This window comes from Neoarius graeffei, chromosome 22, assembly GCF_027579695.1.
Source record: "Neoarius graeffei isolate fNeoGra1 chromosome 22, fNeoGra1.pri, whole genome shotgun sequence".
Taxonomy (NCBI): Eukaryota; Metazoa; Chordata; class Actinopteri; order Siluriformes; family Ariidae; genus Neoarius; species Neoarius graeffei.
In genome coordinates this window covers 3,180,696-3,322,604 of record NC_083590.1, presented here as the reverse complement: position 1 = coordinate 3,322,604, position 141,909 = coordinate 3,180,696, and the positions used below count along the sequence as shown (strand labels likewise).

At 42.7% G+C, this 141,909-nt stretch overlaps 1 protein-coding gene across 1 annotated transcript; it reads right to left on the bottom strand.

Moving 5' to 3' along the window:
• Positions 1–51,397: 51,397 nt before the first annotated feature.
• On the bottom strand, positions 51,398–129,743 carry LOC132870262 (glutamate receptor ionotropic, NMDA 2B-like). The gene is made up of 20 exons (XM_060903902.1): positions 129,641–129,743; positions 118,448–118,534; positions 114,309–114,429; positions 112,802–114,134; positions 107,283–107,783; positions 106,665–107,171; positions 102,386–103,027; positions 76,869–77,012; positions 73,378–73,648; positions 72,945–73,131; positions 71,147–71,261; positions 70,523–70,731; positions 69,658–69,829; positions 62,007–62,160; positions 61,736–61,861; positions 57,587–57,816; positions 57,246–57,406; positions 54,739–54,926; positions 54,382–54,620; positions 51,398–53,236 (listed from the first exon to the last, which is right to left on the bottom strand). Exons 1-20 carry the CDS (start codon positions 129,741–129,743, stop codon positions 51,398–51,400), a joined length of 7,329 nt encoding a protein of 2,442 aa, XP_060759885.1.
• Between the last annotated feature and the right edge of the window lie 12,166 nt (positions 129,744–141,909).

Sequence of the window (141,909 nt, the reverse complement as noted above, 5' to 3'; positions counted from 1 at the left end):
TTAATGGTCCGGAATAAATTGAATGCTACACGTTGATGGATTAATTTGCTCTTCTACGCCCTTTTTGAGGAATGTATTGTAGGACTAAAACCAACATCTGAAGAGGTGAGATCGCTCCTTTTTTTCCCTATTTTTGCTGGCGGGATTGACTCTGCCCTAAGGGCAGAGTCTCTCTCTCTCTCTCTCTCTCTCTCTCTCTCTCACTTTGCACCATTACACAATAAATATTCACAGTGAACATATTTTGTAAGCGCGTTTCATGAACCAAGTTATAGGATTTGTGTAACGAACTCGATGCGAGTTGTCAACTTCTACCCGGCGTGAAGCACTCACAGTCATGTGGTTGTGACGTCATCGTAAACAAATCTGTTCTACTCATCCAGACGACTTCACAACGGCAACGTTGCCAGATCTTTCCACTCTGGAACCCGTTCTCAAAAAGATTGCGTTTTGGGCACCCAAAATGCCGGTGCCGTGTGGACGCCAGGCCTAAACGATAAGCAATTGTATCGGAGTCACCTGAATCCGTTGCCGTGTGGACAGGGCCTTAGATGAGCTGGTCATCAGAATTCTGATTCTGATCCAGGAGAGGATAAATAACTCTCGTACGTTTCCGATTCCTTTCCTCTTCTGTGTTTGAGATCTCCGATCATGGCAGAAGAGCAGAGCTCCTTTACTGAAGCTCACAGTGCTTCAAAAGTAAGTGCTGCTTTAAAAAGAGGTACATTTACCGTTAAAAAGTCAAGAGTCCTGAAATCAGACATTTTAGTTAGAAATGCTTTACAAATGTAAACTGGGTTAGCCTAATGTTTTGTATGGCTGAACAATAAATATACCAAATTTCCACTTGGAATTACATGCTCGCCTGTCTTTTTTTATTGTTTATTATTATTATTATTATTATTATTATAGACACTGACGAAGGCAACAGCCGAAACGTTTGTCTCCTTCTGCTGCTAAAAACAACTGAAAAGAAATGTAACTAAAAGAATAAGTTCAAGAGTGCGATCCATCTCTCCTTTCACACTAATTATTCATAGGAGACACACCACGGGAGAGCGCATACTTAAATGATTAGCCTACTTAAATAATTATTATTATTAGGTCTACATGCTGCCATTTCAACATTCTGAATTCAGAAACAAGGTAAATAATAACAAACGTGAACGTGAGCTGTAGATATTTATGCTCAAATCCACTCAAAGTAGGGGGCGGGGCACCATCACGCTGTGTCAAGACAAGAACTTTCCTGAGAAATAATGCGAACGTCTGCATCATGCGGGATTTGCGGGTGGGAGCGGGACAAAATATGGCAGGCACGGACGGGAGCGGGACTGAAAATCATAATTCTTTGCGGGCGCAGGCGGGAGCGGGACTGAAAATCATAATTCTTTGCAGGTGCAGGCAGGAGCGGGACTGCACAATGCGGGCGCGGGCGGGAGCGGGACTGAAAAATCCGACCCGCGCAGACCTCTACCCCACAGTCCAAAGACATGCAGGTTAGGATAATTGGTGGCTCTAAATTAACCGTAGGTGTGAATGTGAGCAGAAATGGTTGTCTGTGTCTATGTGTTAGCCCTGCGATGACCTGGCAACTTGTCCAGGGTGTACCCCGCCTCTCACCCATAGTCAGCTTGGGATAGGCTCCAGCTTGCCTGCGACCCTGTAGGTCAGGTCACAGCAAGAAAGTTCTGGGTTCGAGCCCAGCAGCCAACGGGGGCCTTTCTGTGTGGGGTTTGCATGTTCTCACCGTGTCTGTGTGGGTTTCCTCCAGGTGCTCCAGTTTCCCCCACAGTCCAAAGACATGCAGGTTAGGATAATTGGTGGCTCTAAATTGACCATACACGTGAATGGTTATTTGTCTCTGTGTGTCAGCCCTGCGATGACCTGGCAACTTGTCCAGGGTGAACCCTGCCTCTCACCCATAGTCAGCTTGGTATAGGCTCCAGCTTTGCCTGCGACCCTGTAGGTCAGGATAAGCAGCTACAGATAATGGATGGATGGATGGATGTTAACTTCTTGAGGTGGCACAGTGGTGTAGTGGTTAGGGACATTAAAGTGAATTTAATGTCCCTAAACCCCACTTTTTTCCTTGTACAAAGCAACAATCATTATGTTGATTGACCATATGTTTTCAAACCATAGCTGATCCAAAAGGCCATAAATTAATGGAAAATCAATAAAATCAGCCGATTTTCACGGAATCTGCTGAGATTGATCCGGAAGATCCCAAAGGGCTGTGTGACATCACACGTGTATCAATCCAGGTATCAATTTCTTTCCCATGCACAGCAGTGGTTAGAGCAGTCTCGATATGGAATCGCATTTTGGAGAGAATTCTGATAGTGATTGGGATTCTTATATGTCGGACGAAGGGGCAGAAGATTATTAAGGATATTCCAGAGAAAATGGTGATCTTTTCGAGTCCCCAAGACAAGAAACTGCCAGTTCACTCAGTTCATGACAATCCTGCTCAGTGCCGATAGCACACCACCAGCCAGAGAGAATTAGAAACACAGATTGGTTTGTGGATTTTTATTCTAAGCTGGCCACTGCAAAATATAGGGAAAATATTTACATGTACCTCAATAAATGCAGAAATATAATCTTTAAAGCATACACTTATTCAGTGTAACTATTGAAAGGAATATGAAGTGGGCAATAATAGGGGAATCAATGAACTGTCCAAATGTCAGATCAGATGTCATTTATTAAATCAATGGGTTTCTTTTTGCTCCAGTAATTCCCATATGGTCGTTCTGGTGGTGATGAACAGTGATGAATCAGATTTATTATTAGTAGGCGACACAAAATCTGCCCGCTTCGTTTGCACAAACCTCACCCACTGTTGCTTTAGATTAGTGTCATTTCTCAGAAATTCGTGAACCGAATGTTCTGTTGTATATGGATTTGAACATCCAAACACAACACAGTGCTTTCACATCGTTATTTTTGTAAGATTCCAACAACAGTATCCAATTTCAGTGAGTAAACAAGCACAGACTCAGATGAACTTAAATGACCCAGATAACTGGGGTTCCACACGTGACGTTGTGCAAGATTAGCCCTGAGGCAAGGCTGCCTTTTTCCAGGATCCGGACGCTGTGATTTATCGATAGTTTTGTGCTTGATAATAAAATAACAAATAATTAATATAAATTTTTCTCCTGCTTTATTAATTCATTTTGGTCATTACTAATGATATATATTAATTTTAAAGCATGACAATAAGGCATTACATACACTTTAACTGGCTACTCTAAATTGTCCACAGGTGTAAATGTGTGTGTGAATGGTTGTGGGATGCAACCTGGGGACGGTCCCATCATCTCCACTCTGTGTGTTGCCATGGAAAAAAATCCTCCCAGACCAAGCAGTGTGGATCAGCGTCGCAAACTGATCACCACTCTAAACAAATTCTCAGCAAAAGGCCTTGATCTTGGAAAGGATACTCAACCTCAAGCTATGCCATGGATGAACAGACTAAAGCTGTACAGCAAACTTCATCAAAATCCGTTCACTACTTTTTGATTTACGTTGGAAAGAGACAAAAAAAAAATCCTGGACTTGTATACATATCTGGAATTGCATCAAAATCTAATTGTTCCTTGGCCCATGAGCCACAATTCCAAAATTGGTAGTGTTCAAATTAGCATGGAAGGAGAGCTTCCTGAAGTATAGAAAAGCTCTTAGTGCTGCTAGATCAACATATCTCTCCTCCCTAATAGAAGATAACAAAAATAATCCTAGATTCCTATTTAATACTGTAGTGAAATTAACCAGGAATAAGTCCACTATAAACACATGCACACCTGCAGTATGTAGTAGCAACGATTTCATTATTTTTTTTAATGACAAAATTGAGAATATCCAACAAAAAATTCAAACTACTAATTTAAGGTCAGACAATGTAAGTGACCCTGTAGTTAACAATATAACTGTATCAGATCAGCAATTAGAATGTTTTAGTCCCCTTAGAGAAACTGAATTACTTTCATTAATCTCGGCATCAAAAGCCTCAACTTGTGTACTAGATCCCTTACCTACACGTCTATTCAAACAGATAATACCTGGAGTAATTGAACCGCTTCTAAAAATAATAAATTCTTCTCTTAGGATTGGCCATGTACCCAAATCCTTTAAACTAGCAGTTATCAAACCCCTGATTAAAAAACCTGACCTTGATCCCTGTCAGCTGTCCAATTATCGGCCAATATCAAACCTCCCCTTTATCTCCAAGATCCTTGAAAAAGCTGCGGCACAGCAGTTATGCTCATATTTACATAGGAATAACATCCATGAAATGTATCAGTCAGGATTTAGACCTCATCATAGCACAGAGACAGCTCTGGTTAAAGTAGTAAATGACCCACTGTTGGCGTCTGATCAGGGCTGTGTCTCGCTGCTTGTGTTGCTTGGCCTTAGTGCAGCATTTGATACCATTGATCATTCCATTCTTCTGGATAGACTAGAAAATGTTGTGGGAGTTAAAGGAACGGCCCTCTCCTGGCTCAGCTCTTATTTAACTGATCGCTATCAGTATGTTGATGTAAATGGTGATATTTCTAGACATACTGAGGTAAAGTTTGATGTTCCACAAGGTTCTGTCTTGGGTCCACTGCTTTTTTCTTTATATATGTTCCCTCTGGGCGATATTATTCGCAGAGGTGGAAAGTAACGAATTGCATTTACTCACATTACTGTAATTAAGTATATTTTTTTGTGTAATTTGTAATTTTTTAAGTAGTTTTTGAAATGGGTAATTTTACTTTTACTCAAGTACATTTTGAACCAAGTATTTTACTTCACTACATTCAAAAACCGCCCGTTACTGAGTAAAAAAATTAAATGCGGGGGAAAAAAACAATTGGCCTGAACTGAAAGGAAACTGGCACAGGCGCGTGTGCGGAATATCCATATTAGCCTACATGTATAGTTGGATGATGGCTGGTGCCAAGGTAGCCGAGCAAGAGATAGAGGAGGTCATGGAGGAGGTTGAGGATTGCCAAGAAGAGAATTCCCATGGAACAGATGCACCGGACAGCGAGGGAAATCCTTGGCCGTATCTCAGCCAGTACTTTGCATTCAAACGCAAACGAGGCAATAACATAATAATGCAATGCAAAATGTGCCTGCCCAGCCATACAGAGCTATCAGTCTACAAAACTTCCACATCAAATCTGCAGAAGCATGTGGTGGTATGTGCATTTACCTGTGTATCCCAAACATTATATTTATTGTTTGGTTAAAACCTTCCACTGTTGAGTAAAATGTGCCTTCATTATCAATTTTTTTGGCCGCCTAGCATCCATACTGATCACTAACATTTCAAGTGAAGTAGCCTAAATGAAATGAATCACCTCACGTTTACAAATTTGTTTTATCAAAACGACAGTCAGAAATAATACGAGTGCATGGTTTTAGTTACAATTGGTCTCTTATGAAAAAATCATAATTCATGTATAGACTAGCTCCTGGGTTGTTAGCTGTAGCCTAGACTAGAGCTTTGGGAGGTCACTGATAGGCCATCAAAATAACAGCTAGATTGGGAATGCAGGCTTTGCAGGCCTTTGAGAATGTTCACTAAATGTGATGTCAGCAGTCAGTGTGTTCATTTTTCAATTAAGACAATTTATATAATTTATGTTTGCTATAGAAAGAAAAAGAGAGCACAGTTTGTTAATAAGGAATTGCTCAACATTTTCACTGTCTTGGATACTTTGATTTTGGTTTTCTTTTCTTTTTTTATTGTGGTGTTTGAGTTGGACCATACAATTCAGAATTTGGCACTTTGCTTAAAAATGTTTTATGGGGTGGTTGCAAAATAGTTTGCACATTACCTCTCGACAGGTTGTAAACATTATGCAGTTAATTTGTCAATTATATTTTCTATATAAGGAAGAGTACAGTGTTAATAAGGAATCGCTTAGCTGTCTTTAAATCGTGAGAGCCCTGGACACTTTGAGTTTGGTTGGCTTACATTTCATATGTGTCATTTAGTAAGTCTGCTTTAGTGGCTTTAATAGCTGGCATTTGTCAGTAAAGAACTAGATAGAACTTGACGCCAATGGCGTCGATGGGGATGCCTCCGCCTGGTAGACTACACGCCTTATTAAGTTGTGATTTGGGGATGGACATTTGACCTCACAGTAATCTTGACCTGGTGAAATTACTTGTATTAGCCTTGGAGATATTGTGTTCACAAGGTTTTCGGACAGACATTTGACCTTGACCTTAGACCTTTTGATCTCAAAATCTAATCAGTTTATCCTTGTCCCCAAATGCACAAATGGTGAAAGTTTGGTGAAATTCCTTTCATCTGCCTTGGAGATATTGTGTTCACAAGGTTTTCAGACAGACATTTGACCTCACAGTGACCTTGACCTTAGACCTTTTGATCTCAAAACCTAATCAGTTCATGTTTGTCCCAAAGCGCACGAATGGTGAAAGTTTAGTGGAATTCCTTTCATTAGCCTTTTGCGATATCGCGTTCACAAGGTTTTGGGATGGATGCACGCACGAACGCATGCACGGATGGATGGATGCACGGACAGACGCACGGACAGACAGACAACCCACAAACATAATGCCTCCTGCACCTTACGGTGGCGGAGGCATAAAAAATAGTGAACAGATTTTTATGGAGTTTGGAGGAAAGTCAAGTCAAGTCAAGTTTATTTGTATAGCGCTTTTAACAATAAACATTGTCGCAAAGCGGTTTTACACAATTTGAACGACTTAAAACCTGAGCTAATTTTATCCCTAATCTATTCCCAATGATGAAGCCTGTGGTGATGGTGGCAAGGAAAAACTCCCTCAGACGACATGAGGAAGAAACCTCGAGAGGAACCAAACTCAAAAGCGAACTCATCCTCATTTGGGCAACAACAGACAACATGACTATAATATAAACAGTTTAATATTAACGCCAATGGCGTCGAGTTCTATCTAGTTTGAGTTACTTTGAGAATAGACAAACAAACTAACAAACAGAGGTAAAAACATAACCGTAATCATTTGCATAATTGGAGGTTTGTTTCATGAAGAGAAATAACAGCATTGTTTTGACTTACATGAATGAAATGAATGTCAGCTGAGTGAAAACATAACATGACAAAAAGTTACAGATCCACAGCGTTCTCTCAGACTGAATGAATCTCAATAAATAAATTAACCAATTAACAAACCTTTCAAAAAAGTGGTCCTTAGCGTTTCAATATTCCAGAAATTGCCAATCTCTACCGTTCTGGAAGGGGAGGGGGATGGGTTGGGTAAAATAAAGGAGCTTAAAATGTTTGTAGAAACCTTATCTATTATAACCTTATTATAACTACATTTAGAAGAAAAATATGAAATGTATTTAGTTTTTTAATACATTTTCTTACCAAAATATACATATCTACACTCACTGGCCACTTTAATAGGAACTTGTTGTTGATTCTAAGATCCCTGTTCTTGGCTGCAGGAGTGGAACCCAATGTGTTCTTCTGCTGTTGCATGCTGAGATGCTTTTCTGCTCACCACAGTTGTAAAGAGTGATTATATGAGTTACTATATCCTTCCTGGCAAAAAAGCTCGAACCAATCTGTCCATTTCCCTCTGACCTCTCTTATCAACAAGGCGTTTGTTTCCACCCACAGAACTGTCGCTCACTCACTCAGTGTTTTTTGTTTTCTGCACCATTCTGTGTAAACTCTAGAGACTGTTGTGTGTGAAAACCCCAGGAGATCAGCAGCTTCTGAAATACTCAAACCAGTCCATCTGGCTCAAACCAACACCCATACCACAGTGAAAGAAAGTCACACTGTGAGATCACAATTTTTCCCATTCTGATGTTTGAACATTGTGAACATTAACTGAAGCTCTTGGTTTGTATCTGTGGGATGTGATACATCAAGCAATCGGCTGATTAGAGAACTGCAGAAAACAGCAGGTGGATCGGTGTTCCTAATAAAGTGGCCTCTGTGTGTGTGCAAGGTACAAATCAGAACCTTACATACCAGCAGATTACACATCATTGTGTATTATATATTAATATATTTATTATTCCTCTATCCACTATTATTTTATTATATTGTAATTATAGAAGAAGCCTTTATTTGTCACATGCACACTTCAAGCACAGTGAAATTCATCCTCTGCATTTAACCCATCTGAAGCAGTGAACACACGCTCACACACTCAGAGCAGTGGGCAGCCCAGAGCGCCCGGGGAGCAGTCAGGGGTTCGGTACCTCGCTCAAGGGCACCTCAGCCCAAGGCTGCCCCACGTTAATCTAACTGCATGTCTTTGGACTGTGGGGGAAACCGGAGCACCCGGAGGAAACCCACGCAGACACGGGGAGAACATGCAAACTCCGCACAGAAAAGCCCTCGCCGGCCGCTGGGTTCGAACCCAAAACCTTCTTGCTGTGAGGCGACTATGCTAACCACTACACCACCGTGCCGCCCATTACACATCTAATCACAAAAAAGTAGCCAGTGCAGAGGTTCCTGTATAAATACCTTATAATTGCATGTGAAACTATCTATTTAATACTAACCCTATTACCAGAAAAGTTGGGATATTTTCCAAAATGCAATAAAAGCAAAAATCCGTGATTTGTTAATTCGTGTGAACTTTTATTTAACTGACAAAAGTCCAAAGAAAAGATTTTCAGTGGTATTACTGACCAACTTAATTGTATTTTGTAAATATAAATGAAGTTAGAATTTGATGCCTGCAACACACTCAAAAAAAAAGTTGGGACAGAGGCATTATTACTGTTGTGTTCCATCCCCTTTCCTTCAATAACACTTTTTAATCGTATGGGATCTGAGGATAATAATTGTTGCAATTTTGCAATTGGAATTTTTGTCCATTTTTGCTCGATACAAGACTTCAGCTGCACAACAGTCCATGGTCTCCATTGCCTGCTTCTCTTCTTCATGATGCGCTGTACATTCTGAACAGGAGACAGATCTGGACTGGCAGCAGGCCAGTCAAGCACACGCACTCTGTGTCTATGAAGCCACGCTGTTGTAGCCTGTGCAGAAGGAGGCGTGGCATCATCCTGCTCAAATAAGCATGGACTTCCTGGGAAGAGACGTTGCCTTGATAAATATATCGCACTAAAATCCCAATATATCAATGGTACCTTCACACACATGTAACTCCCCCATGTCATGGGCACTGATCCCCCCTCCCCCATTCCATCACAGAAGAAGAAACCTTTATTTGTCACATGCACACTTCAAGCACAGTCAAATTCATCCTCTGCATTTAACCCATCTGAAGCAGTGAACACACGGGCACACACACCCAGAGCAGTGGGCAGCCACACTACAGCGCCCAGTCAGGGGTTAGGTACCTTGCTCAAGGGCACCTCAGCCCAAGGCCGCCCCACGTTAACCTAACTGCATGTCTTTGAACTGCGGGGGAAACCGGAGCACCCAGAGGAAACCCACACAGACACGGGGAGAACATGCAAACTCCGCACAGAAAGGCCCCTGCCGGCCGCTGGGCTCGAACCCAGAACCTTCTTGCTGTGAGGCGACCGTGCTAACCACTTACACCACCGTGCCGCCAGTGACAAATCTGGCTTTTGCACCTTTCTCTGATAACAAACTGGATGGTCGTCTTCACCTTGGAACTGAGAACTCAATGTCCGGTTTTCTCCAAAAACGAGCTGAAATGTGACTCATCTGATCACAGCACACGTTTCCACTGTCTTTTGGTCCATCTGAGATGAGTTCAGGCCCAGAGAAATCAGCGGTGTTTCTGTATAGAACTGATGAATAGCTTCCTCCTTGTGTAATAAAGTTTCAGGTTGTATTTTTGGATGCGGTGGCAGACTGTGTTAAGTGACAGCAGTTTTCCAAAGTCCTCCTGAGCCCATGGGGTTAGATTTGTCACATTAGCATGACGGTTTCTCAGGCAGTGCTGCCTGAGGGCTCGAAGGTCACGCAACCACATATTTTTCAATATGTCACTTGTAAGAAAACTGATGAATTGTTTTGATAAATTTGGGTACTTCTTGTTTGTGAATGTGTTGATATAATAAAAAGAAAATCACAAGTTGGTGTGAAGATATGAAGTTTCTCTTGTCATGTTGAAAAACTCACATTTTTCATACGAAATACATCACGGATCTGAGTGACATATTTAAATAATATTGGCTGGTTTTGAGTGGTATATCAGATATATTCCATTCAGCTAGCATGATACTGAACGAGTCGAAGACGAGTAGCTGAATGGAATATATCTGATAGACCACAAAAAAGGCAGATAATATTATTATTAACAAAGAAATGCTTGTGTGCATGCATAGCAGAAAACTCTCTCACTGGATAGTCGCATCAGCTCTGATGTGTCATGTCATGTTGTATTGACAACTATGCAATATCTCATTCTCATTATCTCCAGCCGCTTTATCCTTCTACAGGGTCGCAGGCAAGCTGGAGCCTATCCCAGCTGACTACGGGCGAAAGGCGGGGTACACCCTGGACAAGTCGCCAGGTCATCACAGGGCTGACACATAGACACAGACAACCATTCACACTCACATTCACACCTACGCTCAATTTAGAGTCACCAGTTAACCTAACCTGCATGTCTTTGGACTGTGGGGGAAACCGGAGCACCCGGAGGAAACCCACACGGACACGGGGAGAACATGCAAACTCCGCACAGAAAGGCCCTCGCCGGCCCCGGGGCTCGAACCCGGACCTTCTTGCTGTGAGGCGACAGCGCTAACCACTACACCACCGTGCCGCCCAACTATGCAATATCGTAAACCATATTCAATGCTCATTCTCCACTGGGCAGAGTGATGTAATACACATAGGATAAGCGATATGCTAATAATATTGCATGCTATCAAATCAAATGAATGAAACCTGTTAGAAAGGAATAGAACACATTTTTATTCTATGGAAAAATTGTCCTGTATGTATAATAATTCCTGATATTTCAGTCCGGTGATGTCACTCCCAGTGTTTTCCCACTGACTAGACACACGTTGTCACAATGGTAAACCGGTTCAAAACTAAAATTCTTTTGCTTAACTTGTTTGTTTTTTGTTTTTTGTTTTTTTGTGGATGTGTCCATATAATATAAAGAACATTACATGGTGGTGCGAAGATATGAAATTTATCTTCTTGTGTTGAAAAATATATGACTTGTTCACTTCGTTCACTCGGGAATATGTTTACCACTCGAAGATAAACTTCATATCTTCATGCAACCATGTAATTAGATATGTGTGCGTGTGCATGTATATTAGTTGTGGTCAGAAGTTTACATGAATGTCATGGCAATATTTGGGTTTTCAGTAATTTCTTTGAACTGTTCTTTTTCTGTAGCAGAATGTACAGCATACATCTTTAATAAAAATTAAAAAACCGCTAGAATTTGGTGCAGAAGTTTTAATTTTCTTTGGGTTTTCTGAAATCAACACAGGGTCAAAAATATACATACAGAAAACCTAATAATATTATTTGAGTAAAAACATTCACTTTGACCAAACACTTTTGTTTACCATGAACAAGCTTCTGGCAGAATTCTAGTTGGATATTTCACGACTCTTCATGGTAGAATTGGTAGAGTTCAATTAAATTTGTTTTTTTTTTCTTGGCATGGACTCGACTTATAAGCACAGTCCATATATTATCAATAGGGTTGAAGTCAGGACTCATTTTAAGCTTAATGTTCATCTGCTTTATCCTCCACAACCAGCTCTGATGCATGTTTGGATTCATTGTCCTGTTGTAACTCCCAAGTCCCAAGTCGTGTTGAAGTTTCTGATGGTTTATGCTGAAGAATCCTGAGGTTGTCCTCCTTCTTCATTATTCTATCCACTTTGTGCAATGAACCAGTTCCACTGGCAGCAAAACAACCCCAGAGCATGATAATCCTACCACCACCACCAGCTGGTACAGTGTCCCTCTGTACATGGTGCTCATTGTGGCTAAACAACTCAATCATTGTCTCATCTGATCATACAGCTTTCCTCCAGAAGGCTTTTTTCTTCATCAAATTACTGAAAGCCCAAATATTGCCATGACATTCATATCATTGTATGTAAACTTCTGACCATATACAGCGCCCTCCACAATTATTGGCACCCCTGGTTAAGATGTGTTAAAAGCCTTAAAATAAATTCAATTTTTATTGCAGAAGCATAATCTCATACTTAAAATTGTAGAAAAATGTAACCCTTAACTCAAGTGAATTAAAAAAAAAATCCCTGACTAAGAAATAATTATGTTTCATAAAATCACCTGTTGGTGTAGTGGTTAGCGCTGTCGCCTCACAGCAAGAAGGTCCAGGTTCGAGTCCCGTGGCCGGCGAGGGCCTTTCTGTGCGGAGTTTGCATGTTCTCCCCGTGTCCGCGTGGGTTTCCTCCGGGTGCTCCGGTTTCCCCCACAGTCCAAAGACATGTAGGTTAGGTTAACTGGTGACTCTAAATTGACCGTAGGTGTGAATGTGAGTGTGAATGGTTGTTTGTGTCTATGTGTCAGCCCTGTGATGACCTGGCGACTTGTCCAGGGTGTACCCCGCCTTTCGCCCGTAGTCAGCTGGGATAGGCTCCAGCTTGCCTGCGACCCTGTAGAACAGGATAAAGCGGCTAGAGATAATGAGATGAGATGAGATGAGATGAAAATCACCTGTTCCACAATTATTGGCACCTATAACAACTCCTAGAAAATAAATGTAATTGAAGCATTTCTGTCATTTCTACTGTAGTTTATAAACTTTATCAGAGTATCTAGGAACCTTTAATTAGTAATTCATCACATCCTGTTTCCCTGGGGTATAAATATGATGTGACACAGAGGCCTATTTCTCTCATCCACTCTTCAACATGGGAAAGACAAGAGAACACACCATTCAAGTAAGGCAGATGTGTGTCGACCTTCATAAGTCAGGCAATGGCTACAAGAAAATAGCCGCTCGCCTACACTGGCCCATATCTACAGTCAGAGGAATTGTCAAGAAGTTTAAAACAACTGGAACAGTGTCAAACAAGCCTGGATGAGGATGCAAGTTTATCTTGCCACCACACACAGTGAGGAGGATGGGAAGAGAAGTAAAAAGTTCTCCAAAGCTCACTGTTAGAGAATTGCATCAAAGCGTAGCATCTTGGGGTCACAAAGTCTCCATAACAACCATCAGGCGCCATCTACATGCCAACAAGCTGTTTGGGAGGCATGCACGGAAAAAGCCTTTTCTCACTTACAAGCATAAACATAAATGTCTGGAGTTCACTAAGCAGTACTGGGACTTCAACTGGGACCATGTGCTTTGTTCAGATGAGACCAAGATAGAGCTTTTTGGCAACAAACACTCTAATACATCACAAAAGATGAGTATGTGGAAAAGCACCTCATGCCCACTGTGAAGTATGGGGGAGGATCGTTGATGCTGTGGGCCTGTTTCTCTTCCAAAGGCCCCAGGAACCATGTTAGGGTGCATGGCATCATGAACTCTTTGAAATACCAGGACATTTTAAATCAAAATCTGGTGGCCTCTGCCCGAAAACTGAAGATGGGTCATCACTGGGTCTTTCAGCAAGATAATGACCCTAAACATGTGGCCAAATCTACATAAAAATGGTTCACCAGACACAAAATCAAGCTCCTCCCATGGCCATCTCAGTCCCCAGACCTCAACCCAATTGAAAACCTGTGGGGTGAGCTGAAGAGGAGAGTGCACAGGAGAGGACCCAGGACTCTGGATGATTTAGAGAGATTGTGCAAAGAGGAATGGTTGAATATCCCTCTCTCTGTATTCTCCCATCTTGTGAAATGTCATAGGAGAATATTAAGTGCTGTCTTGGTGGCAAAAGGGAGTTGTACAAAGTATTAACATCAGGGGTGCCAATAATTGTGGCACACATGATTTCATGTAAAAGAATTATTTCTTAATGTGGGATTTTTTCCCCACTGAATAAATGCATTTGAATTAAAGGTTGGATTTTTCTCTTTTTTTGCATTCTTGTCCTATATTATTTAAAAAATGAATGTATTAGAAGTCTAAGAACATATCTTAACGAGGGGTGCCAATAATTGTGGAGGGCACTGTATATATATATATATATATATATATATATATATATATATATATATATATATTTAAAAAGGTGTTTAAATATGTTTGATATTTTAGATTCTTCAGTGTATCCAGCGTTTCCCTTGATGACGCTTTGCACACTATTGGCATTCTCTTAACCAGCTTCATGAGGGAGTCACCTGAAATACTTCTCAATTAACAGCTGTGCCTCATCAAAAGTGGATGAGTTTCTTGCCTTCTTAATGTGTTTGAGATAAAACAGTAAATAATAAATAATAAAAATACAGTAAAAAAAAACCTATTCCACCTCACAACTGTAGTAATCCATATTATGTCAAGAACCAAACAACTCAGCAAAGAAAAAGGACATCCATCATTACTTAAAGACAGGAAGTGACTTTTAATTAAGAGCAAAGCTCCTCGCAGGTACAGAGCCCCATACTTTAGAGAATATGATAATGCATCGACCTGATTTTTGATGGTCTGACCATACGACATCCATACATATGAATGATGTCCGTGTCCCAGCACAGGGAACCTGACTGTAAGTGCAAGGCAACGTATCTCATAAACACTTGACCACTGGACAATTAAATTTGTATCTTTATTTCCATAAGATAGATCAGTTTTTATCCAGCAGTAGAGTTCAAATTTGCTTTTTAAAAAATAACGTGGGATTATTCACTAACACATCTTACAGAAAATATTCATGACAGTTTCATTGTGCACTGTGTGAATGGCAGCAAGTCTAGGTAGCTCTGTGTCAGGTGCGTCTTCTTCGTTTTTTGTTTTACTTTTTCTATTGTGTTGCTCTTTGGATTATACACTTTTTGGAGTGTTTTTATATTTTATCCTATGGATATGGAGGCATCGCATCACTCCAGTGCTAAACTTGGATATACAAGGAGTAAACTACTGGCGCTTTATAAAGCTGATGGCGGGGAGGTCTATGCTGATGTCCCTGAGGAATTGTGGTGTTTTCGTGGATGTAGAGCTGGAGTTAAAGTTAGGGCGAGGTGACGTGAGAAGAAGTGGAGATACAAGCCCGCAATCCCTTCTATAGTTATGGGGAATGTTAACTCACTCGCTAATAAGACGGACGAACTGGCTGCCCTGGTAAGGAATCATAAACTTTACAGAGAGTGTAGCCCAATTTGCCTTACTGAGACGTGGCTCACAAGCTGTAATCCCACTGCTAATACTGAGCTACTGGGGTTCAATGTTGTCCGGTTGGACAGAGATAACAAACTTTCTGGCAAGAAGAAGGGTGGGGTGGTGTATGTTAACAACAGATGGTGCAATCCCGGTCACGTTACAGTGAAAGTGACTGTATGTAGTAAGGATGTGGAGATACTTGCGGTTAGCCTCCGTCCTTATTATTTACCTAGAGAACTGTCCCACGTTATTGTTGTCTGCGTGTACGTACCGCCACAAGCCCTTCCTGATTCAGCGTGTGATGCTATTCACTCTACGATAGCTGGGCTTCAAACTCAACATGCAGATGCTTTTTTTGTGATCTCTGGTGATTTCAACCATGTCACCTTAGACTCCACCCTCACTAATTTTTACCAGTTTGTTGACTGCCCTACTAGAAAAAAATAGAACAATTGATCTCTTGTATTCAAACGCGAGGGATGCATACAGTGCTACCTCCCTTCCCCCGTTGGGTAGGTCAGCCCACAACCTCATTTATCTTCAGCCATTGTATAAGCCTCTAGTTCAGAGGCTTCCCGTTGCCACACACACCTTCAGGAAGTGGACACCAGAGGCAGAAGAGGTCTTGAGGGACTACTTTGAGTCCACAGACTGGAGTGTGCTATTGGATGTTGTGGATATAGAAGAAGCCTCACATTGTATAACAGGCTACCTGAACTTCTGCATGGACATAGTTGTTCCCATTAAATCTGTGCGCTGTTTTCCTAATAACAAGCCCTGGGTGACCAGCGGCGTCAAAAACCTCCTCAATAATAATAAGAAAGCATTTAAGAACGGTGATGTGACAGAACTGAAGGGCGTGCAGAAGGAGCTGAAAGAATATCTGAAAGCAGCTAAGGAGTCCTATAAGAATAAGGTTGAGAGCAAACTACAGGAGAACAACATGAAAGAGGTTTGGCGGGGAGTGCGCAACATTACGGGCTGTGGGGGTAAGAGCAGTAAGGCTGAAGGTGATATGGTTAAAGCCAACCAGCTGAACCATTTTTTAAACTCTGCTGCTGCTGCTGCTGTCTCTGCCACCTCCAACTCATCCCCTCCTCTTGTATCTAAAGACTCTGCCCCCCCCCCCCCCCCCCCCCGTACCTCTGCTTTTAAACTCGGCACCCCCCCCACCCCCACCCCCCCGCACGCTCTACTTTTAGCACTGAGCAAGTCAGTAGAGAACTCAGAAGGCTCAAGTCTAGGGTTGCGGGCCCGGACGGAGTCTGCTCTAGACTGCTCAGAAGCTGTGCGGTCGAATTGAGGGAACCACTTCAGTACCTCTTCAATTTTAGCCTGCAACAGCGTAAGGTACCCTTACTATGGAAAACGTCATGCCTGGTTCCAGTTCCCAAAAAGGCTGTACAGGCCTGTTGCCCTTACACCACACTTGATGAAGACATTTGAACGGCTGCTGCCCCACCTTTTAAGACCCCAGGTTTGCCATGCGCTGGACTCGTTACAGTTCGCTTACCAGGTGAATGTTGGAGTGGAGGATGCTGTTCTGTATCTGCTACATACAGTCTACTCTCACTTGGACAAAGGAGGCTGTGCTGTGAGAATCATGTTTTTTTATTTCTCCAGCGCCTTCAATACCATCCAGCCCCTCTTGCTGAGGGATAAATTGCTGCAGATGGGAGTGGACACTTGCCTGGTGTCTTGGATCACAGATTACCTCACCGAATGGCCCCAGTTTGTTAGGCTGGGGGACCTTACATCTGAGACTGTGGTCAGTAGCACAGGGGCGCCACAGGGAACTGTCCTTTCTCCTGTACTGTTCACCCTATACACCACTGACTTCAAATACAACTCTGAGTCATGCCACTTGCAGAAATTCTCTGATGACACTGCTATTGTGGGGTGTAAGGATGGTCAGGAAGGTGAGTACAGGAGCCTTGTGGATGACTTTGTGGGATGGTGTAGGACCAACCAGCTGCTGCTGAACACCACCAAAACCAAGGAAATGGTGATGGACTTCAGGAGGCCTGTTTCTCCCCTGTTGCCTGTCACTATTGATGGGGTGACTATGGAGATTGTAAGTACTTACAAGTACCTGGGGGTACACCTTGACAATAAACTGGACTGGTCTGCCAACACTGATGCACTTTATAAGAAAGGGCAGAGTAGGCTTTTTTTTCCTTGGGAAGCTGGGGTCTTTTAATGTCTGCAGCAAGCTCCTGCTTATGTTCTACCAGTCTGTCATGGCCAGTGTCCTTTTCTATGCTGTGGTATGTTGGGGAGGTAGTATTAGGAGAAGGGATGCTGGACGACTGGACAGGCTGGTGAGAAAAGCTGGCTCTGTGGTGGATATGGAGCTAGAGACTCTGTCAGCAGTTGCTGACAAAAGGACACTGAGCAGACTGCTTGCTATTATGGACACTGAAAGCCACCCCCTGCACACCATCTTCTCCAAACAGAGGAGTATGGTGAGCAGCAGGCTCCTTTCCCTATCTTACAAAACAGACAGGTTGCTGAGATCTTTTGTACCTAGGGCCATTCAGCTTTTTAATGGTACATTGAGAGGAAAGACTGGTTTTGATTTTAGTGCTTAAATTTGTTTTGCTGCTATACTGTATCTCTACAATGGTTGAGTACGTTGCACAATTTTATTTTTTTAACTTGTGGCTTTTAAACATGCTTTTTTTACATGCTAAATTTATTTATTTTTTTATTGTTTTCTTTTTATATTCTGTGGTGCAGGAATTGTTTGCTTGTTTTTATATCCTTGGGATATGGATCTCACCTCATTATTATCTCTAGCCACTTTATCCTTCTACAGGGTCGCAGGCAAGCTGGAGCCTATCCCAGCTGACTACGGGCGAAAGGCGGGGTACATCCTGGACAAGTCGCCAGGTCATCACACGGCTGACACATAGACACAGACAACCATTCACACTCACATTCACACCTACGCTCAATTTAGAGTCACCAGTTAACCTAACCTGCATGTCTTTGGACTGTGGGGGAAACCGGAGCACCCGGAGGAAACCCACGCGGACGCGGGGAGAACATGCAAACTCCACACAGAAAGGCCCTCGCCGGCCACGGGGCTCAAACCCGGACCTTCTTGCTGTGAGGTGACAGCGCTAACCACTACACCACCGTGCCGCTGGGATATGGATGTGTGTGTTAATTTTATTTTGTTTGTGTGCCTTTGTGTGTATTATGTGTATGTGTATATGCTACTTGGACACCTCAATTTCCCTTGGGATTATTAAAGTCTATCTATCTATCTATCTATCTATCTATCTATCTATCTATCTATCTATCTATCTATCTATCTATCTATCTATCTATCTATCTATCTATCTATCTATCTATCTATCTATGTTTCATATAAAATGAATAAAAGCAGTTTTATTAGTCCACTCGCGTGTTGGACAGGTGACAGTTTGTGTTGTGTAAGGGCAATAGACAGATGTAAGTGCAGGAAGCATTTTATTGAAAACACACGAGCAAACAGATCCAAAACAGAGACAAAGGCAGAGTGGAAAACCAGGCAGTGGTGGAGTGAGACACAGACAGGATATCAGAGGGATACAATACTCACAGTCCAAAAACACAAACAGGGTCAAAACCAGAAAAGTGACACAAAATACAAGGCTTTCACAAAGTCTGTGTGTTACTGAGAGTCCTTATATAAATGTCTGCGCTGTGATTGAGCTCTAATTAGGAACAGGTGCACGGGGATTAGTCCTGATGGCACTGTGTGTGGATGTGAGAGATGAAACCAGACAGTTGTGTGATGTATGGAGTGTGATATTGGATGGTAACTCTACAGTAGTGGTGTAAAGTGAAAGCGCTGGTTCACTGCTGTTCCCCAGGCACCCAGCAAAGTCACACCGTAATAAATGTGCTGGTGTTGTTTCTGGCGCAGGGCATGCGGCATCAAAGAAAGGAATAAATCTGTATTGTAACTGCGATGTGAATCTCATTATTGGTCTCACTGTCACAAGACAATGCAGCGATTTATTGAGGTGAAAAATGACAATTCGATGGTTCATTCATGGTGCTGTAATATTATTATTCTATTCAGGGGGATTTTGTGCCCTTGGAAATATTTTGCTCATAAACTCATCAGGAGCTCCACTTATAGACACTAAATATCTATTTATATTAGAAATAAAGAAAAAAACACTGACTTAGAAGGTGTGTCCAAACTTTTGCCTGGTATACATATATATTTGGGATTGGGGCAAAATTGGGGTATGGACAGGCAGCGCTTATAAACCCAACCAAATATTTGAGAGCTGAACATTCCACATGTGCTCATTACCCCTTTGCCCTCCAAGCACTTCCTATACTTTGAGATCTCATTCTCATCTCATTATCTCTAGCCGCTTTATCCTTCTACAGGGTCGCAGGCAAGCTGGAGCCTATCCCAGCTGACTATGGGCGAAAGGCGGGGTTCACCCTGGACAAGTTGCCAGGTCACCACAGGGCCGACACACAGACACAGACAACCATTCACACTCACATTCACACCTACGGTCAATTTAGAGTCACCAGTTAACCTAACCTGCATGTCTTTGGACTGTGGGGGAAACCGGAGCACCCGGAGGAAACCCACGCAGACACGGGGAGAACATGCAAACTCCACACAGAAGGGCCCTCGCCGGCCCCGGGGCTCGAACCCAGGACCTTCTTGCTGTGAGGCGACAGCGCTAACCACTACACCACCGTGCCGCCCACTTTGAGATCTAATAACGCAAATAATAAAGAAAATAAAACCCAGAGCTAATGGAATACCAGTAGCATATATAAGCTTCACATTTACAAACATCAATAATTTTTAAACACGTATTTCACCATGTTACTCGTGTTACTCTGAAGTCAAAATGGTGCTGAACATCATCTCTGTCTCATGTAAAATATTTTATTTTGTATTAAGGATAAATAATGAAGTCTATAATAGACATGGAACTTCTGCAGTAGAATTATATTATCCGTCACATTTCTCATATTTATTTACTCATTAACAGACGTGGGTTTTTGTTTTTTGTGGTTCTGCAGTGCCCAGAGAAGTTTTAGGGCTTTGGATGAACTCATCACCTGTCACAGCTCCAGCCAAGTCTTGACAGCCCCATTCTCCATCTCCATCTCCCCAGCTTTCCTTTTCCTCCCTCTTTCTCTTTTTATCCTCTTTTTTCCCTCAACAACTGTTCTATTGCCCTGTTCCTATGCAGATCCACGTCTATTTCCACCATGGTTACTATGGCAACTGTGTCAAGGAAGCCTAACTGTGGATAATTTATATGCCACATATTTACACCCCTCACACACACACACACACACACACACACACACACACACACACACACAAAGTCCGTTAATGAGTATTTAAATATGATGAATGTGAGGGATAACAAAAACACTACACAAACTCTCATCATTATCATCATCACTTTCCTCTTCATCATCACCGCACCCTGCTACCACACCACCTACAGACCTGATCACTAGCACAGCTAACAACATCTGGAAGTTGTGACCAAACTGGTACTCACACTTTAGATGACTGCATGATTAGCATACTACTGACACCTAGTAGGTGTCAATCAAAGTGCTCATTTGCAAAGCTTTATAAAGTTTTTGAACAGTTCTACCTCAGGAAATGCTCTATGTAAATTAAGATTAATATTAAAGAGCCCGGGTGGCACGGTGGTGTAGTGGTTAGCGCTGTCGCTTCACAGCAAGAAGGTCCTGGGTTCGAGCCCCGTGGCCGGCGAGGGCCTTTCTGTGCAGAGTTTGCATGTTCTCCCCGTGTCCGTGTGGGTTTCCTCCGGGTGCTCCGGTTTCCCCCACAGTCCAAAGACATGCAGGTTAGGTTAACTGGTGACTCTAAATTGACCGTAGGTGTGAATGTGAGTGTGAATGGTTGTCTGTGTCTATGTGTCAGCCCTGTGATGACCTGGCGACTTGTCCAGGGTGAACCCCGCCTTTCACCCGTAGTCAGCTGGGATAGGATCCAGCTCGTCTGCGACCCTGTAGAAGGGTAAAGCGGCTACAGATAATGAGATGAGATTAAAAAGCCCCTGTGAAGGACTGGTGAGCTATCCAGGATGTATCTGTAAGTTGCACCTGGTGTTCATGGACAAGATTCTACAGACCTGACCAGGATAAAGGTGACCAGGAACTTAACATGAATGAATGAATATTATTATTATTATTATTATTATTACCAGATGAAGCTCCTCATGTGCATGGATAAACATCAAGATTATAACACGTATGTTCAGGTTGGGGCGGCACGGTGGTGTAGTGGTTAGCGCTGTCGCCTCACAGCAAGAAGGTCCGGGTTCGAGCCCCGTGGCCGGCAAGGGCCTTTCTGTGCGGAGTTTGCATGTTCTCCCCGTGTCCGCGTGGGTTTCCTCCGGGTGTTCCGGTTTCCCCCACAGTCCAAAGACATGCAGGTTAGGTTAACTGGTGACTCTAAATTGAGCGTAGGTGTGAATGTGAGTGTGAATGGTTGTCTGTGTCTATGTGTCAGCCCTGTGATGACCTGGCGACTTGTCCAGGGTGAACCCCACCTTTCACCCGTAGTCAGCTGGGATAGGATCCAGCTCGTCTGCGACCCTGTAGAAGGGTAAAGCGGCTACAGATAATGAGATGAGATTAAAGAGCCCCTGTGAAGGACTGGTGAGCTATCCAGGATGTATCTGTAAGTTGCACCTGGTGTTCATGGACAAGATTCTACAGACCTGACCAGGATAAAGGTGATCAGGAACTTAACATGAATGAATGAATATTATTATTATTATTATTATTACCAGATGAAGCTCCTCATGTGCATGGATAAACATCAAGATTATAACACGTATGTTCAGGTTGGGGCGGCACGGTGGTGTAGTGGTTAGCGCTGTCGCCTCACAGCAAGAAGGTCCGGGTTCGAGCCCTGTGGCCGGCAAGGGCCTTTCTGTGCGGAGTTTGCATGTTCTCCCCGTGTCCGCGTGGGTTTCCTCCGGGTGTTCCGGTTTCCCCCACAGTCCAAAGACATGCAGGTTAGGTTAACTGGTGACTCTAAATTGAGCGTAGGTGTGAATGTGAGTGTGAATGGTTGTCTGTGTCTATGTGTCAGCCCTGTGATGACCTGGCGACTTGTCCAGGGTGTACCCCGCCTTTCGCCCGTAGTCAGCTGGGGTAGGCTCCAGCTCGCCTGCGACCCTGTAGAACAGGATAAAGCGGCTACAGATAATGAGATGAGATGAGATGTTCAGGTTGACTTTATCACATAGCAGCCACACCACATACCTGATCATTAGTAAACCTGATGCACGTACAGTGCCCACCACAATTACTGGCACCCCTTGTAAAGATTAGTAAAAAGGGTTAGAAATAATCCACCTTTTGGTGAAGTTGCTTCATCTCACACTGAAAAAATGAGAAAAATCCAACCATGAATTCAAATGAATTTATTCAGAGAAAAACAAATCCCTCATCACGAAATAATTATTTTCAACAAAAACACGTGCCGCTATTATTGGCAATAAAACAGCACTTAGTCTCTCCTCTAACATTTTATAAGGTTGGGAATCCAGAGCAGGGCATTGAGCCCATTCTTCTTTACACAATCTCTCCACATCATCCAGGGTCCTCGGGAAAACAGCCCCAAACATCACAGAACTTCCACCACTGTACTTAATCACCTGGTGAAGTTGGTTAATACGTACTGGATCACCATAGAGCTGATCACTCCATAACCGATCATTAGTACAGCTGATCAGTGTATAAACGATCACACCGCACTCGATCATTATCAGTGCTGATCAGATGACAAGTAGAGCTGATCACCACACACTCGGTTGCCAGGTCAGCTGATCACTGCACACCTCGTCAGCAGTTATTTCTTACGGACATCCATCACTAATTTTATTTTATTTTTTAAAATAATGTCCTAGGGGCGGCACGGTGGTGTAGTGGTTAGCACTGTCGCCTCACAGCAAGAAGGTCCTGGGTTCGAGCCCCGGGGCCGGCAAGGGCCTTTCCGTGTGGAGTTTGCATGTTCTCCCCGTGTCCGCGTGGGTTTCCTCCGGGTGCTCCGGTTTCCCCCACAGTCCAAAGACATGCAGGTTAGGTTAACTGGTGACTCTAAATTGAGCGTAGGTGTGAATGTGAGTGTGAATGGTTGTCTGTGTCTATGTGTCAGCCCTGTGATGACCTGGTGACTTGTCCAGGGTGTACCCCGCCTTTCGCCCGTAGTCAGCTGGGATAGGCTCCAGCTTGCCTGCGACCCTGTAGAAGGATAAAGCGGCTACAGATAATGAGATGAGATGAGATGAGAAAATAATGTCCTCTTATATAAAACCTCAAATCTTCATTTCTGAAACAAATGTAATTTAAAAATTTGGAAAATACTCATACTTCACACTAGTAATTATGTGGAAAGGAATGGTTTACAGACGATGGCACATGGAAATGTTTTAATTAAAATGTAATGAAAAAAGAGAATGATATCGCCAGATGAGATGTAACCATAGCAACAATAATGGTGACTGATTGAAGTGGTGAGGAACGTGTACAAGACAATTTACTATTTTCACATCATGTAGTTATGAGGGAAAAAAAATCTGCCAAAGCCTCTGTTGAGATTGCTTTCTTTGTATCGGGCTTTTAACAAGCCGAACCGAACACAGATTTCCTGCTGGATTTACAGAAGTTTGGGAAAGGCTGATCAGTAAGTTTGCAGATAGTAAAGAGCAGAAAATGGATGAAAAATAGAAGTGGAAGTGATTTTGGCTCACTTCTATGCCAATAAGAAGTACTAGACATGATATGCCCATTGTGTGGACCCCTGATCAGCACACCCATATGTGGTTCTTCCCCAAACTGTGACCACAGAGTTGGAAGCACACAATTGTATAGAATGTCTCTGTATGCTGGAGCTTTAGAATTTCCCTTCACTGGAACTACAATCCCAACCCAGAAAAAGTTGGGATGGTGCGGTGAAATTCAAATTAAAACTGAAAACAATGATTTTAAATAATCTCTGATTTGTTTATTGCACTCAAAACAACAGAACAGCACTTTTTGTTTTTTGTTCTTTTTTTGTTTTGTTTTTTTACCTCATGAATTTTATTGTTTTTTCAAAATAAACAAATTTCAATTCTGATTCTTGCAACAGGGCGGCACAGTGGTGTAGTGGTTAGCGCTGTCGCCTCACAGCAAGAAGGTCCTGGGTTCGAGCCCCGGGGCCGGTGAGAGCCTTTCTGTGTGGAGTTTGCATGTTCTCCCTGTGTCCGCGTGGGTTTCCTCCGGGTGCTCCGGTTTCCCCCACAGTCCAAAGACATGCAGGTTAGGTTAACTGGTGACTCTAAATTGAGCGTAGGTGTGAATGTGAGTGTGAATGGTTGTCTGTGTCTATGTGTCAGCCCTGTGATGACCTGGCGACTTGTCCAGGGTGTACCCCGCCTTTCGCCCGTAGTCAGCTGGGATAGGCTCCAGCTTGCCTGCGACCCTGTAGAAGGATAAAGCGGCTAGAGATAATGAGATGAGATGAGATGAGATTCTTGCAACACATTTCAAAAAAGTTGTTACAGTAAAGCATTCACCACTTTATAATGTTCCCGTTCCTTCTCCCAACACTTCAAAGATGTTTATGGACTGAAGACTCCAAGTGATGAAGTGTTTCAGGTCTTATTTTTGTCCCGTTCTTCCTGTAAACAGGTCTTAAGGTGTGTAACAGTTCGGGGTCGTCACTGTCATATTTATCACATGCCCTCTTCTTCCACAGCCACGCCTTTGTAATGTGAGCAGAATGTGGTTTTGCATCGTCTTGTTGAAATCTCCCTGGAAAAGACGTCGTCCTGAAGGCAGCAGATGTTGCTCCAAAATCTCAGTGCACTTTTCTGCATTAATGCTCCATCACAGAAGTGTAAGTTACCTTTGCCAAGGGCACTGACCCAACGCCATACCATGACACACCCTGGCTTTTGGGCTTGTTCCTGCTAACAGTCTGGATGGTCCTTTTCCTCTTCAGAGCATACTGTGTCCATTTCTTCTAAAAAAGACCTGGAATATTGATTCGTCTGACCACAGTACACGTTCCCACTGTGTGATGGTCCATCCCAGACACCTCTGAGCCCAGAGAAGTCGATGGCACTTCTGGACACAGTTAACATAAGGCTTCCTTTTTGAACAGTAAAGTTTTAACCGGTGTTTGTGGATGTAACTCCGTATTGTAGCTTGATAAAGGATTCCTAAAGTAATCCTGAGCCCATGTGGTTCTATCAGCTGTAGACGAATGATGGTCCTTGATGCTGTCTGAGGGATCGGAGATCACAGGGGTTCAGATTAGGCTTGAGCCCTTTACACACCAAAGTTCCTCCAGATTCCTTGAATGGTTTAATGATATTCTGTACCATAGAGGGTGAAATATCCAAATCCCTTTCAATCTTTCTTTGAGTGACATTGTTTTTAAATATTTCAACAATTTTCTCATGCATTTGTCAACAAACTGAAGCTCCTTGGTCCATCTTCACTCTTCAAACACTCGACCTTTCCTGGATACTGATTTTGTATCAAATCATGATTACAGTCACCTGTTTCACATCACATCATTATCTAATAGTTTTACCTCATTACTCGCCCTAAATTTCCCCGTCCCAATTTTATTTGCAATGTGTTGCAGGTCTGAAATGCAGGAAGGGATGGATATTAACAAATGAAATTAAGGCGATCAACGAAACATGAAATATCTTGGGTTCATTCTGTCTGCAATGAAATACAAGTCAAAGTCAATTTACAAATCATTGCTTTGTTTTTGTTTTGTTTTTTAAATTATTTGCATTTTCCACACCATCCCACTGTTTTCTGATTTGGTGTTGTATTCAGCAGGTGGTTTTAATGTTATGGCTGAACAAAGTCAAGTCAAAAGTCAAAGTCTACTTTATTGTCAATGCTACAATATGTACAGGACATACAGAAGATTGAAATTGTGTTACTCTCAATCCCATGATGCAGCAATGACATCAAACATTAAATAAACACGAAGCATAAAATATAGGACAAATACACACTAATCGTAAAGAATATATATATATATATATATATATATATATATATATATATATATATATTGTTTAGCGCTGTTGCCTCACAGCAAGAAGGTCCTGGGTTCGAGCCCCGTGGCCGGCGAGGGCCTTTCTGTGTGGAGTTTGCATGTTCTCCCCGTGTCCACGTGGGTTTCCTCCAGGTGCTCCGGTTTCCCCCACAGTCCAAAGACATGCAGGTTAGGTTAACTGGTGACTCTAAATTGAGCGTAGGTGTGAATGTGAGTGTGAATGGTTGTCTGTGTCTATGTGTCAGCCCTGTGATGACCTGGCGACTTGTCCAGGGTGTACCCCGCCTTTCGCCCATAGTCAGCTGGGATAGGATCCAGCTTGCCTGCGACCCTGTATAACAGGATAAAGCGGCTAGAGATAATGAGATGAGATGGGAATAGCTCCATTCATCTTCAGCTTGATAAATGAGGCCAAAGGATTGTGATTAGTAGCAGTAATGAACCGGTGCTTCCTTGTAGTTCCTTTCCCCACCTTTAGAGGGCAGTGTTACACCACAAAAGGTCCAGCAGACGGTTCAGTCCAGCTCGAACCCCGAACCCCATTGAGCACATTAACACACACTTGACATGGTAAGGATGATTGTGTTATTGTGTGATGGAATGGTTCAGTGTGCGAATGAAGAACTCCTCCTAAAATTTCCAAACACGAATCAAACCAAAACTACAGTGTTATTTCAGGAAAACAGGAATCTCACAGGGGGCGGCACGGTGGTGTAGTGGTTAGCACTGTCGCCTCACAGCAAGAAGGTTCTGGGTTCAAGCCCAGCAGACGACGGGGGCCTTTCTGTGCGGAGTTTGCATGTTCTCCCCGTGTCCGCGTGGGTTTCCTCCGGGTGCTCCGGTTTCCCCCACAGTCCAAAGACATGCAGGTTAGGTTAACTGGTGACTCTAAATTGACCGTAGGTGTGAATGTGAGTGTGAATGGTTATGTGTCTCTGCGTTAGCTCTGTGATGACCTGGTAACTTGTCCAGGGTGAACCCTGCCTCTCGCCCATAGTCAGCTGGGATAGGATCCAGTACTCCCGCGACCCTGTAGAACAGGATATGCGGCTACAGATAATGGATCGATGGAAAGAATCTCACAGGCGGCACCTCGGTTATTAAATCCAGGTAAATTAATTAATAACTCAAGTAAATCGCAAATTTATTTTTGTGCAGATATGAATCTGTTGAAATTTCTGTTTTTTTGGCTCACATTTAATGAAACATAACAAAAATCACCATGTGTTCATGTGTGCATAATAATGAAGATTAATCTGACTGAATAATGCATTAATCACTCTGAATATCAGTTGGTTCATGTTAGCTTTGTTAGCAGATTATATTAGCAAAGTAGGCTAACTGTACTTCCTACATCCACTCACCAGCGATCTCTTCTACTTCCTTCCAAGCTTTATTTTTCTTCCTCATCTCTATATACATTAAATGAGAGGTGGTTTATGATTTATTATAAAGTTTATTTATAATGATTTATTATAAAATGTATTATAAAGAAAGTTATAATCCAAAATATATTCTGTACATATTCCTCACATAACATATTTCATGACCCAATAGTTACTGATCATAATTCATTCAAGATTTTTTTTTTGACCAAATACTGTAGCTTGTGCTAATTCTGCATTGCTATTGTGTCATGGCTCTAGAACATGCCAAATTCAATTCTTGTACTTTAGAAACTTGCATAAGGAAGTGCTTACCAGAGGCACTCATCACTGCTTCCCAACTTCGCTGGATTGGTCACCTCTGCAGGATGGTGGACTCGAGACTGCCTAAAGAAGTACTGTACTGTGAACTTAGCCGAGATTGGCGTACGCAGGGCGGGCAAAAGCTCTGATATAAGGATGCGATCAAACGTCACATGAAGAGCTCAGGAATGAGCATCCGCACGTGGGAAGGAGATGCGGCTGACTGCATAAAGTGGTGATGCCTCATGAGAGAATCAATCAGTGTCATCGAGCTGAAAAGACTGAAAGAGTATGAGAGAGAGAGCGCACGAAAGAAGACACTCGACTATGAATTAAACAAGTTTTGTTTGTCCACACTGCGCCCGCCGCTGCTGCTCTCAAGCGGGCCTTGTGGCTCACATGCGGGCCTGCCAAAGCTAACCTGACAGCACAGTCAACACCGTATCGATGGACAGCCAACAATGACATGATATGATATGATATGATATGATATGATATGATATGATATGATATGATATGATATGATATGATATGATATGATCAGTGTTGGGCACGTTACTTTCAAAAAGTAATTAGTTATAGTTACTAGTTACTTTTCCCAAAAAGTAACTGAGTTAGTAATGGAGTTACTTTGTCATAAAAGTAACTAATTTCCAGGGAAAGTAATTATTCCGTTACATTTTTTTCCCCCTCAAAAAAAATCTAATTCAATTAGCGTAATCATAATAAAAGTGAATGTTAAATGTGTTTAATGACTGAAATGGACACTTAACAGAACCAATTAGTAATGTTATCTACACTATATTAATATTTTTGTGGGACAACGTGAGATAAGACATCTATCAAATGTAATAATTTTAATAACTACAAAAATTGTTACTAATTACTTGCCACTGACAAGGACAAACGCTTTGTTCCTCGACATAATGTGCATTGCACGTAAACACTCTTGCCTTTTATTTCAAGTAATGAAAAGTCCTGGCTGTATTTGCAGTGTGAAAGCGCAGTGCTGGGCTGACCGCTCGCCATCGCTGGGTCTTCCGATTGAAAGAGCGTGCAGTAGGCGTGGCCTACCTACGTATGTTGTCCAAATCTACTCTGATTGGCTTACTGTGCCGTTGTCTCGCGTCTCCCTGCCCCACACGAAAGTAGAGTAAAGAAAGGCTGAACGAGCAGCGTGCCAGATGAGAACAGCTTTAATAAAGTAACGCATAGTATTTTATTGTAAGTAACAGGAACGGCGTTATAACGATGTAAAAAGTAATTAGTTAGATTACTTGTTACTAAAAAAAGTAATGCCGTTAGTAACGCCGTTTATTTCTAACGCCGTTATTCCCATCACTGGATATGATATATGATATGATATGATATGACGAAAACACAATTATGGGTTTTTCTTCCATTTTTGAACCAGACAGTAAATGGGAATGAAAGTTGTGAGTGGGGAAGTAAGTAACCGTCAGACCACACACACACACACACACACACACACACACCATAGCACTAGTTTGAGTAATCATCTGAGACAATTGTCTGGATTCATTGCTTTTCCATTTGCGACCTAATTTGCTTAGATTTGAGAAAATCTCAGTTTAAATGTCACTTGTTGCAGAAAGCGTGGCTCTGTGTCATGTGCATATAAAACGAACACTCACCTTTAGCTTTGTCACTTGCTAATGTGAAGACAGTGTTATTGAGTCGTTCTGATTGGATCGTTCACCTCTTCAGTCCAATCTGCAATGAACAGTTTCGAATACAAGGGCTCAAGTATAATCAGTCTCAGACTGCATCAGTTGATTGTGCCATTATTAATCCTTTTTTATTCAATTCTAATGTGTACGAGTTCCTTCACTCTTTATTAGCATGCTAACTTGTTAGCAAGGCAAGGTAACATTGGCATGTTCAGGTGGGGGAGGCAGAGGGAAATAAACAGCAGGCTGTGTCTTTCTGCATGTCCACCAGGGGTCAGGATTGAGCTAGAGAGCTGTGCAGCACTCCACATGGTTCCTCTTCTACTAAATGTCTCACACACACACACACACACACACATTGCCTAGCAACAGCATTGCCCCCCCTCCGCACTCCGGATGTCAGGAAGGGGTGAGCATCAGCATCTCAATAGAGCTTGAGCGAGAGGCAGTTTGTGTGTGGAATACAGTAAGCCCAGTGTGTGTGTGTGTGTGTGTCTCCTCTCAAAGCTCACCTACTGAAAGAACTTCATCCAGAGAGATGGGTGGGAGGGAACTGTTAGGCCTTGTTGCCGTGGTAACAGTCTGCACTTCCTCTCCTCCCTTTCACCCTCCTGTAGTGTGCACTATTTAGCAGCGTTCTGTTCCACTTCCCTGCTCGACCTCTTTACATTTTAAATCATACTATAGCATTGCGTATATAGCAGGAGCACACAGCGTGCTCAGTAAGGACCTGTATCCATATCGCCTGTGTCAGTAGGGTCTCTGCACCCTACCGAGTGGCCTGGAGGATCAGTCAGGAGTCATTTGGGTTCAACACTCAGACCTCTATATGGGTAAAATATGTATGTAGTGCTTTATATGTTGAGTAGGGATCCTTTTAGGGACCAGTGTACTGCGTACTGTGTAGGATATGTGTTAGTGAATTCTGCACTCTACATAGTGACCAAATATCTCCCTATTCCTGTTGTAAGTACACCTCAAGCAACTGGCTCTGCTCCGATTCTGGTTTTTGTTTTTGTTTTTTTCCCCATGTCTGCTTATGATCTTCCTTTAAGCACCATTCAGGTGTCCTATCAGCTCGTCCGGAGGTCATTCAATACACTGTTACTGCTGTAATTACCCAGCAGGCACTGCTGCAGTCAGATGAAGTTTCCTTTTATAAAATTTTGGAGAAAGCCAAATATACTTCTTAGTGCTGGGGTTTTTTTTTTGGGGGGGGGGGGGGGGGGGGGGGGTTGGCATATTTATAATAAAATCTATTCAAGGATATGTTAGGGCAGCACGGTGGTGTAGTGGTTAGCACTGTCGTCTCACAGCAAAAAGGTCCGGGTTCGAGCCCCGTGGCCGGCGAGGGCCTTTCTGTGCGGAGTTTGCATGTTCTCCGCGTGTCCGCGTGGGTTTCCTCCGGGTGCTCCGGTTTCCCCCACAGTCCAAAGACATGCAGGTTAGGTTAACTGGTGACTCTAAATTGACCGTGAATGTGAGTGTGAATGGTTGTCTGTGTCTATGTGTCAGCCCTGTGATGACCTGGCGACTTGTCCAGGGTGAACCCCGCCTTTCGCCCGTAGTCAGCTGGGATAGGATCCAGCTCGCCTGTGACCCTGTAGAACAGGATAAAGTGGCTAGAGATAATGAGATGAGATGAGAATATGTTAATAATTACCTTTTCTACATATATACTTTTGTAGCGTTTAATTCGTAAGGGATGTTGTACAGCGAGCTGGTCATTACTGCGAAATAAATCAGTGCTGATGTAGGACCCTGACATGATCCGAAGCGCTGCTTATTACACGGCTACATACTGAAGAAATCAATAATTTGATACAAAATATTGATTTAAAAATGATTATATTGCTTCTGTTAATGACATGGTCCATAGCAACAGTCGGTTGTAGAAATAACAGACTGTAGAGCGCCATAACTGACCAATCAGAATCAAGGATTCAACAAAGTCGTGTAATAGCGCCTGATGCTAAGTGTGATTTTAGTCGCGCTCGGCCTTTTCTCAGTAATTGTGGGAAACGTTGATGTTACAGATTGTTCTGTTTCATGTCCCTCATCACTGTGTCTCTACTAAAGCTACGCATCAGTTTCATGCATACATCCTGGCGAGCAAAATCATTCAGATATGTCCTGTGTATTCTAGTTGCCTAGCAACAGAATTGAAGCAGTTGTATGAATCACTGACCTGTCTGAATAAGGCGTGAGGAATACATTTGATAAATGTTTTCTAAATGTTTATAAGTGTTAACTGTGGCTAGCATTTTTTTCATGGCTCAGAGTAGCGTTGTTTTACATTCAAATACGTAATAACGTTTAAACAAAGATTCGACGTAATTGTAACTGACTGACTTTTATGCCTTGTGTGCACGTCAGAAATTCTTATTATGATGATCAATATTAACATTTTCCAAGAGGGAAAAAATGCTAGCAGTTGATCAGTGTAATGTTAGTCATACTGAGCCTTTTTCTTCGTAACTTACCAAAACGTTTGAGATAAATGTTGATGTTTCTGGAATCTGACTTCTGTCTCTTTTGCAGTATCAGTGTCTCTTTACATAACCCGTATATAGCACTTAACAGCCACGTGTTAGCTAGTTAGGCGCATATATTTATTTCGCAGTTGCCTAGCAACAGAGCTTTCACAGCAAAACTGCTTGAACAGTGAGCATGTTGTGTGTTCGTCTGCACATGTTCTATAGGAATGCATTTTCACATGTTCTAGAATGTTCCAGCGTCGCTTCTGGAGTTCTGAATTCCAATGAACCATTTCTGCCAGGTTGTTCCACGTATTAATGCACACATAAATAAGGGACAGCGAGGATGAATTGAGCTCTCTGTAATGTAAATGCGCTGCTGATTGTTGCAGACGGAACAGACGGGCTTAACCCTTTTGTCGTTCCATCACTTCCTGTCTTTCTGTTATGAGTGTTCCTGCACTCACTCACACACACACACACACCTCCTCCATCTGTGCTCCATCACACACTCTCCCTCCCTCTGTCTCTTCATCCTCATTCCTCTCTCTCTCTCATTATTACACCACTCTTTCCATCCTATACCTCACACTGACACGCAATACACAAGGCCTTGGAGAGGGATGGACAGAGTGAGGGGGCTAAAAGTAAGAGAGGGAGAAAGTCTGAGACCATAAAATCCTTGTGTTTGATCACATGTCTGTAATACAGGCATTTTAGAAAGAAACTCAAACACAGTCATACCGTCTTGAAGCCTAAAGCTGTACTGCCTTTCAGATTTGTCAAGTGTAGGTCATAAAAAGAATTTTCCCGACACCCAATTCTTTTTGTTTAGTGACCGAAAGCTACTGAATTCGAATCACAGACTTCCAATTTTATTAGGTTTTTTTAAACAGAACAATTAATGAGTTTATCTCCACGTGGCCCTAAATTCTCCGCTATTTTTTCCTGCTTCACCATGACCCAATACAAGATACTACGTTATGCATCACGTGCTGGGCTTTCCCCGTTCACGCAAGGCATTGTGGGATACAAATTTGAAACAGGAGAGAAAAATGGAGGACGTGAGTGTGCGAATGAAATGTGAAAGAGCGACTACAGTAACGGAAAGAAAGCGAGAAGAAAAGATGTTATGTTCTATACGAAGGAAAGGAAACGCAGGACCAAACTAATAAATATGGGCGCTCAGCGAGCACCTCGGTGTGATCAGCTGTTCGTTTAGCGACAGAATGATGGAACTGTCAGTGCACGCTCAAAGGGAAACCTCTAGATGGCAGTAATGCAACACTGTGGATGCCAGCTGCTGTAAAACCCAAAAAAAGAAGAAGAAGGTAAACCTGCGCATGCGCAAACGGACTTCCTCTGTCTGCTTGACTGCACCAAGCGAGCGATTTCATGCACATTATTTGCTTTAATCCCCTCAAATTAAATAACTTCCCAGCCACAGAATGGCCTGATATTTTGTGAGATATTACAGAAATAAACAGATATCACAATGACCACATTTCAGACGGAACTAAATTTCACCGATTTGCTGAAATCAAAAGGCCGTCTCGCTTTAACCTTGCGTTCAGCATTGAGTTCACTGTATTTCTGACCAGTAAATGAATGGTTACATTTAGAGGGGCGTTTTCAGACCAACATGCTACTCAGACACTAATTATTTTGTTTTTTGGTTTGTGTAATTAAATACAGGGTGGCACGGGGGTGCAGTGATTATCACTGTCGCCTCACAGCAAGAAAGTTCCAGGTTCGAGCCTCATGGCTAACGGGGGCCTTCCTTGTACATTCTCGCTGTGTCTGCATGGGTTTCTTCCCAATGTTCAAAAACATGCAGATTCAGTAAAATACCCAGACACTGGGGTTGCACAAGTCAGTGTGTACTTAGTGCCAGTCCTAAACCCAGATAGATTGGGAAGGGTTGCATCAGGAGGAGCATCCGGTGTAAAATCTACGCCAAATCAAATATGCAGATCTGGATGATCTGCTGTGGCGACCCCAAATGTACAGGAGTAGCTGAAAGAAGAAGAAGAAGGAATTACATGCAGTGAGAAAACAAACAAATTGAAAATAAAATAAATTTAGCTCTGGATCAAACACTGGACTAACGTGTGAAAGCACCCTAATTTTAAGCTGTTTTTTACATCCAAATTTACTGGTAGAATCAAAAGTCAAGTGAGCAGTAAAGGAAAAAAGGGTCGTAACTGGAAATGTAAAACAGGAAATAACACTTGATCACCATGAAGATGGAAATCATTGCTAAGAACATCCCTGTGAGAGCTGTTGAAATAGACAGACTGATTGAGAGTGTGTTCGAGTTCAGGTGAGTGTGTCTGCATTCAGATCAGGATGGGGCGTGCTAGCTCATGGATTGGAAAAGGATCCAGAGGTGACATTTAACAGGTTTAAAGAAATGCATAAGGAGCAATGTATCAGGACTCCAGAACCAGCATGACTTAAAATATTTTGATCTTGATCTGGTATTATAAGGGGCTGCAGGAGGTCCTTATACACAACCCTCCAGGGTGATAGTCAGAGACAGAGCCAAAGCCAAAGCACAAAGGTTGAGAGTTTGAGCAAAAGGCACATACCTGTTTTCCCATTTCGACACAGACTCCAGACTCACATCAAGCAAGTAGACAATCTTAGTTTCCACAGAGTGGAGGACCTGCCGAAGAAGAATAAGGGCTGGAACACCATGGTTTTATCTAGCCCAGCATTTTTATCTCACTCATTATGTCCATCCTTCACCTGTGACACCTTAAACAGCCACTGAACAGCGAGCACTGAACCATAAACACTCTGTATCTGTTCTGTGACATTAAGATTAGCACTTTGTCATAGCCCTGTCCACTAAATCTTTGAAGAATTGCTGATCCAAGGTTTATCCTGGGGCTGTGGTCCAGCCTGGAACAGCAGTCTTTGAGGTTTTGCTTTCTGCAACACTTGTGGATGTTGGCTACTGGTCTTCTGTGGTCCAGAAGAAGAATCTTCAGTATAATAAATCCACAAATGGGGACGCAGCACATTTCACTGCATCCCCAATATGGAGGCCTCAAGGTTGTTCACCACCAACACGTCAGCATACCAGCCAGTACCTTCACAGTTCTAACATTTAGTCTTCCTGAACTTATGGGGACAAAAATGGTGACTTTTGTCACGTTCACACACAGGGATGAGGGTGGATGCAAGTGTGGAGTTTATTTTAAAAAATTTGAATACAAAGGCAAAACACGAGAACTACAATACGAGTGACAATGGGCATGGCCAGGATCGAGTACAATCACAGAAAGGATGACAAATGCAAGACAAACTGTGAACAGAAACAGGGGTTTAAATAAACAAACTAATCAGGGGAAAGCTGAAGACAGGTGAGAGAAATCTTGACTCACCATGAAGACAACCAATTACAGGACATGAGAGAAAACAACATAAGAATAAAAATAAAAGCACATGACAGTGAAAACAAACAGCATGCACCCTGGAAGTTCAGTGGCGTGTGCTGCAATGTGTGCAGCAAGCTGCGGCACGGGGAGGATTTACGCAACAACTTCATTAGCATAACTTATTAGTTCACTGCCACCTCCTCTCCAGTCTTGGGTCCTGGGACTGATACTACACCAACAGCAGGTTGATTACTACAGTACAGTGGTCCTGATTGGCCACACTGCCAGAATATTCCTCTGCTTATCAAAACATGTCTTGTTAGGGTTATCAAAGTCAAAAGTCAAAGTCCTTCTTGTGCCAGGACCTGGTCTTCCCAGGCAGTCTCCCGACCCAGTACTAACTAGGCCCTTAAGGCGTATTGGGCAGCACCGATCTCCGTTTCTATAGCCCTGGGCCTCTCACCTATACAGCTAGGGTTACAGTGGGGGACCAGTCCTCTGGTAACCATGAGAGTTTGACTCCCCACTCACATCTGTATTGCAGCATGCCTTGCCAGATGGCAGTAGGTACCATTTTTATGATGGTCTTTGGTATGACCCTACCGTGAGTAGAATTTGTGATTTCACTAGGCCAGTTCATGGTTCTTAGCTTAAGTCAGTTTATTTGTATCGCACTTTTAACAGTAGACATTGTCGAAAAGCAGCTTTACAGAAAAATAAAGACAAGTTTATCCCTAATGATCAAGCCTGGGGTGATGGTGGTGAGGAAAAACTCCCTCAGATGACATGAGGAAGAAACCTTGAGAGGACCAGACTCTAAAGGGAACCCATCCTCATCTGGATGATAATAGCGTGATTATAAATAATTCACTTCTATAACTGTGTCCTATAGAGTCAAAGTACAACTGTGTAACCAGGAAATTCATTATAGTTTAACCTGAAGTCTGTTTTGTTGAAGGTATCAACTGTTCATTGATGGAGACTTGAGTGCAAAACTGTTCATGACAACTGCAGTCCTACAGTTATCATGGTGATCATGGTAGTACTAAACCATCAGAGCAAAACCACAGTGTCAGCTTTTAAAACATTCTAGATCTCCCTTTTACAGAAAGCACAGTCACTGATGCCCTGAACATACAACCCCGATTCCAAAAAAGTTGGGACAAAGTACAAATTGTAAATAAAAACAAAATACAATAATTTACAAATCTCAAAAACTGATATTGTATTCACAATAGAACATAGACAACATATCAAATGTTGAAAGTGAGACATTTTGAAATTTCATGCCAAATATTGGCTCATTTGAAATTTCATGACAGCAACACATCTCAAAAAAGTTGGGACAGGGGCAATAAGAGGCTGGAAAAGTTAAAGGTCCAAAAAAGGAACAGCTGGAGGACCAAATTGCAACTCATTAGGTCAATTGGCAATAGGTCATTAACATGACTGGGTATAAAAAGAGCATCTTGGAGTGGCAGCGGCTCTCAGAAGTAAAGATGGGAAGAGGGTCACCAATCCCCCTAATTCTGCGCCGACAAATAGTGGAGCAATATCAGAAAGGAGTTCGACAGTGTAAAATTGCAAAGAGTTTGAACATATCATCATCTACAGTGCATAATATCATCAAAAGATTCAGAGAATCTGGAAGAATCTCTGTGCGTAAGGGTCAAGGCCGGAAAACCATACTGGGTGCCCGTGATCTTCGGGCCCTTAGACAGCACTGCATCACATACAGGCATGCTTCTGTATTGGAAATCACAAAATGGGCTCAGGAATATTTCCAGAGAACATTATCTGTGAACACAATTCACCGTGCCATCCGCCGTTGCCAGCTAAAACTCTATAGTTCAAAGAAGAAGCCGTATCTAAACATGATCCAGAAGCGCAGATGTCTTCTCTGGGCCAAGGCTCATTTAAAATGGACTGTGGCAAAGTGGAAAACTGTTCTGTGGTCAGACGAATCAAAATTTGAAGTTCTTTATGGAAATCAGGGATGCCGTGTCATTCTGACTAAAGAGGAGAAGGACGACCCAAGTGGTTATCAGCGCTCAGTTCAGAAGCCTGCATCTCTGATGGTATGGGGTTGCATTAGTGTGTGTGGCATGGGCAGCTTACACATCTGGAAAGACACCATCAATGCTGAAAGGTATATCCAGGTTCTAGAGCAACATATGCTCCCATCCAGACGATGTCTCTTTCAGGGAAGACCTTGCATTTTCCACTATGACAATGCCAAACTGGGCGGCACGGTGGTGTAGTGGTTAGCGCTGTCGCCTCACAGCAAGAAGGTTCAGGTTCGAGCCCCGTGGCCGGCGAGGGCCTTTCTGTGTGGAGTTTGCATGTTCTCCCCATGTCCGCGTGGGTTTCCTCCGGGTGCTCCGGTTTCCCCCACAGTCCAAAGACATGCAGGTTAGGTTAACTGGTGGCTCTAAATTGACCGTAGGTGTGAATGTGAGTGTGAATGGTTGTCTGTGTCTATGTGTCAGCCCTGTGATGACCTGGCGACTTGTCCAGGGTGTACCCCGCCTTTCGCCCATAGTCAGCTGGGATAGGCTCCAGCTTGCCTGCGACCCTGTAGAACAGGATAAAGTGGCTAGAGATAATGAGATGAGATGAGACAATGCCAAACCACATACTGCATCAATTACAGCATCATGGTTGTGTAGAAGAAGGGTCCGGGTACTGAACTGGCCAGCCTGCAGTCCAGATCTTTCACCCATAGAAAACATTTGGCGCATCATAAAACGGAAGATATGACAAAAAAGACCTAAGACAGTTGAGCAACTTGAATCCTACATTAGACAAGAATGGGTTAACATTCCTATCCCTAAACTTGAGCAACTTGTCTCCTCAGTCCCCAGACATTTACAGACTGTTGTAAAGAGAAAAGGGGATGTCTCACAGTGGGAAACATGGCCTTGTCCCAACTTTTTTGAGATGTGTTGTTGTCATGAAATTTAAAATCACCTAATTTTTCTCTTTAAATGATACATTTTCTCAGTTTAAACATTTGATATGTCATCTATGTTCTATTCTGAATAAAATATGGAATTTTGAAACTTCCACATCATTGCATTCCGTTTTTATTTACAATTTGTACTTTGTCCCAACTTTTTTGGAATCGGGGTTGTATATAAAGGACAGTAACTTACAGGACAAGCAAGGCCATCAAGGACAAACCGGTTGGGGCCCTGAGGTTTGGGGGGGGGGGGGGTCTCCTGAAGGCTGACATGAAGTTCATGAAAATGTTCAGGACTCCTCAAAAACCTTGAATGGGTCATGTATAATGTTGTGTGATGTTGATGCAATCATGGTTTATCTGATTGGGACGCTTCCTCAACCACTACATCCAAATGCAGAAACATTAACATTCCAGACACTTATCAGGGTGGCATGGTGGTGTAGCGGTTAGCACTGTCGACTCACAGCAAGAAGGTTCTGGGTTTGAGCCCAGTGGCTGATGGGGGCCTTTCTGTGTGAAGTTTGCATGTTCTCCCCATGTCTGTGCAGGTTTCCTCTGGGTGCTCAGGTTTCCCCCACAGTCCAAAGACATGTGGTTAGGTTAACTGGCTACTATAAATTGCCCATGTGTGTGAATGGTTATTTCCCAAGCCAGGAAGGGCTTCTGGCGTAAAACTATAGTCCAATTAATATGACATGTGGATCAATAGGGTCCACATGGACCCTGACCTGGTAACAGTGCTGGACAAGGGAGAAGAAGATGATGATGATTCCAGACAGTTATACTATCATTAGTTCATTGTATTGAAGCATCATATAGACCAAGAAGGTCCCTGTCCACGGTCCCTAGAATCGCCTTGGCCTCCAATGATGTGAACGTCCATGCCACTGAGTACAGCTTCAGGCTGAAATTGGGCAGTGATTTCAGTTTATTGTGGTACTACTGCAATGCACAGGTGAAAGTGAAATGCAATGCAAATCCCTGGTCCTTTTGGTTTTGCTTTTCCTCAAGTCATGTACGAAAAAAAAAACACTGCTTGTGTATCGAATTTCACTTTTCTCTCCTAATGTGATGACATTTTGATCAAGCATGGAACATTTTTCCATACATTATGGATCTAAAAGTCACTATGTACAACTGAATTGAAATTAATTTACATTGCATACAGACCTTCACTGGTAAGCAGAATAATTTTTATCAGATGCACTAGCTTCATGTATTGTTACAAAATGTTTCCCAACACCTTTTATTTGTATGTCATGGTTCTCACCAGATGTCACCTCTGTACTCGGAGCAGGTCTTGATAAAGGATGTTGATCAATTCAAACTCTTTTAAATAAACCACTAAGGGGGCCTCGCTAGAGGTTTATCAAATTACTGTCCCCTATCATTGGGAAAAAATAAGTTCAAAATTCTGACAGTGGATGCTGAGTGCAGTCTGAGGACTCGAGGTTCTTTTCAGTACTAGTGATCCTGCTTCCTCTGTCAGAAGTGGCTTCACATGTCATGGAGGAAACACTTATTAGCCATCGCCCGTCCTGGTTCACAGCAGTCATGCATTAGGGTGTAGTAATAGTGGCAGTGGGAATCATCACGCACACACATCTGGGACCAGACACATTTATGGATGTACTCCATGCTGTGTGCGCACGTGCACAAAATCAACCATGACAGACATCAGTGTTAAATGAATTCACCATTCAACTAGATTAACAGTCAGTTTTAAACCATGCACATGATGTTTCAATAAATACAGTATATTAACTATTTAATGAAAAAGGAAAAATTTACAAGGAAAAATGGTAAAAAGGTAACTTGTGCACAAACCCCGACTCTCCAACTACCTGCTCTCACCACAGGCATCCCTCCCATTTCCCACAATACTGACAGACAGACAGAATTCCTCTTTTTATTCCTCGATGGACACTCACTGGCCACTTTATTAGGAACACCCCTACATCCACCTGCTTTTTGATGCAGTTCTCTAATCAGCCAATACCTTGATACATAAAATTATACAGATACAACTCAAGAGCTTCAGTTAATGGTCACAATGTTCAAACATCAGAATGGGAAAAATTGTGATCTCACAGTGTGACTTTCACTGTGGTATGGGTGTTAGTTTGAGTATTTCAGAAACTGCTGATCTCCTGCGGTTTTCACTCACAACAGTCTCTCGAGTTTACGCAGAATGGTGCAGAAAACAAAAAACATCGAGTGAGTGACAGTTCTGTGGGTGGAAAGTAAGCAAACACCTTGTTGATAAGAGAGGGTCAGAGGAAAATGGACAGATTGGTTCGAGCTTTTTTGGGAGGAAGGATATAGTAACTCATATAATCACTCTTTATAACCGTGGTGAGCAGAAAAGCATCTCAGCATGCAACAGACAGAGAAGACCACATTGGGTTCCACTCCTGCAGCCAAGAACAGGGATCTTAGAATCAAGAACAAGTTCCTATTAAAGTGGCCGGGGAGTGTATGTTTCTCATGTAATCTCTCTCTCTCCCTTACTCTGTAGCTCTCTTTTAATCTGCCTCACTCTTCCTCTGTCTCTGATTTTGTATCTCCTTCTTTTGTCTCAGTTTTTCAGTGTCAGTGTTTTGCTCTCTGCCCCCACCCCCCACCCGTCTGTAATAAGTTTTAATAAGAATGAAAAATGCATGAGGAGGAGACGCAGCACAGCAGTGATGGATTAAACAGCACATGAGAAGAGAAAGAGTTGAGGGGGACAGAGGGTGTGGTAAATAAAAGACAAAGACGAGTGAGTGTTTGTGCTGGGGTGACAGCACACACACACACACACACACACACACACACACTCACACACACACACACACACACACACACACACACACACACACACACAGAGGAAAAAATAGATGAAGACTCTATCGTTCTACAGTACATACAGATCAGCTGTTTCTCTTTCAGCTTCACATTCATTCATTATCGATAGCACTGATCCAATGAAGGCAGTGTGGTACAGTGGGCAGTGTGGTACAGTAGGTAATGTAATAAAGTAGGTAGTGTAGTACATTAGGTAGTGTGGTAGAGTAGCAAAGTTGGCACTTGACCAGATTGTCCAGCAGCCAATCCTTGAAGAATTGGATGAAACTCCAAATATCAAGGAGATCAAGAAAGCAATCAAGCAGATGAACTGCTGCAAGGCTGCAGGAAGAGATGGAATCCCTGCTGAACTGTACAAGGCACTTGATGAGGAGTCATTGCAGGCTTTCCATGAAGTTCCGACCTGCATTTAATAATAATAATAATAATGATAATAATGTTAAATTTATATAGCACCTTTCTCAATACCCAAGGTCACTTTACAATTATAAGGAAAGGGAGGAGAAAGAAAAAAAAAGTCCACCAAATAAAGGTCAGGATGTCATTCCAATGGTGTAGTAGCCACAGTCCCACCAAAAGGCGCATGAAAACAAGTCCCAAACCAACTGCACAACCGCTGTGACGCCGCCGAGCAACACTGCCCAGAACACCACACCATGGATCCACAAAGCGAGCACAGAAGCACCGCCACGCTAGAGCACTGGTATATCCCAAACTGCCTGTACAGCCACCATGACGCCACCAAGCAACATCGCTCGGAACACCATGCCAAGCACAAAAGCACTGCCTCACAGAGCGCTCGACTACCCCGATGTTAAAATGAGCAACGAGCTCACTGCAGTCCATAGCAAGGAGTACAGGCATCACCCACGGCAAACCAAGGCCTGGAGGGAACCAACGCCCAAAACTGGGTTCGGAGCTACACCACAACTGGCAGACAAAACAGTCAAACAAAAACAAACATCAAACTACACGAACGCAAAAAAGAAAAATCTCATCTCATTATCTCTAGCCGCTTTATCCTTCTACAGGGTCGCAGGCAAGCTGGAGCCTATCCCAGCTGACTACGGGCGAAAGGCGGGGTACACCCTGGACAAGTCGCCAGGTCATCACAGGGCTGACACATAGACACAGACAACCATTCACACTCACATTCACACCTACGGTCAATTTAGAGTCACCAGTTAACCTAACCTGCATGTCTTTGGACTGTGGGGGAAACCAGAGCACCCGGAGGAAACCCACGCGGACACGGGGAGAACATGCAAACTCCACACAGAAAGGCCCTCGCCGGCCCTGGGGCTCGAACCCAGGACCTTCTTGCTGTGAGGCGACAGCGCTAACCACTACACCACCGTGCCGCCCCAAAAAGAAAAATAAAAGATAAAATAAAATAAAATAAGCTCCAGTGAGAAGCGGCAGCTAGAATGGGCACAGTGTACTCTCAACCGGAAATGGGGGGGTTATTCAAAGTGAAGAATTGACAAGGTTTGATTCTTCTAATTTGGGAAGAAGAAGAAGAAATGCCACCTGACTTCAGAGACACTACAATTGTCGCCCTGTACAAAAACAAGGGCTCACTTGCTGAATGCAAGAATCACGGGGGCATTTCACTGCTCTCAACAGCTGGCAAGATCCTCGCACGCATCATTCTGAACAGGCTGATTTCATTGATCTCCGAGCTGAACCTTCCTGAGCCATAGTGTGGCTTCTGCCCTAACTGATCCACCATTGACATGATCTTCTCTGTCAGACAAATTCAAGAGAAGTGCCTCGAACAGAATATGAACCTCTACTCTGTCTTCATAGATCTAACAAAGGCATTTGACACAGTCAACAGAGAGGCACTGTGGGTCATACTCAAGAAACTGGGCTGCCCGCTAAAGTTCACCAAACTTATCCAGCTGTTTCACGATGACATGACGGGAGAAGTACTGTCGGGTGGAGAGCCATCTGCGAAATTCAGCATCTCGAATGGTGTAAAACAAGGCTGTGTCCTCACTCTGGTGCTCTTCAGCCTCTTTTTCACCCAAGTGCTGTTGTACACTGTCAGCGACCTTGACCTTGGCATCTACATCAGGCACCAATTGGATGGCTCACTGTTTGATCTTCATCGTCTCACAGCAAAAACAAAGACCCTGAAGAAACTCATCACAGAAGCATTATTTGCTGATGACTGTGCCCTGATGGCCCACCAGGAGAATCACCTTCAGACTATTGTCAACAGATTCTCAGAGGCTTCCAGGCTGTTTGGGCTGACAATCAGCCTCGCGAAGACCGAAGTCATTTTCTAGCCTGCCCCCAATAGCATCCCACAGTCGCCATGCTTTTCAATCGACAGCACTCATCTGAAGAATGTGGATGCTTTCAAGTATTTGGGAAGCACAATCTCCAGCGACATCTCCCTGGACAAGGAAATTACAGCTCGAATCCAGAAAGCCAGCCAGACAATGGGGAGACTCTGTTCCAGAGTCCTGCAGCACAAGGATATTCACATGTCCACTAAACTGAAAGTGTGCAATGCAGTAGTACTCTCTTTGCTTATGTATGGCTGTGAAACCTGGACACTATTGCAAATACATCAGGCAGCTGGAGCAATTCCACTTGCGGTCCCTCCACCAGATCATGCAGATCCATTGGCAGGACAAGATCTGCAACCAGGAAATCCTCGACAGAGAAAGTACTACATATATTGAGGCAAAGCTGCTCCAGGCACAGCTACGCTAAGCTGGCCATGTGATCCAAATGGACGGGTCCAGAATCCCCAGACAGCTATTCTATGGAGAGCTGGCATCTAGCAGTTGCAACTGGGAGTGACCAAAGAAAAGGTTCAAGGACAACCTCAAGACCTACTACAAGTGGGCCAACCTTCCACCTCAGCAACTTGAGGATGCTGCCTCAGACAGAACCAGGTGGTGTACCTTGACAAGAATAGCAGTCACCAACTTTGTGGACAACTGCTGACATGAATGTTGTCATCAAGCCATCATGATTACTGTCCCAAGGACAGGTGTTCCATGTCCTACCTGCAACCGCATCTGTGCTTCTACCTTTGGGCTTCAAAGACACATGCGATCCCACAGATGACAGCACAATGGATCGTCATCCTCAGGCAATGAGAGACTACCAAGAAGAAGAAGACAGTAGGTAACTGTAGTACAGAAGGTAGTGTGGTACAGTAGGTAGTGTGGTACAGTAGGTAATGTACAAAAATAGGTAGTGTGGTACAGTAGGTAATGTACAAAAGTAGGTAGTGTGGTACAGTAGGTAATGTACAAAAGTAGGTAGTGTGGTAGAGTAGGTAATGTAATACAGTAGGTAGTGTGGTAGAGTAGGTAGTGTGGTACAGTAGGTAGTGTGGTAGAGTAGGTAATGTAATACAGTAGGTAGTGTGGTAGAGTAGGTAATGTAATACAGTAGGTAGTGTGGTAGAGTAGGTAATGTAATAAAGTAGGTAGTGTGGTAGAGTAGGTAATGTACAAAAGTAGGTAGTGTGGTACAGTAGGTAGTGTGGTAGAGTAGGTAATGTAATACAGTAGGTAGTGTGGTAGAGTAGGTAATGTAATACAGTAGGTAGTGTGGTAGAGTAGGTAATGCAATAAAGTAGGTAGTGTGGTGCTGTAGGTAGTGTACTAAAGTAGGTAGTATAGCACAGGAGGTAGTGTGGAACTGTAGGCAGTATAGTACAGTGGGTAGTGTGGTACAGTAGGCAGTATAGTACAGTGGGTAGTGTGGTACAGTAGGCAGTATAGTACAGTAGGTAGTGTGGTACAGTAGGCAGTATAGTACAGTAGGTACTGTAGTACAGAAGGTAGTATAGTACAGTAGGTAGTGTGGTACTGTAGGCAGTATAGTACAGTGGGTGCTGTGGTACAGTAGGCAGTATAGTACAGTGGGTAGTGTGGTACAGTAGGCAGTATAGTACAATAGTGTGGTACAGTAGGCAGTAAAGTACAGTGGGTAGTGTGGTACAGTAGGCAGTATGGTACAGTAAGTCATGTTGTATAGTGGGTAGTGTGGTACAATAAGCAGTATAGTACAGTGGGTAGTGTGGTATAGTAAGCACTACAGTAGGCAGTGTGGTACAGTAGACAGTATAGTACAGTGGGTAGCATGGTATAGTAAGCAGTACAGTACAGTAGGTAGTGTGGTACAGTAGGCAGTATAGTACAGTGGGTGGTGTGGTACAGTAGGCAGTATAGTACAGTAGGTATTGTGGTACAGTAGGTCATGTTGTATAGTGGGTGGCGTGGTACAGTAGGCAGTATAGTACAGTGGGTAGTGTGGTACAGTAGGCAGTATAGTACAGTAGGTATTGTGGTACAGTAGGTCATGTTGTATAGTGGGTAGTGTGGTACAGTAGGCAGTATAGTACAGTGGGTAGTGCGGTACAGTGGGTAGTGTGATACAGTAGGCAGTATAGTACAGTGGGTAGTGTGAACAGTAGGCAGTGTGGTACAGTGGGTAGTGTGGTACAGTGGGTAGTGTGGTACAGTAGGCAGTATAGTACAGTGGGTAGTGTGAACAGTAGGCAGTGTGGTACAGTGGGTAGTGTGGTACAGTGGGTAGTGTGTACAGTAGGTAGTATAGTACAGTGGGTAGTGTGGTACAGTAGGCAGTATAGTACAGTGGGTAGTGTGGTACAGTAGGCAGTATAGTACAGTGGGTAGTGTGAACAGTAGGCAGTGTGGTACAGTGGGTAGTGTGGTACAGTGGGTAGTGTGGTACAGTAGGCAGTATAGTACAGTGGGTAGTGTGAACAGTAGGCAGTGTGGTACAGTGGGTAGTGTGTACAGTAGGTAGTATAGTACAGTGGGTAGTGTGGTACAGTAGGCAGTATAGTACAGTGGGTAGTGTGGTACAGTAGGCAGTATAGTACAGTAGGTAGTGTGGTACAGTAGGTAGTGTACTAAAGTAGGTAAAATAGTATTGTAGTATAGTTTTTAGCCTCCCTGACTATAGAGACAGAGCACAAAAGAAAATCCCACAGAGTGATGAAACTTAGTGTTTTTATTAATAATGTATTAATATTCACACTTTGTTCCAATTTTATTGATCCTGACCAATCAGAGTAAAGCGCTTTACCTCCTGATGCATCAACTTCATTACATTATCCATATTTACGCCGTTATTCCCATACAAAAGCACAAAGAAGGAATCATCATATATCATCATCATCATCATCATCATCATCATTATTATATACAGATTCTGTACAATGTTCAAAAGTTTTGGTAATATTCGAAAGTAAAGGCCAATGTGTAAAAGATTCTTACAGTGATGTGTAAACACACACACACACGCCTTGTAATGTTCCCGTTACTATGGCGCAGTAGCATTATAATGAAATGGACAATCAAGGTGACTACAAAAAAGATCATAGAAAAGAAATGTAAACAGTTGAACCTAAATATTTACACAAATTTTCCTTAAGTGGGAATAAAAAGAGCGTTCAACTGTAATTTAAAGACAGGATCAGGAAAGCTTATCTCATATGTCAACATATCTTTACTACTGTAAAATCTAAGCTTATATCTGTGAAATACATGAATTTAAAATAAGCTAAAATGAGAAGAGTTATCAGGAGAAAATGCAAACTTACTGCTCTGCCTAAAAGCCATTTTATAAACTATAAACATACAGATCACACGCCAAAATCAAGCGCATACATAACTCAAATTATTCATTAAACCGGTGCATTAAATTGATTATTTAAATTGATTCTTCTTCTTAATTCATTCATTTAAACAATCAGTTACCAAATTAGTTTAGTGAATCTGCTTAATGAATCAACTTAATAAATTACATTAATTTCATTATAACTGATTGAATTAAGCAGTTTATAAGGATGATTCGTTTGTTAAAGTGGTTCACTGAACTGAATCATTTGCTCTGAACATTTCTTCTTTAAAGTGAGTCATAGTTTTATGAATCAGTTTAGTGAATCAGTTCTGTTGAGACAAGGGTTTGGGTTTTTAAGTTAGCTTGGATAACTGTAGAAACGCGCACACACACACACACACACACACACAAAATCAGCAATTATTGCAAACCAGAATACAGTTCATATGTACAATGGTCAAACGTGCTAATTTAGCACGCACATTTAAAGAGTTTACTTGTAAGCGTTGATTAATATTGATACATATCAGTATTAAAGATTAAAGACGTAAAAGAAACATATGAGCAATAAAGTGTAATATTTTATAATAAAAAGCACAGATAGTTGTTAGTGTTAATTAGTTTATCCAGCGTGAACAGTGAATCGCTAAACGTGGAGGCAAAAACACAGTGAAATTAGCAACATCACTGCACCACACGTACACACACACACATCTGCTGTGTGTGTGTGTGTACGCGTGTGTGTGTGCACGTGCGCGTGTGTGTGTGTGTATATGTAACATTCCTGGTGTGCTAGGCCTTGGTTTATACAGTACATTAGCGTGAGAAATAAGTTCAAGTAAAGCCAAAGTTCCTAGGGCTCTGTCCCAAATGCTAGAATCAATCACTAGTTAGTGTGCTTACTAGATCGTCAGCCATTTTGTCTTGGATCAAGAATTCACGTGTAGTTAGTGCTGTCTGGAGAATGTTTGCCTTTTTAATGCTCTTTCCCAAACACAAGAACATACACGCTTGGTTATAAAATGATGTCTTTATGATAGTTTCATACAGTGCGAGCGAGAGAGAGAGAGAGAGAGAGAGAGATTTACCCATAATGCACTGCGTATTAGTGTCACTTTACAAATGTACCATTCAGATGAGTGTGAAATAAAGTATAACATTAAAGCTCCATTATATGGAACTCAGAGCTGGAGGTCACATGTGTTTCATGTCTCTGTCCTCAGTCACAAGTGTGTTGACGTATGTAGCGCGCTAATCTCGCTAAAGCTGCTTTTACGCCGGAACAAGTTGCCCCGGCACAACTGCCCGTCTAAACACGATCTGTTCCAGAATAAGTTGACACCGGTCGGTGGGCGCAATGTGCTCCCTTTTTCAAGGTGGTGAAACTTGTTCCCGCTTACCATCTGAACACAATCGATGGTAAGTAGGAGGGGCTTACATGTGCGCGTAGTGTTCATCCAGGTCATTTATCATCCAAACAAGACCGCTTCGCGATAAATTCAATGGTCAGTTCTTCTCGAGTGCTTTTCCTTGTCAAACTTCTCCACCTGTAAACGATGGAGTCGAGCAATTCCCAAACCAATCGCAGTGAGAACTGGACTAAAGAAGAAGTTATTACCCTCATCCAGTTGGGCTGAGATGCAGATCATTGTTTGCTTTTTCAATTTAAAATTCATCTAAAAGAGTCAATTCTTTCCCTGAATGACATCACTCAGAGTGAATCAGTTTTCTGGAACGGATAGTTGGATCACCGCCGAATCACTGAGCGTTTAAAGAGAAACGAGGAGCGAGAGGAGAATAACGAAAAGTTAACGACAAGCTTCTGATCACTGATTTGTGCATGTGCAGTTTTGTGTTTAACCTCCGGTTTGCCACCAGTAGAGATGGAGCGTGTAAACACGAAGGAAAGTGGGCGGAGCCTGTTCCCACTGCCTGTGTAAAAAGCATGTAACAGTTAATTAGCAAGAGCTTCATGTTAATGCCATGTCTTGTGTACATCATCCCAGCTACATGATCTTACACAAATATTTTATTAGATCTCGTCTTTAATTCCCTTTGTTTCACTAATCCTGTGGTTTGCATAATTATTCACCCTTCTCCTTGAACTTTTCCACATTTTGGTGTTGAAGCCTAGAAATGGACATATATTAAATCATGAATGTTCACAAAACAGCCCATGGTACAATTTTTTTAAATAAATGAAACAAAGCAAGTTGGGGACTCAGGAAACATGTTGGAAAAGTTCTCTGGTCATCCACACTGCTCATCACCCTGGGAACACCCTGTGAAGCATGGTGGTGGTAGCATCATGTTGAGCGTTACCGATGGCTTTGCTTCTCTGGCTAATCCCCACTTTACCAGGTCAGTGGGTGAATGAATATGCAAGGCACTGCTCTTAGCTTTTTGTGCTTTTGTTTCTTGGTTGTTCTCGTCCCCTGGATTGATCATCATCATCCTAGTTTTCCTACTCCACCAATGTGTTGGTTTTCCTAATTCTTTCACCCTTTTTGCCTCATCCACTTACTTTTCCTACTCTCCCTAGATTCCCTCGTCCATTCCATGAAACCGTGACAGATAATAGTTTTTTGTAGAATTTCTGTAGAGTGTAAAGTTACAGTACTTAAAAGCAATGTTTGAGATTTTACAGGTGTGAAGAACATCTGTATGTTCTGTCAGGCTTTAGGTGAATGTGCTGATGCTCATACGCTAACTGATAATTAGCTCATTAGTTAGCAAGCAATTAACAACAGTAAGCATAATGATACTTTCTCCTTTCTAGTTTCAGTATTTGTTATGAACTGAATCAAACACCAGCATTTGGGACACAGCCTAAATGGTGCTATATTGAACTGAAGAAAAGCAGCAACAGAGAGAGAGAGAGAGAGAGAGAGAGAACACGTGTGAGAAGTGTGTGTAGAGTGTGTCCTATTCAAACACGTCAAACACAATTTAAGGGAAACTTATTAAAGTGCCCTAAACACAACACATTTAAGAAAAGCCAGCTCTTAAAGCTGCAGCGTCCTAAATCAGGATGTCTCTTAACTCTACTCAGGCCATAAGCAAATCTAAAAGCAAATAATCTATGATGCTTTATTATTATTGTTATTATTATCACTTATCATGAGGAATAGTTCTGTCTTAACTACGAGTTTGCATATGTATGTTTTTGGAGATTTTTTTTTTTTTTTTAAATACCTTGTTCAGTTTTGTAAAAAGTGTACTAAAGGTCTGTCCTGTACATCAGGGCGGCATGTGCCGATATTAAAATTACCACATCATGATAAGTGTTCAGCGTTTATCATGATTTACAATATTATTATTATTATTATTATTATGAGGTTTGAAAAATTACTTACTTTCATCAAAGTCCCTTTTTTTCCTCCACTGTGTTTCTCAAACCTTCAGCATCGTTCATGTCCACGAACACAAATATTGGATTGCAAAATTCGCTGAGAACACTTTCAAGTGCTTTTTGCTGACTTCCTTGCTAAGGAGACAGACTTGATCTGACTGCCTGAGAATGCACCCTACTTAGGCAGCCTACTCCACAATGGAACACAACAGCATTCAAAATATACAAGATTTTAAAGTGGAGCAAAATGAAATGGCACAATGCGCTTCGTACTCGATTATTGGCTCATGCCTATTATCAAGTTGTGTGTGTGTGTGTGTGTGTGTGTGTGTGTGTGTGTGTGTGTGTGTGTGTGTGTGTGTGTGTAGAAAGTGGTATTTACAATAGAGACAGGTGTCTCCACTTCCCAACATCCATCACTTGTTATTTCTTCCTCGTTTCCTGCCTCTCATTGTGTGTGTGTGTGTGTGTGTGTTCATGGGGACTCTTGTCCCTCTACTATAAATATCAGAATGGTAAAATAGCTGAAATGAGCTAATGTAACCAGAATAAATAAATAAATCGATAGATAAACAAACAAACAAATAAATCAATCAATAAATAGACTTCTACACATCATTAGCATTAGCGACATCCGTACCAGCCTGGCTAATCACAATGTTATTGGTAGCATTATTGTGGTTGTTATTGTTTATTACCCTGTTAGCGTTTTGTACAACTCATTCGCCATCGACCCAAAGGAAGTAGAGAGAGAGGACAGGAAAGAGAGAAAGTGAGCAATGATTTTATCCGTCATCTCTCCACTCTCTCTCTCTCTCTCCCTCTCTCTCACTCCCTTTTGTTCTGTCGCTCATACGTCTCCAGATGGCCGCTCGTCTAATCACTCTTCGGCAGCATGATCTTCACTTCCTTCAGTGTGAGAACACAGCACTGTGCACAGGCACCAGGCTGGTGCAGTTAACCCCACCCACAGCTCCACCCCCATTCAGCCCTTTTGGTCAAAGCCCTCTCGTTCATCCTCTTCCCCTTGTTTATTGTTCTATCCATCATGTCCTGTTGTGCGTCTACACATCTGACTCGATGCTGGAGAGTTTTTCGTACACATGGCCGTTGGTGCCGTTAAAAGGGCGTGGCGGCCCGAGAACTGAGTGCTGATTGGTGAATCGAGATGAGGGAAGGAATGACGAAATCCCAGAAGGGTTTCCTGGATTTCTTGAATCTGAATGCTGCTGTTTTTTTGTATAGTACGTTTTAGCGCCGTGCAGCAAGCACTGATCGTCTCCGAATGTCGGCACAAATGGATTGTGATTGGTGTGATCAGGATAGAGTGATTTTGACAGGAAGTAAGGGTCTCTTTCCCCTCGGAATGCACTCAGGGAGTGGTGGGTGGGGCTATAAAACTGCTGGGTATCAAATAAATGGGAGAATGAGCCCTCCATACAGCGATCCTTCTCCTTCAAACTCACACTGCGAGGAGGCAGAAAAGTCCCACCTACATCGTCCATAGCCCCTCCCCCTGCCTGCAAACTTAGCCCTTGGTCATCCCTGTGCAGGTCCATGAAGGCATCATAAGAATGCTGCCTGCGTAAAGGTCTCGCGCTAAATGCTCGTCGCCGCTGTGATGGTGTTTGACCCCGCCCACTTATCTGCTCCATTACATGATTGCTATCCTCGCTGATGTTGTACAAGTTGCCTGAACGCTTACAAGCCTCGCAACGCATGCAAGTAGCTGAAGTGGGACGGCTGGCCCCACCCCCAACTCCTGATGCCAGACAGCTATTGCTTCCACCAGCTCCATAAGCCCCACCCCCTGTGTGCTGTGCCATTCGTTTACTTCCTGCACTGCTAGCATGGCAATTTCGACACTCCCATTCCCCTCCTCCCACTTTTGACTCCACCTTTGGTGGTTTACTTTTCAGGAAGTCATCTACAGGCACCAGGCTAGTACAATTAGCCCCACCTCCAGCCCCACTCCCACTTGGCCCATCAGTCAAATCCACATGCTCCCATTGGGGCACGCCCTCTTTGGGACGGAACTGGTCCAGATAAAAGTCACGAAGACTTTCTTTGTCCTGGTACAGGAAGGACAAAGATCCACCTCCTCCTCTCATTTTGTGTTCTGAGAGGGGTGGAGACACAGAGCGGTGTCCATGGTGACGGTGATGCCCATGGTGTGGTCTCCGTCGGTAACCGAGGTGGGCATGATCCAGTTCTCGGCGCGATTTGGCCGAAGCAGGCCGCTTCTTCAGACTTTCGCCATGCTGCTTTCTCTTTCTGCTGTCACTCTCCAGGTTTCCATAGGTTATGGTGTGAGTGGAAATGTCAGACATGTTGTCTCCATCGCCATAGCGATCATAGGCAGGGATGTAGCCCGAAGTCCCACCTTTAAAGGAGAACTTCCTGTATGGCTCTGGCAGTCCAAGTGGGGCATGTCCCTGCAGCAGGTCAAAGTTACTCATGTTCCTGTGTGTGAGGGCAGAGCAGTCAAAAATGGCACCATCCAGTGAACTGCCAGAACCCAGGCTGGGGGCGGGGCCAGGGACAGAGCCCGAGCGTCGGTGCAGGTATAGGTCACTCTCGTTGCGGTGCAGGTTACCAAAGGTGCGCTCGACTTGATCGATGTAGTCACTAAAAGCATTATTGTCACTGTTCTCGGATAGGTATGGCACCCGGCACTCCGAGTGACGTCGCTGATCGCTGATGTCATAGACGGACGAGTCGCGGCGTAGGTAGTCGAGTGCGCTGTGAGGGGAGCCGTTGACCCCTGACAATGATGCCATGTTTTTAGCTGTGCGCAGCAGACGCAGGATGTTGGAGTGTGTGTTGTTGATGGTGGTTGATGGGGAATTCAGCGCCGAACTCTTGTTTTCAATCTCAACACCGTGGATACAACTGTACACTTCCTGCAGGAGAGAGAGAGGGAGTGAGAGAGTGAGAGTAGGAACAGCACCAAAATGGCTGAAATTCTAGTAAATAAACTAACTCTTCATCAGGAGCATTTAGAAAAGATCCAAAAAGGCCACTGTTTTTGCACTAGCAATAGAGTTCTAGTATTTGGGACGGAGCCAAAATGGCCACCATTCCAGTAAAAGCGTAAACTAGTGATGAATTGTCATGCATTCTCGTCCTTAGGAAAAAGCCGGATCTTTGCAGAGGGACTGAGAGAATGTACAGTGATAACAGGGTCATAAATGTGTGACTGCAAGTGCGATTTTCTCAAAAATACACAGGAAACACGTTAGCGTCCATAATAAATAAACAGTAAGCTTACTAACAGGAAACATATGTGACACGCAAATGTTCATCACTGCATTTCGTGTGTGTTTGTATGATTATGTAGAGTAATGTATATGGGAACATATTCAGCACTGTAGCTGAATAAATGTTCATATGTCACCTGTCACAGCTTCGTGTTTGGGGCTACATAGTGATTTTAAACATAATTCTGGTCCGTAGCAGTTTAGCTGTTAGCATGTTAGAATGTCTTTCCAGGCTAAGCAGCTAAACATAGGTTTTTCTCCTTATATATGATGCACCAGATCATGATGTATGGATCATGAATCCATGTGTTAATGAGTGAAGCTGATTTTATTTGAGCGTCCTGTGTGTTATGTGAGCATGTGGACATGTAAATGCTAATGGATTTGGATCAGAAAACAACACACACGCACACACGCACACACAAAATAAACCCATTACTGATGTGTTTTGACCACATATCTCATTACCACACTACACAACCTCAGAGAAGATTCCCTGAGGGCTCTTTATATTAATCTCATCAAAACACAATGTAAAACCAACACACACACACACACACACACACACACACACACACACACACACACACATGACTCTTCTACTAAAACTCAAAGCAATCTAATGTAATATGATCGATCTCTCTCTCTCTCTCTGTCTCTGTCGATGATTCACAAAAGTTAAGAACTGAAGGTTTGGATGAAACTGTATTCTGATTTGCAACAATTGCTGATTGCATGTGTGTGTGTGTGTGTGTGTGTGTGTGTGTGTGTGCACGCGTGCATCTCACCCTGCTGATGGTGAAGGTGAGGCCAGGTTTTCCGGAACACACTCCCATGCAACAGAAGCGTAGGTGTGAGTAAAAGACGTGTTCGGCGATGAAGGTGAGGAGCGACAGGGCCATGGCCGCGCCCAGCATGTAGAACACACCCGCCATGTTATCCACATCCAACTGACTGCTCATCACCTCATTCTTCTCGTGGTGACAGATTCCTGTGAGCCAGAGTGCCTCGAGCTCCTCCATCTCTCCTACACACACACACACACACACACACACACAAAGAGGAACACAATCAATCAATATATGTTGATTTAAATCTCTCTATGGTTTTAGCTTGTGTGTGTGTGTGTGTGTGTGTGTGTTTACCATCTCCAAACAGCTGTAAGATGGCCAGGTCCACGTGTCTCTTCCAGCCCGAGTCCTTCTGGATCGCGATGCCGTATCCGGTTGAAGCGAACACTTTCCCGGAGCCGATCGTCACCAGCTTACAGCCTTCATCACGACCCGCCATGTAGTTCAGCACAGCGGCGTCGTAGATAAATGCATCCAGCTTCCTGCAATTCACACACACGGTTACACACACGTTACTTCTCTGAGAGCTCAGATTTATCCTGATTTATATTATATTAGCTGTGGGAGAAGTTGACGCTAAATGTATGTGTAATTTTAGTCGTACGAAATCGGTTTTCCAACCGGCAAATGTTGATGTTCCTGGTGGTTCTGTCTCATTTCCACTCTCACTGTGTCTTTATGTAACTGATGTATTCAATAAATTGGGGTTTTTTTTCACCAAAAATCCATTTCCCTCTTTTGTTCACATTTTGTTGTTGATTTTAAGGTATATATTTGTTTCTGTATATTTTTTTATGAGGAGCCTTTATTTTGTTAACTTTGTTTTTATTGTGTGACCTTTGACCTACCGGTGATGTCATTTCCTGTCGCTCCATGCCATTCTCAGTCGATCACTGGACTTGCTGAGGAGAGGTGTGTGTGTGTGTGTGTGTGTGTGTGTGAGAGAGAGACTCTGACGAAGTGGCTGTACTGATATTTATGTTGTTATATGCAGAATATGCAGACCGGCTACGTTTACATAGTTCATATAAAAGAAATATGGGCTACGTCGTAGCTAGCTGTCTCAATTTGTGCTTGTTTCGGTAGCTGCTGTTAATGAGGTACACTTAGGACCAATTTATGCTGACAACCCAGTCCTCGCAGACGGCGTCACAGATGGCGTCTGCGAAGCCCCCCCCCTTCGCAGACGCTCTGCGCGCACCTCCCAAAAATTGTGACCACCACAGACAGCCTCGCAGACAGCGTCGCAGACAAGAGGGCTCTGATTGATCCACTCTACATCCGCTGTACACGCACTTCCGCTTCCCCAGTTTGGTTTGTTTTCACGACCGGCATTTTTAAAAACACGAGCGAAGATGGAGCAGCACGAAGAGCGGTTGATCGAGGAAGTGATTTCTAGATCCTTCAGCTGCATCTCAATCAAAGTGCGAACTCTTCCAGTCGCCATTGTTGTTGGTGTTGAATGACCTGTTGCTCAGTAACCAGAGGATAAACACTCCACTAACCACACCCACCAATTACTCCTAGCAATTTCGCGACTTCATGCCCCCTTGCGTTGTGGCAGTGAATAACATCGCGCAAGCTTATACACACCTATACTCCCCGCTCAACGATAAATTACAACTGTCTGCGAAAAGCTATCTGTGAAAGCCTTGTCGCAAGAGAATGCAGAGGCCTTTATTTAGCATTAAAATAGCCTGAGAGTGGAATTAGCTTAGCTGGAGCTACGAAACTAGCTAGAAGCAAATTTAAAGTTTAGCACCTAGCCAAAATTTTTACGGGTTAGCATTAAATACTGTAGCTAGACAATGCCGTATTCATGACTGAGTTAAACACACACAGTGAGGGTTTAATACAGAAATTATACACATGTTCAGACCTCACACACAAGTCTTGAGTGATATTCAGACGTTACAGAAGAGCTACGCATGTGGAGCAGAATTTGTTTCCTGATCTTGAAAACAACGCTTTTATTTTTTTGCACAATATCAGTCAAGCAAGGTGCAACATTGCATCAGACTTGTGATTAATAATATTATTGTCCCTGCAAAGCAAAAAAGTTTATTTCACATGGAGGACATTGGAGGAGACATGTCTAAATCAGAGACATCACTTATGGATGAAGTTAAGCTTCCTCTGTAAGTGTAGCAGGTGAGCATTAGGTCAGATTATCCTTCAAACCCTATGCATGTTTTCTTTACAGCAGAGCACATCTAATTAACATAAAAACTAACATTATTTTATTAATTTAACAAGTCAAAAAATATCCAACAACCTTGGAGGCATGAACTGGTGATGTTAATGAGATGAAAATTGGTTGAAGCGGGTATGTATCCAGACTCTGAATATGAAGAGGTTTCTCTGCATAAATATTGACCTAAGTTTTGTCTCTGAGTACAGCCCTAGGTAGCTTGCTTAGCAGTTATAGCCTTAGCAGTCTTAGCTTAGTTAGTGTTAGCTACCTGTCATTTGATGCATTACATTACATTACATTACAGACATTTAGCAGATGCTCTTATCCAGAGCAACGTACAGCATACCCAGATCAGCCTGGGGAGCAGTTAGGGGTTCCGTGACTTGCTCAAGGGCACTTCAGCCATTCCTGCTGGTCAAGGGAGTTGAACCAGTGGCCTTTTGGTCCCAAAGCTGCTTTTCTAACAATTAGGCCATGGCTTCCCCATGGTGCATTTATCAGGTTGATTAAGCTAGCATTAATGTTAGCAAGCAAGTGTATCTTACTGATCTCTATATATAGATTTATGTAAGACATGGAGAGCGTGATGGTGGAGTCTAGTTCTGACCCGGCTTTCAGGCTCTGCAGAGCTTCATCCACATTGCGCTGGTGGAATTTCACCATGTACGAGTGCATCTCTTTATAGTTATTACGGATATTCCGCTCTGTGCTGCCATTGGGCACAGTCCCAAACCGGAACGGAGGAGAGAAGTCATTAGGTCTCTGAAACTGAAAGAGAACCGGGAGAAAAAGTAAAAGACAGAGATATTAAAGTAATACAAAATGGTTGGTTTTGTTTATTGCCTGAATTCTACAGGGATATAGGGATAATATTACACAACACATATGATCAGAAGCACCAGCAAGTCATTTATTAGAATTATTACAGCTCTTGTTATGATTGTGTACCTTTTTGTCACTGAGGCCTGAGACCTGGTCGACGTACTCCTCCTGGATCATGAAAGCTGCGAGGTTGGCAGTGTAGCTGGCCAGGAAGATCACAGCAAAGAAAGCCCACACGGACACCATGATCTTACTGGTAGTTCCTCTGGGGTTCTGCACAGGAACTGAGTTATTAAACACCAAACCCCACAGCAGCCAGATTGCCTTTCCAATAGTGAATGAGGGACCACCAGGCTCTGAGGGGGGAACAAACAAACAAAACAAAACCACACATTATAGTTGATGATTAATGGTTGAAATAATTAACAAATTAAGCTGAGAGAGAATGAACCATCTCTTTCTGTCTCTCCGTGTATTTAATTCAATCCAAGATAGCTTAATTGGCATGACTGTTATTTAAAATATTAGACATCAGACAAACAGACCCAGACACCTCTTCCTCTTCTTCTTTTGGCTGCTCCCGATTAGGGGTCGCCACAACGGATCTTTCATCTCCATTGCTCCCTGTCTTCTGCATTCTTCTCTACCACACGTGCCACTTTCATGTCCTCTCTCACCACATCCATGTATCTCCTCTTTGGCCTTCCTCTTTTTCGTTTGCCTGGCAGCTCCATCCTCAACATTCTCCTTCCCACATGCTCTGCATCTCTTCTCAGGATGTGCCCATACCATCTCAGTCTCGTCTCTCTTAGCTTCATTCCCAAGCTCTCCACATGTGCTGTCCCTCTGATGCACTCGTTCCTTATCCTGTCCAACCTCCCATCGCAAACCTTAACATCCTCAACTCCGCCACCTCCAACTTTGCCTCCTGTCTCTTCGTTAAGGGTACGTCTCCAATCCATACATCACAGCTGGTCTCACTACTGTCTTATACATCTTACCTTTCACTTTTGCTGGGACTTTCCTATCACAAATGACTCCCGAAATCCTTCTCCAACTGCTCCACCCTGCCTGCACTCTCTTTCTCACCTCACTATCGCAGCCCCCATTTTCCTGCACAGTTGACCCCAGGTACTTGAATTCACCAACTTTCTTTACGTCTACTCCTTGCATCTTCACTACACTCTCATCCCCATTCTCACTGATGCACATGTATTCTGTTTTGCTCCTGCTCACCTTCATTCCTCTTCATTCCAATGCATCCCTCCATCTCTCCAAACCCAGCTCAACCTCCTTTCTACTTTCACCACATATCACAACATCATCTGCAAACATCATGTTCCATGGTGATGCTTGCCTCACTTCGTCCATCAAGCTATCCATCACTATGGCAAACAAGAAAGGACTCAAGCAGATCCTTAATGGAGTCCCACCTTCACCTTCAACCATTCAGTCGTTCCAACTGCACACCTCACTGCTGTTTCACTGTTCTCATACATGTCTTGCACCGCTCTAATATACTTCTCATTCACTCCACTCTTTCTCATACAATTTTTTTCGTCTTTATTGTCAAAGGATAAAAATACATATCCTAAGGTACATTACAAGCATATAAGAAGAAAGAAAAAAACTTATACTATACTAAGTTAAGCTAAATGTTTGAAAAGTAGCCTATTTACAAAAGTATTTTTAAAACGATCAGTATTTACATTAGGCATTACATATCTTGTTCCACGGAGATTATATTTGCTTTCTTTTTTGACGGGGAGGTAGGGCTTAAGCGGATGATTATCAGTCAACAGTGTTTCTTGTATATTTTACAATCTTGTTTTGCTAAAAAAGTTTTAATACAGATAGGATACGATATGAAGCAGTGCTTATGACATCTATCTAGAAAGTTTTGAACTACATTAAGACTAGATTCATACGCACCATAAACAGGTAAAGCATATGTAAGACAAGGCAAAACAAGAGATAAAAATAAGTGATCAATTTCTAATTGAGTACACTTCTTTTCTAAGCGTTCTTAATACATGCAGACAGTTGTTCGCTTTAGTCAATTTAGTCTTTGTGTGTAATGTAAATTTAAAATCACTCTGTAACGTAACTCCTAAAAAAGGTAAGCTACTGCATTGTGGGATATCACTAACAGGCTGATATACATAATTATTACATTTCTTCCGCACTATTAGTTCCTTACATTTACTAGTGTTACATGACATCTGATTCTCATTAGACCATCTAAGAAACAAATTGACTAAATTTATAGAAGGGTCTGCTTTGTTATAAACGGGAGACACTATAGTAGAATCATCTGCGTATTTGAAAAGTATAGGATTACCATTATAATGTATGTCAAGATCATTAAGGAAAATGTTAAAAAGGTGCGGTCCTGACACTGCCCTGAGTAGTCCCTTTGTTTACAGACTTCCAGTTGCAACTGTGATTACTAGAGAAAATTCTTTGTTGCCTACCAAAAAGAAAACTGTGATACCAATTGATTATGTATGGACTAAGCACTAACTGTTTTAGTTTGTTTGACAAAAGATTATGCTTAACACAGTCAAAGGCCTTGCTGAAGTCCATTGTGAAAACTCTAACGGCTCTGCACTCAGGCTACGTTTACATTAGACCGTATCTGTCTCGTTTTCTTCGCGGATGCACTGTCCGTTTACATTAAACCGCCTGGAAACGCCGGGAAACGGGAATCTGCCAGGGTCCACGTATTCAATCTAGATAGTATCTGTTCCGGTGCTGTGTAAACATTCAGAATACGCAGATACGCTATGCTGAGCTCTAGCTGGCGTCTCATTGGACAATGTCACTGTGACATCCGCCTTCCTGATTCGTTGGCGTTGGTCATGTGACGCGACTGCTGAAAAACGGCGCGGACTTCCGCCTTGTATCACCTTTCATTAAAGAGTATAAAAGTATGAAAATACTGCAAATACTGATGCAAATACTGCCCACTGTGTAGTTATGATTGTCTTTAGGCTTGCCATCCTTCCACTTGCAAGTAGTAAGTGATATGCGCTGGGATCACACACACAGCGGCTCAGTCCCGAATCGTGGCTTGTGCACTTCACTCACGTGCTGTGTGAGCTGCGCAGGGCCGGAGTGCGCACCCTCCAGAGGGCACTCGCTGTTCAGGGTGGAGTGATTTGGAGCGCAGGATGCCTGCAGAGCCGAGCGTATCCGTGTATTGGCGTTGCTACGTGCACGCAAATCATGTATTGGTGTTGCTGTGTGCACACTAATCGTTTTAAAAACGTTAATCTGATGATCCGCTGATACGGTCTAATGTAAACATGGGCTCAGTGTCATCCAGGTATTTACACACCTGGTGCTGGATGGTGATCAGCGCATTGGTACAGTTACCTCCTTGTCTGTATGCAAACTGAGAGGGGCTAAGGCTAGCTTCGACCGTTTTCCTGGCGAAGTTCTCAAACACAACCTTTTCAAAGGCCCTCGCGATGACAGGTGTTACATTAATGCCTCTGTAATCTTTGTCCTCCTTCGGGATATCCAGCTTGGGTAGCGGGTTGATGTTAGCTCTCTTCCAGGACTCAGGCCATTCATGCGTTGACAGTGATAAGTTCCAAACTTTAGAGATGACAGGTGTAAATATTTCCAAAAAGTCTTTCCAGATCCAGAACGGGATCTTGTCCGGACCAGTAGCAGTTTTCTTTATTTTTCCAAGAGCATTCCAGACCATTCTCTCAGATAATTCGGGAACCTCCATGTCATCGGCAATTTGCATGTTGATTGGTCACGTGTAGTTGTCATCACAGCAGAGTTGCTGGAAATAATCATTAAGATGGTCCATAGTATGTTCGTCCAGAGCAATGTAGGTCGAGTTACGGCGCTGAGAAATAAAGTCTACATTTTTCCACCACTCGCAGTTCCCTAAGATGGCAGAAGGATTTCTCTGGTTCTGGCTAATTACTTCCAAAATTCTGCTATACCATAACTCATCTCTCGGCACTCTACTGTATGCCTTCTCCAGGTCTACAAACACACAATGTAGCTTTCTCTGGCCTTCTCTGTACTTCTCCATTAACATTCTTAAAGCAAAAATTGCATCTGACGTGCTCTTCCTTGGCACTTCATCCAGCCATTGGGGGTGCATAAGCGTACTCTTGGTGCCGGTCCCAAGCCAGGATAAATGGAAAGGGTTGCGTCAGGAATGACATCCGGCGTAAAACTGTGCCAAATCTAAAATGTGGATTGAAAACAAACAGACCCAGACACCAATTTTTAAAATAGGGAACGTACCTCTTCCATCAGCGAGGCAGCGGTTGTAGCCCACAGGACTGAAATACTCAAACACAAATACAGCAATGGCAGAAACCAGCAGCAGCATGACGAACATCATCACCCACACGTCTGCACTGAAGGGCTCTGAACACACACACACACACACACACACAAACTTCAGCACTTCCAAGTAAGTTAATCAGGCCTTTTTAAGGGTTCAGTAGGAACATGTGTGCATTTTATAAAAGGTAAGTAAAGAATTCTGGAGTATATTTGAGTAGCCTTTCACCCAGAAATGCAGATGGTGATACAGTGCCGTTGCTACGGGAGACCATGACACTGATTCCTGTCTCAATGAAAGGCACAGAGAAGTCGATGACCTCCGACCTTTCCTCATTTATAGTGAGAGAACCAACAGCCATGTGAGCATTTTTCACCACCACCTAGAGCAGAAGAGAAAGCTGCATTATTTATACCTCACAATAAAGTTAATGTGGAAGAAGAGCTGAGGTACACTGAACAGAACAAAGAATATTCCCTAACTCCTAATATAAAACCCACAACATAAAGCCCTAATACCTACCCTACATCAAAACCGGCCCCTATCCTACATTAAACTCGACCCCTACCCCACATCGAAGCTGACCCCTACCCTACACCGAACTCGACCCCTACCCCACATCGAAACTGATCCCTACCCCACATCAAAATCGACCCTTACCCTCCATCAAAACCGACCCCTACCCTCCATCAAAACCGACCCCTACCCTCCATCAAAACCGACCCATACCCCACATCAAAACTGACCCGTACCCCACATCAAAACCGACCTTTACTCCACATCAAAACCCACCCCTACTCTACATCAAAACCGACCCCTACCCCACATCAAGACTGACTCTTACCCCACATCAAAACTGACCCTTACCCCACACCAAACCGACCCTTACTCTCCATCAAAACTGACCCTTACCCTACATCAAAACCGACCCCTTACCCCACATCAAAACCGACCCATACCCCACATCAAAACCGACCCATACCCTAGACCATAAACTCCCTAAAACTCTATTTCCACTAACATTAAACCCTAAACCTACACTAACCCTTCAGTGTTCAGTCGTGTTGTAGGATTCGAGTCCAGTCTTAAGACCACTTTTTGAAGGTCTCGCTCTCGTCTTGGAATCGACCATATTTTTACTCGGTCTTGTCTCAGTCTCAGACATAGAGGACTCTGGATTTTATTTCAAGACCACAACTGGTGGGATTTCAATAAACTGCCTGTGCACTGTCTGATTTTTTCATAACATCATTAGTGTGATTGGTTGTAAAATTTCCTGCTTCGAATATGACCAATAATGTGACTCAGTGCTAATTTGAAAATTTTCTTCCTGTTAATGGCTGTCACCCTTCCCCCATCCCCCTTCACACCCACTTGTCTGGTCCTAGTCTTGACTCGGTTTCACCTTGCCTTGGTTTTGGTCTTGACTTGATCTCAACCCCCTCAAAGTCTTGGTCTTGTCTCGGTCTTGATACACTCTGGTCTTGGTCTCAGTTTAAGTGATCTTCACTACAACACTAGTGTTCAGTGTGTCTTTCCTTACCTTTAACCCTATCAGTATCCTACACTTAAACCCTAACTTCCTGACTCATCCCTTACCTTAAACCCTAACTCCCTGACTCATCCCTTACCTTAAACGCTAATCTGTAGCAGAAACTCAATCCATAGCACTTTAAGATTAATCCTAACTGTCAGCCAAAGCCTATCCAAAATCCTTCAACTTCAGAGTCATTCTTCCTTACCCTAAACTCTAATCCCTAAACCCTAATATTAATACGACACAACCGCAAGAGAAAAAGAACACAACGAGGAAGAGTGAAAGTGGGTTATCACACTAGGTCATGCTGGAAATAGACATTCCACTTACCATACTCCCTCCCTTGCTGTCTCCGTCCCCCCTTCCGTCTCTCTCTTTATCTGTCTCTCTGTTTGTCTGTGTCTCACTGTTTAGCCCTATATACATTATAGTGAGACAAAACAGAACCTATGTACAAGGTGTGTGTGTGTGAGAGAGATTCATCCCTTCAATCATTTGTCTTGTTTCTGTCTGTCTGTCTGTCTCTCTCTCTCTCTCTCCTTCTGTGTTATGAAACTGACCATGTGGGTGGTACTGAGATGGAGTTTTGCAGGACCTGTGTGACTGTGAATGTGTGTGTGTGTCTGTGTGTGTGTGTGTGTGTGTGTGTGTGTGTGTGTGTGTGTGTGTGTGTGTGTGTGAGATCATTGCTGCAGATGAATGTATAATGGCTGTTGTTTATCAGTGTAAGTTAAAATAAAGCAGAAATTAATCTAATCCCAAGGACAAAAAAGACTCAACTTTCACCTGAACTCCTGTCGTAACCGTTTAAATATACACTATTACTGAGCCGTTATTCTACACTCAAACAAAAAACCCAAACCCTAACGCTGAACTGTAACTAAAATCTGTAAAAACATAAATTAACCTGGAAGCTAGTCAGAATCCATAAAGCTAATTTCAGTATCTAAATCCGAAATCCTGAAATCTGTCCCTAATCCCCAAGCACTCCATAGGTATTGGGCCGTCATTTATATTTCAGAAAAACAAGAAAGCACACAGACAGTGTAACAATAACAGTGGTGCACATTAAAAATAATTTCTACTAGACTCATATTATTATTATTATTATTATTATTATTATTATTATTTTCCCCTACTCTCTCCTGTCCTCTCTACCACAGTTTTAGCTTCATGATATTCTTAGACCCTGGCCTATTTGTACTAGCGTGAGGATAATTTCTCCATGGAGACCACAAAGCACTCCTATAAGTCACTAAGGGCATCTATCAATGCTGTAGAACCACACAGAAACAGAACCATAAATACGTTTTGAACAATTCATGGTGGAAAATATCTAAATTAAAACTTCCCTGTGGTTCTACAAACAGAATAAAATAAAATCAGAAGAACAGGAACATGAAACGGAGACACGGAATTACAATTAAACAATACAACTTAACCAGGAACACACTGACCATGCACCTTTAGCCTGCTCATCTCTGTAACTGATAATCTCTGTGACTGATCACCTCATTAACTGATCACCTCTTGAACTGATCGTTTCCCTAACTGATCGTGTCTCTAACTGATCAACATATTAACTGATCATCTCCGCAAAAACTTCTCCATAACTGTCATCTACATAACTGATCAGTCCTCGCAACTGTTTACTTCTATAATTAATCATCTCCAAAATTGAAAAGCTCCATGATTTCTCTCACTAATCATTGAAGTAACTGATCATCTCCATAACTGATCATTTCTTGAACTGAACATTTCTGTAATGGATCATGTCTCTGATTGGTTGTCTCTCTAACTGATCATTTTAGTAATTGATCACCTCTGTATCAAGTGAGCAATGGATGAGTGAGCGATGGATTACTAAATATCGGTTCAGTAAGAGATGGACCAGTCAACGATGGATCAGTCAATGATGGATTAGCAAGCGATGTAAACAATACATCAGTAAACAATGGATCAGCAAAAAATGGATTAGTAAACGATGGATCAACGATGGATCAGTGAGCGATGGATCAGTAAATATTGGTTCAGTAAGAGATGGATCAGTCAATGATGGATCAGTGAGGGATGGATCAGTGAGCGATGGATCAGTAAATGATGGATCAGTGACTGATGGATCAGTAAATATCGGTTCAGAAAGAGATGGATCAGTGAACGATGGATCAGTAAATGATAGATCAGTGAGCAATGGATCAGTGAGTGATGGATCAGTAAACGATGGATCAGTGAGCAAAGGATCAGTGAGCGATGGATTAGTAAACAATGGATCAACGATGTATCATTGAGCGATGGATCAGTAAATGATGGATCAGTGAGCGATGGATCAGTAAATATCGGTTCAGAAAGAGATGGATCAGTGAAAGATGGATCAGTAAATGATAGATAAGTGAGCAATGGATCAGTGAGTGATGGATCAGTAAACGATGGATCAGTGAGCAATGGATCAGTGAGTGATGGATTAGTAAACAATGGATCAACAACGGATCATTGAGTGATCAATCAGTAAATGATGGATCAGTGAGCGATGGATCAGTAAATATCGGTTAAGAAAGAGATGGATCAGTCAACAATGGATCAGTAAATGATGGATCAGTGAGCAATGGATCAGTAAACAATGGATCAGTGAGTGATGGATCAGTCAGTGATGGATCAGTAAATGATGGATCAGTGAGCGATAGATCAGTAAATATCAGTTAAGAAAGAGATGGATCAGTAAATGATGGATCAGTGAGCAATGGATCAGTAAACAATGGATCAGTGAGTGATGGATCAGTCAGTGATGGATCAGTAAATGATGGATCAGTGAGCGATAGATCAATAAATATCAGTTAAGAAAGCGATGGATCAGTCAACGATGGATCAGTAAATGATGGATCAGTGAGCGATGGATCAGTAAATATCGGTTAAGAAAGAGATGAATCAGTCAACGATGGATCAGTAAATGATGGATTAGTGAGCAATGGATCAGTAAACAATGGATCAGTGAGCGATGGATCAGTAAACAATGGATCAGTGAGCGATGGATCAGTAAACCATGAAATCAATGATGGAACAGTGAGCGATCAATCAGTAAATGATGGAAAAGTGGGTGATGGATCAGTAAATGATGGATCAGTGAGCGATGGATCATTAAATGATGGATCAGTGAGCGAGGGATCAGTGAGTGATGGATCAGTAAATGATGGATCAGTGAGCGATGGATCAGTAAATGATGGATCAGTGAGCGATGGATAAGTAAATATCAGTTCAGTAAACGATGGATCAGTGAGTGATGGATCAGCAAGCGATGGATCAGTAAATGATGGATCAGTGAGCGATGGATCAGTGAGCGATGGATCTGTGAGTGATGGATCAGTGAGTGATGGATCAATAAGCGATGGATCAGTGAGTCATGGATCAGTAAACGATGGATCAGTAAGCGATGGATCAGTGAGCGATGGATCAGTAAACGATGGATCAGTGAGCGATGGATCAGTGAATATTGGTTCAGAAAGAGATGGATCAGTAAACGATGGATCAGTGAGCAATGGATCAGCGAGTGATGGATCAGCAAATGATGGATCAGTAAATGATGGATCAGTAAACGATGGATCAGTGAGCAATGGATCACTGAGCAATGGATCAGTAAATGATGGATCAGTGAGCGATGGATCAGTAAATATCGGTTCAGAAAGAGATGGATCAGTAAACGATGGATCAGTAAATGATGGATCAGTGAGCAATGGATCAGTAAACAATGGATCAATTATGGATCAGTGAGGGATGGATCAGTGAGCAATGGATCAGTAAATGATGGATCAGTGACTGATGGATCAGTAAATATCGGTTGAGAAAGAGATGGATCAGTGAACGATGGATCAGTAAATGATAGATCAGTGAGCAATGGATCAGTGAGTGACGGATCAGTAAACGATGGATCAGTGAGCAATGGATCAGTGAGCGATGGATTAGTAAACAATGGATCAACGATGGATCAGTGAGTGATCGATCAGTAAATGATGGATCAGTGAGTGATGGATCAGTCAGTGATGGATCAGTAAATGATGGATCAGTGAGCGATAGATCAGTAAATATCAGTTAAGAAAGAGATGGATCAGTCAACGATGGATCAGTAAATGATGGATCAGTGAGCAATGGATCAGTAAACGATGGATCAGTGAGCGATGGATCAGTGAATATTGGTTCAGAAAGAGATGGATCAGTAAACGATGGATCAGTGAGCAATGGATCAGCGAGCGATGGATCAGCAAATGATGGATCAGTAAACGATGGATCAGTAAACGATGGATCAGTGAGCAATGGATCACTGAGCAATGGATCAGTAAATGATGGATCAGTGAGCGATGGATCAGTAAATATCGGTTCAGAAAGAGATGGATCAGTAAACGATGGATCATTAAATGATGGATCAGTGAGCAATGGATCAATGATGGATCAGTGAGGGATGGATCAGTGAGCGATGGATCAGTAAATGATGGATCAGTGACTGATGGATCAGTAAATATTGGTTGAGAAAGAGATGGATCAGTGAACGATGGATCAGTAAATGATAGATCAGTGAGCAATGGATCAGTGAGTGATGGATCAGTAAACGATGGATCAGTGAGCAATGGATCAGTGAGCGATGGATTAGTAAACAATGGATCAACGATGGATCAGTGAGTGATCGATCAGTAAATGATGGATCAGTGAGTGATGGATCAGTCAGTGATGGATCAGTAAATGATGGATCAGTGAGCGATAGATCAGTAAATATCAGTTAAGAAAGAGATGGATCAGTCAACGATGGATCAGTAAATGATGGATCAGTGAGCAATGGATCAGTAAACAATGGATCAGTGAGCGATGGATCAGTAAACCATGAATCAATGATGGATCAGTGAGCGATCAATCAGTAAATGATGGATCAGTGAGTGATGGATCAGTCAATGATGGGTCAGTAAATGATGGATCAGTGAGCGATGGATCAGTAAATATCGGTTAAGAAAGAGATGAATCAGTCAATGATGGATCAGTAAATGATGGATTAGTGAGCAATGGATCAGTAAACAATGGATCAGTGAGCGATGGATCAGTAAACCATGAATCAATGATGGATCAGTGAGCGATCAATCAGTAAATGATGGATAAGTGGGCGATGGATCAGTGAGTGATGGATCAGTAAATGATGGATCAGTGAGCGATGGATCATTAAATGATGGATCAGTGAGCGATGGATCAGTGAGTGATGGATCAGTAAATGATGGATCAGTGAGCGATGGATCAGTAAATGATGGATCAGTGAGCGATGGATAAGTAAATATCAGTTCAGTAAATGATGGATCAGTGAGTGATGGATCAGCAAGCGATGGATCAGTAAATGATGGATCAGTGAGCGATGGATCTGTGAGTGATGGATCAGTGAGTCATGGATCAGTAAACGATGGATCAGTAAGCGATGGATCAGTGAGCGATGGATCAGTAAACGATGGATCAATGAGCGATGGATCAGTGAATATCGGTTCAGAAAGAGGTGGATCAGTAAACGATGGATCAGTGAGCAATGGATCAGCGAGCGATGGATCAGCAAATGATGGATCAGTAAACGATGGATCAGTGAGCAATGGAACAGTGAGAGATGGATCAGTAAATGATGGATCAGTGAGCGATGGATCAGTAAATATCGGTTCAGAAAGAGATGGATCAGTAAACGATGGATCAGTAAATGATGGATCAGTGAGCAATGGATCAGTAAACAATGGATCAATGATGGATCAGTGAGGGATGGATCAGTGAGCGATGGATCAGTAAATGATGGATCAGTGAGCGATGGATCAGTGAGCGATGGATAAGTGAGCGATGGATCTGTGAGTGATGGATCAGTAAATGATGGATCAGTGAGCGATGGATCAGTAAATGATGGATCAGTGAGCGATGGATCAGTGAGCAATGCATCAGTAAATATCGGTTCAGAAAGAGATGGATCAGTCAATGATGGATCAGTAAATGATGGATCAGTGAGTGATGGATCAGTGAACAATGGATCAGTGAGCGATGGATCAGTCAACGATGGATCAGTAAATGATGGATCAGTGAGCAATGGATCAGTAAACAATGGATCAGTGAGCGATTAATCAGTGAACAATGGATCAATGATGGATCAGTGAGCGATCAATCAGTAAATGATGGATTAGTGGGCGATGGATAAGTAAATATCGGTTCAGTAAATGATGGATCAGTGAGCGATAGATCAGTAAACGATGGATCAGCAAGCGATGGATCAGTAAATGATGGATCAGTGAGCGATGGATCAGTGAGCGATGGATCAGTAAATGATGGATCAGTGAGCGATGCTCTCACCTCCCCCACCATGCCGTTCCAGGTTCCATTGATCTTCTTGCCGTGCTTGCCGTTAGTGACGAGGTAAAGGTCGTAGGTGAATTTCACAGACTTGGCGATCTTCTTCAGGATGTCGATGCAGAACCCTTTACAGCAGCGTTTTATATACATGCCCGACTCACCTGTCTGATTACTGAGAAGGAGAAATGAAAGAATGAGATATAGACCACTGTTTTGCTGGATTCTGTGTGTGTATAAAGACAACCGTGTCTCTCTCTCGCTCTCTGTCTGTTCATCCGTCTCTTTCTTCCTGACAGTAAAGAGAGTATTGCTGTGGTTGATCCAGTGTTTGCGTGTTGTACATCTCGTGCCTTGTGATTAGTCGATCACTGCTCACTGGTTCTGAGGTATCGCCCGGTGAGCCCCATTAACACAGCGCACGCTGTTCAATAAAGAGCTCGTTTTAAAATGAGCTCTGAGCCTCTGCGTCATTTCTCGCCCACCACACACTACAGCAATAATATTACTGTGTGTGTGTGTGTGTGTGTGTGTGTGTGTGTGTGTGTGTGTGTGTGTGTGTGTCCTATTTAGTTCTAGAACTGAAACAGATGTATCTCAGTTTGGCTTCTAGAAGTCTCAAACACTCTCAAACTCCTGCAGTGGTTTGAGATATAGACAGATAAAGAGACATGAAGTGAGACAGACAGACAGACATGCAGCAAGACTCAAGTAGAGAGACAGACAGCTAGAGAGACAGGAAGAAAGACAGAGATACAGACAGCGAAACAGATAGAGAGATACATGCAATGACAAACAGGTATAGTGATAGACAGGTAAGAAAGACAGGTGGAGATGCGGACGTGTGTGTGTGTGTGTGTGTGTGTACCGCATTTTCAGCTGCTTCCTGCAGGGTACAGTGTTCCTCATGCAGGTTCCACTCAGAGGATCGACGTCCTCCACAATGACGAACGGTGCCTCCTCCAGAGTCACGATTGACAGGTGGTCGTCGTGGCGACTCTCCTCCCCCGAGTACAACTCGAACCGTGGCCACACATGGTACTTCATCGACAGGGAGCCGTTCTCCCACTTCCCCACCTGCGCGCATGCACACACACACAGTTTTATAAAGTGACAGGTAGAAAGACATGTAGAGACACACATGCATGTACACAGGTAGACTGATAGACAGGTAAGCAGGCAGACACTTAGCAGGTAGCGAGACAGTCAAGAAGCCAGTTGGGTGAAACCACAGACAGTTAGAGAGACAGGGAGCAAGACAGGTAGAGAGACAGACAGATAGCCAGACAGGTAAAGAGAAGGGCAGGGAGCAAGACAGGTAGAGAGAAAGACAGGTATATAGGTAGAACTGTAGAGACACAAATACAGAGAGATAGACAGGTATATAGGTAGACTGAGAGGTAGAGAGACAACCAGGCTGTCAGACAGGGAGAGACAAACAGGTAAACAGGAAAAAAGACAGACAGGTAGAGAGACAGACAGGTAGACTGACTCTGTCCCACTGTCTGTTCTTGTCCAGTAGGATGATGACAAGTTTGGGATGCATTTGATATCCGTCCTCACTGAACGACAAGTTACGACCTTCAAACGTCACATTCATCAAATACCTGAAACACACACACACCACAGATACGTATGTATACGCATCTCAATTCTTGCTGCCTACATGCAGTGTGTGTGTGTGTGTGTGTGTGTGTCCTCATCTCACTTAATGCTTCAGTTTCCACAGAAACACTTAACCTTAAAATCACACATGTACACGAAGACACAGCCACATTCACCTGCACAACAAACAAACAAACAAACAAACAAACAAACCAGCAGTGTGTGTTGCATCCAACATGCGCCTTCCTGTGTGTGTGTGATTTTTTTTTTTTTTTGGGGGGGGGGGTTTAGCAGCAGGAGGGAGACAATCAAAGCATATGTAATGTGTTGCTGCAGTAACCACAACCACTGAGATGCCCAAGCCAATCTTCTGAGTTGCTATGGAAACCATAATATTACATAGAGAAAAACAGAGAGAGAGAGAGAGAGAGAGAGAGAGAGAAAGATTTGATGTTTGCAGTTAAATAATGTTACAGAAAAGGAAGACGACAGAATGTTCCACACGTCTGCATTTAAAATACAGCGACCGTCGGTGAATCTCGTGTTTAGTGTTCGTAGTTAAACGATGCGTTAGAGTGACCCTCACTTTACTGTGTGAGTTCAGCCGTGTGCTAACGCTATTCCTCGTCTCACCGTATGAGATCCAAATCTACTGTGGGCTGTATGATAGCGTCTGTTCTTCATGTCAGATTATACGCAATATTTCCTATGAAATGTAAAATCCTCTAACGACAGACCTGTGATTAAAGACGGTTTAATCGCAATCTCCTACGCCGTACGAAGACCGTCGATCTCAACTCGCAGCCAAATCACACTGAAAAAACTTGCTTTAGACAGAAAATGTCATATTTATATGGATCTAAAAAACATATAGCTACCATTAGCTACGAATAAATTTCAGATTCTTGTTTTCATGTTTTGTGAACAAATCGCTAACGATGGCGTACGATGATTTCTGCTAGTTCATAACATAGTTCTGGTTTTGAGTAGAGCAGAATATTATGTCGATTGGAGCACAACCCTCGTCTTTCTACCCCCCCACCACCACACACTCTGTAATATATCGCAGGTTCTATGCAGAGAGGCTCTGAGATCGATTACTGTAGTGTGTATTGATTTCAAAGGTGAACATTTAATACAGAAAATACACACACAGCAGTTCTGCATGAAACACACCACTGTGTCATCTCAGCTCAGTCTCTCTCTCTCTTACACACACACACACACACACACACACACACACACACACACACAGTAAAATGAGAGACCCCTGTGGACATACACTCACTAACAAATGATCTGTATGCATAAATATATGCACCTATGATTAAATCAATACTGTTGTAAGAGCTGAGTGTTTGTTTGTGTGTGTGTGTGTGTGTGTGTGTGTGTGTGTGTGTGTGTGTGTGTGTGGTAGCTCGATGAGAAATTAGGACACACACCTATAATAAGCTTCTCTAATGGGAGACAGTGGTGGTGTTGGGGGGGCAAAGGGGGGGGAGACCCATTTATTTTCTTTCTTGACAGAAAGCAGTGTGTGTGTGTGTGTGTGTGTGTGTGTGTGTGTGCATGCATGCATGTGTTTCTGCACAAGTTCATTTGCATCTGTACGTGTATACATACTTGCATGTCTATTTGTGTGTGTGTGTGTGTGTGTGTGTGTGTGTGTGTGTGTGTGTGTGTACCTGAGTACTTCGTTAGTGTTTCCTGAGCTCTTCTTTTCTGGAGCTCCATGACACTCAGACTTCAGAAGTGTGTGAGGTCCACGATCCATCATCATGGCTGACGTTGCCGTGGCAATAACAGTAACAGCATCACGCACACGTGCCTCCAACCCATAATCCCACTCATCATAGGACACACTGATCATACCTGAGAGAGAGAGAGAGAGAGAGAGATAAGCCATGCCAGACGCACACCCCCCCTGCCAAAATGGCTCCAAGGTCCATTCCAGACACCCCCCCCCAAAAAAAAAGCTCCTCCATGAATTGTTTCACGCCAAACCTCCCCTGAAGCACATCAGTGTTCCATTCCATATGAATACAATATCAATCTCTCGTCTGATGTAATAATCAGATTCCATATCAAAAAACGAATCTGACATAATGAGCAGATCACCTGTAGGGAACTCTGGAGGAATGTGGTCAGCATCCCCCGCCACTAGAGATGGTACGATCCAGGTGTATCCATATCCTGTGAGCCCAACAGAGTGTGCCACCTCAAAGATGATGTTGGCCTCTTCTTTGGTGGAGTAAAGCAGGATGACGGGACTCTGGAGCTTCTTCAGCTGGTTCTGGATTTTAGAGTCTCCATCGTCCACTGACATGTCCAGCAGTAAAACTTCCTCCAGTTCCCAGCCCACAAAACTGTTCTCTATGGTGCTGCGGATCTGAACAAGAGTGAGGAAAAAAACACAACAACACGAAACCAAAGTTCAAAACAATTATTATTATTAATTATACAACCCCGATTCCAAAAAAGTTGGGACAAAGTACAAATTGTAAATAAAAACGGAATGCAATGATGTGGAAGTTTCAAAATTCCATATTTTATTCAGAATAGAACATAGATGACATATCAAATGTTTAAACTGAGAAAATGTATCATTTAAAAAGAAAAATTAGGTGATTTTAAATTTCATGACAACAACACATCTCAAAAAAGTTGGGACAAGGCCATGTTTCCCACTGTGAGACATCCCCTTTTCTCTTTACAACAGTCTGTAAACGTCTGGGGACTGAGGAGACAAGTTGCTCAAGTTTAGGGATAGGAATGTTAACCCATTCTTGTCTAATGTAGGATTCTAGTTGCTCAACTGTCTTAGGTCTTTTTTGTCGTATCTTCCGTTTTATAATGCGCCAAATGTTTTCTATGGGTGAAAGATCTGGACTGCAGGCTGGCCAGTTCAGTACCCGGACCCTTCTTCTACGCAGCCATGATGCTGTAATTGATGCAGTATGTGCTTTGGCATTGTCATGTTGGAAAATGCAAGGTCTTCCCTGAAAGAGACGTCGTCTGGATGGGAGCATATGTTGCTCTAGAACCTGGATATACCTCTCAGCATTGATGGTGTCTTTCCAGATGTGTAAGCTGCCCATGCCACACGCACTAATGCAACCCCATACCATCAGAGATGCAGGCTTCTGAACTGAGCGCTGATAACAACTTGGGTCGTCCTTCTCCTCTTTAGTCCGAATGACACGGCGTCCCTGATTTCCATAAAGAACTTCAAATTTTGATTCGTCTGACCACAGAACAGTTTTCCACTTTGCCACAGTCCATTTTAAATGAGCCTTGGCCCAGAGAAGACGTCTGCGCTTCTGGATCATATTTAGATACGGCTTCTTCTTTGAACTATAGAGTTTTAGCTGGCAACGGCGGATGGCACGGTGAATTGTGTTCACAGATAATGTTCTCTGGAAATATTCCTGAGCCCAGTTTGTGATTTCCAATACAGAAGCATGCCTGTATGTGATGCAGTGCCGTCTAAGGGCCCGAAGATCACGGGCACCCAGTATGGTTTCCCGGCCTTGACCCTTACGCACAGAGATTCTTCCAGATTCTCTGAATCTTTTGATGATATTATGCACTGTAGATGATGATATGTTCAAACTCTTTGCAATTTTACACTGTCAGACTCCTTTCTGATATTGCTCCACTATTTGTCGGTGCAGAATTAGGGGGATTGGTGATCCTCTTCCCATCTTTACTTCTGAGAGCCGCTGCCACTCCAAGATGCTCTTTTTATACCCAGTCATGTTAATGACCTATTGCCAATTGACCTAATGAGTTGCAATTTGGTCCTCCAGCTGTTCCTTTTTTGTACCTTTAACTTTTCCAGCCTCTTATTGCCCCTGTCCCAACTTTTTTGAGATGTGTTGCTGTCATGAAATTTCAAATGAGCCAATATTTGGCATGAAATTTCAAAATGTCTCACTTTCGACATTTGACATGTTGTCTATGTTCTACTGTGAATACAAGATCAGTTTTTGAGATTTGTAAATTATTGCATTCTGTTTTTATTTACAATTTGTACTTTGTCCCAACTATTTTGGAATCGGGGTTGTATGTTTTTCAACAGTGGGAGAAAACTGGAGAACCTGAAGGAAACAGGAAGAACAGGCCAAATTCAGCACAGACAGTACTTGATCTGATCAAAGCTTCGCCCCTGATTTGGCCACTGCATTGCTCCTAATCTGGTCAAAGCCTTCGTCCTGATGTGGTCAAGGTCTTACTCATGATCAGGTCACAGCCTTGCTCCTGTTCCAATCATAACCTTGCTGCTGATCAGGTCACAACCTGGTCCTGTTCTGATCAAAACCTTGCTCCTGATCTGGCCAAGGCCTTGGTACTGATTTGATAAAAACCTTGGTCCTGATGTGGTCAAAGTCTTGCTCCTGATCTAGTAATAGCCCTGATCATGATTTGATCAAAGCCTTGCTTCTTATGTCGTCAAAGCCTCACCTCTGATTTGGTCATAACCTTGCTCCTGTTTAGATCAAAGGTCTACTCCTGATCCAATCACAGCCCTGCTACTTATTTGGTCACAGCCTTGCTCCTGATCAAGCTGTAGCCCCTATGCTAGATGAGGTCCAGACCCTTTCTCAAACTCTTTTAATCCCAAAGTCGCAATAACAACACTACATGTAGAGCTCACCAACAAGATCATCTTACAAATAAACTAATACATTTAATGGCATACATATGACCATTTTTCTTAAAAGAACAAGACCAAAACATTGGCTCATTCTGCATTTTAAAAAAAGATATATATGTTATTTACCAGTTGGGAGGTTCGTATGGTGAAATACCGTGACCGAGGTCTTGAAAGTACTGACTGAGGCCAAGGTCACGATATTTCACCATACGGATCGACCTTAAGCTGGTAAATAATATATTTATTTTTTTCTTTACCAAATTCTAACAGAAAACGAGAGCGCCCGAAAGGGAAAACCGAGCCGAGCCGCTATTTTGAATCCTCATTCATGGCTGTAATGCAAATGGCTTTCTCCTCGGTATACAAGTGCACTTCCATAGCAGGGGAAAAAACACTATGTTTTGCCGCCTATGTAGTTCCCTATTTATACAAATAGGAGTCATTCAGGATTCAGCCATGTTTTTGCTCGGCGTTAGCAAGTTAGAGGTTTTTAGCTTTCTCCTGAAATGTTTTATTTTATTTCTTCTTCCTCAGGGTAGTAAAACTCGCTTTCGCTGTGAACACTGTCGTTATCGCTATCCATGCTGTAAAATTAATGCTATTCTCCTGAGAAATGCTGGCAAAAATTTATAAGATTTTTGACAATCTTATAAATAAATCTTATTTAAAAAAAAAAAGATAAATGTTGACAAAAAATGCTACGTTTGTTGTTGTTGTTGTTGTGAACGAGCGAGTTGCCAGAGGTCCGTAACTGGGGTCCGTACCGTAGGATATAGATCCGCTTGCCAGCCAATCAGAGCGCAGGATTTGATGGAAACCGCACCACGAAAAAAATAATTAGCTTTATTTTTTTGAAGTCAGAAGATTAATTGATAAATATTTTGTGTATGAAATTAATAAGTTTTCACTCTGTATTTACAGTTTTATTTTGACCATCTTATTTTATCTTTACCTTGGTGACAAAGTCCTGGTATCCTGGGTAGTAGGTCGTGACGATGGAGAAAATGTACCAATCATATTCCTCCATAATGTTCAACATCACTGAGGCCTGCTGCTCAATGGATGGACCAAACTGGAAAAACAGGGAGTTATCATCCTGCAGAAAGACACAAATGAAAATAGAAAAAGAGAAAAAGGTGTCTGTATCAACAAGGCTCTTTCAGTCTCCCAGTTCCGAGTTTAGTGTTTCAGTAGTGGTGATGTTCCAATCCCAAATGCCCCACATTCCACCTTAGTGCTGGTATTTTTTAGATTTAGTATCCTTGCAGTAGCATAGTTATTTTTTAACGGTGCTTCCCATCCCAGCAATTGCGTTTTTATCACTCACGTGGTTTTGTGTGTGTGTGTGTGTGTGTGTGTGTGTGTGTGTGCAAATGCCATCGTAGAGGACAAGCTATATTCATCAACAAGGTAATGTAGAGCAACACTGGCGGCATCACAAGACCCGAAACACAAGTGAACACATCCACACAACCTAGTTTAGGGAAGAACTCTGTGTGTGTGTGTGTGTGTGTGTGTGTGTGTGTGTGTGTGTGTGTGTGCGTGCATGCGTGCGTGCGTGCATGTAAGGGTGGTGTACAGGTTAGATCAGATGCCAGACCTTTCATGGCTGCCAAGCCTCAGCTTTAACCTTTTGTCTACCTAGTTCTTACAACACACACACACACACACACACACACACACAAAAAAAAAAAAAGACAAGGACTTTTGTTCTCATGTAGTTCTGTTACTGTCCTGGAATTAGTTCTCATTCATAATCTTTCCAGAACCTTCAGTGCTTTGTGTGTGTGTGTGTGTGTGATTAAGTGTTTGTACAGTCAGAGTGGTACTTTAAATTTGCGAATGAAATCTCTACTGCAGCAGAATTTATCCTCCGTTATTTTATCCCCCATCTCTCGCTCTCCATCTCTTTGTCTCGCTCCCCTCCATTTTTACCTCCTAATGCTTTTAAATGTGTTGTATATAATCTCCATCTCTCTCCTCCTCCTTTCTGCCTCCCTCCATTCATCTCCTTCCCTCTATCTCTCGCTGTCTTATCTGTTCTGGCTGAATGGATGTAATTGAATTCTACTTTCCCTAACAGCAGTGTTAATGCACTGCACTATACTGAATCTCCTTCAAGTAAAGCAACAAAAGATGAAAGGGCATTTAGCCTAACACCATTTGAGGGTTTAGTATTCCAGTCATAGCACGAGTGTTTCTGGGTTTAGTGTTTCTGTAGCAGTGATGTCGTTTCTGGGTTTAGAGTGTTCTAGCAGTTATGTTTTCCTGGGTTTAGTATGTCCATAGCAGTGAAGTTATTTATGGGTTTAGTGTTTCTGTAGCAGTGAAGTTATTTCTGGGTTTAGTGTTTCCGGAGCATTGAAGTTGTTTATGGGTTTAGTGTTTCTGTAGCAGTGAAGTAATTTCTGGGTTTAGTGTTCCGTAGCAGTGAAGTTATTTATGTGTTTAGTGTTTCTGTAGCATTGAAGTTGTTTCTGGGTTTAGTGTTTCCGTAGGAGTGAAGTTATTTCTGGGTTTAGTGTTTCCATAGCAGTGAAGTTATTTCTGGGTTTAGTGTTTCTGTAGCAGTGAAGTTATTTCTGGGTTTAGTGTTTCTGTAGCATTGAAGTTGTTTCTGGGTTTAGTGTTTCCATAGCAGTGAAGTAATTTCTGGGTTTAGTGTTCCGTAGCAGTGAAGTTATTTCTGGGTTTAGTGTTTCTGTAGCATTGAAGTTGTTTCTGGGTTTAGTTTTTCTGTATCAGTGAAGTTGTTTCTGGGTCTAGTGTTTCTGTAACATTGAAGTTGTTTCTGGGTTTAGTTTTTCCGTAGCAGTGAATTTGTTTCTGGGTTTCGTGTTTCCATAACAGCGAAGTTATTTCTGGGTTTAGTGTTTCTGTAGCATTGAAGTTGTTTCTGGGTTTAGTGTTTCTGTAGCATTGAAGTTGTTTCTGGGTTTAGTGTTTCTGTAGCATTGAAGTTGTTGCTGGGTTTAGTGTTTCCATAGCAGTGAAGTTATTTATGTGTTTAGTGTTTCTGTAGCATTGAAGTTGTTTCTGGGTTTAGTGTTTCCGTAGGAGTGAAGTTGATTCTGGGTTTAGTATTTCCATAGCAGTGAAGTTATTTATGTGTTTAGTGTTTGTGTAGCATTGAAGTTGTTTCTGGGTTTAGTGTTTCCGTAGGAGTGAAGTTATTTCTGGGTTTAGTATTTCCATAGCAGTGAAGATATTTCTGGGTTTAGTGTTTCCATAGCAATGAAGTTATTTCTGGGTTTAGTGTTTCTGTAGCAGTGAAGTTGTTTCTGGGTTTAGTGTTTCCATAGCAGTGAAGTTGTTTCTGGGTTTAGTGTTTCCGTAGCAGTGAAGTTGTTTCTGGGTTTAGTGTTTCTGTAGCAGTGGAGTTATTTCTGGGTTTAATGTTTCCATAGCAGTGTTATTTCTGGGTTTAATGTTTCCATAGCAGTGTTATTTCTGGGTTTAGTGTTTCTGTAGCAGTGAAGTTGTTTCTGGGTTTAGTGTTTCCGTGGTAGTGAAGTTGTTTCTGGGTTTAGTGTTTCTGTAGCATTGAAGTTGTTGCTGGGTTTAGTGTTTCCTTAGCAGTGAAGTTATTTCTGGGTTTAGTGTTTCTGTAGCAGTGAAGTTATTTCTGGGTTTAGTGTTTCTGTAGCAGTGAAGTTGTTTCTGGGTTTAGTGTTTCTGTAGCAGTGAAGTTATTTCTGGGTTTAGTGTTTCTGTAGCAGTGAAGTTGTTTCTGGGTTTAGTGTTTCTGTAGCATTGAAATTTCCTTCTGGGTTTAATGTTTCTGTAGCAGTGAAGTTATTTCTGGGTTTAGTGTTTCTGTAGCAGTGAAGTTATTTCTGGGTTTAGTGTTTCTGTAGCAGTGAAGTTGTTTCTGGGTTTAGTGTTTCCATAGCAGTGAAGTTGTTTCTGGGTTTAGTGTTTCTGTAGCAGTGAAGTTGTTTCTGGGTTTAGTGTTTCTGTAGCAGTGAATTTCTTTCCGGGTTTAGTGTTTCTGTAGCAGTGAAATTTCCTTCTGGGTTTAATGTTTCTCTAGCAGTGAAGTTATTTCTGTTCTGGGTTTAGTGTTTCTGTAGCAGTGAAGTTATTTCTGGGTTTAGTGTTTCTGTAGCAGTGAAGTTGTTTCTGGGTTTAGTGTTTCTGTAGCAGTGAAGTTGTTTCTGGGTTTAGTGTTTCTGTAGCATTGAAATTTCCTTCTGGGTTTAATGTTTCTGTAGCAGTGAAGTTATTTCTGGGTTTAGTGTTTCTGTAGCAGTGAAGTTATTTCTGGGTTTAGTGGTTCTGTAGCAGTGAAGTTATTTCTGGGTTTAGTGTTTCTGTAGCAGTGAAGTTATTTCTGGGTTTAGTGTTTCTGTAGCAGTGAAGTTGTTTCTGGGTTTAGTGTTTCCGTGGTAGTGAAGTTGTTTCTGGGTTTAGTGTTTCTGTAGCATTGAAGTTGTTTCTGGGTTTAGTGTTTCCATAGCAGTGAAGTTGTTTCTGGGTTTAGTGTTTCTGTAGCAGTGAAGTTATTTCTGGGTTTAGTGTTTCTGTAGCAGTGAAGTTATTTCTGGGTTTAGTATATCCATAGCAGTGAAGTTATTTCTGGGTGTAGTGTTTCCATAACAATGAAGTTATTTCTGGGTTTAGTGTTTCCATAGCAATGAAGTTATTTCTGGGTTTAGTGTTTCTGTAGCAGTGAAGTTGTTTCTGGGTTTAGTGTTTCCATGGTAGCGAAGTTGTTTCTGGGTTTAGTGTTTCTGTAGCAGTGAAGTTGTTTCTGGATTTAGTGTTTCCGTGGTAGCGAAGTTGTTTCTGGGTTTAGTGTTTCTGTAGCAGTGAAGTTGTTTCTGGGTTTAGTGTTTCTGTAGCAGTGAAGTTCTTTCTGGGTTTAGTGTTTCCGTAGCAGTGAAGTTGTTTCTGGGTTTAGTGTTTCTGTAGCAGTGAAGTTCTTTCTGGGTTTAGTGTTTCTGTAGCAGTGAATTTCTTTCTGGGTTTAGTGTTTCTGTAGCAGTGAAGTTCTTTCTGGGTTTAGTGTTTCTGTAGCCGTGAAGTTATTTATGGGTCTAGTGTTTCTGTAACATTGAAGTTGTTTCTGGGTTTAGTTTTTCCGTAGCAGTGAATTTGTTTCTGGGTTCAGTGTTTCCATAGCAGTGAAGTTATTTCTGGGTTTAGTGTTTCTGTTGCATTGAAGTTGTTTCTGGGTTTAGTGTTTCTGTAGCATTGAAGTTGTTTCTGGGTTTAGTGTTTCTGTAGCAGTGAAGTTATTTCTGGGTTTAGTGTTTCTGTAGCAGTGAAGTTATTTCTGGGTTTAGTGGTTCTGTAGCAGTGAAGTTATTTCTGGGTTTAGTGTTTCTGTAGCAGTGAAATTTCCTTCTGGGTTTAATGTTTCTGTAGCAGTTAAGTTCTTTCTGGGTTTAGTGTTTCTGCAGGATCGTTCTTTCTGGGTTTAGTCTTTCTGTAGCAGTGAATTTCTTTCTGGTTTAGTGTTTCTGCAGGATCGTTCTTTCTGGGTTTAGTGTTTCCGTAGCATTGAAGTTATTTCTGGGTTTAGTGTTTCCGCAACATTAAAGTTGTGTCTGGGTTTAGTGTTTCTGTAGCATTGAAGTTGTTTCTGTGTTTAGTGTTTCTGTAGCCGTGAAGTTATTTATGGGTCTAGTGTTTCTGTAACATTGAAGTTGTTTCTGGGTTTAGTGTTTCTGTTGCATTGAAGTTGTTTCTGGGTTTAGTGTTTCTGTAGCATTGAAGTTGTTTCTGGGTTTAGTGTTTCTGTAGCAGTGAAGTTATTTCTGGGTTTAGTGTTTCTGTAGCAGTGAAGTTATTTCTGGGTTTAGTGGTTCTGTAGCAGTGAAGTTATTTCTGGGTTTAGTGTTTCTGTAGCAGTGAAATTTCCTTCTGGGTTTAATGTTTCTGTAGCAGTTAAGTTCTTTCTGGGTTTAGTGTTTCTGCAGGATCGTTCTTTCTGGGTTTAGTCTTTCTGTAGCAGTGAATTTCTTTCTGGTTTAGTGTTTCTGCAGGATCGTTCTTTCTGGGTTTAGTGTTTCCGTAGCATTGAAGTTATTTCTGGGTTTAGTGTTTCCGCAACATTAAAGTTGTGTCTGGGTTTAGTGTTTCTGTAGCATTGAAGTTGTTTCTGTGTTTAGTGTTTCTGTAGCCGTGAAGTTATTTATGGGTTTAGTGGTTCTGTAGCAGTGAAGTTATTTCTGGGTGTAGTGTTTCCATAACAATGAAGTTATTTCTGGGTTTAGTGTTTCCATAGCAATGAAGTTATTTCTGGGTTTAGTGTTTCTGTAGCCGTGAAGTTGTTTCTGGGTTTAGTGTTTCCGTGGTAGCGAAGTTGTTTCTGGGTTTAGTGTTTCTGTAGCAGTGAAGTTGTTTCTGGGTTTAGTGTTTCTGTAGCATTGAAATTTCCTTCTGGGTTTAATGTTTCTCTAGCAGTGAAGTTATTTCTGGGTTTAGTGTTTCTGTAGCAGTGAAGTTATTTCTGGGTTTAGTGTTTCTGTAGCAGTGAAGTTGTTTCTGGGTTTAGTGTTTCTGTAGCATTGAAATTTCCTTCTGGGTTTAATGTTTCTGTAGCAGTGAAGTTATTTCTGGGTTTAGTGTTTCTGTAGCAGTGAAGTTGTTTCTGGGTTTAGTGTTTCTGTAGCAGTGAAGTTATTTCTGGGTTTAGTGGTTCTGTAGCAGTGAAGTTATTTCTGGGTTTAGTGTTTCTGTAGCAGTGAAGTTATTTCTGGGTTTAGTGTTTCTGTAGCAGTTAAGTTCTTTCTGGGTTTAGTGTTTCCGTGGTAGTGAAGTTGTTTCTGGGTTTAGTGTTTCTGTAGCATTGAAGTTGTTTCTGGGTTTAGTGTTTCCATAGCAGTGAAGTTGTTTCTGGGTTTAGTGTTTCTGTAGCAGTGAAGTTCTTTCTGGGTTTAGTGTTTCTGTAGCAGTGAATTTCTTTCTGGGTTTAGTGTTTCTGTAGCAGTGAAATTTCCTTCTGGGTTTAATGTTTCTCTAGCAGTGAAGTTATTTCTGGGTTTAGTGTTTCTGTAGCAGTGAAGTTATTTCTGGGTTTAGTGTTTCTGTAGCAGTGAAGTTGTTTCTGGGTTTAGTGTTTCCGTGGTAGTGAAGTTGTTTCTGGGTTTAGTGTTTCTGTAGCATTGAAATTTCCTTCTGGGTTTAATGTTTCTGTAGCAGTGAAGTTATTTCTGGGTTTAGTGTTTCTGTAGCAGTGAAGTTATTTCTGGGTTTAGTGTTTCTGTAGCAGTGAAGTTATTTCTGGGTTTAGTGGTTATGTAGCAGTGAAGTTATTTCTGGGTTTAGTGTTTCTGTAGCAGTGAAGTTATTTCTGGGTTTAGTGTTTCTGTAGCAGTTAAGTTCTTTCTGGGTTTAGTGTTTCCGTGGTAGTGAAGTTGTTTCTGGGTTTAGTGTTTCTGTAGCATTGAAGTTGTTTCTGGGTTTAGTGTTTCCATAGCAGTGAAGTTGTTTCTGGGTTTAGTGTTTCTGTAGCAGTGAAGTTCTTTCTGGGTTTAGTGTTTCTGTAGCAGTGAATTTCTTTCTGGGTTTAGTGTTTCTGTAGCAGTGAAGTTGTTTCTGGGTTTAGTGTTTCCATAGCAGTGAAGTTATTTCTGGGTGTAGTGTTTCCATAACAATGAAGTTATTTCTGGGTTTAGTGTTTCCATAGCAATGAAGTTATTTCTGGGTTTAGTGTTTCTGTAGCAGTGAAGCTGTTTCTGGGTTTAGTGTTTCCGTGGTAGCGAAGTTGTTTCTGGGTTTAGTGTTTCTGTAGCAGTGCAGTTGTTTCTGGGTTTAGTGTTTCCGTGGTAGCGAAGTTGTTTCTGGGTTTAGTGTTTCTGTAGCATTGAAATTTCCTTCTGGGTTTAATGTTTCTGTAGCAGTGAAGTTATTTCTGGGTTTAGTGTTTCTGTAGCAGTGAAGTTATTTCTGGGTTTAGTGTTTCTGTAGCAGTGAAGTTATTTCTGGGTTTAGTGGTTATGTAGCAGTGAAGTTATTTCTGGGTTTAGTGTTTCTGTAGCAGTGAAGTTATTTCTGGGTTTAGTGTTTCTGTAGCAGTTAAGTTCTTTCTGGGTTTAGTGTTTCCGTGGTAGTGAAGTTGTTTCTGGGTTTAGTGTTTCTGTAGCATTGAAGTTGTTTCTGGGTTTAGTGTTTCCATAGCAGTGAAGTTGTTTCTGGGTTTAGTGTTTCTGTAGCAGTGAAGTTCTTTCTGGGTTTAGTGTTTCTGTAGCAGTGAATTTCTTTCTGGGTTTAGTGTTTCTGTAGCAGTGAAGTTGTTTCTGGGTTTAGTGTTTCCATAGCAGTGAAGTTATTTCTGGGTGTAGTGTTTCCATAACAATGAAGTTATTTCTGGGTTTAGTGTTTCCATAGCAATGAAGTTATTTCTGGGTTTAGTGTTTCTGTAGCAGTGAAGCTGTTTCTGGGTTTAGTGTTTCCGTGGTAGCGAAGTTGTTTCTGGGTTTAGTGTTTCTGTAGCAGTGCAGTTGTTTCTGGGTTTAGTGTTTCCGTGGTAGCGAAGTTGTTTCTGGGTTTAGTGTTTCCGTGGTAGCGAAGTTGTTTCTGGGTTTAGTGTTTCTGTAGCAGTGAAGTTATTTCTGGGTTTAGTGTTTCTGTTGCATTGAAGTTGTTTCTGGGTTTAGTGTTTCTGTATCATTGAAGTTGTTTCTGGGTTTAGTGTTTCTGTAGCAGTGAAGTTATTTCTGGGTTTAGTGTTTCTGTAGCAGTGAAGTTATTTCTGGGTTTAGTGGTTCTGTAGCAGTGAAATTTCCTTCTGGGTTTAATGTTTCTGTAGCAGTTAAGTTCTTTCTGGGTTTAGTGTTTCTGTAGGATCGTTCTTTCTGGGTTTAGTCTTTCTGTAGCAGTGAATTTCTTTCTGGGTTTAGTGTTTCTGCAGGATCATTCTTTCTGGGTTTAGTGTTTCCGCAGCAGTGAAATTATCTCTGGGTTTAGTGTTTCCGTAGCATTGAAGTTATTTCTGGGTTTAGTGTTTCCGCAACATTAAAGTTGTGTCTGGGTTTAGTGTTTCTGTAGCATTGAAGTTGTTTCTGTGTTTAGTGTTTCTGTAGCCGTGAAGTTATTTATGGGTCTAGTGTTTCTGTAACATTGAAGTTGTTTCTGGGTTTAGTTTTTCCGTAGCAGTGAATTTGTTTCTGGGTTCAGTGTTTCCATAGCAGTGAAGTTATTTCTGGGTTTAGTGTTTCTGTTGCATTGAAGTTGTTTCTGGGTTTAGTGTTTCTGTAGCATTGAAGTTGTTTCTGGGTTTAGTGTTTCTGTAGCATTGAAATTGTTTCTGGGTTTAGTGTTTCTGTAGCATTGAAGTTGTTGCTGGGTTTAGTGTTTCCATAGCACTGAAGTAATTTATGTGTTTAGTGTTTCTGTAGCATTGAAGTTGTTTCTGGGTTTAGTGTTTCTGTAGCAGTGAAGTTGTTTCTGGATTTAGTGTTTCCGTAACATTGAAGTTGTTCCTGGGTTTAGTGTTTCCTTAGCAGTGAAGTTGTTTCTGGGTTTAGTGTTTCTGTAGCAGTGAAGTTATTTCTGGGTTTAGTGTTTCTGTAGCAGTGAAGTTGTTTCTGGGTTTAGCATTTCTGTAGCATTCAAGTTGTTTCTGGGTTTAGTGTTTCTGTAGCAGTGAAGTTATTTCTGGGTTTAATGTTTCTGTAGCATTGAAGTTGTTTATGGGTTTAATGTTTCTGTAGCATTGAAGTTGTTTCTGGGTTTAGTGTTTCTGTAGCATTGAAGTTGTTTCTGGGTTTAGTGTTTCTGTAGCAGTGAAGTTGTTTCTGGGTTTAGTGTTTCTGTAGCAGTGAAGTTTCCTTCTGGGTTTAATGTTTCTGTAGCAGTGAAGTTCTTTCTGGGTTTAGTGTTTCTGTATGATCGTTCTTTCTGGGTTTAGTGTTTCTGTAGCAGTGAATTTCTTTCTGGGTTTAGTGTTTCTGTAGCAGTGAATTTCTTTTTGGTTTAGTGTTTCTGTAGCAGTTAAATTCTTTCTGGGTTTAGTGTTTCCGCAGGATCGTTCTTTCTGGGTTTAGTGTTTCTGTAGCAGTGAAGTTCTTTCTGGGTTTAGTGTTTCTGCAGGATCGTTCTTTCTGGGTTTAATGTTTCTGCAGCAGTGAAGTTCTTTCTGGGTTTAGTGTTTCTGTAGCAGTGCTGCAGTTTCTGTGCTTAGTGTGTTTTAGCAGTTATGTTTTTTTCCTGGGTTTAGTGTTTCTGTTCCTCCTTTCAAGACTAAGCTAATTATAATTTAACTAAAAGTTTAACTTGTTTTCAATTATTAAACTATTGAAAATAAATTTGAGCTCTGCCTATGAGTATTACAGCTGTATAAAAAAAGTTACCTTTGTATAAGCTGTAGAATCAGTCTCTCTCTCTCGCGCTCTCTCTCTCGCTCTCTCTCTCTAGTTAAAGCTTTATCTGTAATCCCCCACACACAGATGTGATTAATCGGGCACGTCCTAATTATTGCAGGCCTCGTTCACTTAATTACATCAGAATCATTTAAATATCTGCTTGCTCACTCACACACTCAGTCTGAGTGCGCTACATCTCTGTAGAACACTGATGTCTGGATAAATATCCTGTTCACTTCCTTAGTCCAAAAAGCTCATTCCTTAAGTAGTGCCCTAATGAAATCCCGCAATGCCCTGCATTAGGTTCCTGTAAAAGGATGTAGAAATTAAGATGATCATTGTTGGAGGACAGGTAAGGAGGTTATCCTATTTGAATCAGTAATACAATCAGTGTAACGTTTATTTTATCCAATCATTTTACCCAATTCTTTTAAGAGGCGCCAAAAATTCTGAGGTAGATTTTATATATAGGCCACAAACCACACACCTCCTTCATTATGTAGGCCACATCAACATTAGTGGGTAGAAAAGTGCACTAGGTAGTGAACAGAGTAGATTTTGAGACATGCGGCTGGTTATCCATATCAGTACAATTATTTAATTACTGTAATCCCAAAATAGAAACAAATGTGTAACATGTACACTTATAAGCAGCAAAACAGAATAATGTCTCGTCAAAAACATTTGGCGCTGGCCATGGACCAGGAGGAACCCTTACATATCTCAAAAACCCTCTGAGACCTAATGAACCAGCCTAGATAACCCTCTGAGACCTACAGAACCCTCTGAGACCTAATGAACCAGCCTAGGTAGGCTTCCCATAGCAAAAGAATCCTCCTAGATAATCATCCCAGTCCTACAGAATGTTCCTGAAAAATCCTTGCAGACCTGCAGAACCCTCCCAGATCTAATGAACTATGCTAGATAAGCCTGACAGACTTATAGAACCTTTCTAGATCTCAGCACTTTCATGAGAGACCCTCTCTCTATCTAACACACGCACACACACCATTTCCACTCTCACACTGTGGCAACACATTGATACACCAGCTGTGATACTCTAGCATCCATAACACGTGCGCATGCGCACACGCCTGCACACACACACACACACACACACACACACACACACACACACACAGAGAGAGAGAGAGAGAGAGAGAGAGAGAGAGAGAGAGAGTATGTAGCCTCATATTGATTTTTGAGATTTTCTGCCAATAAATGCAGCTACCACCATTGCTTCACTGCAGCGCACACACACACACACACACACACACACACACACACACACACACACACACACACACACACACACAGAGGCGTCTCTATAATATACACATATTCAGGCTGGACAGTGTGACCTTCACACTGTAAGACTCCGATAAAGAGGTGTGAAGATTATTAACCTTGTCGCTTTCTCTCTATATATCTTTCAGCACTTCTCTCTCTTGCTTGCTCTCTCTCTCTCTTTTTTGTCTGTTGCTCTTTCCCTCCCTCTCCTCTTTTGCCCTCTCTCTGTGCCCAGCTTCATCTCTGAGCGGAATTATTAATTAAAAGAAATCAATTTCCCTCCTAAATATAACTATTATACTTGACATCACACACTGACCCCTCTGTGACATGCTCTCTCTCTCTCCCTCTCTCACACACACACACACACATTTGAGTGTGCAGTATTCCTCACACTAAGTTCTTATACTAATGCACAGTGACTGAGCTCTGCTGTCCTGGCACTGTCTCTTTCTCTAACACACACACACGATCTTGTGTCTGGATTACTGAACTGAAGGTGAAAACTATTAAACATTATGAGCATATATTAGCATATTCCAATAACAATATGTATAAGCTCCGTCCCAATTCGGACGGAGCTTATACAATTCATGACTAGTTAGTATTCTTAGTGGAACGATTCTGACCTTCTGTAAAAGTTCCTAAAATTTCTCTTTCCAGAAAGTTTTTCTGCCCTTGCTGAACATGTGGGTGATGTCCTTCCTTTCTGGTTTTCCAGCACCTCTTCTTCACACCACCCAAAATACATTCCCCATGGTCTCTCCAAAGTCTTCATATGCCCTAGCTAGCTATCCACAGCCTCACTTCTGAACCAGTAGTCTGGTGAGCCAACTAAGTCTTAAAGACCCTGTTCTTCTACTTTATATCATCCTTTACTACTAGTGTCCACTACCTGGTTTTTAGGTTGCCACCATGACAGGCTACGTAAAAATTTTTAAACTCTGCGTATTTGGGCATCCTGTCTCCTAATCCCCAGAGACCCACATAACCCTTCTTGATAACCCTCACAGACCTACAGAACTCTGCCAGATTAACTCTCCCAGACCTACACAACTCTTCTAGATGTACAGAACCCTCTTAGAACTACAGAACCTTCCAGAAGATGATGTCTTTCCTTTCTGGTTTTCCAGCACTTCTTTGACACCACCCAAAATACATTCCCCATGGCCTCTCCAAGGTCTTTGTACACCCTATCTAGCTACCCACAGCCTCTGTTCCAAACCAGTAGTCCAGTGAGTGAACTAGGTCTTAAAGTCCTTGTTTTTCTACTTTAAATCATCCCTTACTACTTGCATCCACCACATGGTTCTCAGGTTGTGACCTTGACAGGCTATTCAAAATTTTTGAGCATAAAATGAGTTAGTAGTGAGAAAGGATTGAAGGGTTGTTGCTTCCCAACTTCAATCCTTTCTCATACTAATTTGTTTTATGAGCCATTTCAATCCAGCTTCCATAAGCACCACAGCACTGAGACAGCTGTCCTACCGTACATGTGGTTAATGATCTCCTGCAGTCGGCTGATAATGTTTTTTTTCAATATCCTCCTCCTCCTAGACTTAAGTGCAGCTTTTGACATGGTCAATCACAATGTTCTCATTTCTCGTCTCTCCTCCATTGGAATCTCTGATCTCACCTTAAGCCTAGGTCACAACCGGACGTACGATTTTTTGGCCATGCAATTTTTGGCACTTCCCAAATCGCTGCGTTTTTTTTGTTTGTGGAGAAAGACGCACGTTGCCCATAAGTTTGTCTTGCAACCTGAAAAAAACATAAGCATCCGTAGAGTTTGTTTGACATGACAAAGAACCTCTGTGGCCGGTCTGCGGCCAGTCTACGGCTCGAAAATCAACACGTCACACGCGCGCCCTCCGTGCGTTTCTTGCGTTTTTTGCACGTAGACCAGCCGTAGGAGCACGTACAGCCGGTTGTGACCTAGGCTTTACAGTGGTTCATATCTCATTAATAGACAGCAGTTTATCACACTTGGTCCAGACAAGTCGTCCATCTCTCCAGTCCAAGCATTTATCAACAAGTGCCTTAGAAGGATTCTGAGAATTTGGTGGCCGGAAACCATCAGGAATGATCTATGGGAGAGAACAGGCCAAGAACCAGCTAAAAGTATCATCAGCAGAAGGAAGTGGTTATGGATCAGCTACAGTCAATGAAAGCCAAAGGAAAACATCACCAAACAGGCACTGGCATGGAACTCATCGGGAAAACGTTGCTGTGGAAGACCAAGGCATACATGGAGAAGAGAGATGGAGGCAGAGATAGCAGCAGAGGGCTACAAGCTGAAAAGACTGGAGAAAATGGCCCAAAATCATGCTCAATGGAAGTTAACTGTTGATGGCCATGGGGTAGAAGGGCGATGATGATGATGATGATGTTTGGGAATAACACCAGAAATAAAAGTTTCTTGCTTGCAGAGTGTATATTCTGCATCCTCACTGAATGTCTGCTGAATATTAAATAGTTCTTGAGGTCAGTTTCTATCCTGTATCTGCCTTATAATGTTAGGTTGATGCCCATCACACCTCACAGTTATTTCATGCATCAGGAGCGCATCATGCAAGCACATGTTCACAGAACACACACACTGAGTCCAATAGTGGAAATAATCAGACACTTCTGCTGACACACTGATTATTCTTCTGTTTAACACGTGATTAAAAGCACATTGACCCACAAATTCAATTCGATAGAAATTCTGATCGGCCTCTGATTACATGATCGTGTTTATATTCTGATCAAGCACTCAGTCACCTTATAAATGGATTATTAGGCTGAGTGTAAATGCAGGTGAATTTGAGTCATATGGAGGAAATATATTAATTTAATTCTTAAACACACGCTATAGTCGATTGGCTTTTTAAATTAAATTTTATTATTATTATTATTATTATTATTATTATAACAATGTTGTAGTAGTAGTGGTAAAACTCACCAAGATCAGTAACTGGACCTGTGTGTGTGTGTGTGTGTGTGTGTGTGTGTGTGTGTGAGAAACGTAAGTGTAAGAGTAAGCGTAACAGCTTGTGGTGTCTCTGAGTGCTGCCAGGTTGGCATGCTTCTCCTGTGTAATTGACTGAGCACATCTTGTGTTCCTCACTCACACTTTCACACCTTCTCTCTCTCTCTCTCTCTCTCTCTCTCTCTAGCCGTCTCTCTGCGTGTTGCACTCTGTCTGTCTGTCTGTCTGTCTGTCTGTCTGTCTGTCTGTCTCTCTCTCTTTTTGTCTGTCTGGGAGTGAGGCCAGGAGAAGGATGTAACATAGGCAGTGAGAGGAGAGTCACGGTGAAAAACAGGAACAAATGCAAGTGTGAAATTATGTACAACTCGACAAGGACACAGAAAGAGAGAGAGAGAGAGAGAGAGAGAGAGAGAGAGGGGAGGAAAGAAATGCATGTAAGCCACAGAGTTCTTCTCTGTAACCGGAGAAGGAAAGATACTGACCCTATTACCATCCTAATATTTAATAGTGCTGCACTGTATAGAGTAATATATACACCGCATACTAACTAATACAGTGTAGATACAGAAACATATATTTATTTTGTTATCCAGTGATGACCATCACAGGCAAAGTGTTTCTTTTAACTGGCCAGAACAAACACGGTTCTACATTTTCACAACCAATCAGTCGAGTATGTGCATTTTCCCAGCTAATCAAAAGGCAATATACAGTGGTGTAATGGGGACAGACAGACAGATAGACAGGGAGACAGACAGATAAAGAGAGAGAGAGGGAAGTTCTAGCTTCCAGCAAAGTTTAAAATTGACTTCAGCTGAAACCGGACAGAAGGAAGAATTAGGACACATATTTAGGACTCTCTCTCTCTCTCTCTCTCTCTCTCTCTCTCTCTGTCTCTCTGGAAGGGGGACAAACAGGCAGGTAATGCATGATGAATCTTACCCGTGTGTGAGTGCAGTAACACCATGGGTGAAAGAGACAGACAAAGAGCTGGTGGTGTTTGGTCCCTGCCATGCCCCCACACTGAACTTTTAGTTTAGGGCAATGTGAAAAGCGTGTGGTGAAAAAGAGAACAATAAAGGGACTCTGTGGCTCTGAGGAAGAGTCCTTCACACCCAGACACACACCGGGTTCTACACGCTCTCTGTCCTGTTTCATCTTGGCATCTATTTAAATACGTAACGAGCTACAGTGAGTGGATCAGCCAGTGGCCGGTCATCCTGATCGTCCTTTTGATTCAGAAACTGGCAGGATGGCACCTATGTTTTTTTTTTCCCTTTCTACAACTGGCACTGCCTAAAGACCCACACCAACTACTGACCCACAGACCAACTACACTCACAAATACTGACCTAAAGAACTACACACCAATTACAGACCCACAGGGAAACTACAAACAGAGACCAACTACACCCACTCGGCTACAGACAGACTAGAGCCTGCAACCATAAACCTTACGAAGTACACACCACCTACAGATGCTCTACGTCATATCAGCTTTTGGCTATAGAGGATATGAGCTAGTAGTCCTCACACTCAGTTAATCAGCTGTTTAATAATCTGCAGCCTCATCACTGTTCAGTTAAAAATTAACTTTGAGGACACATTTGAATTTGTTTCTCTTCATTAATGTTACATGCTGTACTCAACCGCCAACAGTGATGAAGACCTGACCAAAGGGCACAGAGGGAGCACAAAACAATGGCTGAAAAATAAGATGTATAACACCCTCGGGGTTAGAGAGTGTATGTGTGAAGACAGTCCGTGACCGCTAGCCATGTGAGCCATTCAGCACCTCCTACACCCACTGATTCACCTCACACCTCACACTGAGTGTATACACACACACACACACACACACACACACACACACACAGAGTACAGAAACATCCGGGTTAAAATAATTATAACTATATTCAATACACTCAAAGACCTACACAACAACTAGGTACAGACCCACACAGCAACTGCAAACCCAGAGAACTACAAACGCACAACCACAGATTCACAGAAATAAGAGCAACAACATAACACTAACAAATCAAATTCAGACCCACAGAACCAGCAATGATACACAACTACCAATCCACAGAACTACACAACACTGAGAGACTCACATATACAGAACATGACTACACAACTACAGACCCCAAAACAGGCCCAGCAGACCAAAAACAGATCTACACAACTACAGAACCAAATTAATTATTCAACGAAGGACCCACAAGAACACAAGGGCCAGAGAACTATACATCCACAGGACCAGAGAACCACAGAGCCACAGGACTACAGACCAACAGAGGCAAAGGACTACAGAGCCTCAGAATTACAAGACTACATAGCCAAAGGACTACAGAGCCACCCAACTACAGAGTCACAGGACTACAGAACCAAGGGACCACAGAGCTTCAGAATTACAGAAGCACAAGACTACAAAGCCACAAGATAACAAGACTACAGAGCCACAGGCTCTACAGGACACCAAAGCCACAGGACTACAGACCCACAGGACAACAGAGCCAATGGAATCATACCTGTCAACCCTCCCGTTTTTCCCGGGAAATCCCTTATTTTGACTTATTTCCCGCTGACTTCCCATTTTTTTATTTTCCCGAAAATATCCCGTATTTTCACATTATATAAAAGTCCCGTATTTTCACAATATAAAAAAGTCGGTAGGTCCAGAATTCATGATGCGCCTCTGACAGGAGTTTACAGCAGGAAGTCGGGCCATGAATTCATGTCCCCGCCCTCTCAGGCATCAGTAATTACATAACTACGTCCGGAGGCAAGGCTGAGCAAATGATTAGGTCCAGTGTTGCCAGATTGGGAGGTTTCCCGCCCAAGTTGGGCGGTTTCAAGTGCATTTTGGCGGGTTTTGAACATATTTTGGGCTGGAAAACGTCAGCAGTATCTGGCAACACTGATTAGGTCTGAGGTGAAGATGGCGATGCTAATAGCTAAGAAAAACATTAGCCTCTCTTTCTTTGATGATTTCAGCAAGTGCGTGGCTGGAATGTTCCCAGACTCTTCCATCGCAAAGAAATTTTCCATGGGGAAAACGAAAGCCTCCCAAATAATCAAAGGTAAGCTACACATGTTTACATTAAGTATGTCCTGGCTAAGACCTCATAAATAGCCTAGTGTCAACTAATTGGTGTATTAACTGTTTTATCCACTCATTGTCTATTTTATTTTCTATCCGAAACTTACCCATTTTAAATCACTCTTGGTTTAATATCTTATATTACTCTTTATTACTCTTTATTACTCTATCTATCTATCTATCTATCTATCTATCTATCTATCTATCTATCTATCTATCTATCTAGTGTTCCGAGGCCATGACTATGGTAAAACCATAATAAATTGCAATGGAATTGAATTTATTGACGGGTTATATAATGACCTTTCTTATTTTAACATAAGATACGTATTTTAGCCCTTAATTTGGGAAATAACTGGTACCACTGAAAGCAAATAAAAATAAATGTATAGTTTATTCACAAATGCACTCTACATTTTTAAACAAAAACACAGCCAAGAACATTTCACACTACAGACCTGGATTAAAAGTGAAGGGTTATCAAAATTGTCAATAAAACATTTTTCAGTCATAATAAGTAAAATATAGGGAAAGTGTCATTGAATGAAATGTGTGGCCCCCAGCTCTATGTTTGGCTCCCCAAGGTCAGTGCTTGTGCTTATTCCAGAACACTCTGCTGTTACTGCTGAGGTTCCTGACAAAGAGCTGCTTTCAATAATGATCAATTTTTAAACAACATGCCACAATTTTAAAATATAAAATGTTAAAATATACCCCTCCCCCCAACACCACCATCATGTGTATTGGACAGTAGGCTAATGGGCCAAAAGAACCTGTTATTTCACAGTTTGTGACCCTGCCAACAATCAGCCAGATCAGAGGCAAGAGTATGGGCAAAATTGATGTGTTTTTTCTTTTTTCTTTTAAAATCTGGAAATATCGTAACCGACCAGCCTCCCCTGTTTGAAAGACTACCAGCCGCCACTGCTACAGAGCCACTACAGACCCGCAGAACTACAGAGCCAAAGGACTATGCAGCAACTACAGACCCACAACTATCAATCTAAAGAACTACAAGCCCACAGGACCACAGAGCTGCACGGCTATAAAACCTACAACTGAGACCCCTAGAACTATGTGGCTACTACACCTCTACAAATACAGACTCAAAATTATAGAACAAAACTGCATGGCAACACAGCCACGACTAAAGACCCACAAAACAAACTTAATACAGACCCACAACTACGGTCACAGAACGAGAAGGAGGAAAATCCACATCTAGACGAACTTCTTCCAACTATAGACTCACCTCACAGGTATGACTGTTAATGGGAGTGTTTATGTAACGCACATCCAGGTGGCTGTGTGCGGAAAGCAGATGAAGTTTATCATTGTTAAGCTGTGTTTTTCAGTGGAGGCACCAGGGCAGCATTTAGCAGCACAAACAGACTGAGTCAGAGTCTCACACACACACACACACACACACACACAACCACCCACAGTCTGCTTCTAATCATCCTCTCGCTCTCTCTCTCTCTGTGCCTTCATCTCCCTCATGTTTTTCAGCACAAGTATGCACTTCTTCACTCCTTCCATTCATCCATTTTTCTCTTGTCCATGCACTCCAGCTGCAGCATCATTTCGCTCATCTCTCCGTCTCTCTCCTGGCATGAAAAACTGCTGATGCTCTCTCTCATTCTCTCCCTGTCTTTCATTCCTCTCTGATGGATCCCTCGTACCTTTTCATAGGAGTAACACACTCCTCTCTTCCCCTCAGTAACCTCTGGACTCTCTGACAGAACAGAGAGAGAGAGAGAGAGAGAGAAAGCAATTGTTGAAGATGGGTGTCATGCTTTCTGCATTCACAGACACACAGAAAACAAATCTTACCAAATCAGAGGTTTAGCTTTGCTATAGGAAACACACTGAGCAGAGAGAGAGAGAGAGAGAGAGAGAGATTGTGCATGGTTTAACGTTAGTGTTCACGTCTGTGTGGGTGTGTTTATGACTCACACCATTTCCGCTACGGACTTCAGCATACACACCTGTGCTTCAGTGTGTGTGGGTGCACACACACACACACACACACTGCACTTTCAGGAGGATTGTACTGTACAAAAGACTGCTACCTTTGTCACCACAAGATGCGAACCATATGGCAATGAGCAGCCAGTGTTTCTGAGAAGGTTGTGAAAAGGTGCTCCAACAGCAGTGCAACTTTAGATCTGTAGCATAATTTCTTCATTTCAGCCCAAACTTGCAAACACAATAAGACCAGTTCAAGAGAGAAAATTTATGAGCAAAGATGAGCAAGACAGTTGAACTACATTTTACATAATCTCTCCATCGATCTTGCAGAAATAATTCACTGAGATCTTTTTTCATATGTTTATGAAATTTATAGTCGAGGCATATGTTACAGGTGACTTTTGAAATCAGGTGAATCTGGATTCATCGAGGTGATTCTAGATTTACTGAGGTGAGTTAGGATTTAGGGAACGGGTTAGGATAGGGTAATCTAGTGGAATATTTCATTCTCAATTTAAATTCAATTCCCATTGAGGATAGTCAAAAGCAGGGGAAAAAAGCAAATTAAATTAGACAGAAAGACGGGGCTATAGGTGTAATTCTGGGTCGAGAGGTATTTAACAGTTATTCCACAAAATCGAGTCGTACATGAGCTGATGGGTGACGAGACTCTTAGCACCGAGTTGTCTATAATCCATGTACGATGAGATTGAGTGGAATAACTGTTTTATTCTATCCACATTCACTGGATTTTGAGAAACAGAGCATTTTTATTTTATTTTTTGCAAATTCGATAAATAAAAAGTTTATACAAAACATTTGACAATCATTTCCGCTGAGAATGTAAATAAACCGGCGAAACGACAGGAGCAATTTGTGAAAAATGCGATAATAATAATAATAATTCTTGAAAAATAAGATACATTCTTACCATCAAATACTTTTATTCCATATTTTGTTGCTTTTTTTGTTTTTTTTTTGGCATTTTGTTTTTGAGTAGAGTTTTGATTTCGTCCTCGGTTGGTTCAGCAACACGCCCCGCCATTTTGTTTTTCTTTACTTACCTTATATGAGCTGATATCCTAGTAGTAGAGTAACCAATCAGAGCGCATGATTGCTCATATCCAGTGAATGTGGAGAGAATAAAAGAGGATAGAAGATATAAAGGGAGTGGCGTAAGTGAGAAACGGGGGAAAGGTGAATAGAGAGTAGTTATTAAAGTGTACTCATTCTTTTATGAATCCCCAAAAAACCCTTTTGAGAATGTTGACCTAATTCACCGAGGGAAATCAAGAATCACCTGATTTCAAAAATCACCAGTAACACATACAAATATGACCTTTCTCTGGGCATCTATGCTTTTTGGAAGGGTTTTTTTTCCCCCTTTGGGGGGGTCAACTTGGAATTTTTCCAGTTCCCAATACAATGAATTGCACCAGAGACGTCACTTTTATTATTTTGGGGGTTGAGCCACAACTGGAAGAGGCGGGGTTAAGGGCATGCATCCCCTTCAGGATAAAAATTAGCCTTGGAATGTTTCTTTGTCAGTACTTTTAGAGTAAAGCGCATGAAGCCCTCCAGTAGGCCTCATCATAATATCTACTGAACATGGATCTACTGATATAAACACCATCCGTCAGCTCACAGCAGTCACTGAGCGAAGGCTTTATAACCCAGAAGATCTCCTTTATTACACAAGTTACTGCTGTTGCTAAGAAGGTGATTCATTTACACAGTTAACAGATTTGTTCAGTCTTGGTTTGCTTCAGTCAGAAAGAGCAGAACTCATCAGGTGGAACAAAACTGACATTTTTTTAAATTGTTCATAAAATATTCATTCAATGACAGAAAAGTCTCAGCTGAAAACTAGAAACCTTAGATTTACTTTTTTTTTTTTTACCACTAACCTCCATCAGACCTTTTGGCCTGCTGTCCGTCTCTCTTTCTTCTCTCTCCCTTTAATCACGTCATCATCTAAAACTCCAGACATGAGTAATAAATCATTAAATTCTGTGTATTCGATTGAACCGACAACATTTTCTCACCAGACCAGCTTTTCACTGAGCTGCTGGGGCTGAAGACTTTTCACATCTCCGTCTAATAATCAAGAAAATTAAGGATTTACAGCTTCAAAAGCCATCTGTTACCGACCACACAAGTCTCCCATCCCAGTACTAACCAGGCCCTTAAGGCACATTGGGCGGCACTGGTCTCCCCTTCTATGGCCCTCAGCCACTATACAGCTAGGATTACAGCGGGGGGCGTGTCTGCATCTGTATTACACTGTGTCTCACCAGATGGCAGTGGCGGCTGGTAGTCTCTCAAACAGGGGAGGCTGGTCGGTTACGATATTTCCAGATTTTAAAGAAAAAAGAAAAAACACATCAATTTTGCCCATACTCTTGCCTCTGATCTGGCTGATTGTTGGCAGCGTCACAAACTGTGAAATAACAGGTTCTTTTGGCCCATTAGCCTACTGTCCAATATACATGATGGTGGTGTTGGGGGGTATATTTTAACATCTTATATTTTAAAATTGCGGCATGTTGTTTAAAAATTGATCATTATTGAAAGCAGCTCTTTGTGAGGAACCTCAGCAGTAACAGCAGAGTGTTCTGGAATAGGCACAAGCACTGACCTTGGGGAGCCAAACATAGAGCTGGGGGCCACACATTTCATTCAATGACACTTTCCCTATATTTTACTTATTTTGACTGAGAAATGTTTTATTGACAATTTTGATAACCCTTCACATTTAATCCAGGTCTGTAGTGTGAAATGTTCTCGGCTGTGTTTTTGTTTAAAAATGTTTTCCAAATTGCAGCTGTGTTTAATTCATATCCAGAAAAACATATATTCCAATATAATATACTCAGCATAAACATTTTAAATAGATTCTATATTTTTGGTCCATCCATGACATATTACTAAAGTAGCCTATTTACTGTTGTTGATGTGGGTCACTTGCTGTTAGCCAATTCACTTTCTCGTACCAGGAGAGCTGAAAGGAACGAGTATTATTCCCTACCTTTTTCACCAAGTCAATTTGAGGCGTTGGTCTACCCCGCTCTTTAATTTTAATTTTTTCCTCGAAAGGAAGACTGGCAAATGGCTTCGCCAAAATTAAATCAGCAATGCTTGGCATCCGTGCGCAGCTTTCTTGCTAGCTGACTAGCCCCCTCAAGTTCAGTCACTCAAATAAACGAAATTTCTGGAACCAAGATAGCAAACTTGACAACACTATATTTACACTTTATTTACAATGAAAATATATACAAACTAAAAAAGCTGGTAGAAACTGTATGTAATGAATGAAATCGAAATGTAAGCTGATCTCTTACAATACAGCACAGCACTTGCGAATCCGCATGGGACTGAACTGAGATTCACCGCTGCCTGTCTATATTTGAAACAAGCTGTCAATCAAAGAAAATATCCGGCCGCTTTCACCAATCACCAGTCTCCTCGCGGAAACTGCCAATGTCCCTCCCACTGTGAGGCTGGGAGTCCGTGGGCGGGCGTTTTCGCAGTATTTGTCCAATAACCATCTTGCATTTTGAGATTGAAAGCGCAGAGCTCCCAAATGCCATTGAAGTGCACTGAGGCTGGGCTGCATCGCGCTGTCACGAGGGGGAAAAACTCATGCATGCATTAGGTGAACTGGGGAAAGTTATAAGGGAATGATTTCGCACTGTAGTTGGGTTGAGCACATATATTTCTATGATTCTGGATCTGAAATAGCAATGTTATAAGGTCAGCTATAACATAAGCCTAACGCAATTCATCCTACACGATGTTCGTCATTTTTAGAGGAGGCTGAGCCTCCCTCGTTGTCTTAGAGCAATCGCCCATGGTAGGTACCATTTTTATGATGGTCTTTGGTATGACCCAACCGCGAGTAGAACTCGCTAATAAAACAGACTAGGTGTAAATTGCCCAAAAAACAAAATTGGAGGATCTCACATTGTCCTGTGTGCTCTTGAGTCTTCATTACTAAACCTGAATTGTTTGAGTTCTAATCCTGTGGCATGAGATAGTGGGACGGTCAATAACCAGTGTGTATTTGTGTTTATTTGGTTTCCTCATGTTGGTGTAATGAGTATTTGAACCAACACTTTGCGATGAAGCTACAGGTTACACAGTCATGACATCTACACAGATTATGGTTTTAATTAAAGTGTGTAGAATACAGAAAGCATGGTTTTATGAGTTCACTTTCTTTTTTTTTAATTGAGATGTCACTTATATGCAACAGAGAAAAAAAGCATGAAGCATAACAAAAGGCAGCACGGCTCAAGTTTGACGCTTCACTGCTGCACCTCTGATGCAGGTTTGTGGGGTGAAATGCTTATAAAATGGAACTGAATGAGGTCGTGACGTGACATGTCCAGTGTGAAATGGCCTTTAGAGTTCTCCTCAGAGTGCAGCCTGCTGCTCTGTGATACTGCATGAGCAGGAGTTTTTTTAAAAAAACTGTCTTATATGAAGGAAGAGTTAGCTTGTGCCCTCACTGGTTCATTGTGGTCATATGATGGGGAGCTCTAGCTCACAGATGGGAGATTTTGATGATGATGATGGTAATGGTGAAGATGATGGTGATGATTATCATGGTGATGATGATGACAGTGAAGATGATGATGATGATGATGATGGTGATTATGGTAATGGTGAAGATGATGGGGAAGACGATGATGGTGATGATTATGATGGTGATGATGATGACAGTGAAGAAGAAGATGATGATGATGATGATGATGATGACAGTGAAGAAGAAGAAGAAGATGATGATGATGATGATGATGGTGATGGTGATGATGGTAATGGTGAAGATGATGGTGAAGACAATGATGGTGATGATTATGATGGTGATGATGACAGTGAAGATGATGATGGTGATGATGTGATGATGGTAATGGTGAAGATGATGGTGAAGACTATGATGGTGATGATGATGACAGTGAAGATGATGATGGTGATGATGATGATTGTGATGATGGTGAAGATGATGGCAATGATGATGAAGCTGATGATGATGGGAATGATGATGATGGTGGTGGTGAAGATGATGATGGTGGTGGTGAAGATGATGAGGACTAAAGTGTTAGCCAGTATTAACCAAAAGCTGCTACATGGATATCCAGCACATCAGAAAACTTGCTCTGGCAACGAACATGTCTGACATCACCTGTGAGGACCACAGTCAACATGCTGACATCAACAACAAACTAAATCTCTCATTATGGACTTTAAACAACAACAGTGGCAGGAATGGCAACAGCATTCAGAAGCGAAGCTGGACAGCAACCCTGCGTGACCTACTCACCAAAACACAGTTAACGTGTTAATTTAGAATTACATTTGCAAAAAAAATGATGACACTTTTGGTTCAATAAATTCAGTCATTGATACTTATAATTTAATACATCTTCTGAAAATATTTCTAATATCATACAACAGCACAAACTCTGAGATTAGCTTATCTTCTAATGCATCAAGCAATTCTGACAGTGTACTGCTCAGTGGCTTTAGTTTCCATGGCTGAGGTGTAACCATAGAGATTGAGGGCATACTCACACTAGGAACGATTGCCTTGTGCCACTCCCGAGAGTTAATCCCCCACCCCCGCTGGTCTGCACTCGTTCCGGTCCTGAGTGCACTTATATCATTTCGATGCAGCTTTACAATTCCCATTCATCAATAAGGTGAGAATCAGACCTGTTGTTACCCCAAATATTCTCCAATGAGTTGAAAAATGCATGCTATAGCATTCGAGTTCCATGTCGTTAGTGATCCCACTGCGCGCAAGCCCAACTGACCTACACCCAAGTGCAAGCAGGTCAAGTCAACTGCACCTGATCACACTAGTCAAACGAACTGGACTTTGGGGGTCAAACATGCTTGAGTGCTGTATGTTTCATTTGGTGGGTGTACACCCTTAGTTGTGGTCACTGGAGCTGTCCCTAATAGTCCCTCATGTCCACCATAAAGATAACTGCAACAGGGGAGCCATGCCATTCATAAGCATTCCTGTCATCTTCCTCACCAAGAACTCTACAGACGGCTCAAAGAACCTCCAGACAGCTACATCCAAGCAAAAAAATACCCTCCTCAAGAACACCATGGCACCAACTGCCATAGTGATTGTCCCACAAGGATACCCTAAAGCCTTACACATCTCAAAACAAATCCAAGTCTCAGCATTTCTTCAGTGTTCAATCTAACCTGGATCCTGTAGATTTGTATCTGTTGCTGTAATCATAAACACCGTCCTGTTGCTCACCCCAGGACACTTATTCACAATCTACTCAAAGTGAACATCCTGAACACACCATCATTACTGTTTGTCTCCTCTTCTACACCTCTACACTCTAATGATTTCCTAATCTGGTGTCACCCGGAAGAGGATGGGTTCACTTGGGAGACTGGTTTTTCTCAAGGTTTCTTCCTCAGGCCATCTCAGAAAGCTGCTTTGACATGTAGCAGTAACAAGGTATACAGGACCAGGTTTGTGTTTCATAACCTTCTGCATTGACATCAGCATCAGCAACAACAGCCACTGACAGAACGACACAACTGGTTGGACGTTTGTGTTACAGTCTGTACTGTGTGAGGGTGTGTTTCAGAAACATACCATTTCAACTAAGAATTCTGGCACACACGCTTCGTTCAACACACACACACACACACACACACACACATACACACACACTTCATACCCCTGAGGGCAACACACTTTCCCATTGTGCAGTTCTGCTTTTCTATTAGACATGCTGAGATACACTCCATCTGTGCATGCGTGTGTGTGTGTGTGATACCTTTGCTGCCATGATCATGGATGATCCTCCCTTCACTCCGAGGATGGGTGTGCGTGTTTGTGCGGAGATGAAGTCGAGGATTTGAGCGATGGCCTCCTGATCCGTGTCATCGCCGAACACAACTCCCTGAAGCCAGTGCTGAGTCATGAGATCACACACACTCTTGATGATGCTGCTTGGATCCGTCTCGTTCATCCGCACCACTTCGACATTCCCTACCCCTTCGTTCACAAACCCATTGTTCCCTTGATCCCGCCACTCCTCTTTGTTATCCCTTGTTCCGTACAGAGTCACTTCACTTGAGTTTCCCACCAGGACCACAGCGATGGTGAGGCCCTGCAGCAGCTTCGACCCCACCCACTGCTTGGACCATGGCCGCTGTTCGAGACCCGGGTCAGGCCATGCCCCTGGGATGTAATTGGTCACGCCCCCGGACCCTCGGTCCCGTCGTGATTGACAGCCAGGAGACGAAACCAGCAGAAAGAGAAGAAGTAGAAGGAAAGTATGAAGTGAAAATAAAAAAGGGCGGGGCAAACTGGGTAAAGGTTGGGTGAGTGACACGTGACATGCCCACTGTCCCAGAGGGGGTGGAGACAAACAGCAGCGACCATAAACAAGCATGATGGAGGAGGAGCGAGAGACCTATGGAGATAGAGAGATAAAAGAGACAGGTTTAGTAAAATAAACATACACGGAACGAAGCAAGATAATCACAGCTGTTATGGAGGATATAAATTCTGCCTGAAGGATAGAGTATCACTGTGTTTTAGTGAAAGAAGGAGAGAAATGGAGAGAAGGAGAGAGAGAAAGACAGATAGCTCTCAGTGGAGAAAAGACAAAGAAGGAGGCAGGAGTGGAGTGGCGTTATAAATGACTGAAGGGTACGAGACAATCCCTCACTCTCACTTTTTCTGTCTCTGAGTGAAAGACAGAGAGAGAGAGAGAGAGAGAGAGATGTAGAACCAGAGAGAGAGAGAGAGAGAGCAAGACAGAGGGATGTGTAGAGAGAGTGAAACAGAGGTAAAGATAAACCTCTTACAATCACTACTTTTCAAGCAGCACTCAGTTTCCATGACAACAGTTACAATAGGCCTACCTACACACACACACACACACACACACACACACCGTTACATAGGTAGACTCCTTATATACAGATTCATGAAACACACATGAAAGAAACCTTGTCAGCACACACACACACACACACACACACACACACACACACACACACACACACACACACACACACTTCTTGAGTGTTATGTGGTCTATTGGGGGAAGTGAATGAAGGCCTGAGAGAGTGGGTGTGTTCTCTACTCTATCTAATGTTCTTTAGTATCTGTAGCTCACAGTGTAAAGAGCTCAGATATGAAACACAGTCTTTTGTTCCGATACGCAGCTCAAACTCAATTTTTTTTTTTGCGCATCTGATCTGGTGACACATGAAAACGGAATGCCAGCAGGATTAAACTCTCTGCATTTCCCCTCACGCCCTTCTTCTGAACATCACAAATTTGTGTGAAGAAAAGGAATGAAACCCAGCCTGATATTATTGCTAATGTTTCAGTATTAAAAGGCAGAGGGTGTTAATGGGATGTCTTAGTGTTGGACGGTAAAGTGCCGTTCAGACAGGATTCATTTCTCCATGAGGTTTTTCCCACATGCACACACACTGTAAAAACGCACTGACGTCACTGATTCGGAATAAAATGCCAGAGATGCTCCGCGAATAATTACATCACACACCTCCACATGGAAACTAATCCCATCTGAATAGAGGTTTAGTTCTGAATGTATTAACTCTATTGAAAGTGTAGCAGGGGGTGTGGTCGAGCAGCAGCTGTGGGCGGGGAGGAGTCAGGTAAACCTGGCAGGTAACACGGGGTAAGTTTCACCTGAGCTTGATTACTGGCAGGTTACTTCTGTGTGTCTTTTGTGTTCTTAGAGAGAGAGAGAGCTATTACCTCCATCCATCCATCCATTATCTGTAGCCGCTTATCCTGTTCTACAGGGTTGCGGGCTGGAGCCTATCCCAGCTGACTACAGGCGAAAGGCGGGGTTCACCCTGGACAAGTCGCCAGGTCATCACAGGGCTGACACATAGACACAGACAACCATTCACACTCACATTCACACCTACGCTCAATTTAGAGTCACCAGTTAACCTAACCTGCATGTCTTTGGACTGTGGGGGAAACCGGAGCACCCGGAGGAAACCCACGCGGACACGGGGAGAACATGCAAACTCCACACAGAAAGGCCCTCGCCGGCCACGGGGCTCGAACCCGGACCTTCTTGCTGTGAGGCGACAGCGCTAACCACTACACCACCGTGCCACCAGCTATTACCTCCTCCTCATTTATTTTTCATTCTTTCTTTCTTTCTCTCTATCACCTATTCTATCATTCTTTCATTCCTCCTTATTTCATTTTAAATTTTTTGTTTTTCTGAGATCTTTCTTTCCCTTTCATCCATTATCATTCTCAGCACTGTGTACCTCCCCCAGGAAATGGAAATCTACTTATCATTCAAATGTATTCAAATGCTACACTTTACAAACTCAAATCAAGTGCAGTGTTTAAAAGAGTTTGATTTCTCTTCATACATTTCCATGGAGCTGGTTAACTCACTAACTTCCTCCTGTCCTGCAGTACTCAGTATAGATACACACATCTCCATGGTTACTATAGCAACCACAGAGGAACTGCATGTACATATGGCCTCAGTCTGAATAAACCAATTTTGTGTATTATAGCAGTATTCTTAGTACAGCCTTCTCACACACACACACACACACACACACACACACACACAGTTTGACCCTGCAGCACTGCGGAGGCAGGAAGGACAATTTGCTGTTCTCAGGCAGCCAATCATATGGCATAAATTAGCATATTCAAAAGCTCACCGGTTTGTTTGTGTATAGAAGGAAATAATGCAGTCTATTTTTTTTCGTTGGACTCTTTCATTCCATCTCTCTCTCTCTCTCTCTCTTTCTCTCTCACACACACATCATGCAAAAGAACATCAACACAATATCAACACATAGATCAGTGTACCAATGAGCCAATATCAGGTGTTAATAGGTAAGGGACAGCTGGAATTAACACGGACAGAGAGAGAGAGAGAGAGAGAGAGAGTAGAAGACACCAATTTTCTCATAGTCCATACAGACAATTACAGGAATTCATCATAACAACAGCTACAGTACAATAACATACAATCAAGAAGTTAATTTGCATATACTATGAAAATGCAAATAAGTTCCTGCTGAGATTTAAATACCTAAATGTGTGTGTGTGTGTGTGTGTGTGTGTGTGTGTGTATATATATATATCCCTTAAACCATGTACATCGTTTCATAATCAGCTTGACAATGCTTTGTCCTGCAGATTTTCTGTCCACCCACCCTCACACACACACCCTCACACACACACACACACACACACACACACACACACACACCTGGGTAAAATGGTAATGACTGTACCGACAGCTTTAAGAGATTAAAACTCTCTAATCTCCTACAGCCGCTTATTTTTGGAACGAATGACTGGCTGAATTAGTAAAGTGTGTGTGTGTGTGTGCACGCAAAACTGCTGGAGGAGCATGCCTACCATAAACACACTAAAAAACAAACTACCATAACTGCTGGAACACCACGCCTACCGTAAACACGCACAAAAAAGAGATAAACTACCGTAACTGCTGAAACAGCATGCCTACTGTAAACAAACACAAAAAAGAGACAAACTACCATAACTGCTGGAACACCACGCCTACCGTAAACATGCACAAAAAAAGAGATAAACTACCGTAACTGCTGGAACAGCACGCCTACCGTAAACAAACACAAAAAAGAGACAAACTACCATAACTGCTGGAATACCAGGCCTACTGTAAACACACACAAAAAAGAGACAAACTACCATAACTGCTGGAACACCACGCCTACCGTAAACAAGCACAAAAAAGAAATTAACTACTGTAACTGCTGGAACACCACGCCTACCGTAAACAAATACAAAAAAGAGACAAACTACCATAACTGCTGGAATACCACGCCTACCGTAAACACACAAAAAAAAGAGACAAACTACCATAACAGCTGGAACACCACGCCTACCGTAAACAAGCACAAAAAGAGATAAACTACCGTAACTGCTGGAACAGCACGCCTACCGTAAACAAACACAAAAAAGAGACAAACTACCATAACAGCTGGAACACCACGCCTACCGTAAACACACACAAAAAAGAGACACTGCTGGAACACCTTGGTTGGCATCCTATAGTCTCGTAAGACTATGGGGGTTAATCCTGTATCTCGGGAGGCTTGACTCCGCCAAAGTCTCAGATTGCGTTGTTTCCTCCTTGATCTTCTGTTCTCAGCTGCTTGTCTCAGCTTTTCCTCCCCTCTCTGGAGACCGCTCCTCGCTTCTTGCTTCCAGTGGTCTCTGTTGCTTGCAGTTTCCTCCCACCTGGGGAGGTCCATTTCCAGGAACTTCATGTCCCGCTTAACAATATCCTTGAAGCGGAGATGGAGGCGTCCCCATGCTCTAGTGCCACAGGTCAGTTCACCGTACAATAGGTCCTTCGGGATTCTCCCATCTGGCATGTGGTAGACATGTCCGAGCCAGAGGAGGCGACGCTGTTGCAACAGCGTATAGAGACTTGGGATCTGGGCACAAGTGAGGACATCAGTGTTGGTGATGCAGTCATTCCACTTGACGCCAAGAATACATCTCAAGCTCCTCATGTGAAAGGCGTTAAGCCTCTTCTCCTGCCAAGAGTAAAGGGACCATGTCTCACTGCCATATCACAGGGTACTGAGGACACAGGCTCCGTATACAGTGATCTTAGTGTAGGTGGTCAGCTTGCTGTTATGCCAGACTCTCTTCTTCAGTCTGGTGAATGTCGTTGCTGCTCGTCCTATCTGGCTGTTGATCTCCTTGTTCATGGAGAGGGCATCTGCCACAGTGGATCCCAGATAAGTGAACTTATTTGTCACATCATTTGTGCAGTTGTTGAAGGTGATTACAGGTGGGCATTCGACACCTTGCACCATCACTATTGTCTTCTTTAGACTGATGGTCAAACTGAAGTCTTGGCATGCACATGAAAAATTGTCAATGAGTCTCTGCAGCTTTGCCTCGATGTGAGATGCCAGTGCTGCATCATCTGCGAACAGCATATCCCTGATGAGCACCTCTCTGACCTTGGTCTTGGCCTTGAGTCGGGACAAGCTAAACAGCTTTCCATCAAACTTGGTACGGAGATAGACTCCATCAGTTGAAGTACCAAAAGCTTGCTTCAGTATGACTGCAAAGTATATGCCAAACAAGGTTGGTGCCAGCACACACCTCTGTTTGACTCCACTGCTGGAACACCACGCCTACCGTAAACACACTAACAAACAGACAAACTACCATAACTGCTGGAACAGCATGCCTACCATAAACACGCTAATAAACAGACAAACTACCGTAACTGCTGGAACACCACCTACCGTAAACAAGCTAATAAACAGACAAACTACCATAACTGCTGGAACACCACGCCTACCGTAAATACACTAAAACAAGAGACAAACTACCATAACTGCTGGAACACCATGCATACCATAAATACACTAATAAACAGACAAACTACCGTAACTGCTGGAACACCACGCATACCGTAAACACACTAAAACAAGAGACAAACTACCATAACTTCTGGAACACCACGCATACCATAAACACACTAATAAACAGACAAACTACCATAACTGCTGGAACACCACGTGTACTGTAAACGCACTAATAAACAGACAAACTACCATAACTGCTGAAACACCACGCGTACCGTAAATGCACTAATAAACAGACAAACTACCATACACCAAACTTGTATTGTACCCTTTCAAGCAAAAAGTCTGCACTAATAAATGTGGATATTACTAATACATGACCAGTGAAACACATATGCTGCGGTAAGATTTCCGGCACCTTCTAAAGGAAAAAAGCGTCTCATTCTCCAGGAAATATGGTAATCATATCGATCATGTTCATAAATTAGCCAACGGCAGTGCAGCAGCTGAGAGAGACCTGTCCCTGAGTATTAATCTAATATAAACAATATCAATCTTACACACACTCAATTATTCATCATGCTGAACGCACACACACATACACACGAGAGAGAGAGAGAGAGAGAGAGAGAGAGACGGAGAGAAATGAAGAGGCAGATAAAGCACAGATGACAGATGCATTCTGGGTAATGCAGGAAGGTCAGATATGCAAATGACAACAATTGCTCTTCTTAACACAAACATCTGTTCTCTCTCTCTCACACACACACACACACACACACACACAAAATGTTCCAGTTTACAAGGATGTGTGTGTTTTTGCGAAAGTAGCTCTAGAATTTACACAAATGTACATTTGTGTGTGTGTGTGTGTGTGTGTGTGCATAAAATCTATTTCGACTCTGTATCATTTCATAACTCCACCGGATTGATTCAGTGTTTTAATTAAAAAGTGCCTTCAGAGTTGGTCTGATTTATAGACATCCTAACCCATCAAACAACTGCCTGTACACACACACACACACACACACACACTGGATTCCACTATTCTGCACTGAGAATCACAAGACCACAAAGTACACCATGCATTATGGTTGAATTGTATCATTATTGCTCATCTGCATATCATTAGCATAACCCTGCATTTGTATAATATATGTGTGGTTAATTATTCACGTTAGGGTGTTCACATTAAAATGTGAGCCAATTATTTTGGAGTTTATTTTATATGCTTTATTATTAGGCTTTAACTATCATGTGTCTGGAATCCCAAAGAATATCCAGAGTTTGTGCAAATGGGAGTAGGGCAGCGTACTGGATGTTAATTAGGTGGAAAAGCAGGCTTCCAATGCACTTAATTATTCATGAGTGTATTAAACATTAAAACATGAGCTAATTTTTGTGCTTATATATATAATGCATGTTATTTTTGAATGACTGTAATTACAGGAGAACAAACTTAAAAAATTTGACTCAAAACAGTTTAGAAATTAATAATTTCCATGGCAACAAATAATATGTACAGCTATAAAAGCTAACAGTTAAAAATTTGCGCCTTGAGAGAATTGAGATATCATGAGCCTGAAATTTTTTAACTCAATTTAAAAAAAAAAGAAAAGAAATTCCAGGATAGGCTGGGAATAATTATTATTTGCACATATTAATTCACAATTTACCAATGACTAAATATTAGACAACACAATCACACACACACACACACACTCCATTATGGCTCCATGTTGTGAATGTTGTAAACAGGCTATAAAATGAACGACTAGACAGCGCACCGATTTATGGACATATCACACACTGCGTAATGAGAAAAAGCGTATTATTCTGTGTATCACATGTACGACATTTTTATCCTGTGTACAGAGCTGCACCCCAAACGGCTTCCTATTGGACATAAAGATTACTTCATAACGTGTAAGATCAATAATTGCCGACCACAGGGAGTCCAGTTAAACTGCGAGTGGGGAGCTGTGATCTAATCGACTCCTTATTGCACACATAGGCTCTGATTTATTAAGATACCAAATAATGAGCACTATTTTGGCTCCACATAAAATGGCCCAGATGTGAGTGATTTACAAAGAATGTGTGAATTACATCACAAGGAATGAAACAATGTGTAAATTAGGGTTTTTCATGTGCTATTTGTTTTTATATATTAAGTAAGACATTCCATCCTAAATGGCTCAGTGATTTTTATACAATATGTCAAACATTTGAAGCTGCAAAATTTTTTTCATGGTGACACAAAACTTATTAAAAAAAAAACCAAACAAACAGTAGAAACTGTTGGTTGCATAGGTATCCACCCAGCTGGGTCAATACTTTTGCTACTGTTACAGCTGAGAATATTTTGGGATATGTCTTGATCAGTTTTGCATATTTGGAGTCCCCCCCCCCCACACACACACACGCACACACACTCTTCTTGCCAAAATTGCTGCCAGATTAGACAATGTTAGCAAAGACCCATTTTAAAGCAGTGTCCTTAAGATCATTGTCCTGTTGAAAAGTGAAGCTCCACCCTCAAGTCTCTCACAAATTGGAACAGGCTTTCTACTAGGACTGTTCTGTATTTGGCTCAATCCATCTTGCTCTAAACCCTGACCAGTTTCACAACATGATGCTATCACCAGAACACTTCTCTGTGGGTACCTGGTGTTCTCTGGGTGATGAGTCATGTTGGGTTTCCACCATTTCATGCCAAGGTCAAAAACATTTCATTGTAGGCCTCATCAGACCAGAGATTTGCTGAGTGTCCCACATGGTGTTATTTCAGTTTCGTGTTTGCCACTCTACCCCAGGTTTCTCAAAAAAATCTGAAGTAGCCAGCTAAAAAAAGTAGTAGGCAGCTCATGTTAATGTACTAATGCTAGGGGATGTCCAGGAGCATGCCCTCCCAGAAAATTTTGAAATTTACATGCCTTCTTGTGGCTTCTGGTGCACTCTTCCCTAATAAATGACTAACCATTTCCCCGTAAAATACTTGCAAAGTATGTATGAAATTTCCCTCTAGATATGTGTGTGCTTGGCTTTCTCAGTTACCCTCTGTAGTACGCTGCCTGGCTCTGGAACATACGGTAACTACATACGCTACAGCGTGGTCATGTGGTCCGGTTCAGCCAATAAGAGCGCAAGAATCGATCAACAAATATGGAGTCACTTCCGGTCATGCTGTCATGAATAAAAGACAATTTCATGGTTGAATAATTGGATTTGCAGCAAATTATGGACAGTGGAGACAATACAAATCACTTGAACATTGAAAGGCAAGTTTTTATTTTTTTCTGGGCTCAAGTAGCCGGCACAGACTGTCTGTGTAGGCAGAGAAAAACACCGGTCACCGGCACTTATGGACATCTCTATTACCCTAAGGCTCAGCTTTTCCCCTCACTTCAGTATATATATGTTACCAGCTGGGAGGTCCGTATCGTGAAATACCATGACCAAGGTCTTGAAAGTACTGAGCGAGGCCCTCTGGGCCGAGGTCAGTATTCAAGGCCGAGGTCACGGTATTTCACCATACGGACTGACCTTAAGCTGGTAAATAATATATTTATTTTTTTCTTTACCAAATTCTAACAGAAAACGAGAGCGCCCGAAAGGGAAAACCGAGCCGAGCTGCCATTGTGAATCCTCATTCACGGCTGTAATGCAAATGGCTTCCTCCTCAGTATACAAGTGCACTTCCATGGCAGGAAAAAAATACATTTTGCTGCCTATGTAGTACCCTATTTATACAAATAGGAGTCATTCAGGATTCAGCCATGTTTTTGCTCGGTGTTACCAAATTACAGTTTTTAGCTTTCTCCTGAAATGTTTTCTTTTATTTCTTCTTCCTCAGGGTAGTAAAACTCGCTTTCGCTGTGAACACTGTCGTTATCACTATCTTGTACTTGTGCTTGGTAAGGTCATCTATAGTCTGCCTGCTCGTGCTCGGTTAGAAGGTTCCTCCATTGGATCCTGTTGGTGGCAACTCCCAGAGTGGAACCAATGTCCCAATGTTCACCCAGTAGATGCTTTATGTCAGAAGCAATAGATTGTAAAATGCTCTGACGAGGTCGTCCAACACTTCGGGCACTGTGTGAGGGAGTCCAGTTAAGAAGGTCCTTTGGTAGTCGAGATGGTTCCATTCTTGTGACATGGACAAAGTATCGTAGCCTATTTAACTGAGCACGGGTACCAAGTTTGGTGCAGGAAGATCTTGCACGGACCTCCTTATTGGGGATGTAATCATCCCAACGAATATCTAAGATCCGCCAAAGGCAAGAGTGTTGGAAGCTTTCCAAACGTTGCACTTGCTTATCTATTAGGGCCCAGGTCGGGGAGCCATATAGCAGGAGTGAAAAGACACCACATTCCAGGATCTTGATCTTTGTGCGGAGAGTAATTCTGCGGTTTCTCCAAATGCTGTTCAGGGAGTTGAACGCTCCAGAGGCTTTCCCGATCCTGACGCTGATTTCTTTGTCTATGGAGCCATCACTTGAGATGATTGAGCCAAGGTACCTAAAATGATTCACCTGCTCCAAGTGATCGTTGTCCACTGTTATGTCAAGGATTTAGTCCTGCTGAAATGGGCGTTGATTATGGAATTTGCCTATCAGCATGCAGTTGGTCTTCTTGGCATTGATCTTTAAGCCAGCTTCTTTGCCGAAGTAGGAAATATTTGATGTCGCTTCCTGAAGGCCAGCTGCACTGCTATCAAGGATGGCGATGTCATCAGCCTAATCAAGATCGCTGATGTAAGCTGCTGGCTGCCGTGAACTGCGACGTTTTTGCAGCAGAAAACCATTCGAGATGTTTCTCGCTGATAATGCTTGTTCCAAGACCCAGTTGAGGACGATGTTGAAGATGGGAGGGGCCTGTATATCACCTTGGCCTGTACCAGAGTTGACGTCGAACCATTCTGTCAGCTCGTCTCTCGTCTCTGCACTCACTGTGTTGGAATAGAATGCTCTGAATATGTTGATGTATTTGATGGGTATGCCGTAGTGTTCGAGAGCGGCCCAGATATAATCGCGATTGACTGAGTCAAAAGCTGCTTTAAAATCAATGAAATTAATAAACAGGGGAAGATTGTACTCAAGAGCTTGCTCAATGATAACGCGCAGAGAGAAGAATTGGTCAATACAGGATCTGTTCCTCCAGAATCCGCACTGGTTTTCATGCAGGAGGGATTCTATGCCATCCGATAATCTTGATACGATGATCATCTGGAAAAGTTTTGAAGCTACGCAGCGGAGGGTGATACCTCTGTTGTTTTCGCAGTACGTTACATCTCCCTTCTTCTCTACTTTGATGATAACTCCTTTTAGCCAGTCTGAAGGCACTTGTTTTTGGTCCCAGACTCGGCCGAACAGGGGGTGGAGGAGGTCTAGTGTGGCTTCTCCCCCGAAGCGAAGTTCCTCATTGCTAATTTCATCTATGCCGCAAGCTTTGTTGTTCTTAAGCTTTGAGAGGGCCTTGCTGATTTCACACTGCGTAAGGGAATATAAGGGTAGATCAATAAAGAGCTCGTCCGCAATAAGATTGGAAGGAGGGACAGAAAACTGAGAACTGGGAATGGGATTAAGAAGCTCTTCAAAGTGTTCCTTCCACCTAGCAAGTTTCTCATCTTGAGCAGTTATGAAGTCCCTGTCCTTGCCTCGAACTGCGGAGGAGGCATTTCTCTTCTTCTTCTTTCTACCAGAGAGAACGTTGATGTTATGCCACACCTCCCATTGGTTGCCAAAAGTAGCAGCATCCTGAAGTTTTGAGGCTACATTCGAGGCCCAGTTCTCATCATCCTTCTGAACACTTTTCTTGACTTGCCTATTGATTTTGATATACAGTTCGCGGGTTCTCTCAGATGCCTTCAGCTTTTTCATTTCATTGCATTTCTCAATGAGGTGCAAGGTTTCAGTGGAGAGATGTTTATCACAGAACTTGGTGGGTCTTTGACCGAAAGACTCATGAGAGGCATTGCGGAAGGCTACTTTGATGTTATTCCAGTCTTTGTCTAAGGAGTAACCAGAGGCGGGGAGATCTATTGAGTGGCGACAAAGGGATTGCCGGAAATCCTCAATTTTTTCACCCGATCGCAAGAGATCTAGGTTGGGTAAGGAAAAGTGTTTCTTTCTCCTTTGGCTGGAGAGCTTCAGCCGCACTCGGCTGATCACAAGACTGTGGGTGGAATTTATGTTGGAACTGCGGTAACTTCTGACATCTAGCAAGGAGCGTTTCCATCAATGGTTGATGCAAATGTGGTCTATCTGAGTAGATGTGTCTCCCTTAGGTGAAGTCCATGTAGCCTTGTGGATATCCTTGTGCTCAAACAGGGAACTGCCAACGACGTACTGGTGAAGAGCACAGAAGTCCAGAAGGCGGTATCCATTGTTGTTGGACACTGGATGGTGAGAGTGTTTTCCAATAACATTCGGCCAGGCATCAGTGTCTTTCCCCACACGGGCATTGAAGTCTCCAAGAAGAATTCGAATGTCATTTCTGACATTTATTATATTATATAATATTATAAATATTATAAATAATATATAATATTATAATATTATAAATAAATCTTATAAAAAATATAAATGTTGACAAAAAATGCTACTATGTTTGTTGTTGTTGTGAACGAGTGAGTCGCCAGAGATCCATAACCGGGGTCCGTAACTGGGGTCCGTACCATAGGATGCGGACCCACTCGCCAGCCAATCAGAGCGCAGGATTTGGACTGCGAAAAAAAATAATAAAGGTCATTTTGTACAGATTCATGAAATATAGCCGCAGTGCATTTCCAGGTTGTAATCAAAGAGGGTGAATACTTGTACAATGTGATGTAACACATCATGTAAGGAAGCCATTGCATTGGACTTAAGAATCTGGCACAGAGATTAAGGATCTACGTGCTTTAAATGGCTCCTTTACTGGATATACAGTGCACTGAATAGGGCTATAGGGCTATAAAATAATTCATTACATACCCTGGGTAGTGCACTTATAGAGTACGTAGTGAGCTGCATCCCAAATGAGAGCTATTATTCCCTATACCCTTTGTAGTAAAGTTAAATTTGGTATTTTGCCAAACAAGGAAGTGAAGTCAATTAAAGACTTAATGTACTGTAAGTGATGAGTATATTACAGTAAGGAAATAAGCTGCTGGAATCCGCTTCTCTCACTCTCTGACATGATGTTGAGTTTCTGCTGCTCTCTATTTAAATCACCCAACAAAATCCCCTGATATACACTGATTGTAATTAAAAATACCAGCCTCAGGATGTATAAGTGTTGTTCTCTCTCAGTCAGTCACTCTAACTGATTGATTCTTTATGATCTGGAACACACAATGCACAAGTACACTGCTCTGAGCTGAACCTTGGTATATAGATCAGGGCCTCATCTAAAGGTACAACCACAACCAATGGGGAAGCACTGCAGTAAGTTCAGTACCATGCAAAAGCCCTTGAGGGAGGCTGGCTCCCAAGGACACACCGCTGGATTAACCCTGCCTGGCTGACAGCACTTTCAGGGAGGGGGAATAAGCAGAGACCAGGAATACTGTACTCTCTGATTGATTCTCAAGCCTCACTGAGCACCAGAGCATCTTTTGCAATTCCACATCACAAATGAAGAACTCTATAACATGCCTCAAGCAGTACCCAGAACTTCTCTCACTCTGTTTCTCAATCTCTTTCTCATAAACACCTCCAAGAAAAATAAATAAAATCCCTCAGAAGCTCAACAAGTTAGCCTGTGTTGTTTCACACTTCACCAGGCAGTAGTGTTGGAGTCAGGACCACCTAAACCAAGACCAAGTCACAACCAAGACCAGAGTGTATTGAGACTGAGACAAGACCAAGACTATGAGGGGCTGAAATCAAGTCAAGACCAAGACCAGACCAGTGGGTGTGAGGGGGTGGGGGAGGGGTGACAACTGTTAACAGTAACAAAAATTTTGAATTAGCAATGAATTACGTTATTGGTTGCATTTGAAGCAGGAAGTTTTACATCCAATCACAGTAACAATGTTAATAAATAAATCAGACAATGCACAGGCAAGTTAGTGAAATCCCCACAGTTGTGGTTTTGACTGGTCTTGAAATAAAATCCAGAGTCTTCCATGTCTGAGACCAAGACAAGATCAAGTAAAAACACAGTCGAGTCCAAGACAAGACCGAGACCTTCATAAAGTGGTCTTGAGACCAAAACCAGTCTCAAGTACTACAACACTACCATGCAGTAACAAAATTTTGCATCAAATTGGCTGTGACAAAATTGAAGCGCACTTTGACATCTTTGATTTGATCACGGAAAGGAAAGACTGAAAGAAGGAGGACTGGTCAAGGGTCTTGGGACTGAATCTGACCAGAGAGTTCCAACAGGCCTTTTATAACTTGCATACTTGGATAAGGAATTGTCAAGGAGGAATCTGAAGTATGAAGTCAGAGCCAAGTGAGGACTGACTACCTTCACTGTGGCTGTAGATGTGCTATCTTATATGTGTGACTCACTGCTAGCTCTTTTCAGATAAGCTGATGGCCACTCAAGTGATGTAAACTGTGGGAAGCCAGAGTGTCAAGAGTACCACCTGCCACGTGTGTCATATCCTAGTCCTAACATCAAATGATGTTGGGAAGATGTTGTTACCATGTTGGGAAAAGTGGGCCAGTGTGGCCACTCACTCTTAGACTCATGTCTTACAGTCAGCAAATTGTTCCTTGATCCCCAGGAAGCCAAATATATAAGATTGCACAATTGTCACAACTGCATCTCATTACCAAAGTAAGAAGCTTCTACACCAAGGCTATCATACACTATAGCCAAAGAAGCAAACTCAGTTTAATCACTGCATCTATGCAGGCATTTTTCATGATTTCATGGCCTGATGATGGTAACCCCAACCGAATGGAAGTCTGGCCACGCCACCAGGCATAGACCAACCTGACAGGTTCATCTGAGATCAATGGAAATAAGGAACCCTTTAAGCAAGAATCTAAATCCTACTAATCCTGCATCTAGCAATGCCAAATTCAACAGTGGATGCAAGCCAAAAGCAAGTCAAATGCAAGGTGGCAGGACATACTAAACACATCAGTTCCTCATCTCTGTCTATATCACAACATGCAATATGTAAAGCCTATTTATCTCTGGGTGCTACCCTACTTCAAGGTTCCATTTGCAGCTCATTGTCAAGCTACATGATAGGTTATACAAGCTGTTGCTGGACACAAAATCTACAACCTCTACCAAATATGCCAGAGAACCATGTCCCACAAGCTGCTGCTAGTGCCCCTTGTGTTCCTCCCCATAATAAAGGTATCCTTTTTGCTCCTTGGCATGGACTTGGTGTGACTGCTGTTGCGTTTAGCCAAAGGGCATTCACTGGATGATTCATTCGGAAATAGGAGCCAAACTTGTCATCTGTCTCACTTTCTGGAGCCACAATGAGGGTCTGAACAGATAGAATTCCTGGGTTTAGTTGAGGTAAAGGACTTGGGTCATGGTAGGCCCTGGCAATCCCAGAGACCATAAGAGAAGGGGTTAGAGGATACACAAAGCTCCTGAGGTCACATGTGTTGGAGTGTTGCATCACACTGTGTGTTGTATTAATCTGTCATTCTGTGTATTTAATTGTTGTATCACAGTATGTTGTGTTACATACAATGTTTTATTGTGCAGTGAGTGTGCACGAGGGTTATACATTACACCCAAATGTTTAAATCAGTCTTTGTGACATGTTTGTATGTGTGTGTGTGTGTGTGGGGGGGGGGGGGGGGGGGGGTCCAGCCTGAAGATCACAATTAATATTCACTAACAGATCAGTGTCACGGCAGAATCTATCTGTTTCTCCTCTTCACACGCACACACACAATAATTACTAGAATGTATTCTGATACACAGCGCACAGTCATGACAAAAAAGACGTTAATGAACTGTTCCCAAGTGAACACATGCAATCACTTTCTTACACCAGTTACTCAATATATCTGTTTATCTGTCTGTTTTTTCTATCTATCTATCTATCTATCTATCTATCTATCTATCTATCTATCTATCTATCTATCTATCTATCTATCTATCTATCTGTATTTTTCATGAGATCTGTATCTTATTTTGTCTCTCTTTCTATCATGTCATCTACCTGTGTACTGTACATCTACACACACACACACACACACACACACAGAGAGAGAGAGAGAGAGAGAGAGAGAGATGCCAGTAGAGCTTCATTCAACAAATCCTTTAACTGTTGGATCAATATTTCAAAGCTGAGCACACAAATCCAATAATCAATGACAACTGGCCATGAAGTGCACTTTTACTTCCAGAAACACACACACACACACACACACACACACACACACACAGAGCCTAGTTCTGTAATGCTATGCACATGTAAGTGAATGTTGCGGAGAGTTTTTATCAACTTGAATATTCTCCAGAGGAAAAACAAGATACCTTTGTGTGTGTGTGTGAGCACGCATCTCATCACTTACCTTGCGTACGTCCAGCCGCGCTCTCATCCCTGCATCTCAGAAGCAGCATGGTGGTGAAACCTGACGAAACACTCCACCTCTCATATCCTCACACATACACCACACACATACACATATGCACACACAACTGACACACACATACACAGGGAGATAGAAGGTTGTATGTAAGTTGGATGTACTGAGTTTGAGGAAACTGATATGTCTATCTGTCAGTTTATTGTGATTTTAGATGTCATAGGAGAATACCACTAAACCATCCATTATCCATAAGCGCTTATCCTGTGCAGGGTTGCGGGCTGGAGCCTATCCCAGCTGACTATGGGCGAGAGGCAGGGTACACCCTGGACAAATCACCAGCTCATCGCAAGGCTGAAACATAGAGACAAACAACCATTCACACTCACATTCACACCTACGGTCAATTTAGAGCCACCAATTATCCTAACCTGCATGTCTTCGGACTGTGGAGGAAACCGGAGCACCCGGAGGAAACCCACACAGAAAGGTCCCCGTTAAGGCCCGGTCACACAGCGCTTTACGGCTTTATCACGGCCAAAACCCGTCCAAAAGTGCTCTCCCGTGAAGCAGACGATGTTGTTCGTGTTGATGTCGAAGTTAAGACGTGTTACAGTCGATATACAGACGTGACAGGACGCAGGGGAAAATCGGAACGGCGTCGGACGCGGCAAAAAGTTTTGGACTGCTCAAAACTTTAGACCGCGGACAACCACGGCCGGCACACGTGGTAAAGACGTGCAACACAGGTGAAAAACACGTGATAATCAGTGTCCCGGCCGTTATTAAAACTTGGGGAGACGTGGTAAGACGCGAAAGTTTGGCGGTCTATCACGGGCAGAGCACGGTCATCGGACGGGTGTTACGCGTTGGTATCACGGGATATAGCGTGTGTTTAGCGGCTTATCACTGAGAAATGGATTTTTCCGCGTACATAGCACTGTCTAAGCCCGTTAAACGACGTCTCAAACAAGTTCTAAATTCGATTGATCACTGTCTAATCACTTCTGCATCACTTCTGATTTGCGGCATTTATAAATACCGTAATTTTCTGAGACCTCGGCACTTGCAGTCTAGATGTCAAGGGGTGAACATGAACCCTCAACGCTGTGATGTCCTCATCTTAATGCTCCAGCACCAACAGAACCAACTGATACAGGCTCAACATATCCTACCGCTTTTATATGCGCAGCAAGCCGCTCTTCCAACGACGCTGAGCCGCGGTTACCCGTGATTTGGCAGTGCTGCAGCAGTGAAACAGCCGCCGACGGCCATACCCCGTACAAAGCACGGCAAAGCCAAAATTGACCAAAAATTACCACTTACGACCACGTCCACCAGATTTTTGCATCTTTTTGTACGTGATATAGACGCGGAGTGCTGTGTGACCGGGCCTTTAGCCACTGGACTCACACCCAGAACCTTCTTGTTGTGAGGCGACAGTGCTAACCACTACATCACCGTGCTGCCCCACTACTAAACCTGGACAACCAAATATGAGAAACCAGAACCTTGACCCTGACCCCAAAGACATGCTGGACAGAAATAAACATCAAATAAAACCAAGCATATCTAAAAGTGTATCTAAAACCATGCCTCAATATAGGCATTAATACAGGGGATGGGATTGGGATATCTGTGCATATCATAAGTTCGATTAAAATCTCAATATAAAAACTTTTGCCAGAGTAGGAACTATGGCAGCAACCACTGCAGCACTTTTCATGAGAGACAGTGCACAAAGCTCCCCTGTGGCAGCCACACACCATCTAGATGACCAATGTGCCATGCAGGTTTAAAAAGGAGGAGGAGGAGGACATGGACCAATCACCTGCTTCACCATGTAATCTGCAGACAGCTGGCTTACAAAGAAGTTGTGTTACAAGGGAGCATGATGGTCACCGTCTCTGGGAACAAGCCAGTGCTCCCTGACCCTGAAGTAGATTGTACCTCTTTCAGAGATGTCAGCATGGGATTTACAGCACTGCAAGGCATCTTACAGTACAGATCACAGCACAGAACTGAGTATGGTGCTTAAAGCCACTTATAAAAGAAACTTCGGTTCTGGCATTAGTATTGAAACAGTCAGTCTCAACCATGTTGTCACACTACCTACCCCTATTCAGATTGTAGGAACCCTCACAGTGGACTGTAGTGAGAACCCATCAAGATTACACCATGCTCCAGAAATAGACATAGTTACACACAAAGTCTTCAACACCTTATCCAGGGTCCATATTTGAAAGAATAACATCATTGCACAGATCCCGGACTGCTTACATTGGCCTTTACTCAATATGAAGGTGAAAATGCCTATAGGTAATACTTTACCTGTCAAGGAATCTGATTGTGCAAATCACCTTTAGCGCAACCTGGACCTAGCTATGTGATGAACACATTTTGGTGATGGTTAACCAGAGGAAATGTTTCAGATCCAGAAGGACCGTATTAAACATTTTTGCAGGTTATTCCCAAGTGATCTGTGGTTGGTAGAAGAGAGCAACTGGACTTGCTTGAAAAGTCTTGAAGACTGGTGCGGAAGTATGAGAGGACTTCCAGAAAACTGGCAGACATCTTAGCCAGAGAGGATCGTTCATTTTTGTCAACCTGGAACGACCATCACTGAACAGAGGTGGGTGTCTATGACATCTATCAGCCACCTACAATGCAGCCATCAGCATTCTGATTCGGATTCTATTATGATCCATGAGAGGATAAATACTTGATACTCCCTATTAGACAGACAGAACTGAGGATGCCTTTCAGATGAGAGGCGAAACATCTTCAAGACTTTTCAAGCAAGTCCAGTTGCTCTCTTCTACCAACCACAGATTACTATGTACCTGGATGACTGAGTATCTTCACAGATATATTCCCAAGTGATTCAACAACACATATAAGGACAGCAGCCTCAGACACATGGACTGATAAAGTCTCATCTCATCTCATTATCTAGCCACTTTATCCTGTTCTACAGGGTCGCAGGCAAGCTGGAGCCTATCCCAGCTGACTACAGGCGAAAGGCGGGGTACACCCTGGACAAGTCGCCAGGTCATCACAGGGCCAACACATTGACACAGACAACCATTCACACTCACATTCACACTAATAAAGTCCTTTAATCAAATACTGACATGGGTGCTTTGGCGAGTGGTTATAGAGAATACCTCCCTCTAGGAGCTCCTCTTAAAATATCTCCTATTTGTGAAACTGCAGAGCCCTTCGAGCAGCAGTCTAACAAATCCTGCAAATCCAGCTAATCCTGCAACTTCATAACATGGCAGGGGCCAAACAGCAAAAAAGCAAAGCATGCTTCAGCAACATCAAAAGAAAGATACGCAAACTTGTCATGCTGAATCTGTGCCTGCTTTAGTCTGCTATGACTGTCTCACAGGAAAAGCCATTCCTTCGAGAACAGTGCCAAGAGATGGCAGAATCTGAAGATCAGTTCCACATGAAGGATCAACACTGCATCATCTTGTGATGTCCAGTGACATGTTGTAGGGCCTGTTATGGGAGTAGACAAAGAGTCCAAAATCCTAACCCATCACTCAGACTCACTATCAGGGTTCCAAAGCACATAGAGACCTTAAGATACTGCAACAATTTTCAGAGGTTCAGAAAGACCTTGGAATTCAACACCTACCTCATTCTCATGAACCCAGACATCAGTCAACCCCAGACAAATGCCTCAAAGACTGGACTAGGCAGAGAAGTCTATGGTCTGGTGCAGCAGGATTTGCCCAACAAGTGGGCATGATGGAATCTTCACCATTCATGAGCAAAACTGCTCTGTATGTTCCATGGCCACCTGCAATGGATGCTTTGGACAGTAATCCCCTGGTGACCAGCTGGTTTATAGGGCATTGTCTTTCTGAACCAAAAACACAGCTGGTCTATCCTGTAAGACTATAAGTGTGCCCTGCGGTCAGTCTGGTCTGGTGCCCCTGGCGTTCTGGTAAGGACAGGGTACTGTGATGCCAAGAACTGTAGGAAAGCATTGCCTTACCTGGAGCAAGGAACCATTACCACTGCAATCAACCCAAATAACTGTGTGAAAGTGTTCATGGGAGTCGACTCAACTCAACTGCATCGCTATCTATCTATCTATCTATCTATAACCATGTTTCCAAAAAAGTTGGGACACTGGATAAAATGTAAATATAAACAGAATACTATGCTATTGCAAATCATTGCATTCTGTTTTTATATACAGTACGTTATTTATCCATTATCCGTAACCACTTATCCTGTGCAGGATCGCAGGCAAGCTGGATCCTATCCCAGCTGACTATGGGTGAGAGGCGGGTTACAGCTTGGACAAGTTGCCAGGTCATCACAGGGCTGACACACAGAGACACACAACCATTCACACTCACATTCACACCTACGATTAATTTAGAGTCACCAGTTAACCTAACCTGCATGTCTTTGGACTGTGGGGGAAACCGGAGCACCCGGAGGAAACCCACGTGGACACGGGGACAACATGCAAACTCCGCACAGAAAGGCCCTCGCCGGCCACGGGGCTCGAACCCGGACCTTCTTGCTGTGAGGCGACAGTGATAACCAATACACCACCATGCTGCCCCTTCATTATTTATGCCTTTTGGAATTGGGATTGTATCTGTCTATCTCTCATCTCATCTCATTATCTCTAGCCGCTTTATCCTTCTACAGGGTCGCAGGCAAGCTGGAGCCTATCCCAGCTGACTACGGGCGAAAGGCGGGGTACACCCTGGACAAGTCGCCAGGTCATCACAGGGCTGACACATAGACACAGACAACCATTCACACTCACATTCACACCTACGCTCAATTTAGAGTCACCAGTTAACCTAACCTGCATGTCTTTGGACTGTGGGGGAAACCGGAGCACCCGGAGGAAACCCACGCGGACACGGGGAGAACATGCAAACTCCGCACAGAACCCGGACCTTCTTGCTGTGAGGCGACAGCGCTAACCACTACACCACCGTGCTGCTAATAATAATAATAATAATAATTACTATTAATGTAAATGTGTTGATGAATAAATCATCAGCACACAGTGATGAGGTATCTCCTGAATGAGTGACAGCAGTTGAAATTCAGTAGCTTTCTGGTTCCTTTACAGGTTCTTCATGGAGAAAGGTCAAACACACTTCATGCTCAGGATGGATCTGAAACATGAGAGGTCAAAGGTCACCGACAGCTCAAAAAAGAAGCAACGTTTCATATACATGGCTATTCCTGCAAAGGTTGAGTGTGTTTCTTTTAGAAAAGTTGGTCATCATGTAGCTGATAATGTTTTTGCACGTTGATCGAGCTTCTTTTTATTCTCACTCTGCTGATCTACTTAATAAATTATACATCTGACTGATATAGAGTCTTAAAATAGTTGCTCTGGATGGTGTGTGTGTGTGTGTGTGTGTGTGTGTGTGTTATAGAAAGTCACAGATGCTATATAACTGGAGCTTTGTAATTCACCTGCAGTGATCATAATTATGTCTAAACTGTACATATGTATGCGCTGATGAATATGCAGATTATATGCAAAAGAGCCACACGATTGGCCCCGACGCTCCCTGAGCTGTGATGATGAATGATTGAACAGTACAGAACATCTGAGGGCTTTATCAGCAACTCTTACTGGATTTATAAGTGTGTGTGTGTGTGTGTGTGTGTGTGTGTGTGTGTGTGTGTGTGTGTGTGTGTTTGTGTGTGTGTGTGTGTGTGTGTGTTCTGGAAAAGTCTGTACAGTGTGTCTGTGAGTAATGGATGAGCAAGTTTAGTGAGAATATACAGGCTCACTGCGTCGGCTTATTGAGCGGTGTGTGCACACACACACACACACACACACCAGCAGCAGCACTGCAGACTCTGTCTCCTTTTCTGTGAACTCAACCAGTTAGAACTCAATTTACTTGTCTGTCTGTCTCTCAATCTGTCTGTCTGTCTGTCTGTCTCTCAGTCTATTCTCATCTCTCTATCTGTCTGTCTCTCCATCTCTTTCTACTTGTCAGTCTCTTTCCCCATCTGTGTGTGTGTGTGTGTGTGTGTGTGTAATAGAGTAAATCTCTGTTCACTGATAAACGATGAACATTACACTCTGCTATCATTCCCTCCATCTCGCTCTCCTCTTGTTTTTCTCATCTTTTATCTCAGCCTCTCTGGAGCCCTCCCTCTTCTCTCTGTGTGTGTGTATACAGGTGTGCTGGTGAGTGTGTCTGGCAGTTCGGAATAGGTGTTAATATGCTACGAGCCCTTCTGAGGGCGCACACACACACACACACACACACACAGTTGCTCCAGTAGGTGGCGGTTGTATCAGACCCAGTTTTCCACTCGCTTTTCTGTGTATCAGTATTTCATTGCTGTGTGTGTGTGTGTGTGTGTGTGTGTGTGTGTAGGGGATAGGTTTTAGGGGTTAGGGGTTAGGAGTTAGGGTTTATGGTATTTTTTAGGGTGTATGGTAATAGTATATTAAACACAGTGGGTGTGTAAGTGTGTACGGTCTCTAGATGGTAAAGTGGGTTATGTGGATCACGACTGTGTTTCTGTGTGTGTGTGTGTGTGTGTGTGTGTGTGTAGGCCAGGTGTGATATATTTAGATGTGGGGTACGGACCCATTTGGGTCGGCCCAGTTTCCCTGACCTAGCCACGAAAATGCTGTGTGTGTGTGTGTGAGAGAGAGAGAGAGAGAGAGAGAGAAAGAAGGACAGGATGACGCCTCCACTGTGAACGTGTTCAAACCACATACTCTATTAACTGTATACTGCACATAAACACCATCACCAGTCCACTGTGGACGCGTCCCAAACCACACACACTATACTCACTATATAGGCTGAATAAACACCATTATCAGTCTACTGTGGACACGTCCCAAACCTATACTCTATAAACCTATACCAAACCCTATACTCACTATATAGACTGAATAAACACCATCACCAGTCCACTGTGGACACATCCCAAACCTATACTCTATAAACCTATACCAAACCCTATACTCACTATATAGGCCACATAAACACCATCATCAGTCCACTGTGGACACGTCCCAAACCTATACTCTATAAACCTATACCAAACCCTATACTCACTATATAGACTGAATAAACACCATCACCAGTCCACTGTGGACACGTCCCAAACCACACACACTATACTCACTATATAGGCTGAATAAACACCATTATCAGTCTACTGTGGACACGTCCCAAACCTATACTCTATAAACCTATACCAAACCCTATACTCACTATATAGGCCACATAAACACCATCATCAGTCCACTGTGGACACGTCCCAAACCTATACTCTATAAACCTATACCAAACCCTATACTCACTATATAGGCCACATAAACACCATCATCAGTCCACTGTGGACACGTCCCAAACCTATACTCTATAAACCTATACCAAACCCTATACTCACTATATAGGCCACATAAACACCATCATCATCATCATCGGTCCAGTGTGGCTGCATCTCACATGGACTGTGGGATGTCAAGAACGTTCCAGTTTGTCTTCAGACAACACTAAGGTGATGAAAGTCTAAAATAGTGTACTCTGTAATGAACAGGGCTGGTTTAAGACACATCCACAGTTGTATCAGAGTTACTCTGTGTGTGTGTGTGTGTGTGTGTGTGTGTGTGTGTGTGTGTGTGTGTCTAGGCTGTGAATCTGAACGTTTATAATGCAGGTTTTTGTGAGCTCATGAATTTAAAGTGTGTAAGATATTAAGAAGCTTCTTCCATAAACACACACACACACACGGATATATAGATGTGAGGCGAAAATGCAGACAGAGATACATAGAGACAGAGTAAACACTCACCCTTTCATCCCTGCCACAGAGTGAACGAGTGACAGATCAAAGACAAGAAGAAAGAAAAGGACGAGTGATTTTTTAAAAATTCACCTCTGCATCAGCGTTCACGGTTCTGGGTTTAATAGGAAAATTTTAATCCAAAAGCAGGAGAAAAAGGACAGAAATAAGGGCAGTGTGTTTCCTTCCATCCAGTGAGTCGAGGCTCCAGAGTGATACACACACACACACACACACACACACACACTAATGGGAGCTCAGTCTGTCCATTGCTGTGTTAAATTAATTACTCTCTCTGTCTCATCAGAAGTATAATCACACATATTAATCACACACACACACACACACACACACACACACACACACACACACACACACACACACAGAGTTCAGTGAAACTGAAGGGTTTGTATCTGTCTGGATTCGTGTTCATCATCATATCAGTGTAACTGTTTATATGAATGTTAGTGTTTGTATTGATTGAGGTGTGTGTGTGTGTGTTTATTCCTGTTCGTAATTGTGCTAATGTCTGCGTTTTTAGCTTGAGTTATTTTGGGGTTAAAGACAGCGTGAAAGAGAAATTCAAACACACTTTTCTTCTAAAACGTGATGCATTTCCTCTTGAAACATCATCGTTTATTGGGCGGAATGCCGACTAGAACAGAACCGTCTTTGTTGAGATGTTATAATTATTTTACCCGTCGTGTGATGATCGCAGTGACTTCGCTAAAACCCAGCGGCTGTTTGGGGGGGAAGTAAAAACAACACAATCTGACTTTAATTTAAACAAGGTTAAAGAAAGAGAGATTAAGATGAAGACGAAGTGACGCGATGCTATGTTTGCTCACACGCTCGTCGTCTTCATGGAGTGTTCAGGAGAACTTGTGGATTTGTTCAACTCTCTGTTCGAGTGGAAAAAGCTGTTGCCTGGCAACTGGGAAGTATCGACGCTATCCGTTACCTAGCTAATTACTGGGGCTAATGAACTGAAACACATGGTCATACAGACAGTAACATGTAAACAAGACAGAACATTCCAGAACATCAGTACTGCTAATTAATATTAATTAGAAAGAACTGCATTTACAGTGACTCGTTGATTTATTTACGAGGAAGTTTTCTGTAAACACGGTGACACACAGCTGGACCTGAACACCACATCTGTACTTGTTTGGTCAGATGTGTCTTTGAGTGAGCGGTGTGAACGTGTTCAGCAGCAGAAACATGAGTGAGTTGGTTCAGATAAAGTGATAACAGACGTAGTGGTGACGCAGAAGGACCCTAACGTGACACCGACACAAGTTCTTTTTTATCAATGACACAGGAACCGGAACCAAGACCCGGAACTCACGCCCTACTCCCTGTACACGTCAGATACACTTACCTAAGGTGGCCGAGTCCCATATTGAGCAATACATGACATATAGTGCACTACACAGAGTGTATAAGGGGACATTTTGTCCCTATGTAGTGCACTGGATTGGCTGTTAGTCCAAACAGGAGATATACTGGATATATAAGTGCACTACACAGGGTGGAAAGACATCATATCAATACCTTGAACCCCAGACAGCTTTTACACACAACAGTATGGAGTCTTCTAGTGAGTAACGTTCTACTATAGCGCACTAATAGAGGTCCTAGATACCCTAGAGCACTAATCTAACACTAGACACCCTTACATGAACATGAATGAGATGATGATACTCCCTAGATTATGCACTTCATGTCCACTCAGGAGTCATTTGGGATTCCCTTTATACAGTATGTCCACTACATCGGGTGTAGAGGAGACACCACAGCCTGAATCCACACATCTTCTCAACACTATGGAAGAGTGCACAGTTCTCTCTCCACTAGGACATCATCTAGGGACTGAATTATAGTGGTTGGTAGTGTGCTAAATATCGAGTGAAAGTGACTATAGTGCACTATGATCCGGTACTGTACACTCTGTGAATGTATATTAGGATGAATGGACCCTATATAGTGCACTCCGGTAGGGCTGTAGGGTGGAAGAGCAGTGATAGGTGGCTAAATTCATCAACTTCACTATGTAGGGCATGATAGTGACACACACTTATAGAAAGAGACATGTCCATTCAGGAGTGTAAAAAAAAAAATAAGTGCACTATATAGGGTGAGAGATAATGACACTATACTCACAGAGAGAGAGAGAGAGAGAGAGAGAGAGAGAGACTGAATGAGATGAGACCCTCCGCATCTGGACATTGTGTATCAATGAGAGTATAAATCTGCAAAAAACACACACACACACACACACACACTTACCTGTCATTAAAATCCAGATTGGTGGAGGGGAGAGATGAAAGAAGAGAAAAATCAATCGCCCCGTTTCTCATCCAACACGGTCTGAGAGACAGACACTTAATGAGTGGAGAGAGAGAGAGAGAGAAAGAGGGATGGGGAGAGAGACACAGAGAGAGAGAGAGAGAGAGAGAGAGAGCAAGGGATGGAGAGATAGATAGAGAGGGGGAGTGAGGGATGGAGAGAGAGAGAGAGAGAGAGAGAGAGACTGAATGTCAGGCCATGGGATGGAACGACAGAACACCTCCAAGCTGAGTGAAGAAGAAGAAGAATAGACCGAAGACTCCAGCTCTGTCCATTTTGTCGTTTATTTCTCCAGATGGAGGGATGAACTGAGATATAAAAAGGGAGATTCCAACCACACACACACACACACACACACACACACAGATGTCTGGCTCTTTATTGCTACCTGTTAAACACTAACACACACACATTCACACACATTCTCTCTCTCTCACACACACACACACACACACACACACACTACAACCTTCTCATTCTAGCTAATGCTAAGCGCTAACACTGCCCTCTCTCTCTCTCTCTCTCTCTCTCTCTCAGTGGAGGATGGATGGATGGATGGATGGTGAGAGGGAGGGAGGGATGGCTACAGCGCCGGCAGTGCATTAGTATTCAGTGGGAGAGAATAAAGAGGGAGCATGCTGGAGAAGTGAAGGATGCAGGGAGAGAAGTGAAAGAGTGTGGCGCCCCCTGCTGTCCCCACACTCTCTGCTCCAATCTGAAAGCTGAATTTCACACACTTTGTAGAGCTCTTAGATATCAAACAGGGCACTGAACCCTAAAAGGTCCCACACTGGACATATAGTGCACTACATAGGGTGTAGAATCCATTTTATTCACTCTGTAGTTTATAGGGAACAGTCTGACTCCAAGTGGTTCTGTATTAAACATACAATCCACTACATAGTGTGTAGAAGACATTATTTCATACCCTTTCTAGTGCATTTAAATATTACATAGTGAACTGGCCACATTTTATGTCAGGTCAGGCATGGTTTTGATTGGTACCTGCTACTGGTAACATGTAACCCAGTACAACCTGCCGCATGGACGGGTGGTCGGCGTCTAAACTGGCTCCTCCACCAGCACTCACTGGTGAGGAGGGTGGCATGTCACCCTGCAGGACTAAAAACAAGACCTGACAAAGGGTGTTGCAGGCCAATGGCCATCATGCTACCTGCAGTTTTGGTAGTCAACTTGGCACCATCTCCGGAACATGGAACAAGTCTGCTCCTGCAACCATCTCAGCCTCCCTGGTTTGTCAAGTAATGGGACCTCCTCACCAAGGGACACTGCATTGCACCGTGCAGTGTCGACTTCGTAGGTGCAGCCCCACAGTTTTAGTGCAGTTTTATCCAGTGAAGCTAATGACTAGAGGCCTTGGGGCTGAAATGATGGCTACATTAGACATATCGTGCACTGCATAAGGTTTAGATTGTACATAGGGTTTAAAAGCCATTATTTCAAACCCTATGTAGTGTACTTATATAGAGAATAAGCATGTGACTTCCAAATGGCTCCATATTGGACATATAGTGTACTACATAGGTGGTAGAAGTCAATATTTCATAAATTTCTAGGGCAGTTATATCACAAATATGGATGTGACACCAAAACGGGTCAGGACTAGATATACAGTGTACTTCATAGGGTGCAGGACCCCATATTATACTATGTAGTGCACTTAAATAACAAATAGGGTGATAAACACCAAATGACCCCCTACTGGATATATAGTGCACTATCTAGGGAGTAGAAGTCATTATTTCATAAACTACGTAGTGTACGTATATAGCGAATAAGTATGTGACTCCCAAATGGCTCTGTATTGGATGCTCCGTGCACTATATAGGGTGTAGAAGTTATTGCACACACCTTCACTTATATTGGGAATATAGAGCTGAACCCCAAAGAGCTCCCCAGTGGATATACAGTATCGGGAACAAAATAGGGAACGGACATCATAATCCAATCCATATTCCAATCCATTTCATACCCTATGAACATGCACTTGTATAGAAAGTAAGGAGCTGAACACAAATGGCAGCTTGTTGGACATATAGTGCACTACACAGGGTGTAAAACACATTATATGTATAAAGCTACCTAGGGAAGAGGGATCAGATCCCTGAATAGCTGTTCACATAGGCTGTAGATCCAATTATTTTGGCCCAATCCTTTCCCTGTACTGGTAGCCATGTTGGATGTTACATTGTGTTCAGTTTGCAAAACATTCTGGGAATTTTCTTCTCCCATTCCGTTTGGAGTCTGGATCCAGATATGCCCCATTTGGAGAGTGAGATGCCTACTACCCTTCGATCCTCAAAAGAAATGGGGCACCCTAGCCAAGGCGGTAGCACACAAAATGGAGGGGTCAGGCCAAGTGGTAGGATTAAGGGGGTAATTGGGATTAGGCTTTGATATATTGTGTTGTGCACTTATATACATAAGTAATGAGCTGAACCTCAAAACATTTCCTATTGGACACATAGTGCACTACACATGGTGTAGAAGTCATTATGTCATACCCTTTGTCAAGTAGTGAACCAAATCACTAATGACTCTGTACTGAATATACAGTTTCGAGCACTACATCTACACACTTCTTCTTTGATATAGTGTATAGTGTAATGATCTGGAGAATAGGAAGCTGAACTGATGGGCACATACATCATGCACTACATAAGATCAATATCTCATTCCCTATATAGTGCACTTGTGTTCAAATCCCATCGACAGCACAACTCCAGCTGGTGTTCACAGGACAAGAAGAGAATGGGATCTGTTTATTAAAAAAAATAAAATAACCCTGAACATAATGGAGTTAGACGAACAGCAATCACCCCACATATAACAACAATAATACATTATATTAACTTTGTGCAGAAACACTAGTAATGCTTGAGAACACACACAAAGGAACATTTAATCAGTTGATAAGTGTGGCAGCGGGGGGGGCGTGGTCAAGCGTCGGTCTGTGAACGGAGGGTGGAGTCAGGGAAGGTAAGTGGCAGAATCACTGCACCTGATGTTAGTTAACCTGTGTTTGTGTGTCTTCCCCAGTGACCGCGCCCTATAAAAGGAGAGAGAGAGAGAGAGAGAGAGAGCAGAGGAAGGGAGCTGTCTCCCCAACCTGAAGACTTGTGTGTGTGCATGCATGTGTGGCTGGGAGAATGTTTAAAAGCTGAAAATAAAAAGAGTTTTTGGAACCCAGTTCTGGCATGCCATACTTCTGTGCTCCACCCACATGCTCTGATCTCTACCATGGTGCCGAAACCCGGGATCGGAGCACAGAGAACAGCCCCATGGAGTCCTCCCCCTTCCAGGACCTGATCCATGCCCTCGCCACGGCCCAACAGAGCCAGCACCAGGTGCCAGTCACCCTCCGGAAGGAGCAGGAGCAAAGGTTTGAGGCCCTGGTGCTGGTGCAGCAGGAAGATCACCAGGCATTCTGGCACCTACTTGCGTCAGCGGGGTCCACCATCTCCACTGCCGCGGGCCCTCCCCACCTCACCCTAACGAAGATGGGCCCGCACAAAGACCCCGAGGCCTTCCTCGCGCTCTTTGAGCAGGCAGCAGAGGCCTGGGGCTGGCCAGTGGAACAGAGCGCGGCGCGCCTCCTCCCCCTGCTAACGGGTGAGGCGCAGCTGGCCGCGGTACAGCTCCCCGCCAACAGCCGGCTGGCCTACGCCGACCTCCGCCAGGCCATCCTCCAGCGTGGGGGGCGCACCCTGGAGCAACAATGACAGCGCTTCCGCGCTCTGCGCCTGGAGGAAGTCAGCCGGCCGTTCGCGTTTGGCCAGCAACTCCAGGACAGCTGCCGGCGGTGGCTGAGGGCCGACAACTGCGACGCCGAGGGAATCGTTGATCTGGTGGTGCTGGAACAATTTGTCGCCCGACTCCCCAAAGGAAAAGCGGAGTGGGTCCAGTGCCATTGCCCGGCATCGCTGGATCAGGCCATCGAGCTGGCAGAGGACCATTTGACGACTGTTCCGACAGCAGGACAGCATGTCTCCTCTTCTCCCCTCTCCTCTCTCTCTCTCCCCCTCCCCTTCTGTTCCTTGTCCTCGCCCCGTTCCCCTGCCGCGGAGGCGGGGGCCGGCTCCACCCCAGCTGGCCCGCCGCACCCGCGGTGCCCCATCATTTCCCACTTCCGTGTCTGTCTCTCCCCCCCTCAGGTGACTGAGCTCTGGAGCACTGGTGCAGAGAGAGATCCCGGGCCGGTTTGCTGGCGCTGCAGGGAGCCGGGGCACCTCCAGCATCAGTGCTCGGCGATGGAGGTGGGCGTGGTGGTCCGGATCCCCGACGCGCCAGGGACCGCCCTCGATCGGGCCGGAGCATATCGCATACCAGTGAGTATCCAAGGGGATATGTATCAGGCTTTGGTGGACCACCTCTCCCCGACCCAACTCACAGAGGTTGCCCAGTTGCAGACCGAATTTTCGGACATGTTCTCGCCCCTGCCCGGCCGCACCTGTCTCATAGAACACCACATTGAGACGCCCCTGGGTGTGGTAGTGCACAGCCGCCCTTACAGGCTGCCTGAACACAAGAAAAAGGTGGTTCGGGAAGAACTCGAGGCCATGCTCGACATAGGCATCATCGAGGAGTCCCACAGTGACTGGAGCAGCCTGGTGGTCTTGGTCCCCAAGGCCGACGGGTTGGGCCAGTTCTGTGTGGACTATAGAAAAGTCAACACGGTGTCTAAATTCGATGCGTACCCAATGCCTCGTATTGACGAGTTGCTGGATCGACTAGGCACGGCTCGCTTTTACTCGACACTGGATTTGACAAAGGGATATTGGCAGATCCCCTTGACTCCATTATCCCGAGAGAAAACGGTCTTTTCCACACCGTTTGGCTTACACCAGTTTGTCACACTTCCTTTTGGGCTGTTTGAGGCACCCACTACGTTCTAGCAGCTTATGGATAGGGTCCTCCACCCCCACGATGGTTGTGGCGGATTTCCTCTCCCGTCAAGGGGGGGGTCGGCTGCAGGCCAGACAGTTGCCCGGCCTGAGTCGGGCGGTGGGGGTATGTGGCAGCGGGGGTGTGGTCAAGCGTCGGTCTGTGAACGGAGGGTGGAGTCAGGGAAGGTAAGTGGCAGAATCACTGCACCTGATGTTAGTTAACCTGTGTTTGTGTGTCTTCCCCAGTGACCGCGCCCTATAAAAGGAGAGAGAGAGAGCAGAGGAAGGGAGCTCTCTCCCCAACCTGAAGACTTGTGTGTGTGCGCGTGTATGTGTGGCTGGGAGAATGTTTAAAAGCTGAAAATAAAAAGAGTTTTTGGAACTCAGTTCTGGCCTGCCATACTTCTGTGCTCCACCCACCCACTCTAATCTCTACAATGAGCTTACATAAGCAAACTGTACAAGGAATAGCTAGTGTTGCCAGACAAAACAAACCTCGCCTGGTAGCACTTATGGTGAATATGAAGGAAGATATCGCAAAAAAAGAAAAAAAAATTGACCTTTTTGGTGACCTTGACCTTGAGTGTGAACATACTTGGCCAATAAACATGGTTCTGATCTAAATCTCTGCAGCTCATACAGACCTCTTTCATTAATAAATGTAGATGCTAAGATCCTTGCTAAAGCTTTGGCCTGTCACCTGGAAAACATTGTACCAACTATTGTCTCACATGAGCAAACTGGATTTGTTAAGGGGCGGCAGTTATTTTTTAATGTCCGCACACTCCTAAATATTATTTACTCTAAAACTACCACAACAACACCCGAAGTAGTAATCTCGGTTGATGCAGAAAAAGCATTCGATAGGGTTGAATGGGACTATTTATTTACTGTACTAAAGAAATTTGGACTGAGAAATGGGTTCATTTCATGTATACGTCTCCTTTATACATCTCCACAAGCAAGCATCTCCACTAATGGCATGCAGTCCAGTTTTTTTACTCTAACCCGTGGTACCAGACAGGGGTGTCCCCATCTCCTCTATTGTTTGCACTAGCTATAGAGCCCTTGTCAATCTTTCTGAGGTCCTCCTCCACTTTTAGAGGGATCTCACGATTGGGCAGAGGTGGAAAGTAACGAATTACATTACTCGCGTTACTGTAGTTGAGTAGCTTTTTTGTGTACTTATACTTTTTCAAGTAATTTTTAAAGAGTGTACTTTTACTTTTACTTAAGTATGTTTTCTTTTAAGTAGTGTACTTCGGTACATTTTACAATCACAACTGTTACGGAGTAAAAAAAAATAAATAAAAAATAAAAAAAGGCTAAAACGGAGAAGGGGAAATGCGTTCTGGAAATGAATCACGGGAAGGACATTGTCGCGCGCGCGAGTCTCACACAGACGATGGCGGACATGCACCGGTGCTTTAAGGGGGGGGGGGCTCACGCCCCTGGGCCACAGCCAATCAGGGGCCTTGTAATATTAATAAAATAATAAACTGTCGGAATCGTGGGCCTACATTAATGTACGGATAGAAATAAGGTTAGAAATAAATGAGCGCACAGTAGCCTGCTGTAAGAGACATGGTGGATGTGGTTCGCGAAACGAACACCCACAACTGTACCAGAATAAAATGTAACAAATGCCGCTTTTCCACTACAAACGCAGCTGAGTCGGGCTGAGCCGTGCCGTGCCGAGTTGGGCTGAGTCGAGCTGAGCGGGGCTATTGAAGTTGCATTTCGACTACAACCGCGCTGAACCGTGCTGGCTGGAAGTGGGTGGACACATTGGGTGGAGTTAGCAAAAGTGGCTGGACGTCAGGTGATGTCGTTAAGCAGCGCAAACAGTGACATCAGTGAGCTTTTAAGCGGTAGTCTCACAACCCGGAGAGTAAACAATAAACATGGAGGACATGGAGTCGTTAGTGTTGCTGGTCTTGGTGCTGTGGCTTGTTGTCACCGACAATGCCAGCAGATACTGGCAAGAGCGTATAGATGAGGCGAGGCGCATAAGGCTTCAGAAATTCTCGTAATTCGTAATTATTCTTCTTCTGGGTTTACGGTGTTTACAGATCCCAGCGTGCTCGCGGGGCGTGTGTGGGCATGTGAGGACACTCCTCCTCACCAATCAGTGCACAGGGGAGTGTCTGCTCATGCCCCCAGCCTCACTCGGCACGGTTTGGCTCGCTTCAGCCCCACTCCAAAACGGTGCGAGTTTTAGGGGCTAAGCAGGGCTGAAACGAGCTGAGTCGTGCTGTTTTTTGGTAGTCGAAACGCGAGCCGTGTCGGGCTGAAATGAGCTGAAGCGAGCTGAAGTGAGCTGAAAAAGGGTAGTGGAAAAGGGCCAAAAATGTAACGTCATGCATAAAAGCGCGCCAAAGACTGCAGACTGCAGAGACACAAATTTAGAGGCTTTGAAAGATGAAGTGTTCACATGTTAGCGGGGCGCATAAAAGGAAAAAAAAGAGAGACATGCAGGTAATGACTGAATCATTGCCTAAAGTCACAGACTTTTTTTAAGGTAAGGATCACCAATCTGTTCAGAATATCAGCTACTTATCAGTTATCAGCCTACCAGCAGCTAGGCTATGTGCAGCTAGGCTAGATATGCTATGATCTGTCCAACAGTAAAATAAATCAGTTGTGATTTGAATACGTGTCGTGTGATTTGAACTTATACGAATTTACCACTGTCTTAGTAGTAAATCCTTATAAATATAAGGATAAATCCTTATAAGGATTTATAAATAAATATATATGCCATGTATGATTTACTCCTGAAAGTGGCCCATTTTGCATTTTCCTCATACAAATTTTTTATGAAAATCTAGTATGTATGAAGTGAACATTGTGCATGGTTTTTACAGATAATGTGTATGATGAATTACACCGTCTTTGTATGCTTCACGTAATGTTTGTAGTTTTAAATTATATTTTACAGTTTAAAATGTACATGCCTTTTATATGTAAATCCACACAAACATATCTGTTTTTGTTTGAATTGTGGATGTATCGTAAAGGTATTCTATGATGGCTCTCTATGTTTTTTATATGTCAACCTACTGAAAAAGACAGGTTTATTGTATGACTTCTTTAGGTTTATAGATGTTTTTATATGTCGATCAATTACTATAAATGTAAAAATAGAAGAGGTTTTTTTGTATGAATTGTTCAGGTTTATCTATGTTTTTAAAATGTCAACCAATTACTGTCAATGTAATGTTGACATATAAAAAAACATAGAGAGCCATCATAGAATACCTTTACGATACATCCACAATTCAAACAAAAACATATATGTTTGTGTGGATTTACATAAAAGGCATATACATTTTAAACTGTAAAATATAATTTAAAACTACAAACATTACATGAAGCATACAAAGACGGTGTAATTCATCATACACATTATCTGTAAAAACCATGCACAATGTTCACTTCATACATACTAGATTTTCATAAAAAATTTGTATGAGGAAAATGCAAAATGGGCCACTTTCAGGAGTAAATCATACATGGCATATATATTTATTTATAAATCCTTATAAGGATTTATCCTTATATTTATAAGGATTTACTACTAAGACAGTGGTAAATTCTTATAAGTTCTTTACTGTTTTTTTTTCGTATGGGTTATAATCCTGTTAGTATAATAGCATATTTCTATGGGGATAATAAAATGTCTAAAACGGCATCTACTGAAGAAATTGATGAAAAGATTGTAGCCTATAATGTTCACAGTTCGGGCAGCAGACAGAGTAAGCATACTGAGGGGAATAGCAATACAAAGCTAGCGCAGATCCACATTCCTCGCTAGCTGTGTTGGGTGTGTTGTTAACCCGTGTGGATTTAAGTGAAATACTTGAGAAGTTCTGTGGTCAAGACAACGTTTTAAGGTAAGGACACTTGATTATTAATGTTTGCCCACCGTGGCTTGTTGTTGACGAAAGGCCCACGTGATTTTGCCTTATGCAGCTACTGCTAGCGTCATGCTTTGAACTAGGTTAAGCTCATTTGCGCTAAAGGATGGGTTTATTGAAGGACTTTGATGTAGCTAGTTTCTTTTTAAAAAAATTGTATGCTCAAAACAGTATGCCCGTGTTCATCATGTTTAACTTTTTTCTTGATGGAGTGCGTGAAATATTGTTGCAAGTGGTATTTCGATGCAGTCATGTCAAAAAGGCAGTTGAATGCACGGTCTTATTCAAGGAGAAGGAAGACTTGCATGATGCTTGAACATAGATCGGTAAAATAGACCCTAGTAGGACTCGGTTTTGTGTATTTCGGTCTGTAGAGTTATGAGTTTGGCCGCTGTCCATGGTGTTTACGTTTCATGTGGCCACCGAGCCAAGTACCTTGACTTGCAGTGAATGTTTTCATGCCGCCGAGCTATTTTTATGTATTTTATTTTTTAAAAGGCCTTGTCTGTAGGTGTGTGTTTTATGCTTACACATAGGTCTACATTATCGCGCACGCGCGCTTGTGTGGTTATCTCTGGCCATGCCCCTGCGTGAAAGTTACGCAGTATCACTGTCCTGTCCGTGGTAATAATCAGAACCGGCTCTGTAATGATAATGCGCGCGTTCTTCTCTCCCTCTGTGGTCGGATGTGTTGAGCGATGTGAGCGTGGGCCTTGCGCAGCTACGCTGAGCCAAACGTAACCTATCGTAGGCTTCTAGGCTAATTACGCGCTTGCACTGTAAATGCTTGACACATATTGCAAATAAAATAAGAGTGTTTTCCTGGCCAACGGTAAGGGTAGGGTTGACAGGTAGCCTATGAGGGGCCTAGCCCCTGGGCCACGGGTGTTGATAAAGCGCCCCTGCGGACATGGAGGAGACCGAGGAACCTGTGGTGGACGACCCTGCAGAAAACGCTATTTCTTCCAGTAATGAAGTGCACCCCTGGCCCTACATACGTGATCACTTCAGCTTCGTAGAGAAAAGGGGTGACAGTTTCATTATGCAATGCAGATTATGTGTGCCCAAGAAGACAACCATTGCGGCATACAAAAATTCGACGTCTAATCTGCGCAAGCATGTTGAGGTAAGTATTGTCATTGGCATAATGTTTCCTTTCCATAGTAAAACCGACAATAGGCTGGTTATATTCCAAAAATAGTGGATGGCATTGCTAATGTTGAAGTAGCAACCTGTTGGTACTGTAACATAACGGTAACTAGTCTGTTATTCGGTTGGCTAATCATGCAAGCAAGTTAGCTCGCCAACCTGACGTGATCAGTCCTCCTACCATTCTACATCCAACAGGCCAGAAAGGAATACTAAGCAAAACAAATAATGTTTGAATTGAATTGTTCAATAACACACAGTGCACACAGGCAAGCTACGAGATTTCGGTGCAACATTTCACTTTCATATTTCGTGTACAATGCTTTGTGTGTGGTCAGGGCGATGTAAACGACATGACTGTGTGTATTGACCTTTTTTGTTTGTCTCAGTTTTAATGCAGCATTATCCTAAGCATTCAATTTGATACACTTCCTTTAAATAAAACATCTGGGTTGAGATGTACATATATCCTTGTTTCCTCTTCTTTTTCATTTTTGCACAACACAATGGAGGCAGAAAACACCCATTGTTAAAAGTAACGTTTTACTTTTACTCAAAGTACATTTTAAATGATCTACTTTTTACTTTTACTTGAGTAGATTTTTTGTCTGGTAACTTTACTTGTACTTAAGTAAAATTTCATCAGAGTAACAGTACTTGTACTTGAGTATAATATTTTAGTACTCTTTCCACCTCTGCGATTGGGCACAGAATTTAAGTTGTCACTTTATGCTGATGATTTATTGTTAAATGTCTCAGATCCTGTCCTTTCCATTCTCACAATTTTATCTGCTTTCCAGAGATTTGGATCATTCTCAGGCTATAAAGTGAATATCTCTAAAAGTGAATGCTATCCTATTAATGCTTCAGCATCACAGCTCACACAGTCAGACGTCCCTTTTAAGATGAATCTGTCTGGCTTTAGGTATCTTGGGATCAGCGTTACCAGAACGTTAAAGTCACTTTTTTCTGCTAATTTTTTACCTTTAATGTCTAAAATTAAATCTGATTTCCAAAGATGGAGAAGCTTGCCTCTCTCGTTAATTGGAAGAATTCATGCAGTTAAAATGAACATCTTGCCCAAATTTCTATTTTTGTTCCATTGTCTCCCAGTTTTCCTGCCAAAGCAGTTTTTTAAAACAGTTGATCAAACTATTTCTGACTTCTTATGGTGTGGAAAGGCTCCCAGGATCCGTAAATCCATACTTCAGAGATGTAAATTCAATGGTGGATTGACACTTCCGAATTTCCAACTGTATTATTGGGCGGCACATATTCACATAATTTCATTTTGGTTCAAATCTATGAATCTGCCATGGTGCAACTTGGAGGCACAGTCATGTGTTTCATCCTCCTTACCTGCTTTACTTACCTCTTCTATTCCATCTAACCCCTCTGGCTTTACAAATAAAGTGGTTTACTCCACACTTAAAATTTGGTATCAGTTTAGGAAGCACTTCAAATTTAAGTCAGCATCTACATTAGCTCCTTTACTGAAGAATCATTTATTTCAACCTCCGCTTACAGATTTAACCTTTCTCGCATGGCATAATAAAGGCCAGAAATGTTTTAAAGACCTTTACAAGGATGGTATTTTTCATAGCTTTACAGATCTCTCAAGAGAATTTCATCTCCCACCTTCTCATCTCTTTCGATACTTTCAAATTAGACACTGCGCTAAAGCTTTGTTTCCAGTTTTTCCTTGCTCATCGCCTACTCTACACTGGGAGGTGTTTTTAAACCACGATCCACTTCAAAAATCATTTATTTCTAAAGTTTATAACGAACTTCTTTCTTTTGATTGCTCACCAGTTACTAAAGTTAAGACTGCCTGGGAAGATGAACTGGATCTAAACTTGGAGGATGACTGGTGGGACACTGCTCTTAAGAAAAATTCACACAAGCTCATCCTGCGCTCCTCTCACACTTATACAGTTTAAAGTCCATTTTTCCAAAGCTCGATTGTCTCAAATCTATCCCAGTATTGCCGACAAATGCGACAAATGTCATGCCTCATCCTGCAATTTAACCCATATGTTCTACTCTTGTCCGCTACTCTCTTGCTTCTGGTTGAATTATTTTGATACCATGTCAAAAATACTTTCAGTGACCATAAAAGTCTCCCCCCATGTTGCCATATTCGGGCTCCCAGAGGACCATAACCAGTTTACCTCTCATCAATTAGATATTTTAGCTTTTACTTCCTTACTGGCAAGACGCCACCTTCTACTCCACTGGAAGTCGACTAAAGCTCCTTCTAGTAGTCAGTGGCTCAATGACGTCATGTCTTTTCTAAAGTTGGAAAAGATCAGATATTCAGTGAAAGGTAACTCTGCTAAATTTTATAACCAGTGGCTTCCCTTTCTTACATTCTTCCACTCTCTCCAGTCTCTGCCCCCTGACTGACGGACCCTCTCTCTCTCTCCCTTTTTTTTTGTCTTTTGGTTTTATTTGCACTGTGCAGCTTTAATACTTAATTACTACATAATAGAACTTCCAGTCATTTATTTATTTATTTATTTATTATTTTCTTTGAATTGTGTAATGTCTTGTTTTTGTTCGCATGGAAAAAAACATCCTAGGAGGAAAACTGTATGCCTTTCTCTTAATTTATCGAGATGCACAGTATTTCTGTGGTATCGGTGTGTGTATTTTGTAGATTGTTGTGCAGGGATGGTGTGATACTTAACGTAGATTTGACATTGATTCCTGTTTTGATGTGCCTTGCCTCATCTCATTTCATTATCTCTAGCCGCTTTATCCTTCTACAGGGTCGCAGGCGAGCTGAAGCCTATCCCAGCTGACTACGGGCGAAAGGCGGGGTTCACCCTGGACAAGTCGCCAGGTCATCACAGGGCTGACACATAGACACAGACAACCATTCACACTCACATTCACACCTACGCTCAATTTAGAGTCACCAGTTAACCTAACCTGCATGTCTTTGGACTGTGGGGGAAACCGGAGCACCCGGAGGAAACCCACGCGGACACGGGGAGAACATGCAAACTCCACACAGAAAGGCCCTCGCCGGCCACGGGGCTCGAACCCAGGACCTTCTTGCTGTGAGGCGACAGCGCTAACCACTACACCACTGTGCCGCCGCCTTGCCTCCTTAAAAAAAAAAAGAAAAACATGGTTCTGATTCTGACACCGTACTGCTCTCAGCCAATCAGAACACACATACTGCTCTCAGCCAATCAGAACACACCGTACTGCTCTCAGCCAATCAGAACACACCGTACTGCTCTCAGCCAATCAGAGCACATCTGAATGAATATGAAGGAAGATTGCAAAA

Excerpts from the sequence above, each read along its gene's own strand:
- LOC132870262 (XM_060903902.1), bottom strand. The coding sequence starts at position 129,743 with ATGCCACCCTCCTCACCAGTGAGTGCTGGTGGAGGAGCCAGTTTAGAC. Across the intron at positions 114,430-118,447 it reads CGCGGCTGGACGTACGCAAG|ACTTCAATGCCCGTGTGGGG; the intron begins GTAAGTGATGAG and ends TTCTTCTTGGAG. Across the intron at positions 114,135-114,308 it reads GACTTCTGTGCTCTTCACCA|TCTTGTGATCAGCCGAGTGC; the intron begins GTACGTCGTTGG and ends TTCCACCCACAG.